Source organism: Callithrix jacchus, chromosome 3, assembly GCF_049354715.1.
Source record: "Callithrix jacchus isolate 240 chromosome 3, calJac240_pri, whole genome shotgun sequence".
NCBI lineage: Eukaryota > Metazoa > Chordata > Mammalia > Primates > Cebidae > Callithrix > Callithrix jacchus.
In genome coordinates this window covers 15,912,447-16,056,625 of record NC_133504.1, presented here as the reverse complement: position 1 = coordinate 16,056,625, position 144,179 = coordinate 15,912,447, and the positions used below count along the sequence as shown (strand labels likewise).

Here is a 144,179-nt window from a genome sequence, read left to right as displayed (position 1 = left end):
GTTATATTGAAATATGTAAAATGTGGAAGTGCTGTGTCTTTCAGTGACCTGATATTTTCCAAATTGGTAAAATATTTATCCAAAATTCAAGGTTTACCAATAGATTTTAATATAGCAGTGTATAAACTAGTTATTGATGGAATTTCTGTTAGTTTATTTGATTGCAAATAACATTTAAGAGACTATCACTCACTGAATTTGAGAATGGTACCTGAGAAGGTATCGATAATTATCTGAAAGATTATTAAAATTCTTCTATTTTTGTGACCATATGTCTCTGGGAGACTGCTTTTTGTCTTTATGTATTTCAACCAATAAATCATATGGCAAAAGATACTAGAATTCAAAGGCAGATATTAGAATTCAAAGGTAGATAATAGAATCCATTTATTTGTTCTACTTAGGCAGATACTAACAATCTTATCTTTTATTAAATGTTTTTAGAAAATATAATTTTTAATTAAAACATGTTAATATAAAATGGGTTTATTTTTATTTTAATATATTAATATATTTTAATTTTGCAGTTTTAATTTTAATAGGGTATTAATATGTATACATAGACAAAATTTCTAGAAAACATTAAATATATGAATTTTCAGGCACATATATATTTATATTTAGCAAACTGAAAAGTAATGGCTTAAACAAGTTAGACGTTCATTTCTCTTTCATGAAAAATTGGGAATGTACACTATGAGGGAATTGTATAACAGCCCTACAATTGTTAAAGACTAGATGTACCAGGCCAAGTTTATGGTATGGAACTCTTCATCATTATTACCCAATATGGAATTCCAGCTATTATATTCCTGTTCCAAGCATCAGCTTGAATAAATAAATAAATTTAAAAAAATAAACAGCAAAGCACATTGACCAGCTGTCTTATAAGAAAGTCAGCTAAATGCTACTACAGACCACTTGCACTTATATCTCATTACCAGGATCTAGTTTCATGACCAGCCAAATCAAACTGCCAGGGTGTTTGAAGAAGGTAGATTTCATTCTCGATAGTCAATACCGACTCAAATATCCTGGAAGTTAGCAACGATATGAAGAAGGATTCAGCATGCAGGTTTAAGCCCTGGTTCTTCTCCTAACTTTCTGTATAACCATTGTCACATGATTTAAACGTTCTAAGCCTTAGTTTCTTTATTTGTACAATGGGGCTATTTACAGTACCTACCTCAAAATGTCATTATTATGATGATAATTAAAAAATAATTAGAAAATTGTGTAGCACATTTTGTTCAGTGTATAACAAATACTAAATTAAGTACAATTACATGTAAAAACATGCATTAAGAATTTAAAATAGGATGATGTTCTACGAGTGCTACAAGATGATTTAGAAAAATAATAAAACCTATATCATTCTTCACACATCGTTTTTTCCTTATTGAAACGTTGGTTAAAAACATATTTTTCTCTTAGAGTGGACATCAGAAATCTTTATTACGATCACATGATGTTTTTATACCAGCCGTGTTTGGAACCTGCCTAATTAGATTAATGTGAAGTGTTTTTCAACCTCTTTAGTCTAATTTATGATAAAATACTATGTCACTTTAACAAATCATAAGTGGCAAAATACATTTTCATTTGTTTTTAAAAGTGCATTTACTATGTCTTGAAGCAGGGGTCCTCAAGCCCTTGGCCTGCAAACGAGGCCACACAACGGGAGGTGAGCAATGGGCAAATGAGCTAAGCTCTGCCTTCTGTCAGATAAGTTGAGGCATTATATTTTCATAAGAGCAGGAACCCTATCGTGAACTAAGCATGCGAGGCATGTAACTTGCCAGATCCTAATGAGAATCTAATGCCTGATGAACTGAAGCGAAAGAGTTTCATTCCCAAACCACCACCCACCCACTAACTCTCACCCCTCTCTGCTCACCATTCCTGGAAAAACTGTCTTCCATGAAACTGGTCCCTGGTATGAAAAAGGTTGGGAACCCCTGTCCAAAAGCATAAATCTTTGGGTGTAATAATACCAAGATGCGGACTCGGCTTATAGATGTATATCAATAAATAATTGTGAATTTAATTGAAATATCGTAACATAAAATTTACATACAGATACTCCTAGGGACATACCAGATAATCTCGCTGCCAGGGACTATTATTTCTACATAAAAATTCTATAACTGGAAGGTTTTCCCACACTATTTATATTTAAATAACATTTTGATTTGAGATTTAGCTTTTACGGAGAAAGCTAATACCATGTATTTCTTTGCCTCAAAGTCTTTTCTATTTCTTGATAAGAATACCTAACACGTGACACTTTAATCTTGTCACTGTCTGTAATTAAGTTATAATTAGTTTAAAGATGAACTTTAGTAAATCTGTAAACATTTTTATCTTATCAACCTCTTAATTTTGTCCTTTCTTAGGTCAAGTTGCCACCATTTATGATTAATATTTGTGTAGGCTTAGTCCCACTAACTAAATGTACTATTCACAGGCTTGAATAATTTAATACTCAACAATGTGCAGACAGGTTAAACTGTATATGAATATATGAAGCGCAAGATGCTTTTGAAACTAAACCTTGAAAAATTTTAAATAAGAATACAATCTTTAATGTGATATGAATAAACCTCCTTCATTCACTAACAACAGCTTTTAGACCCCAAAGATGCATGAGATGAGCAGCAACTTCCTGATACTATTTTAACATTGTGTTTGGACAACATTATGAACATTGACATTCTGTGAGATAATGTGTCTTCTGAAAGGACACCAAACAGCAAGAACATTTGGTCTGATGCTTGTAACAGCAGGATGAATATAGCAATATTTTTATTGTGACCATATCACCTACAATTCGCAAATGACTGTATAAAGAACTTCCCTATTTACTGCCTCCCATAATACACTAAAATACAGAAACATTTTAAAGTCCCATTGAAATGTTATTTTAATAAAGAACAAGAAAATTTTAGAGCCTAGATAAGACATGGAAATCAGCCTGGTAACATTTTTTGGGATATCCAACAGAGTGCAACAGGATGAGAAAACACTGGATAAATGGAAACGTCTGCCTTTGTTGCTGAGATTGCATGTATATGTGGATACAGAGAGGATACCACTGAGTTATCTTTGAACATAAAATCTAAAATTGGTGGTAACAAATGCTAAACACAAATTTCTTTATGCAGACTAAAATATTATAACTCATAGAAAATAAAATCTCAATTTTTATTAACTGTCAATCAAGTAAATTTAATTTTGTAATAGTCACCAATGTCAAAGATTACAGACATTACCTACTTTACATTCCATAATAATAAAAGTTTTTAATATTCCCTTGATTCACTCCACACACGAAGACAGTCATCTGTGTTCTAACCTTAGTATGAACAAAACACTTAATTAATCTATAGATGATGCCAAGCAAAGAAAAGTGGTCAAAACAAGTCCCTAAGTGTTTAATTATCACATTGGCTGACTAACTCAAGTAGACACCAAGTAACCTATTGACCTTAATTATACAGTGAACTCATTTAAAAACCATTTCTGTAAGCCGCTTGCTCAAGTTTATCCTAATTTTATGTTCTCACAAATTCTTTGTTGAAGAATTAGTCCTAAATAGCCTCAGATAGTAACCATCATACTATTATCAGGCATTTCAACTACTTTAGTGCTGAATAAGACATCGATCAAAATGCAGTATTGATTTCTAAGGCTTATTATGAGCTCATAATATTCATTGTCACATATATGTGTTATGTGTATAACACAGGGTTTTACATATATATAAACCCTGGGATCAAGTGATCTTCCTACCTTGGCCTCCCACATAGCTAGGACTAGAGGTGCCTGCCTGAGTGAATGTTTATGCAGCATTCACAATATTTTAACTGTAATATTTCTCAAGTACTGCGCCAAATATTCAGAAATACCTACTCTTGGAATTTACTCTAGAAAAAAAGCATCTTAAAATATTGTTTTAATTTCCTCTGATATGATAAAGCACTTCTTATAAAGTTAAAACTTTCCATACTTTTGATGTGTCATTTCTATTTAAGCATCCTGAAATATTTCATTATTAGATTAAAGAAAATGTTATACATTTATCAGTGGAAAACATATCATAATAGGCTATTCTTATCTTACTTTACAGTATTCTCATCCTGAATTTTTTATTATTTATGTTTTATTATGTGTGTTTCCTTTATTAGCCCTAAAGAAATTAACAAAGATTAATAATGATGATGATGCTAGGCAAATAAGGTTATCACAGTAGATCTCAGAAATAGAATGTTGTTCATATATAAAAAATAAAGAACAAATGGGTACTTTCAAAATAGATATATTTCAAAGTGAGGTGCATTGACCATGGTTGAGAGTTTTATATAATAACATGAACAATAAATTATTGTAACCTGTTTAAAAAATATAGTCACACCTGTATCTCCTCGTTCACACACACAGTATACTCATTCTCTTTTCAATATAAACTTTTTCATTCAGAAAATTCCGTTGGTTTACAGAACAGATATCCTTGACAAAACGAAAAAAGACAAATAAATATTTCATACCATACAAAGACATAAATATTAGAATGTGTTAACATTTTAGAAGTGCACATTAAAATGTCGGAATAATTCCCCAAAATAGAGCTTTTGTAAATTAAAGGGAAAATTATTATCCAAGTTACATAAAAGAAATGATTATCCAAGTTTTATTCCTTGAAGTCTCCAAAAATACTAGAAATAGAATTCAAAAATGACAGAAATAGAAAAGAAAAATGATTTTCCCCAAAGTCAAGAGACCATAAAATATTTTTGACAGAATAAGAATCAATTTAAAAACCTCTTACAAACAGCAGTTAACTCAAAGGAAGACAGAAATTTTATTAATTTTGTAGTGGGGACCAGTTGTTAAAATTCTTCTCTTAAATTCTCCAGAATTTGGGGAAAACAAACACAATTTCAATATAATCAATAAAAAAAGTCAAGTTATGAAATGTATTTAGAAATACAGTGTTTTTCCTACAGCCTCTCTCTCTTTTTCCATCTTTGTCCTCTCTAGAATTATCTATGATAACAGGCTAATCTATCTATACAATCCCATGCATATATAGACAGTGTTTTTTTAAAATCTATATATACACACAGCCACACACATATAAAGACATTGAGAACATATAAATACATTATACCTACATATATGTGTTTATTTTTTATAAACATAAGGCCCTTAATATTATATCTATATATTAATAAAACAACCACAACACTTTTAACTAATACAAATGAAAGCCATAATTTGCTCATATACATCAAGACCTTTGGATTACTATTACCTCATTACTTTCTTTGCCTTCTTTTATAAATATGGGCTTTTACTATAAAAATTTAGCATTTTTTGTTCTAGTCCATTATGGATTTTTTCTTAACATGCATTACATACTTATAACATTTTGGTCAAGGATGAACCACACAAACAACCAGTGATCCCATAAGACAGGGGTCCCCAAACCCTGCGCCATGGACTGGCACTGGTCTATGGCCTGTTAGGACTAGGCTGCACAGCAGGAGGCAAGCAGCAGGCAAAGTGAGCATTACCACCTGAGCTCTGCCTCCTCTCAAACTGATGGCAGCATTAGATTCTCAGAGGTGCACAAACCCTATTGTGAACTGTGCATGCGAGAGTTCTAGGTTGCCTGCTCCATGCAATGCTTGATGATAGGCGGTAGAAGAGTTCATTCTGAGACCATTCTCCCCACCACACCATACAAGCCCTGTCCGTGGAAAAATTGTCTCTAACTGTATGTTTCTAAGTTTTCAGAAACATTACTTACCTCTTACATTATACATTTCTACTCACAGTGTCCTCATTTATTTGCATTTTACTACATATTATGGAAAAAATTATTATGCACTATAATTCCTCTTCATATTTTATAAGTTATTATTTCTGCTATAACTCACTTTTAAGTTCATTAGTTAATTTTGTTAAGTATTTTCCTTAAAGAAAGTTCACGGATGTTACGCATTTTGGCATATGCATATATGTCTGCAATTTGTCATGACATGTGAGTGTTTCCATGGCAGGTTTAGTTCTCTTGTGTATCCATCATTTTATTTCAGTAGTTATAGTTAATTCTGTTGTGTTCTGGTTTCCTATGTTATCTTTACATTTTATTAAGATTTCTTATAATACTTTATACATTCATGTATAATTTAATTTATGTTTTAATTATCCAGCTATATAAAAATTTTCTAAGCACATAACTCAAGATTTGTAATTTCTTTTTATCACACTTATATAGCTAAATCAAAGTTAAAAATCTTACTAAATTAGAATAAGAATACTTAAATTTTGTCAATTTTTGTCATTTAAAAGATATTTTTATGTTTGTGCTTATTTATTATTCTTAGTCAGAATTTTGAGACCTGGAGTTCTATCACTATTTAAGAGATGAAGGAATTTAAGTCTTGTCAAATTTTAATGCCGTATTTCACTACCATAATTTCAAACTGTTTAACACAGAAAAATGTAACACTAATGAAACTTACCAGTGAATAGAAGTTACACATTTTTAACCAGTGACAAACCAAATAACTCCTTTACTTGATGATCCAGTGTATTATTAATTTCATCTATAATATATACATTGGAATAAATCATGTAAAACTTTAAACACTAGTATTCTTAAAAAAGATTTTGCCAGCCAGACGCCGTGGCTCTTGCCTTTAATCCCAGCATTTTGGGAGGCTGCGGTGGGTGGATCACGAGGTCAAGAGATCAAGACCATCCTGGCCAATATGGTGAAAGCCTGTCTCTACTAAAAATACAAAAAAATAGCTGGCGTGGTGGCGCAGGCCTGTAGTCCCAGCTACTTGGGAGGCTGAGGCAGGAGAATTGCTTGAACGTGGGAGGTGGAGGTTGCAGTGAGCTGAGGTTGTGCCACTGCACTCCAGCCTGCCTGGCGACGGAGTGAGACTGTCTCAAAAAAACAAAACAAAAACAGATTTTGCCATACTGAGTGTATATTCTCTCAAATAAAACACGTTTTCCTTTTGAAATGTGTTTTATTTGAGAGAATACAACTCAGTTTGTTCCTTTTGAACACAACCTGTACATAGTCATAACCTGAACTTCAAAACCTAATTATCCTTCTTTTGGATATTTCAGTTGGTGTCAAGACATCTGGATACTATTTTGAAAACACCTATACATTCATTTATTAATAAACATACAACATGCCAAACTTCAAGGATATAAAGATGGGATACTTCCTTTTCTAGCCCAAGAGTAAGCAAAAAATTATTTTTTGCATATTTCCATTGTGGGAAGTCTTCTACAATCTACTGTGGGATGCGCAATTTTGTGTAAGTCACAATTCTATCTTCTTATGCTTCACAATTCAACAGGCAAGAGAGACACAAATGTTAAGTAACCATATAACAAGTTGACAATGAGTGACACTGAGAAATGTGCCACTGGTAGATTTTAAAAATTGAGCTACTATGACTATTGGAATATGGTTTCCTCTTAAAAATAATTTCCCCAATATCAATTTTCTGAGAAATAGCTAACCCTGAAAGATAATTTAATGGTATATTAAATTGAGGGAAAAAATTATCTTCTCTCCAGTTCTAAGGGAAGGACTCAAAGAGACAAAAATACTTGATGCTGCATTGCTGTGTATGAGCAGCTCCTACCAAGCAGAGACAAAGCAAGACTGCACATATCGTAGAGATTCCATTTTTTACGAGTAACATGGGTACAACCACAGTGGTGACATTGTGGAGTGGCTTGTAGTTAGAGCAAAAATGTGCATGAGTCTCATGTCCGCTAACAGACATGGAGCCAGCATAACTTACTGAGAAGAGTAATGTTTCCACTCTAGGCTGCAGATAGGCAACAGCAGTTTCAGCAACAAAGACTTCTGTGCCCTGTCAAGTGATGACAACCCAAGATCAGCATTCAGAGAGGAAGCGGGGTATAGGATGATGAAAAGTTTGGGACAAAATAACCTAACTGACTAGTAAATATAAGAAAAAACATGAGACACTTGAGACATTAACTCCTATTAAGAAGGTAACAGGAACTCATGATTCCATAAATGTGATGTAAAATCCAGGAGTGTAATCACAATTTGAAATCAGAATCAGGTAAAAGTTGAGATATATGAATCATTATCTTAATAAAAGAGTGGTTGAAATAATGGGGATATCCTAATGCTGTAAGTTTTTTTTTTTTCTATGAGAGAAAGTTAACTGTCTCTGACATCTGAAAATACTTTGAGGAGGAGTTAATATTTAAGCTAATTACAGAAAAAATATTTATAATTTTGGGCTGCTGTGTGTGGAATAAGTTCTTCCCAGTGACAGGAAACCACTTAAGAAAGGACTGTGTAAATTAAAGGATATTTTGAGAAGAGTGACATGTCTGAGCCTATGTGATTTGATGTTTCATCTCACTGTGTTTGAGAAAAAATAAACGATTATTCCAGTGGCAGCAGCACATGCAATTATGTGTGTGAATCTATGTCATACTAGCTGAGTGTGTACTTGATCCTACAAATAGCCATTTATACTTCCCCATTTCATCTACTCATGAAATCACAAGACAGCCTACATTCCTACGGTATTTCCTCACCTGAATAGGTGGTGTATGTTCATCCTTTTACCCCAATTTTAAAATCACTTTCTTTCAACTTTCCTCAGATTTTAGGTAATTCATTTCTCCTTTTCTCTTTTTTCAAGATGTCTTGACTTTTCTCTTAAGAGAAAATTTCCTGGGTCAAATTCATTGAATGAATTTAAGTCTATACAGTATCTTTTGCTAATCTGATTTTGATTTTGATCTTAAAGACATTTTTACCAAGTTTTGGTTTATCATCTTGGAAAAATTCTCTAGCATATTTTATTAAAAATAATTTTATTCCAATTGTCATGTGCCATAAAAGACTGATTTAAAAGAACTGGTTATTTTAATACAATGCTCTATATTAGAAACATTTATTAAATTTACTGCCACTGAAATATCTGGAATACAAATATAAGGTGGATATTCACTTGCAAAAAATTGGGAAATAAAATTTAACATTCTCCCAGAGTCTTACTTCTAATTAAACATGAGTCTGTCCTTGGTAGGAAAGTCAGCCTTGATTTTATTCCAGATAATCTCAGATTCAAGAAGAAGGGAATTAGACTAACTCTTGAAGGAAAAGGGTGCAGAGTTGCATTAATAGGAGACATAAGGGATCTGAGAGATTTTTGTGCAGTCATTGCAAGCAAACTGCAAAACTCTATTCTGTGGCTAAAATAATTTATATCTAATTCATGTGTAAAATACATCCAGATCCTCACAAACTTTTATCAAATGACACCACGAAGTTCAGGTTCTACGTCCAGAATTTTATTATCTAAATCCTATTCTGATGATGATGTCTCCTAAGATGTTTTTCCTTAGGGGCAGCTTCTTAGGTAGAGCTTTTTATAAGTTAGATACCTGTGAAATAAAAAGATAGTTTAAAAACCTTTAATCCACTCGACAGACCATATTAAGACAGGAAGGAGATTATCACAAGAAAAATTCATTCCTATTCATTAAGGGAATGAAGAGGAAAGGGCAATTATCAGTCACAGTTGACAAAATAAATCAATAACAAACATACATAGCCATTAAACTGTTATTAAAATATTCAGTATTAAAAATAAGTGAGGAAAGTATGCAAACAAAAAGTATAAAAGAAATAATAATGGAGAGAAAACTCAGAAGTATATTAAAACAAATAATAGATAACAAAACTGTAAAGTAAAACATGATTCTTTGAAAGGATTTGAGAGAAGTATAGAAAATTGTAATTAAATACATAAAAGACATGCCTATAAAGTAAAAATAGTAAGATAATGTTATGGCCAACATGTCAAATTTAATTTGAAAATTTCTCAAAGTGGAAAATGGCCTAGGGAAGTGTACACACCCAAATTAATGACAGAATGTATAGAAAATCAACAACAATTAAATAATATACAAATATTTACTTTCAAAAATTGAGGCTATAATTAGTCCTCCACTCTTATCTACCTCAAGCTGCAAATGTTTTTTATGTACGATTTTTGCCAAACTTTTAAGAAATAGATAATCCCTAACTTGTACAGAGTTAAAAAAAAAATTAAGGCATTTTATCAACTTATCTTATGAGGTTAATACAAATGTAATATGCAAATAGGATGAGTACAATACAGCATTATAAGCCAATTTCAAATAGAAACAAATTGGGAGAAAAATTAAAGTTATAGCAAATTCTTCCAATATCTATAGTAATAATAGAGCATGATCATGTAAAGTTTATTCAAGAATGCAGGAATCATTACAAATCAGAAAAAGATATATCCATATGATTTACTAAATTAGCACATTAAGGGAAAAACAATATGAACCACTCTATAGATGAACATAATAAAATTGATTCCTCAATGCCTTAGAAATAGAAATTCCATTTGACCCAGCAATCCCATTACTGGGTATATATCCAAAGGACTATAAATCGTTCTACTATAAGGACACATACACACGAATGTTCATTGCAGCACTGTTTACAATAGCAAAGACCTGGAACCAACCCAAATGCCCATCGATGATAGACTGGATTGGGAAAATGTGGCACATATACACCATGGAATATTATGCAGCAATCAGAAATGATGAGTTCGTGTCGTTTGTAGGGACATGGATGAATCTGGAGAACATCATTCTCAGCAAACTGACACAAGAACAGAAAATGAAATACCGCATATTCTCACTCATAGGTGGGTGATGAAAAATGAGAACACATGGACACAGGGAGGGGAGTACTAAACACTGGGGTCTATTGGGGGGAAAAGGGGAGGGCCAGCGGCGGGGGGAGCTGGGGAGGGATAGCCTGGGTAGAGGTGCCAAATATGGGTGAAGGGGAGAAAGGAAGAAAAACACACTGCCATGTGTGTACCTATGCAACTGTCTTGCATGTTCTGCACATGTACCCCAAACCTAAAATGCAATAAAAAATTAAAAAAATAAATAAAATTGATGTCTACTTTTTATTCATGACTAAAACACTTGCAAAATGAAGAATAGATGGACATTTCTTTTTTAGGTTTCTACCCAAAAACCTAAGTTAAGATATGAAAGATTTATATTTTAGAAAATAAATGCCACTGTGCCATTGAAATAAGAATTTAGAAAAGAATGCAGGTTACTAATGCACTTATTTTACATAAAGACAGCACCCCTAGGCAGAGATATTAGATAAGAAATAAAAATCAGAACTATGAAAATAGAAAAGTAGGCCAGGCATGGTGGTTTACATCTGTAATCCCAGCACTTTTTGAAGCCAAGGCAGGTGGATCACAAGGTCAGGAGTTTGAGATCAGTCTGGCCAACATGGTTAAATCCCATCTCGACTAAAATTATAAAAATTAGCTGGGCATGGTGGTGGGCACTTTTAATCCCAACTACTTGGGAGGCCGAGGCAGGAGAATTGCTTAAACCAGTGAGCCAAGATTGTGCCCTTGCACTCCAGCCTGGGCTACAGAGCAAGACTCTGTCTTGAGATAGATAAATAAATAAATAAATAAGAAAGCTGCAGAAAAAAATGTACATTTTTTTGCCTAAATTTAAAAATCCAAGAGTAGTTTTAGAAAACTTTTAGACAAGTAAAATAATACATTAGTATTACTAGATTTAGTCAAAAACCAGTAGAGTTTCTTTTAAGCATTAATAATCAAATACAAAATCCAATGCAACTCAGTGAAAATAAAAATAAATCTAGAAGTTACTTAATATAAATAACGTATAAACAATACCTTCTTTACACAAAATTAGATTACGTTATTTGATGACACAAATAAAACCAGAATAAAGAGCCACAATATCTTCAGGGTTGGATAATCTCATTATTTTTAAGATGGCAATTAATTCCAAATTAATGTATAAATGCAGTGGACCAAAACAAGCTAATCTTAAAATTATGTTTTAGTTACATGACCTACTAAATAGACAAGATTTTGAAAGTAGAATAAGGAGAGAAATTTATTTACCCCTCTACCAGATATACTCCAAAGTTTAAAAAATATTTAGTTCCAAAAATTTTAATTCTGCTAACTATAGAACAAAGACAAGAGAGTTGATAATGTTAACTTGGACGATCTAACCAACTAGAGATTTAGACATGATTTGGCGGTGACATATCACGTAATTAAACTTATCTCCATGGATTTATTAAGGCACATGTTTCCTTTGGGTATCAAGGAAGGCTATGCCAATAAAAACAGCATCTTCAAGCATTGTGTTTATTACCTGAGGAACTGTGTACCACAGATAAAGATGCAGAAGCCCTCTGAATTAATCAGAGACTATCTGTAGTAGTTTGAGTGTATATGTCAATCTAAAACTAACATGTCAGAACCTAATACCCAATACAATGTAATGGTATTAAGGTGGGAACTTTGAATAAGTGAGTAGGTTCTGAACATTCCGCCCTTATGAACAGGATTAGTGCTCTTATAGAAGAGGTTGATGGGAGTGCCTAGACCCTTGTGCCCTTCTGTCTTCTCTTAGGTGAGGACATAGCAACAAGATGTCATCTTAGTAGCAGAGAGTAAAACTTCACCAGACACTAGATCTGCTGGCACCTTGATTTCTTACTTTGCAGCCGCCAGAACTGTGAGAAATAAATTGCTTTTGTTCATAAATTACCTAGTCCATGTATTTTGTTATAGCAGCAGGAATGGATTAAGACACTATCCAAACCTCTTCTTGGGATATAATAGCTTTCCTAATTACTGTGTAAAAGACCACTGAGCTGCCATGAACTAGTTCTTTGATTTAACAAGCAGGAGGCCGGGCGCGGTGGCTCATGCCTGTAATCCCAGCACTTTGGGAGGCCGAGGCAGGTGGATCGCGAGGTCAACAGATCGAGACCATCCTGGTTAACATGGTGAAACCCTGTCTCTACTAAAAACAAAAAACACACAAAATTAGCTGGGCATGGTGGCGCGTGCCTGTAATCCCAGCTACTCAGGAGGCTGAGGCAGGAGAATTGCCTGAACCCAGGAGGCGGAGGTTGTGGTGAGCCGAGAATGCGCCATTGCACTCCAGCCTGGGTAACAATAGCGAAACTCCGTCTCAAAAAAAAAAAAAAAAAAAGTAGAAAAAAACAAGCAGGAAAGAAAAACCTGTAGGGTATGGTTTTCGCTCCTTTTAGCTTGATGAGGTCTTAGTCTCCTTAACATTTGTTTGTCACCTATACGACCTAAAATTATCAGATACCTAAACATTTCTTTAAAGTTACCATAGGTTTACTGCACATTTACCCTTTAGTGAATGCCCTTAAGCCCAGAACAACAAATATAATGCTCTGTTTAATCCTTTGAGTACACATTAGCCATGTAAATAGTCCGTGTAATTTACCAAGAAGTGACCTCAATTAAATTGTGCCTGTAACTGAATAAGCTAATTCAACCATTTCTTAACATTTAAAATTTCACGCTATTATACAGAACACATATATTATTCTTTGAATACATTGCTTTTTATTCTGTTTGATGTTCATTTAAAGTGTAATATTTTGAATATTAGATATACATTTATGTTTTTAGCTGCTAGAACATTTTTAGCAGATATTTGTTGGGGATAGCAATCAGAGCTTAGCAGAAATAATTTTTTATAACTATTACTTAAAATATAATAATTGCCATGACCCATTTTGTTTTTCTTGAAGTAACTGTGCTTGAAACTTATCCTCTGTTCCTTATTAAAGCTTTTTTGTTTTTTTCTTTTATTTTCTCCCAGTTGTTAAAGATTGAATTTTCAAACTTCTCCATCACAGATTTATTATCTGGTAATTAATAAAAACTGTACTTCTCACATATTGGTTTTCAAATCTGCTTGGAGGCCAGGTGTGGTGGCTTACACCTGTAATTCCAGCACTTTGAGAAGTTGAGACAGGCGCATCACCTGAGGTCAAGAGTTTGAGACCATCCTGGCCAACATGGTAAACCCCGTCTCTATTAAAAATACAAAAGATAGCCAGTCATGGCAGCAGGTGCCTGTAATCCCAGCTATACAGTAGGCTGAAGCAGGGGAATTGTTTGAACCCAGGAAGTGGAGGTTGCAGTGAGCCCAGATCACACCAATGCACTCCAGCCTGGGCAACAGAGCAAAATTTCATCCCCTACACCCACAAAAAAAGAAAAAAGAAAAAAAATCTGCTTGGAGACCTATGTCGACCCTAAATTAAGATTTTCTTACACATGTGACAGTATTTTTGAAAATGCTTTCTTTTTTATTGTAAGTCAGAGACTGTATCTGATAGGTAGATGTGCTTGTGCCCTCTTATGTTCCTAGTAGAGACTGACACATGTACTTAGAGCCTAAATGGCTGCTAGTGTGGAAGGACCTCTTTTTTGTCATGAATTTTCTCCTGATCTATGAACAGTTCTTTCACAATTGAGGAGCACTCTGTGGTATGAACCATTTCATTGTTACAGCTTTACAGTAGGCCAATTAATTCAAATATAAAAAGTATTTCCTCTATCTTTCAAAATATTTTAGATATCTATGTCCATTTGATTTTGTCTTAGTATGTTGGATTTACACATTTATTCTTCTTTTCTCCTGCATTTAACTACATTATAAATATAGAATTTATACATAGGATCTAGAGAAAATACTTAAAAATCTATACTTTTGAATTTTCTTACTCCTGTTCAAGCATATATAACACACTAATATTTGAGAAAAATAATGAAATATTTTACTCTTTCTCCACATTAATTGGCATCAAAGGTCAAGTCATATCTTTCCTTAGACAGTTGCAATTAATTCAGAAATCAGCCTTTTCCTTCTAATTATTAGCAAAGATTTGTTAACGCACTGTGACAGCATTCCAGAAAGTTTTAGGTTATAGAAATTGTGAAAACATTTTTCAATCTATCTGAGGTTTGAACATACTCTCCCATGTAAGCATAGTCATTATTGACTATACTTGATTTGTGTATCCAAATTTTTATCAGAAGCCAAACTGAGCCCTGGCCCTTACCAACTCCATTTCAAGTTTTTATTTAAAGGGATGAGAAAGAAAAAAATGAAGGATGATTTTTCTGCACACAACTTATAAGTAATTCTAAAACATATTAGGTGGCTATTTCCTATATATGAAATAGCTTATTTTATATATGTAATTTATTAATATCAGGGGTGACAGGCTATCTCTAATTTCTGTTCATTTTAAAATATTTTATATGTTATGGACATTTTATTTTTCAATTATTTTTATATTTATTACATAATATGTTACTTTTCATGTCAGTGTTTAGTTGATTAGTATGAATAACACTTTTAAGAAATAAAAACAGTTTAAGGGCATTTACTTTAATTAAATAGCTATTTTAAATTATAAAATTAAATAATAATAGATTTGGGATTACAACAAGACCTATAGAATATTATTTTTTATTATGTAAATAATGCTTTTAACATTTTATTTTACCACAAGCCACATCCTTATGTCCCTGAGGTATATATGTGCATTTGCATGTGCATAAAATATTCAAGAAATTTATAACTAAAAACAGAGTAGGTAAAAATTAGTATTCACGTAAAATGTCATTTTTCTTTCAGAGTCATTTTAGAAAATGTTTATTTCATAAACTGTTTTTGTTTGCCTGCTTTCTGGGGAGGTTTTTCTTTGGTTTTACTCATCGAATTCTTAGTAAAAAGATTTTAACTTTGGCTTAGCTCAACCACATTGTATTTTGTCTTAGTTTTTAAAAGTTAACTTTAATGTTAATAAAAAATTATATATAATATATATCTAGTATAAAGAATAAGAATATATAAATCCATAAATATATTTGCTGAAGTCTTTCAGTATAGTTTTAAAAACTAGTAAAATTACATTACTATGCATATTTACCTAGTAATATGCTAACTTCTGAATCTAGGAAAGGGCATAAAAGTAGAGTAATAAACACTCCAAAAAGAAACAGTCCATCAAGGCAGGGAAGGAAAAAAAAAAAGAAAATTTAAAAAGCAGGACAAACAGCATAAAATAAGATGGTTAAAACCAGTCCAAATATGTACCTGATAAAAAACCAACATAAAATGAAACGACTGATTAAAAGATCTACTAATGTAATAGATCTTTACTGACCACTTACAACAGATCATATTTTCTAAGTGTTGTAGCATTGAACAAAACAGAAAAAAAAATCATTGTCCTAGAACTTATATTTCATTGGAAACAGACACTAAATGAATAATTAAATGACAGCAGTAAGTGTGATGGAAAAAGGGGCATGAGAACTACCAGTCCCAGCAGCTCATCTCACAAGCCCAGGATAGAACTTTCACAATGTGGAGTGGCAGGTGGGGTGGGAGCTTCCACTCTGATGGTCTACCCTGCCCAATTGGCTAGATGCCCCATATCACAGAATTGGGGAGATGGGAGCAGCCCTTAGCTAAAATGCCACATACTTCCATTGTTTTTATTTAGATTCAGCAATTTTTTGAAGAAATATTTATCAATGCATTGCATGCCATTTTAGTCAAATTTCCACCTCACCCCCCAAAATGGTTATTTTATGTTGTTTATTTTTTGAGATGGAATTTCGCTGTTGTTACCCAGACTGGAGTGCAATGGCACGATCTCGGCTCACCGCAACCTCCGCCTTCTGGGTTCAAGCAATTCTCCTGCCTCAGCCTCCCGAGTAGCTGGGACTACAGGCGCGCACCACCATGCCCGGCTAATTTTTGTTTTGTTAGTAGAGATGGGTTTTCACCGTGTTGACCAGGATGGTCTCGATCTCTTGGCCTTGTGATCTGCTCGCCTTGGCCTCCCAAAGTGCTGGGATTAGAGGCATGAGCCACCATGCCCGGCCCAAAATGATTATTTTTAACAATCATGCCTCATTGTCATGTCCTTTGAAGGCAGGATTTGCCAAGCTCCTCACACAGCCATTCAGAAGCCTCATTCCCTGATTTATTTAACTCTAAACACTTTTTCCCCCTCAGACTATTTAAATTTTACTTACCAATATGACTATTTTACATGACCTAGGCCTAAAAGGAAGTTATTGTAAATACTGAATTGCTTGCTTTTCAAACTAGTATATAGCTATTATAAAATGTCTCTCAGTTACTGTCTAATTTTACCCTAGTGTTCCATAGGTGATTCTCTGTACTGTCAATTGCTACAACGTTTCAGCCAAGTAAGTAATAGCTGTATGACTTCACAGTACTTGTTTACATAGTTATATGTATTGCATAACAAAGAAATGCCGAGGCTCTAAATCTCCCATTATGATCCGAGTAGATCGTGTGTAAAAGTATTATAACATTGGCTACTGTCTGAAATATGTTTTAATTTCGAAGCCCCCTTTCCCAAATCATGCGGAATACTTTACTGATAATGAAAAAGGTTTGATTGTTTTTAAAATATCTTTTTATAAATCCACATCCTATGAAACAAGCAGCAAAAGATACTGAAATAGAGAAGGAAATAAAAGGGCTAACATAAAATAACTTACAAATATCTCTAAAGCTTTAGCTTTAGAGCCACATTTAGATGGATCTTTGGAAAATATTATACATCTCTCAAAAATGTTACTGCCTTTCCCCATCCTCTTCTACTTTCATTTTGTATGTATGTTATGATGGTTAATTTTAATCTGGCAATGAGGTGCCCAAATATTTGGTTAAACATTTTTGCAGGTGTTTCTGTATGTGTGTCTTTGGATGTGATTAACATTTAAACCTGTAGATTGACTAAAGCAGATTGCCCTTCTAATATATGTGGACCTTCTGCAATCACTTGAGGGCCTGAATACAACAAAAATGCTCGACCTCCCTTGAATAAGAGAGAAAACTTTCTGCCTGACATTGAAATGGGACATCAGCTTTCTCCTTGAAATGATCATTTTTCTCTGTCCATAAATATATTCAGCATACACTGTTTTTATGCATGGAGGTGATACATAAGGAACATTTGCTCTCCATGTTTCAGTGTACCAAAGTTTCTACATGATGGTACATCTAAAATACTCTCAGGAGAATCATTGTCAAATTACCACAGACGTCTTTACAAAACTTTACGCTTGACTACCAAATGTGTAATTCTTTGAGGATTTCTTTGTGTTTTACAGGTAATACATTCAATAAAATGTTCATGTCCTTAGTCCTGCTGAGTTTGGCTATGACCTACAACCCGAGAAGTCACTGAAAAGGCATAGCTGATGAAAAATGGAATCGTTTATGTATAATCAGTTCCCTTCAGCTATGATCCTTGGCTAACCCAATCTGGGTTGCCTGGATTCACCGCACCTGACAGGCAGCGACTAAGAAGAAAGGCAACGTAAGAAGGTTTGATTTGGATTCGGGCAATATGAAATTAGAGTCTAGCTTAAAAATGAGATGCATAAGACATAGCTTTTATCTTGGTCTTAGTTCTATTATCTGAACTTTTGATATTTCAAAAGTTTCCAGCTATTTGCTTCATGGATTTACAATTTGTTGGTTAGGTTATCTAGGGCAATTTATTAATTACTAGTAATATGAATACTTTGCCTTAAGAAGGGAGTAAGACTTACAGCAACATCTAATTACATTTGGAATTCACAAATTTTAGGAAAGGCAAAAAATTAGTTTCCTATTGGGGGATGCTTTCCTCGAAAATTTTTTAGTGTTCTTGAACTTTGTTCTGTTAAGGATAATATATTGAACCAGTAAGAAGATGATTTTTACTTCTAATCTTTCAGCTTAGAAAAATTCAAGACAATAAGGTATCTTTCATTCATATATACCAGTTTTTGGAGGCAAAAACCCTTAGATATGTCTCCTCTTTTAATGTAAATGTGATGAGTGAAAGGAAACTATGATTACACAAATGTAGCATATGTTAGAGCTGTATTGCATACCCTTCAATTTACCCTAGTTCAATGAACTTAAACCTAATGTTACGGATCAATGAGAAGACAAATTGTCATTTGCGGAAAGCAGTTACATTCCATTGATACTACTAAAGTGTCATTGGTCTGAGAGAATTTCTTACCCTCAGACTGAGGACTGGAAAACAGAGGAACTAGCACACTATTTCTATTTTTTATCTCAAATAAGAGCTTGAACGATCACATAGGGGTGGGTCCTTATCAAGGATGCTTCCATAACTTACTTAGACTTGAGAGTAAGATAACTTTTCCTATTTCTGAAAGGTTAGGTTTTCCAACAAGCCATGTTCCAAGCTATGACTAAAAGCATGATGATTTTAAGAATCAGAATACAAAGCAACTGATGACAGTGAAAAACTATGCTTTCTGGGATATAAAAGTCAATAAAAATCAGCCTTTAGAGGGGAATATTGTATTGGAAAGGCAGAGTCCAGAAAGAGGGTTAAGTTGTCGTAAGAATGACTTGGAGAACATGTCACAATACATTCTAAAATCCATGATCTCAAAGTCTGACATCATGAATCAAGATCTCAAGATGATCTTGTGAATCGGATATTTTACCAACTTGACCAAATAAGTGTTATATGCGGGAGTTTTGAACATCAGTGTTCTCTATTTTTTCCTCTTGTACAGCTATCATAGCTATACACTGAAAATATTCAGTGGTAGGCATTTAAAATGGTTTATACACACTCACCTCCAGCCCACTGAATGAAAACCTCTAGTGTGTGGATCCTGGGGATTATTGCCTATAAGAATATTTTAATATAAAGGTGATTTTAATATGAAGTCATGCTTGGGAATCACTGGCAAAATTGTAGTTATATATCATTGTTTCTCATCACCTGGATACCTTGTCGATTTGAAGATTCTGATTTAGCTATAGAGGGACCTGAGCTTCTGCATATTTAACAAGCTTGTAAATGATGGAAATGCTGCTGGTTCAAAGACCATTAAGTAAGTAGAAATGGTCTAAATCATGTGATGATTACAGAATGAAACAGTGATAAATTCTGTCACCTGACCACAATGGCTAAACAAAACAACCAAATTACAAATTAAAAAGGGATTGAATATGTAGAATAGTCATTTTTCCAGCTACTAGCCAGAAAATACTATCTCTACCTGCTATCCTATGTGTTCTGTTCTTTTTATTCTGTCTAATTTTGAGCTGAATCACCGTTCTTAGCAATGGAAGAAAAGTCATAAATCAAGTGATTGCTATAAATGCTTTTTATTTATATATAGAGTGTCTCATATTTTTACTTTTTCTTCATAAACTCATTGCTGCAACTTTCTAAGTCACCAATAGATGGTTGGGATCCATTTTTCTTGGGTCTAAGATACTTTTTTTATTTGCTTGACTTGGTCTTTTACGTACTTTCTACAGAAGCTTACTAATTCTTGCCTCCTTTGTTCTTTGACCTTCATTGCAAAGCAGTAGTTCCTCCTGGTTTGTAGTAACCATGGTTTAGGACACTGAAATACTTTCCGTAAGGATGCTGTAAGTGAACGTTCTGTGATCAGCTAAGCATGGACTCTTTCTCTTTTTTCTTCCCCGTGATGATAATTTTTTGGCTGTTGTTGAGCTCAGTAGAGAAGGGCTTGGTCCATTTTCACAATGGTACAAAAAATGTTCCTATGAAATGTTTATTCATCTGCCATTTTTTTATCAAAAGTGGTTTCAATACCAGTACGAAAGCATATATACTGTGTAGTCAGTACAAATAAGAACATTAAATTGATGTTTATATTACAGATGAAGTATAATCTAAATTTAAGAATCCTTATTTTATAGAAATAATTCATGGCAAAGTCTTGTTTTATGAAGATTTTGTCATTATCTTCGAGTGACTGAGTTAAATGAAAGGAGGCTAAAATCTCATAATTTTTAGTTCCAAGGATTAAAATTGCGTAGAGTTTAAGGTGTTACATTGTTTTCTGAGAAAACACTTTGTAGTATATGTTTTTCATTTACTATAATTAACTTAATAAAACTTAACATAAGTACTTGATATATGTTCATTATAGCTTCTACAGGTTTTAACCAAAATGCAAAAAAAAAAAAAGATGTGCAAGTTTTAAAAAATAGTTCAGCAACCAAATTCAATGAAGCCCGTCTTAACACACTTAACACAGCCCCTCATGTACTATGTGAATTACAACTAAACAGATCTAAGTTCTAGAAAATAATATTATAGTGACAGAGAGGTGAACAAGAATGAAATGATCAAGTCTTTTCTCATTCTTATGTTTCTAATTCTTTTGGCTGGCAACAGTTTATACGAAAAGAGCGTTTGTAAATTCAGTTGAAATAAAAATGAAAAAGAATATAAGAACATCTTTTGTATTTAAGTATAATTTATATCTTTTTATCTATATAAATGTGTTTTGTCATCAAGTACAGAGTGTAAGTCTTTCATGAATATATTTTGGATTTCAGTGCAAAGAGTTTAAGTCTGGATATTAAAGATCATTTAATGAACTTAAACTTTGACCCCTTCATCTTACAAATCAATCCCAGATCTTAAAAGTTGTATTCAATAAATGTCTTATAATTTTCAGAGAGAGACAGGAAATTTTTTAATCACCTATTCGTTTAAATTATTATTTATATATTTTAGGTGTGTAAATGTCTCCATAGAAATAAAATTTGATCTTGTTTGAGGATTCATAAAGCACCTCCAAATCACATATTTCAGTTTACTACTACAAACATCAATTTTTATTCTACTGCAAATACGTGGCAGTGCTCAGAGTTCTGGATAATAAAATAGTGGAGGAAAAAGCTTTTTATTATACTCTGGAGTGGAGAATGATCCCACCAAGCATCTTAATCTCTGAAATTTCCGAGAGAAAGACACATTCATCTCTACTTCAATGTTAGGTTAGAACAATCTTAAGAGAAGGCCACGGGTAAGGTAAAGCACAAAGAATCAATACTCACAATGTTATAGATTCATTAATTTTATGTATAGCTTGAACATTTTCAGAGGTGTATGACAAAGGGCTATCTATAACAAAATATCACCTCTGTGGGATAAAAGTTTCATTTTCTAGAACTTCTCTTTGGCTTTATTTCAAAATAAGGTGAAATCACTCATACACATACACACCATCACCACCCCTACTATCACCAGTAGAGAAAGGTTTAAGCCACTAATGTAAAAGTGTGATTTTCTTTTAATCAGAAAATGATTGGCCATAATTTTGTTTTTAGATTCAGGGGATCCATGCACAGGTTTGTGACCAGGGTATATTGCATGATGGTGAGGTTTTGGCTTCCATTTATTCTGTGACCCAAACAGTGAACATAGTACCCAACAGGTGGTTTTTCAGCTCTTAGTTCTGGAGCAGGTGCCCATCTTGAAGTAGCTTCGGTGTCTGGGGTGATACCCAGGGCTGGTCACCTTGCACTGAGAGAATTCACGAAAGGGACTCACACATATGAGCAGATTAAGGAGTGAAAGCTTTAATAGACAAAAAAGAGAGAGAGAGAGAGAGAGAGAGAGAGAGAGAGAGAGAGTGAGCTTTCCCATACAGAGAAAATGGGTTGTCCAAGAGGGTTTCTGGGTTTGGGACAAGATGTGATTGATTTTGCAGAGAGGCTTGAGGAGAAGGTGATTTGTTTACATAGAGCCCAGCGGATTGGTTTCACCAGCTGTGCCGTTTACATAGCACATGAAGAAAGTGGCTCTCACACCCACATCTTTCTTTATGCAAATGTGGCTTCTACATGGTCAGCGTCATGTTATCCTCACCACTGTGGCTTTACCTGGCTGGTGCCATGATACCTGCCCACGTGACGACCAAGGGGAGAGAGGGGGGATCGCCATATTGGTTGAGCCTGGTTTTTAGTACAGCTGCCGGTATTTACATATTTAAGCTTCCAGCTTGCTTGCAGCTGGACTTTTCAGGCTGCTTTCTGTTAGAAAACAAATAGTTTTGGAGCTGCTTTTTATTAAAGAAAAATTCCACTGAGAACTCTTTTGCTCTAACTGCCTAAAATAATTTCTTCGTAACTCCTGTATTAACTCTCACCTCTAGACCCATGGCAGGGGGTGCTCAAGTTGTAGGAACAGCTTGCATACAGCTTGAGTGAGTAGAAAGGAAATAATTTTAAAAACCAGCATGTAATAAAATATAAAGCAAATACATGATACAGAATTTTTAAAAAGTCATTCCTAGGCCGGGCGCAGTGGCTCACGCCTGTAATCCCAGCACTTTGGGAGGCTGAGGCGGGTGGATCACGAGGTCAAGAGATCGAGACCATCCTGGTCAACATGGTGAGACCCCGTCTATACTAAAAATACAAAAAATTAGCTGGGCATGGTGGCGCGTGCCTGTAATCCCAGCTGCTCAGGAGGCTGAGGCAGGAGAATTGCCTGAACCCAGGAGGCGGAGGTTGCGGTGAGCCGAGATTGCGCCATTGCACTCCAGCCTGGGTAACAAGAGCAAAACTCCGCTTAAAAAAAAAAAAAAAAAAAAAAAAATGGAAAAGAAGATATTTCTAGAGATCATAATTTTTAAAAATATATTAGGACCCTATTACAAAAACCAAATGCAAATAAATGCGAAAATTTAGATTAAAAAAAACACACACACACACACACATACACACACACAACCACTGACCAAACAGAAAAAAGAACTATAAAATTCACATAGTTATAAGTTTATTACAGAATTGAATCTGTAATTAAAACATTAAAAAGCAAAAAGCAAACCTCTTCACACCTAGATAGCTTCACCAAACACAGAAACTTCCAAAATGTAGAAAAAGAGTATAAAAAAGAAAAATAACTTCCCAAGTTATTTTATAAGACCAGTATGATCATTATTTTCTAACAGCTTACAGGTGTTTTGCAAGGAAGTCAAGTTATAGGCCAATTTCCTTTATAAAATATATGTAAAACTCATAAGAAAGTATATGAATAAATCAAATCTAGCCATACATAAGGGTAATTTAATGTTTGCAAGTCAGTCAAATAATTAACCACTTTACCAAAATAAGGAGAGAAACAGGGCTATCTAAAGAACTACCAAGCATATGAAAACATCATTTGTCATCAAATGACAAATTAACATCATAATACAATTTAATATGAAGACACTATGTTGTTAAAAATAAAAATACCGATCATATCAACTGTTATCGAGAATGTAGAATGTAGTTTTACACTACTGATGGAGGTATAAATTAGTACTACCATTTTGAAAAAGAGCATGTTTGAGAGGATATACTAAATCTGGCCAGGCAGTTTCCCCCTATGTCTATGCCCAAGAAGAACATGTACCTATGTGTGAGTAGAAAAAGTACTTAAGTATTACTAGCAGTATTATCTGTAATAGACCCCATGCAGAAACAACAGAAACGACCATCACGAGTACAAGGAATACTTTGTCATGTATTCATGCAAAGAACCAGTAAATACCAATCAGATTGAACAAATTACTCTGGATTGAATCTCACAGATACTATCTGAGTCAGAGTGAAAAGGGCCTTTTATAAAAAAGTACATCGATGATCTCATTTTTTATAAATTTGTAAAATGGTCAGTTCAATCTATAATGTAAGAGTCAGTGTGGTGGTGACCTTTAGGGTAAAGTAGCTGGGATGCTATTGGGAGTGGTGGCCATGTTCCATTTCTTCATCTGAGTCAGGGTTACATGGGTGTGTTCACTTTGCAAAAATCTGTCAAGGTGTAGAGTTCTGATGGGCTTATTTCTATATGTATGTCATTCTTTAAAAAATTGCTAAGATGAAAAATCACATTTACAGAACATGACAATAGTGGGGCTATAAAGTATATATGTATATATATATATATATATATATATATATATATATATATATATATTTATTTATTTATTTTTTTTTTTGAGACGGAGTTTCGCTCTTGTTACCCAGGCTGGAGTGCAGTGGCCTGATCTCGGCTCACCGCAACCTCCGCCTCCTGGGTTCAGGCAATTCTCCTGCCTCAGCCTCCCGAGTAGTTGAGATTACAGGCAAGTGCCACCATGCCCAGCTAATTTTTTGTATTTTTAGTAGAGACGGGGTTTCACCATGTTGACCAGGATGGTCTTGATCTCTTGACCTCGTGATCACCCACCTCGGCCTCCCAAAGTGCCGGGATTACAGGCGTGAGCCAGCGCACCCGGCCTAAAGTGTATTTTAACTTAGTCATGAAAGTCAACAATTTTCCACAATGAGTGGATTTAGAGGATATTTTATTAATTCTCTGTTTAAATTTTTCTCTAAAATAGAACCCAAGTTTACTAATAGCTTGGGGCGATTAAATGAGAAACTGAAATATCAGTAATTTAAACTCTGCCCATTATGAAATGATTGTTCCATTGGCCAAGCAGGTGGAACTGAGGGGTTGGGGTAGTGAGGAGTAGGGATTATTTAGGCAGTTACAGCTGTTAAGTCTATCTACACGTCCACCAATGAATGGAAAAGGGACAATTTTCTTTCAAATTAGAAGCAGGATTTTCACAGTTATTCCTTTCGGATTACTCTTTTTTTTCCCCTGACACAAAACACAGTAGGTATGTAAGGGGTGTGGGAGTGTTAGGTACTTGCCCTTATTTAGGGATAGCTGGACTAGTACATAAGAATTATCTGCTGCTATTGCCCAAACCAGAAACGTGAGAGTGAGCCTCTTTCTTCTTCCTCAAACCTCATATTTACTCAATCAACAGCTCCTGTGTATTCTGCATCCTCATTTTTTCCACCCTCACTTATACAGTATGAATGATGGCTTTAGTCATCTCTCTTCCAGACTATGCACAGTCTCCTAATTATTCTCAGCCTCTCTTGCTCAGTCAATGCATTTTTCATGCCTACTTCAACTTTTTGAAAATATAAATATTATTATATTACTACCCTGCTTAAAGTCCTTCAGGAAGATTCTGGAAAGAAGGTGGAATATCACCAGAAATCAGTTTTCCTTCCGGAGAGCACAGACTGAATCTGTCTAACATGCCTATTTTGGAACTATGGAGTATATTGAAGGCTTGCAATCTCCAAGGGAAGGCTTGCACAGTAAATTGTGCTGGATGTTGGTTAATTTCAGCATTTAGCTCTAGATCAGCAGCCCGTCTCTCCGTGTAACTGCATGGCAGATAGTACACAAGTTACAGGACCAGCTTTCATGCAGCTTGTGCGAGCCAGTGTTCAACCAACAGTGAGCAAGCCACAAGGGGAGAGAGGAAGAAGAGTGAAGTAGGGTAGCCAAGCACAGGATAACCAAGCACAGGAAGATCTCTCCATATAGTTCTGTCTCCACAGTAACTGTTCCCAGCTCTTGCTCCTTCAGGACTAAGAGCCTCAGGGGGACACTCCGCTCCTTGTGGTTTTCTACACCTTTGCGAATAATCCCTCCACCAGTGCAAATGACCCACCACGAGAATGCCATCTATTTTCTGCCAGGACTCTACCTGATAAACTCATTATTCTTATTATTCAGAAGCTATATACATGCTATTAAAATTTATTCATATATAATTTAATTGGCAATACAATGTTTCTTGAAATTTATATCTATTCTCCTACATTCCTCCTTTGGGACATTTAAGTAGTTTGCAGTTTTTCCAATCATAAATAATTCAATCATCCACATATTTGTGCCTAAAGCTTGTAATTAGACTAGTTTCCTTGGATATAATTCTAACATTAAAATTACCAGGTAGAGTGTGAATAATTTAAGGACATTTAACTCATCATGCCAAATTGCTTTTCCAAAGTGTTGGGCTAACTTATACTTCCAACAAGCAGCATTACAACATTGCTTTTCCAAGAGTATTGACAGTTTAGAACCTTATTTTTAATAGTGACTAATTTTATAAAACTCTCACTCTTTGTATCTACTATGTAATAAAAATATGACATTCATATATCACCCATATATATGTCTCATATTGTTGTCATGAAGATGAATAAATAAGCTTCTTGAAGGCACCTGTAAACAAGTAACTTTCTAATAGAGGGGGCACAAGCAGACAAAGCACCCAACTTGTTTAAATCATGTAGGGGTAAAAAGTGTCTAACTTGTGTGATGTCATTAAGCTATCAAGAAATGAAATCATGCTCTGAAAAGTTCCAGGTCCAAATCGGGTAGATAGTTCCAACACTGATTTGGCCTGCATGTGAATGATTAGACAAGAACACACTGGGTAAATACTACAGATGTCAAATCTGTACAGCCAAAAGGTTAGGAATCACAGAGTCCATATGAACCAAACAGGTAGAAAGATTATGGGGAGACAGAAACATCAACTAATGAATGAATGAATGAGGCATAAGATTAAGTGATAGGAGGGGCAAAGCTGGAGTAGTTCCTTATCTATGGCGCAGATTCCTGGAGCAGTGTGCTAGTTACTCAGAGTTAATATTTGTATAAAATGCTTAGAACAGTGGCTGGTACATATTAAGTATTAAATAAGAGTTTGTTAAATTTCTCCATTTGTTCCACCAGCATATACAGAAACCAAAGCAATACAAATAGCAGTTAGTATAATATGCTAGTTTTTATATGCTTAAAATGCAATATGTTTTTGGAACTTATTAGTTGATTTATTCCTTTAACTACTCACTAATATTTATTCAGTGTTTAATATGTGTCAAGTTCTTTCTAGTCATCACGGATATAGTTGTCAATAAAACGGAAAAAAAGCCCTACTTAGAGGAATTAAATGAACTAAGAATATAATACACTATGAGACAGCAAAAGTTTCAAAATAAGTAGGATAAGGCATTATATATAGTATGACTGAGGGTGATATTTGAGACAGAATAATCCAGGCAATCCTCTATCATGAGATGCTATTTCATAAGAGACCTGATGGGAGTGAATAAATAAACCACACACATCTCATACACTTGTGTTCCTGGAAGACAGCCCAGCAAGTACAAAGACTCTGAAGCATGCCTGGTGTATTCAAGGAACATCGAGAGTCCTGGATAACTGGAGTTAGGTGTGTGAAGAATAAAGAGATTGGATGTGAATTAAGAGTGGTAGCTACAGTCTGGACTCCACAGGTCTTACACTTGTAAAAAATTTACATGTTATTTTAGGTATGTAGGGAAGTCACTGAAGAATTTTGAGCAGAAAGAAATCAGAGATACATTTTTAAAGGTCCATTTTGCAACAATGGGTATGCCGTCGCAAGTAAGGGTGGTGAACAACAACTTACATGAGATTGCAAGGGAAATTCGGACTAATGTTAGGTAGAAATGATTTTTAGAAAACAGTAAGCCTGGATGTAATTGACATACAGTGAATGTGATTTGCTCATGGATTTAATATAAAAGGTGAGCTCATGGATTTAATATAAAAGGTGGAGTTAAGGGTATATTTGATTTTTGAAATGTGCAGTTTAGTGAATGATGATGTATTTATAAGGAAAAGTTGTGAGATATATCATTCAAGAGTTCAACTGGATTTAAAGGCATAATTATGGAACTGGGACGCACATTAAGTATATTTAAGTGCAGTGGTTTAGATGAGATTGCTTATAGAGTAAGCGTAATTATAAAAGAAAAAAAGAGTTAAGGACTGTGCCCTGGTGGTGCTCTAACATTTAGAGCTAGAAAAATTAAAAAGACTTAGACAAAAGCTAGTGATATGGAGGTGGGGAAAAGCAGAAGAGAGTGGTATGCAGCAGCTAAAATATTCTGTTGATTCAAGGAGAGTATAATCGAATACCATTCATCAATAGAAAAGAATTTAATAATGCTATTCATGGCCACATGGATGGAAGAGGAGGGTATTATGCTAAGTGAAATCAGCCAGGAAAGAAAAGTCAAATGCTGCATGTTTTCACTCATATATAGAAGCTAAACAAAGTTGATTTCATAGAAGTAAAGAGTAAAATGGAGATTGGAAAGGTTAGGGGGTATGGGAGATGGGAAGAAATTTGCTAAAGGATACTGAATTACAGCTAGAGAGAAGAAATAAGTTCTGGTGCTCTCTAGCCCTGTAGGATGCCTAAAGTTAATAATAAGATATTATATAGGTTCAAATAACTAGAAGGAGAATAATGTCCCCAACACAAGGAAAGGATAAATATTTGAGATGACAGACATGCTCATTTTCCTGATCTGATCACTATATATTATACACTGAAACATCACTAGGTACTCCATGAATCTGTGCCATTATGATTTGTCAATTAAAACATAAACGAAGGAGCACATAATTAGCTGTGTTAAATGCTGCCAATAATTAAGACCAGAACCAAGAAATTACCACTGGGCCTAGTGATATGGAAATATTTTATTTTAAAATGAACAAATAATAATTCTATATATTCATGGGGTGCAATGTAATATTTTGGTGTGTGTCTACATTGTAGAATAATGAAATCAAACTAATGAATATATCCATAACCTTGCTTATTATTTTTGTGTCGTGAGATTAAAATCTATTTTTTTAGCAATTGGAAAATATACAACACATTATTATTAACTATGTCATTATGCTATCAATAGAGTTCTAAAGTTCATTGCTCTTCTCTAACTAAAACTTTGTAACCTTTTGACTAATTTTTTCCTTTTCCCCGTGCCAACCTCCAGGCTTCCAGCCTCTGGTAATCACCATTCTACTCTCTACTTCTGTGAGTTCAACTTTAGATTCCACATATAAGTGAGATTATGCAATATTTATCTTTCTGTGCCTGACTTATTTCACTTAGCATAATTACCTCAAGTTCATCTATAATGGTACAAATGACAGAATTTCCTTCTTTTAAGTCCCTATAGCATTTCACTGTATGTACATACATTTTCTTTTCTGTATCCTTTTCTTTTCTTTTCTTCCTTTTTTTGTGAGACAGAGTCTGGCTCTGTCACCCATGCTGCAGGGCAGTGGCATGATCTCGGCTCAGTGCAATCTCCACCTCCCAGGTCTAAGTGATTCTCATGCCTCAGCCACCTGAGTAGTAGCTAGGATTACAGGTATGTGCCACCATGCCCACCTACTTTTTGACAGGGTCTTGCTATGTTGGCCACGCTGGTCTTGAACTTCTAGCCTCAAGTGATCTGCCTATCTCCACATTTCCTTTATTTATCCATCCATTGATGAGCACTTAGATTGATCCATATCTTGCCTATTGTGAATAATGCCTTGGTGAACATGGAAGCAACTATTTCTTTTGCCTACTGTTTTCAATTCCTATGGATGTATATTCACAGTGGGGATATTAGATCATATGGTAGTTCTATGTTTAGTTTTTATATGAATCTCCGTAATGCTTTCCATCACGGCTGCATTAATTTACATTTTCACCATGAATGTACGAGGGTTCCCTTTTCTTCCCATCCTCAGAAATGTTTGTTCTCTTTCTCAAAAGAATTCATAGAAATGGCCAGATATATGAAAAACACTCAATATCACTACTCATCAGGGAAATACAAATTAAAAGCACAATAAGATATCCCCTCACACTTGTTAAAGTGGCTACTATCAAAAAGCAGAGGTCTTTTATGACCTATACTTGAGGGATATCAAATGAATGCTGTGTGTGATGAACTGACCAAGATTCAAAGATTTGTGAGAATGGTAACTTAGAAGAAGAACATACAGAACTCTCAAGTTATTTTTGAACTGAATTTATATCAAAGGAAACTTTGGGGTCAAGAAGAATGGTTTTAAGATGAGAGATATTCTGGCTTATTTGAACGCTGCTGTCAATGTAGTAAGAAGGGGGAAATTGGTCATCCAAGAGAGAAAGGGGCAATTCCAAGGGTGAAGTCTTGGAGAAAATATGTGCCATAGAACCAAGTGGCCTCTGCAGCATAGGTAGTTTATCCAAGGTGACAGAAAAGCAGGCAGCAAATGGCTATTGATTAAAGTAAGTGGTAGGCATATTGGTGAAAGAATGGAAATTATTTTCCCATTCACTTGTATTTTCACAGAGATTCAAAAAAAACAGTATGATCTGCTGAGGATGTGCAAAGCAGAGGTAGAATTACCTAGTGAAGCAGGAGAGAAATGAAAAGAGAATTGCCCAGTAACACTGAGCACACATTTGGGGCTTTTTGTCTTGAATTTTTTATGACAACAGTAAACCTGGTTCTGTGTTTTTCTCATTTAGCTTCAAGAATGCAGTCATATGTAAGTGAATAATTGAGTGAGTTCAATGAATAAAAAGAGGAAGAAGGGAGTTCAGGATGGATAAAAGAAAGCTAAGCTAGGTAAGGAAGGCAAATGAGGAATGACAATCCAAAGGTCCTACTATACTGTAGGACAGGGTCCAAATAATCAGTAGAGCTAGGTAACTAGGAGAACCTGAAATAGTAAATTAAGAGCTTATATCAGGAAATGGGATGCCTGAAATTGAGATTTTGGAAATGATGCAATTATTAGTAAGGATAAAGTCTAGGTTATATTCTTTTTGTTTGAGACGGAGTTTCACTCGTTACTCAGGCTGGAGAGCAATGGCGCGATCTCGGCTCACTACAGCCTCCTCCTCCTGGGTTCAAGCGATTCTCCTGCCTCAGCCTCCCGAGTAGCTGGGATTACAGACGCGCGTCACCATGCCCAGCTAATTTCTGCATTTTTAGTAGAGACAGGGTTTCTCATTCTTGACCAGGATGGTCTCGATCTCTTGACCTCGTGATCCGCCCGCCTCGGCCTCCCGAAGTGCGGGGATTACAGGCTTGAGCCACCGCGCCCCGCCCTAGGTTTTATTCTTGAAGTGGGTGGCTGAGGCGCAAAAGAAGGACACTTCTTAGCAGTTTGGAAATTTGGGAACTGACATATTATTGATGGGTCATCTATAAATACAGTGAAATCATGAGAATGATGACAATGATGTCAACAACTTAACATACAAATTATCTTCCTCCCCCTCCCTAGGCGTAGGCTCACAGACTGGTTTACCATCTCTCCTCACACCTGACCACTTTGCCTAATCCCCTCTATATCCACAGGTCCACAGCTTCTTCCTGGAGTTCTGATACATGTTGCTAGAATATGTCTCACAATTACAAAACTGGAGACTTAATCTTCACCAAGATGAAAGTTATCATCAAGCGTCAATTTTAGGTGAAGTTCCTGATGGAGCTGCAAGGCCATGCACAAACGAGTTATCCATTTTCTTTTGTGTAACTCATGAGACTGTTCTTTCAGGACCAAGGAATTTATTTCCTTACTCAGAAAAGGAAAAGTACAGCAAACCAATTAAATGGGCAGGTTTTATTGAAGGCTTCAGGCAGAAAGATAACAATTCAAAATTGAAAATTTCAAATCCACAAACATCAACTAAACAATCAAGTACATCATTTGATGTTGAAGTTGGAGAGGAAGTAACTAATGATTAAAAGATGTTGACCATGAAGAAAAAGGCAGCAAAAATGATATGACTAAAGTAATTGACAGAACTACTCTGAGAGCTTTCAGAAGAGAAAGGCAGAAGAGCAAGTAGAAAGTGACGATGCAGCAGTTGTGAAAATAGAAATCACATCTCTTAACCTAAAAGTAAATCCAAAAAAGAGAAAACTACAACTACATAAGTCAAGGCTCCAAAATCAAAGGCAAACCCCAAACAGTGAATGGTCCGTCCTTCAGAGAGGCATGCCAAGTAAGGAAGATAAAAATAAGAAAAAAAGGTCAAGAGAAAAGCAGCTTAAAAAGCTGCTTTACAGGAATAAAGAGGAGCAGAAGGAAAGAAAAAAAAAAAACAAGAAAAAGCTCAAAAAAAAAAAAAAAAAAGAAGAAGAAAGAAGTTGAATCATATGTGCCAAACTTTCCTAAGCAGGAGTTATCTCAACATCTGATTCTGAAGGAGAAAGATTAAGAAGGTGAAAAAATTAAAAAAAGAGAAAAGATGGAAAAAAGATTTGGGCTCTTCACAGAAGGAATATGCTGATAGGCCAATGTAAGAAAGAAGTAGCATCTGTGAAACTCATGCAGTATAAAGAAATGGAAAATGTGAAGCAAAATAAAGACAAAGGAAGAAGCCTGAAGAACAGGAACTATCAATGGATTCTCAGTTTCAAAAGATACATGCCTACAAAAAAACTTACTCAAGATTGATGGTCTTGATGGGCACAGATATATCGAAACAACAATGCAAGCAACAAGTTCAGAATCACAAAGAGATTATGAGAACACAAAAGAAATACAAGTCAAACTTAGTCAGGTACTCATGAAAAACATGTACAATATTTGAGACAGACATACCTGAGAGATGAACAGTTCCAGGGCTGGGAGTGGTGGCTCACATCTGTAATCCCAGCACTTTGGGAGGCTGAGGCAGGTGGATCACCTGAGATCAGGAGTTTGAGACCAGCCTGGACAACACGGTGAAACCCCATCTCTACTGAAAATACAAAAATTAGCCAGGCATAATGGCACACGTCTGTAGTCCCAGCTACTTGGGAGGCTGAGGCAGGAGAATCACCTGAACCCAGGAGGCAGAGGTTGCAGTGAGCCGAGATTGTGCCACTGCACTCCAGCCTGGGCAACAGGGCAAGGGGAAAAAAATTTCCAGTTCCAGACCACTGCAATAAATCCAATATTGAAATAAGCAAGTCACATTAATATTTTGATTACCCAGTGCATGTAAAATTTATGTCTAAAAATACATATACACTTTAATTAAAAAAAAACTTGTTGCTAAAAAAAAATGCTAACGATTATCTGAGCCTTCAAGTCATAATCCTTTTGTTGGTGGAGTGTCACCCCTCCCTGTTGATGGCTGCTGACTAATCAGGGTGGTGCTTTATGAAGCTTGGGTTGGCTGTGGCGATTTCTTAAAAAAAGACAATGAAGTTGACACATTGATTATTCCTTTCATGGAATAATTCTGTGTTGCATGGCACGCTGTTTGACAGCATTTTACCCAAAGTAGAACTTTCAACATTGGAGTTAATTTTCTCACATCCTGCCACTGCTTTATTAACTAAGTTTATGTAACATTCTAAAGTTTTTGTTATCATTTTAGCAATGTTCACAGTATCGTCACTAGGGGTAGATTCTGTCTTAAGAAATTATATTATTTACTTATCTGTAATAACTCCTCATTCATTCAAGTTTTATCATGAGATTGCAGCAATTCAGTCATATCTTCAGGCTCCATTTCTAATTCTTGTGCTGTTTCTATTTCCATCACTTCTGCAGTTACTTCCTCCAATGAAGTCTTTAACTCCTCGCAGTCATCTATGAGGGTCAGAATAAACATCTTTCAAATTCATTCTAATATTGATATTTTTACCTGCTCCTGTGAGTCACAGATGTTGCTAATGGCATCTAGAATGGTGAATACTTTCCAGAAAGTTGTCAATTGACTCTACCCACATCCATCAGAGGAATCAGAATCTATAGCAGCTACAGCCTTACAAAATATGATTCTTAAATAACAACACTTGAACAAAGTCAAAATTGTTCCTTGATATATGGGCTGGAGATGGATATTAGCAGGCATGAAAGCAATACTAATCTCCTTGTACCCCTCCCTCAGAGCTCTCTGGTGACCAGGTGCACTGTCAATGAGCAGTAACATTTTGAAAGAAATGTTTTTGTCTGGGCAATGTCTCAACAGTAGGCTTAAAACATTTAGGAAATCGTGCTGTAAACAGAGGTGATGTCACCTAGGCTTTGTTGTTCCATTTACAGAGCACAGGCAGAGTAGATTTTACTTCATTCTTAAAAGCCCTAGGATTTTCAGAATTAACTTAAAATTAATTCTTCAGCTTCAACTTAAAGTCACCAGTTACATTACCCCCTGACAAAAGTGTCAGCCTGTCCTTCGAAGCTGTGAAGTCAGGCATTGACTTTTCCTCTCTGGCTATGAAAGTCCTCAATGGCATTTTCTTCTACTATAAGGCTGTTTTGTCTACATTGAAAATCCGTTGTTTAGTGCAGCCACCATCAATGATCTTAACTAGATCTTCTGGATGAGTTGCTGCAGCTGCTATATCAGCACATGCTGCTTCTCCTTGTATTTTACCTTCTGGAGATGGCTTCTTTCTTAAACCTCATGACAACCTTTGTCAGTATCAAACATTTTTTCTACAGCTTCATCGCTCTCACACAAGTGAAGAGAGCTTTAAGGCCTTGCTCTGGATTAGTCTTAGGCTTAAGGGAATGTATGACTGATTTACACTTCTTCTTAATCTTTTTTTTTTTTTTGACAGAGTCTTACTCTATCACCAGACTGGAGTGCAGTGGCGCAATCTCAGCTCACTGCAACCTCTGCCTCCCTGGTTCAAGCGATTCTCCTGCCTCAGCGTTTGTATTTTTAGTAGAGATGGAGTTTCACCAAGTTGGCCAGGATGATCTCAATCTCCTGAACTTATGATCTGCCTGCCTTGACTTCCCAAAGTGCTGGGATTACGGGTGTGAGCCACTGTGCTTGGCAACTTCTATGCGGACCAGTGAAACTCTCTTGCCATCAGCAATGGGCTGTTTCACTTTCGTTTCATTTGTGTGTTCTCTGGAGTAGGACTTTTAATTTCCTTCAAAAACTTTTCCTTTGAATTCATAACTTGGCTATTTGGCGCAAGAAGCCTAGCTTTCAGCCAATCTGAGCTTTTGACATTCTTTCCCACTAAGCCTACTCATTTCTGGCTTTTGAATTAAAGTGAGAAAGATGCCGCTCTTCCTTTCCTTTGACACTGAGGGGACATTATAGGGTTATTAATTGGTCTAACTCTAAATTGTTGTGTCTCAGGGAATAGAGAGGCCAAAGGAGAGGAAGAGAGATGGGGAAATGGATGATCAGTGGGACTATCAGAACACACATGTATTTCAGTTAAGTTTGCTTTCTCATATGGGTGCAGTTCACCATGCTCCAAAGCAATTGTAATAGCAGCCTCAAACAATCGCTGATAGCAGATCATCATAACAAATACAATAATAGTGAAAAAGGTTGAACTGCTGCAAGAATTACCAAAATATAACACAGAGACATGAAGTGAGAGCAAGTTGTTGGAGAAATGTAGCCGGCTGACTTGCTCCATGCGGAGTTGTCACAGATCTTACATTAGTTTAAAAAAACGAAGTGGTATCTATGAGGTGCAATAAAGTGAAGCAGAAGAAAACAAGTTATGCCTATAACAATTTTAAGAATATATTGGTTGGTGATGGATTTCCTGAGATTGCACAAGCGTTGAATGAATCCTTCACTAAACAAAGCCTGAGGAAGTCAACAAAAACAACGTTTTGGGTGACAAAAGGACAAACAAAAAGCTTGAAAAGAAAGACATAAGTCAAAGGGCTTTAAATAGAGGATCTGATGCTCAAGACTGCAGTCAGCCACAGCATATAGTATAATGGAGACAGCTAGGAAACAAGCAAAGACATGCATGAGGCCAGCACCACAGAAAGGCCAACTGGTGAGAGAGACTGGAAAATCCTGATGGAGTCTGCACTGAATAATTAAGACGATGGACCTGGAATATAAAGAATAAGTGGGAAGTTTTGGATGGTTTTCATTCAAAATATTTAAACTGTCAGAAGTTTTACATTTTATAAGCATAGTTTTTGATATCTAAAATTCATTTTGAGGAAGAAAATCTCTTAATCTTTGTTTAAAGACAATCAAATGTTATTGCTAATTGCACTTGTAAAGTATTAACAGTATGTTAAACACTAAACATGGAAAAAAATCCATCTAGAAAATGCTTTTGTAGACAGTATGTTTGTAGCTTTTTTCAGTGGGTGTGTGTATGTTATTGTGTAATAGGTAATAGGAAAAAAGGTAATTAAAAAAACTGTTACTTATATAACTCTTGTTTCCAAATACAGTACATATTGTGCATAGTTTGTAGAAATCTTGAAATTACCAGAATATCTCTTCACTGTGAGTTTTGTGGAAGCTGAGCATTTTTATGACAAATAATATTACTTTAATAAAAATATTTAAAGTAATGTATAAGACAAAACTAAGAGTTGTAGTTATGTGGTTTCTTTTCCCATGTATCATAAAAATATATTTATTACTTGTCATTATGCAAGTCAATACACACACGACACTCTCAAAATGTTCAAACACTCTGATAACAGAACAGTTTCGGAAAACATCCATGAAGTGTAGGGTGACCCACTCACTAATTTAAGGCTACAAAATAAGTCACAGTTAAATGAAACAACCAAATATTTTTAATTTCTTTAATATAGCAATATATGACAAAATAACCTGAATATGTTATCCTTTTAATTTTTTTCCTTGGGTTTGACAAAGAATCTGATTCTGTAATTTTAAGACCTTAAATAATTAGTATTCTGGTCATTTGTTTTTGAAAAGCCTCATTAGCTGAGTGTATCCACTTAATTTTCTGTGTCAGATCACATAATTACTTTTTTTCCTATTTTCTTTTCTATGTAAAAAGAATCAAAGCCTGACTGCTTACAACACATTGCACGGTAGTTACAATGATTAATTAGAAAATGAAATGCTCAAGATAGGTAGTTGGTGTTGTGCACACAAGGGGTATAATAGATATTCTCCAGCCCCTATGGAACAGGCTCTGGCCAGGGAAAGTGATGTTGGCAGGGGCAAATCCATACAGGTCTGGATCTGCAGCAACCTCAATTCTCGCCTCCTCAGAAGAAAGAATTTGACTGAGGGGCATAAGGCAGAATGAGAGACCAAGGCAAGTTTTAGAGCAGGTGTGAAAGTTTATTAAAAAGCTTTAGAGCAGGAATGAAAGGAACCACAGTACAATTGGAAGAGGGTCAAGTGGGTGATTTCAGAGTTCAAGTGTGTGGTTTTAACCTTTGACTTGGGGTTTTATTTGTTGGCATGCTCCCAGAGTCTTGTGTCCCTTCTCCTGATTCTTCTCTTGGGGTGGGCTGTAGGTGTGTGCAGTGACCTCCTAACACCTGGGAGGGGCCTCAAGGGTCGTGTGTTTACTGGAGTTGTACACATGCTCACTTGATGCCTTCTTTTCTTACCAGTCAAATGCTCCGTTTTGCCTCTTGGTGCAAGTGCTTGAGCCCACTCACCCAACTCCTGAGATCTTACCAAGAAACCGCTATCACCAGTTTCAGGGTTTTTCTATCTATTGGGAGACTGCCTTTCTCGGGTGCCAGCTGTGACTAATTACTATTTTAGAGAGACCGCTAACAACTGCCTGACCATCACTTCACAGTCACCTGACATTGCCGGTGTGTGTTGTGATGGAGGGAGCCTTCTCTTGCCCCATTCATGTCTGACCAGCTACCTACTGTAACAATGTGTGCTGTATCTAGGTTGACTCCCAAACAAACAAGTCCTCCAGATTCTGTCTTCCCTTGCTGATTAACTAAATGCAGAAAATCTCTCTGTGACACACTGAACTGTAAAATAAGGGAGAAATAACATTTCACCATTTTAATTCATTTATATTTTGGGGCCATTGGTTACAGTAGCCAGCACTACTCATCTTGACCCAGCTAGATCTGAATCTAAATCGTGGTTACACCTTTGTGTCATTAGTCAAGAAATTTAACTTTTTGAGACTAAGATTACTCCTCTATGAAACCTGGATAATAATACTTGTTTGAGATGATGATGAATAAATGAGATGATTTCTCCAATGCCTGTCAAAGAATAGAACTGCCATTGCGCACTTATTATTTCTAACTCTGGTTTCTAGTTTAATCCTCCAAGCATTATTATTTCGCTTAAAACGGTGACTAACACATTTATAAAATTCATTATTTGCTTATTTGCCATAATAAGCCAAATCTACTACTCAAAACATTTAAAGCTTTTTAGGGAAGCTGGTTTCTCCTACTCAACATCAATTGGTGTTAATGCCTGCAGGGCTTCTCTGGAACTTACATTCTTGTGTGATGTCCATTCTGTAACCATTTCTTTCCAATCTTTGGTCTCTAATTCATTGATATGAAGTTGCATGACCTTCAAGGCAATGTGATGTTGCAAAATTATTTATTAAATTTATTACTAAAATTACCTTCATGAAAATTTTGCCCTCTTGAAAATATTTTATAGTGGCATTATCTATGACACATGACTCTTCAGCAAAATTAAAACTTTACGTACTAATACATTGTTAACTCAAAGGACTATGACAAACGTCTCATCAAATCCAATTTTTTTTCCTGTTCCTCAACTTTAGTTGTTCGAAGAGGGATTTCAGGTACCCAGTCCATCCTCCCACTTAAAAAGCAGTATTCTGGATGTCTCTGCCAATAGGTTACATAGCCTCTTGTTAAGTCCTGCTGGTGAGGGTAAGGCTCACAAGATCACCTCTTCTGCTTTTTAAAAGTTTTATCTGCCTACAGAAAAGGAAAATCTAAATATTTCAACATCTGCCTTCCTGAAACATCTATCATTGGCCTCTGTTGTGATCTCTGAAGCAAATAAAGCAGTTCTATTCCCTATTATTCTCATGAATTTTTAAAGTTATGCTGAAGGTGGAATTTGTTATTGGAATTCATATACATTAAATATAACCTGAGGCAGGAACCTAGCAGGAAGTAGCTGGAGCTAGTAATCGAAAAGTTGCAAGGACACCAAACAGCTTCTTTCTGTACATGATCTTCATTCTTTTCTATTTTCTGAATAGAATTCTTTCCCCAGGCTGCTTAGCAGCAAAGAAAGGCTGCCACGATTTCAGACAGAATACGATTGTCGCCTCCTAAGTGTGCATCTCCTGTCTACTCAGCTGTGCTCAATTGGACTACAAGGTGGTGGAGTTATTCTTTCATAGGTGAGAAAGAATTAAGGCAGGACTCTTCAATATTTGCAAACACCATGAAAGAGAAGTACAGTGCTTTAATGACGTTAAGTCATTAAATTCAGCGCTCCCACTTTCCTAACTTTCTCAGCCTTATCTTTTCTAGCTATCTCACATATTCTTGAAAATGCACAGGTTCAAAACACCTCACCAATTGGGTGCCTACTTCTAGAAACTCAGCAGTTGGCCAATGTTTTGGAAATTATGTTATCTCATGACAAGGGAAGAAATGCCTCCCATCGCAATTTAATACCAACACTAATATATTTAAATACAATTATATATCATCTCAAATTTATGTTATCATAATATCCCATGTTGAAAGTACCATTTTAAGGGACAATCTATTATTACTCTACTCATTTGTAGTCTTTATATATTGGTCTCATCTATCACTTATCTCTTAGTTTTGGACACTTAAGATGTTTCTAGGTTTTTTACATTTAAATCTATGCCACAATGGGTATCTTTACACATAAAAGTCTCTGGGTGGTATTTCTTTAGAAGAGACACAATGTGATGTAATATGATGTAATGTGCATAATAAAGTAATAAAAAACCTGAAAAACCACAAGAGGACTTATGGAATATAAGACACAAAAACATTTTTAAAGTGAAATTAATTTGAATATTTACCAAAAGATGAATAAAGAAGACAAAGTAAAAAGAACTCGTGCAGCAAAGAGCACCAAGTCCATTTAAGGACAGGATATAAATTTTGTTGGGAATCATCTTTAAATTTTGAAATGTAAATGATACAAATATTGAGCAGTTAATCACAATAATAATGTTAATAGCATTTTAAATAGCAAAATGTATGAGAAAACAACTAAAGAGATATAAGCGAGCTAAATCACACATCTCTCATAATGGACCCAATAAATTATCTAAAATTGAAATGTGATGTTATAACTTGCATATTTTGTATCTTAGAAGATATTTTACAGATTAACGGGTCTTGAGGATATAAGCATTTAAAACAATTTTGGTATTACCTCAAGCAGTTGCTTTTATTTGAAATTCAAGGACCAGGCGCGGTGGCTCACGCCTGTAATCCAAACACTTTGGGAGGCAGAGGTGGGTGAATTATGAGATTAGGAGTTCAAAACCAGCCTGGCCAACATGGTGAAACCCTGTCTCTACTAAAAATACAAAAATTAGCCAGGCGTGGTGGTAGGTACCTGTAATCCCAGCTACTCAGGAGGCTGAGGCAGGAGAATCAATTGAATCCAGGAGCCGGAGTTTGTAGTAAGCCAAGATTGCACCACTGCACTCCAGCCTGGGTGACATAGCAAGATTCCATCTCAAAAAGGAAAAAAAAAGAAATTCAAGGACATTTATGCTTAATATATTATAAATGAAAAACAGGATTAACAATTTTGTGTACAATTTTTATTGTCCATTTGTATGCATGTCTTTCCCATTCTTCTGTTCGAATATGCATAGATATATTCATAGAATGATGTCCATTTAACAGTAATAATAGTTATTGCCGGTACTGGATTTTCAGAGTGAGAGTTATGTGTTTGTAATTTTAAAAATTTTCTTCTTTCTATTTTTTTATTGCCTTGATTTTTTTTTATGAACATACAACATTTGGAAAGCTTTAGTCATTATTCTAAATGTTCTTATTTAAATTTGATATACAAATTACTGAACTTTGTATCATAAAAACAAAAGTAAAATATAAAACAGAAAACGGTGAATGATTTAGATGTATGTTATTTTGTGTTAAGAAGGTTATTCCAAGATACACATAATTAGATCACTTGAGCTGTTAAAATGAGAAAGGTAGAATCTACTATATGTATGGCTTTCATTATGTGTGATTTTATATGCATATTTTTATATTTATGTTTGTGTATCTGTGTGAGTATAAAATATTGAGCACTATTCTAAGAACCATAAGGTATTTACTATTATCTTCTGTAGCTCATTCTATCTTTTGTATCAGGTAATTTATATTGGAGTAAAACTCTTTGAATATAGCAAATTTGAAAAAGTATTGAGAGCGTTTATATTTTAAACCATTTTACATAATTCCAGTTTCAGGGAAGCTTTGTAATAAATATGAAAACAACGTCAGCAAATATATGTAACTTAATAAGATTTTAAAATCAACTCTATAGATATAAAGTAAAAGTAGAACAGCATTCCTGGCCTACCATCTCCTCATGCCATAGAGCTAATATGCTGCGGAAAAGTCCTACAGGTTTGGGAAAGCCTCCAAAATAAATACTTTCTTTAGTGTCAGAAAAATAAGACTGAGAGAGAGCCTTGAATACAATAAATGGCAAATATTTATTTCCATTCAACCTTAATCCATGATTGCTACTGACTCTCTCATCCAAAATAGGTTCTGCAGTTTCTTCTTTTGCTTTATCACATTATATACATATATTTATAAGGTTGTAATTGTTTCACAAATATTTACTGAGTTAGTTTTCTCTCATGTCAAAGTTTGCTTGTATTATAAATTAAGTTTCTTGAGAACTTGCCTTGATTGGCTTTTAAGGCCTTTAGAGGATATATCTTATGCTTATAAATATGCTTATGAATAAGGCTTTTGTAGAGACCCCTACAGATTCCTTTCAATCCAACACTAACATAGCTATGGAGTTAGTTCATCTCTGTCCACACCACATACCACTCAGACATCCAACCACCCACCCACCCAGTTCAAGAGATGTTCAGAGTGTCTGAGGCCATTGAAAAGGATTATCAACCTTGTTCCCATGTTGGCAGTGAGGGGCTGAACACACCTGGAGTTACAGAGAGATATCCTTCCTATGACTAAAGGGTTGGATACTAGCTATTTTTATGAGGGTTCCTCATGAGATGCCCACAAGAAAGACAATTGACATAGTTCTCTGGCTCTGGCAATGTTAAAGACAGTCTCAGGTGCTGGGAGAGTTTGAACACTGATATAGTTACCATGAGATTGTCTTGTGCTGGTGGTGGGTGGTACTGCTCACATTGAGTCTGGAATTCTCTCCATACTGATTCTGTTTATGTTAACTTGGTTCTGGCTAGCACTGTGATTATTTATGAGTCTCAATATAATCCCTTCCTTTTCAAGTTCCCAGAGGCAGAAGAGGGTCAGAGGAAGGAGGACACGGGGAGAGACTGATCAACGGGTATTAAGTTATAGGTAGCTAGGAGGAATAAGTTCTGGTGTTCCGTTGCACAGTAGAGTGATCAAGGTTAACTATATCCCATGGCGTATTTCAAAATAGCTAAGAGAAAGGGTTTTGAATATTCTCACCACAATGAAATGAGTCAATGGGTATGCTAACTACTCTGATTCAATCATTACATAATGTATACATGTATCCAAACTACTTCATATAGATCAAGTATCATATGTCAATTAAAAGAAAAATTTACAAAAAGACCATGAAAGCATTAGGTAGTAGTGGGTGGACTAGAACCATGAGCCTTTTGGAAACATCTCCACCAACCACATATTTGCTAAGTCAGAAGCCAATTGATGCTCCCAGGACCTTTCTCAGAATGAGACATGTACATACACATATATGTGACTTTTAATGTTACATATATATTTAAGTACATTTATACAAATATACCTGTGCATATATATATATATATATATATGGATATTTGTATATAATTAAAAGTAATTATTTAGAAAATATTGTGAACACCTTAAATAAGTGCAAGTACTTTATTAAAAGTCTATCTGCTAACTTTATATCATGTATTATTAATGAAAAAGCTTTTAATACAGACATATGATATTACTTCTCTCGAAAAAGTGAAAATTGACATTTTAAAAAGCAGCATTCCATTAAGGGTTAGGAAGAAGAAAAAAAAAAGAAACAGCATTTTAATAATGAAAACTATGACTCAGGGTCATTTTAACAATTGCACTTCTTCAATAAATCCAAGAAAGCTCAGGGAACAAATTCAAATGTAACTACCTTATTAAATAAAAACCCACCTGTTAGGAAAAATACTGAATCAGTATAAAACTTGCAGCAAACCTATAAATGTGAAAGTACTATCTCAGTAAAGAATGAATCACTTATTGAAATTTTTTAAATGCCATTGCATTTTACTTTTCTAGACTGTTTGTAGAGCATTTTAAACATAATTATCATAGACTTCTTGTTTAACCTTTTGACTTTCATTTCTTCTATGTCATTAAACTCAAATATATTTTGAAAATGATTTTTTTATTTAGTCTCAAAAGGTCTGGTATCTGTTTGCTGCCATATAGTCTCTTAAACAATTTTGGCCATATTAGTTAAACAGTTGTTATAAATAAACAACAGTCTAGATTCAAAACATAATATGGTTAATGCTTTTTTTTCTGTAATAGGAATATTTGTATATTTGAGCTGGTTTTGAAATATATATTTAGCCAAGATAGGAAAGTACATTCAAATGAAATAAAAAATAAGCTGTCAGAAAATATGCAAATTAATTTTTTTGAAAGTACATAAAGTGGAAGAAACAGGAAAGAGATTAGACATTTTCTTACAGATATATATAGTTAGATATTAAGTAAACAGGTTAATTTCAAGGATATTGCTAATTCAATCACTTTCATACTTGGTTTGGATGTTCAAATTCTGTTATTTTGTCTCAATAAATTTCATGTCATAAATTCTAATTAACCACTTCTAAATAATCCTAATCAAATACAAAGAAATCTAGTTCTTTTTGTTGATTTACTGGTATTATTTCTGAACTTAAAAGTTGTTTCCAATATTTAAACTTTACTGTCCATTATTAAAATGTGCTTCTCCTTTTTCCTAAGACAGAGATCCTCTTACATTTGAAAAATTTCAAAGCTTTTCTAGCTGAAGATTTCTAGGAGGCCATGAGTACTCTTTCTACCCTTTCCTTGTATCCCTCTCCTCAGCATCCCTGCTTCAGGAAAATTTTCTGCTCTTGATTTATTAGTTTGTAAACTATGGGTTAAAAGGTATTGACTGACCTGCCTTTCTGAGGCACAAAGTCTTAGTTTATGTGTAGTGTAAATACATGTAAATAAGTGACTAGAACAATGTTCATGAAAACAATTTAGTTAGAGGAAGAAGACAGAAGAGGAAGCTGAAGGCAGCCCTGAATGGGTAGTCTCATCATCCGTGGAGGGCGGAGTGTGTCTTCTCCACCAACATGAAACTTCAATAAGAAAGTAAATGCAGCACATTCAGAAAAGAACAGAAATTTGAAACTTTTCAGAAGAGAATAGAATTATTGGGACACATCTTAAGGAGTGAGGTAACAATGTGATTTATTTTAAACATATCTCACTTTGACTTCATCATGGAGTAAGGCTGGGTAAGGGAGGTTGTGAAAGAATTAATTTTAAAAAGTATTTTTATTATTGTTATTCTTTTGGAAACATTTTTAAAACGTGTTTCAATCCTGGAACAACTAATTTTTTCAAAATTCATTATTTCAATATTTATATGAATAAAGAGTGAGATCCTTAAATCTAGAACTTCAAACATTCATACAAGATGTGGTTTGGATTTGTGTCCCTGGCCAAATCTCCTGTCAACTTGTAATTCCCAATATTGTTAGAAGGGCCTGATGGGATGTGATTGGATCACGAGGACCGATATCCCCGCTTGCTGTTTTGAGATAGTGAGTTCTCACAAGAACTGGTTGTTTAACAGCGCATAGCATCTCCTGCTTCACCACTCTTCCTCCTGCTCCAGTCACGTAAGACAGGATTCCCTCTTCATCTTCAGCCACGACCGTAGGTTTCCTGAGGCCTCCCCGCCATGCTTCTTGTACAGCCTGTGGAACCATGAGCCAATTAAACCTATTTTCTTTATAAATTATCCAGTCACAGGTAGTTCTTTATAACAATGTGAGAATGGACTAATACCATATGCAATAAGTTATCTGACAGAATGCTAGACAGGAGTAAGAAAAATTAATATACTCAGCAAGCTGGCACAAGAACAGAAAACCAACCACTGCACATTCTCGCTTATAAGTGGGTGTTGAACACAGAGAACACATGGGCACAGGGAGGGGAACATCACCCACTGTGGGCTGTTGAGGAATAGGGGAGTTAGGGGAGGAATAGCAGGGAGTGGGGGATTGGGGAGAGATAACATTAGGAGAAATACCTAATGCAGATGACGGGGGATGGAGGCAGCAAACCACCATGGCATGTGTATACCTATGTAACAATCCTGCAGAGTCTGCACATGTGCCCCAGAACTTAAAGTATAATAAATATACTCATGTTCAAAAAAAAAAAAGAAAGAAAACCTCATGTATATTTTCAGTTCTACATACTGTCTCACTGTGTAACACAGAACAGGCATTTATCACTCTGAGCTTATGTGTTGTATACCATACAATAAAGAATTTATTATCCTTTTTTTTTTTTCAAGACACAGTCTCACTCTGTTGCCAGGCTGGAGTGCAGTGGTGCGATCTCCACTCACTGCAACCTCTGCCTCCCAGGTTCAAGTGATTCTCATGCCTCAGCCTCTCAAGTAGCTGGAACTACAGGCATGCACCACCATGCCCAGCTAATTTTTTTGTATTTTTAGTAGAGATGGGGTTTCACCATGTTGGCCAGGATGGTCTGGAACACCTGACCTCATGACCCACCAACCTTAGCTTTCCAAGGTGCTGGGATTACAGGTGCGAGCCACCATGCCTGTCCAATAATCTATTCTCTTTAAGACACAGTTATTTGTTGCTATTTAGAATGACAGAGTATATAATGAGACATGGTACATAGGTGTAGCTAATTGTGATAAAATGGCTAAAAAAATGAGAAGTTAGGTGAAAATAATCTTCAGCATTTATTACTTAGAACCCCCAAATTTTACTGAAAGAAAGCCCAAAATTCTGTGACAAACTCAAGAATTGTTTCTTGATAGTGGCCCCATGTGTGTTTCTGCTAGGCCAGCCATGGGTAATTGGATCAAAGTCCAAAGGAAACGCTAATAAAGTAGATCTCTTGAATATGAAACAAAAGGAGACTTTCATAGATAACAAAGAAGCACAGAAGTAGAAAGACCCCAAAAAAGTATACAATAAACAAGATCCATAAAACAAGATACTTAACACAGAGAAGGAGTGATACAGTGAGTTGTTAATTACAGGCATAGAAACACGAATCAGGAAACGGCAGAGGCAGAAATAGAGGAACAGAGTTGTAAATTGCTTCTGAACAGGAGTAGCAAGGAAGAATAATGGTTCGTGAAATGACAAAATATATAAAGGCTATTTTACACTAGGCAAGACATAAAGTGGCAAGATGGAGCATTAAGCAGAGGAAGATATGAGCTCCAGGTAATCAGGGAAACTGGTAGTCATGAGGAAAAAGAAGTCGGATTACTGAAGAGTAGCATTCTCAGAAAGAATTAGTAGAAAAATAAGCTGAAATCTGTGACATCTATGATATCAGAGGCTATTATGAACTGAATTGTGTCCTCCCAAAATTTATAATTTTGAGCTCCAAATCCCAATGTGACTGTATATAAAGATAGGGCCTTTGAAAGGTAACTAAGATTAAATGAAGACATAAAGGTGCGTCCCAAATCCCATAGAATTGATGGTCTCACAAGAAGAGGAAGAGACACCTTCAGCCCCTACCCTGTGCACAGAGAAAAGGCCATGTGAGAACACAAAGAGAAGGCAGCCATCTGCAAGCCTGGAGGAGAGCCCTTTCCAGAAACTGAGTCTGCCAGCATCTTAATGTAGGACTTCCAGTCTGCAGAACTGTGGGAAAACAAATCTTACTGTTTAGATCATCCAGCCTGTGGTATTTTGTGATGGCAAACCTAGTAAACTAATACAGAGGCTATGCTGGGTTTTCATTCAGAATTTAGTATTTGCTTTTTAGGAAACAACAAAATGTGCTTCTATTCAAGGACTGTTCTAATAAAAAGGAAAGGGTAAGAGACTTAGACATCGTTCAAAGCAACTTAGCAAATCAAGCAGATTCATTTCAAAAAAAAAATTGTTGATTTACAACTGCACTCACTTCAGAGATTAGAGTTTTCAATTTTAGCTATGATGGTTTCCTCATTGTGGAAGAAATTACTTCCTTTTCTGTTAGTTTACTAATATATTAGTGCTAGATTGAAAAATTGCAAGTATCAGCTTGGGCGCGGTGGCTCATGCCTGTAATTCCAGCACTTCGGGAGGCCGAGGCGGGTGGATCACGAGGTCACAGATCGAGACCATCCTGGTCAACATGGTGAGACCCCGTCTCTACTAAAAATACAAAAAATTAGCTGGGCATGGTGGCGCGTGCCTGTAATCCCAGCTATTCGGGAGGCTGAGGCAGGAGAATTGCCTGAACCCAGGAGGTGGAGGTTGCGGTGAGCCGAGATCACGCCATTGCACTCCAGCCTGGGTAACGAGTGAAACTCCGTCTCAAAATAGTTTCAAATTAATTATGTTTTTGAAATAATGTCAGCCTACAGTGAATTTTTACTTCTGCAAGACTGAGGGGACTAATTTAATAGGAAACATTATCACTAGACCTACCATATCAAGTAAAGCCAAATTTCTCAGAAATTCAGTTTTAATAAAATATAAATCAATAAAACAAATTTCAAGTTCACTTTGATAATAGAAAAAATATATAAATGTATGATCTTAAGGAATGATTTAATTGGCTTCTTTCTTTGTAATTTTAAATTGGTTTCTTTCCCAGAACTAACCCTTAAGAAGTCATTATACACTCTACCTTTCTGTTTCCTCTTTAAAATTTTTTTGGATAAAATTATTTGTCACAAAAAATTGACATCTACTGAAAATTTTGTGGTTTACAAAAATGTGTGGTGTTGTACCTCCACTATTTAAATATGAGACTGTCTTAACACATTCTTACAGTAATATCGCAGGCATTTCTCAGTCTTTAGATTTCCTCCCTCTCTAAAACCTTTCATAAGGAATTGTTTCAGTGCAAGTATTCCCACTCTCATTGAAATAATTGAGTTTCTGTTGTAGAATGGAAATGCTGCCTAGAAAAGAACACATGAAGGCAAAAAGGCATCAGAATTACAGAACAGAATTGCTAAACAGCACAATTAGGAAGAAATAATTGTTCATTAAAATAGAGCATTCATGCTGCTCATAAATTCAGACTCAGATGTGCTCCAGTTTGTGGCAACAAAGAGAAGCCCCCAGATCAAATATTTCTCCTAGTACATCCAAGTTTATCGAAGACTTCTTATCATCAGATATCAAAATGATTTCTTCTCCTTGGCAATTATCCAGAAAATGTGTATCTAGAAAACTTAGTATTTATAAAATATGGAAATGTGGAAAGTCTCTTGTCACAAATAATATTTTTGAATAAAATATGGCTTTGATATAATTAGTATAACTTAATCCCATCTGATAAATCCCTCTTCCTATATCTTTCCTTATGTTTGTCAAAAGTAAAAACGAAGAACATCTGTAAAAGTACTTCTTTCCCATTATTGAGATCCAGGTAGAATTTCGTTCTCAATAAGATTAGTGCATAATTCCTTTCATGTAACCAACACGGGTTTTTTCCCTTATATGTAAGGATTTACTTTTTATTTTTTTCCCTTAACTCTTTCTCTTTATAATTTCTGCCTGAATTAAGAAAATAATCAATATATTTTAAAGAAATTAATGCTCCCTTGAAGTAAAGTCAGATGAATCTGCATATAAGTAAATTTTAAGTAGTGACATTACACATTGCTTATACATCTCATCTCTCCTACAGCTGAAATAGTAACTTACTGATTTAAAATCTCCTTTTCTTATGGGAGTCCCACATTAACATTCAATACCATAAGTTTTTTAGGACTAATTGTTAAGTTTACAACATTTTTTAAAAAAGCCCTAATGAGACATATATCATTTTGTGTTTATCTATATATTTATGGTCTTCTAAAATAAATAATCTATGAAAATATGAATGAATAAAGTAGATGAATATAAATTTCCCACTGAAGTATGTTATGTGTCATTCTGAACACAGTACGGAAAGTATTCACCAAAGACTCTCTTAATTTGAATTAGTTATTTTCAGTTTTGGGAATAAGCACTTTTCCCAAAAAATATTTCATTGTTGAAACATGGTTTTGATTTCCTGAAAGCATACAAAATATTTCAGGAATAAATGACATTAACTTGTGGTTATTTCATGCCTCAAGAATAGCTGTAATTATTTCTTCTCTGGTAGTTCAATACCCTTTCAACAGCTGCCTGAAAAAATCAATTGCATCTTGATTTCAATTTTTCATTGTGGTATTTTTTAATGGTTAGATTTCAAAAGAATGTGCTTATAATGATGAAAAATCATGCCAGTGTCTATATTTGTTCTTTTGGCTGATATTAATTAAATAAAATGAATTTAGCAATCATATGCTTTTATTGATAAGAATGAAAAAATAATTAGAAGGCATCCCTGGACCAGGCATCCAGGCATGATCCTATGTGCCTTGGTATCAGCTCTGCAATACTTAGCTATTTAATGTTAAGCAAGTATACACCTCTGGATTTTTGTTTGTTCATTTGTAAGGAAAGTGGGGATGGAGTACATAATCTTGAAGAATGCTTCTGGTCTAATATTCTCTGCATTTTAAGTGAGAGAATTGAAGAGCATAAACTTAATTTGAACACTCAGAAAACAAGGCACATGAAATGAGCCTCATCTGAACACTCAGAGAACATGCCCAATGAAAGGAGCCTGAACGCTCTATCCACTGTGGATGACTCAATTTACATATCGTGAAAGGAAATCATCTCAGTAACTTTGTAGGCATGACTATGCATTGTTTATTTACATATAGATCAAGGGTTTCACGTATCACTTAGAAGAAGTGGAAGTGAAAGAAGTAGGATTGTTAGTCATGGAATTCTGTAAGTGCCTTCCATATGTCTTTTCTGACTCACTTAACATGCTGTGTTATACATAGTAAATGTAAAATAAATTCATGCCTTCAGTGGTGTGTGTGTGTGTGTGTGTGTGTGTGTGCGCGCGCATGTGTAATAAAACCTAGAAAGATAACTTAGATGTCTGACCCTATGAGTAGTCATACTGAATTTTAATTTTTTATTACTAGCTTCTTGATCTTGGAGAAAAGATTTGTGCTTTCAATGCATTTTTAAACTGAAGCCTATTGAGAAAAGATCCTCATTCTCATGCAGCTTGGATCTTCTACCAAGACACTGGGATGTAAAATCAAAATAAATATTCTTGGATTCTAGCCTCAATTAGTTTTCCACTAAAAATCCTACTCTCCTTCCATAGTGTCAAGCTGTTACTGAAAAGGGACTGCTCAGCCTGTCTATAAATCCCAACCCTGTTGGGCATAGTGGTTCTTGCCTATAATCCCATCACTTTGCCAGGCTGAGAAGATTGCTTGAGGCTAGGATTTTGAGACCATCCTGGACAACACAGTGAGACCTCCTATCTACAAAAAACAAAAATTAAAAAAAAAAAAAAACACAACTTCTCTTGCTGTGGAATTGTATAATGGCCATACAGTTCTGGCCAGTGGACTGTGAATGAGACGTCAAATGTCACATTTCTAGGCTGACACAATTGAGAAGTGAGTTTGCCTTGTCTGTTTTCTTTTTCTATTTGCCAACTGAGCAATGGACTCTAATATCCTAAGAGATGGCAATATCACGAGACGGAAGGACTCTGGCTCCCTGAATCAGCAGGTTGGAGGCAGGAGTTACACATCCCACTGGACTGTCACATGAATAGAAAATTAACTGAACTAAACCATGGGAATGCTTGATGTTGTTTTTACAACATTCAGATTTCCTTGGTTCAAACACGGTAGGCAAAAACACATTCATGTAAACAATTAAAAGGAAGCCTATTTGAATCAAGATATTTATTTTCACTAGGCAAATAGAGAGACCTTTTTTATTCCCAAAATTAATTAATCGGGTTTGAAAATACTGTCTCTTTGATCAGATCATGTTACCAAGAATATCCTTTTGATCAGATGTTACCGAGAATAAAGATTCAAAAAAAAAAAAAATACTGTCCCTTTACCCCACCTTGATACATATTTACTCAATAATAATACCTCTGTTTGCTTGCTTTATCTAATTTCCTATGTTCAGGGGCAAGTCATCACAGGACAAAAATCATTTAGAAAAAACTAATTTCTCATTCCCGTTAAGTCTACCCCTGAGTTTTCTCTCTGCTTTCAGTTTAATGATTTCCCTGATTCTTAGAATGCAGTGGGAGGTATTCTCAGTGGAGTATCAGTTGCTGAAGCAATCCTACAGTATTTCTAGGAGATGCTAGTGAGGAGTGTGAAAATCAGTGTCCATTAAAATGCATACTTACTGTTTTAAAAGTTATTCTCACATCACACAGCAAGATGCAAGTATTAGGTGGACAAGTATTTCAGAAAAGTTTTTGTCTTAAATTTTGGTATATACAATTCAGAAACTTCCTTAGGGACATTTTCCAAGTCATTATAATAAGAAAATCCAAAAATCTCAGTTTTAAAACAATTTCCTTCCGTTACAACTCCATTGTAATTTCAGCCAGCTTAATAATATGTACTTACGTTTTCCACTTTCACAATGCTAGCATTACACAGATGTTCTTTTCAGATGGAAAACACAGCTGTCCATTATCATTAACATTTCATCCAAATGCACAATGATATAAATTAAAGGAAAGCCTTTTACAAAATCAAAATCGAAGTTTTTTTTTTAATTGTAGAATATGAAGTTTCAGCCTTAGTGGCTTCAAAGCAATAGTGGCTTTAGAATTGTTAGGATTTTCATGTAAACCAAGGAAGAATCAGAGGCGATTTCAAGAATATGCATAAAACATTCCCTGTAGAGAACTGTTTTGTATATAAGCTTAGTAACTTCACTTTTCAAGATTAAAATGTCAACATAGAATACATAAATTCATGAAAATCAATTTTGTTACAGTTATTCTTGTTTTGGTATTGCCAAATAAAATAATCTTAAACTTAAATGCGTTTGTAAATACGATTAGGTTGAGGCAACTTATTTAACATTTTCTAAGTACTATTATGTGTAATTACTGTATTGAGTTAAGAAGCACAAATTCTTCTGAAAGTATGCTGCAATGTTTAGATATTGTATTAGAAGAAAGACATTCATGAATGATGCTTGATGGCCCACTGGATTTAGTCTGTTTATTGATGTCCTACAATTTCTGCTCCCACTGCACAAAATGTGTTTCCTTTATTTTCTACTTCCTTATCAATGATAAATTTTGTACCAACACCTCCCATATCCATCTATGAATTAATATTGAGACACACTAAGGTCCTTCTCCTTTAGTATTTCTATGCTCACTATTTAAATCTACTTGTACACTTGATTCCATATCACATTCGGGGGAAAATCTCAAGGGTAGTAAACGTTAAGGAAGCTATAGACTTAAAACTGGCTCTCTATATTCAGCCATGCTGAACTTGAGCACATAGCACTGGCTTCTTTATTGTTCTTGGTAAGCAAACCACACCTCCCTATACCCAGCTCACAAAAGATCTCAATTTTGTCCCTTCTGCATGAATCAGATCTTTTATGGCTAGGTGACTCAACTGGACTGAATTTGAGGCTGTACTATTTGAACACCAGTTTCTATATGTAGGAAGTTGCTGAATAATACGAACTTGTCTTAAACACTACCAACTTCTAGGGTCTCGTCCATGATCTCCTGGGTGTTAGGAGGCTGAGCTCAGCAACCTATTTGGGAATAGAAGAAAAAGTCAAGAGAATGGCAGAAAGCTTGACCCTGACATTCCTGTTCACCAGAAACAACACAACTGCCTCTCCCCACACAGATCGTTGTGTGAGAAAAAGTCCTGATGAGTGAGGCTGCTATTTTACTGTGTCTGCTACTAATAGCCAACTACTATTATTAACTGATACTGTCCTAGAACCTCTTGCTTTCCTCTGAGAGCTGACATACTTTCTCCCTTTTGATAATGAAAAAAAAAAGATTTTAACCTCTTGCTCTGACTGCCACAGATCTTAGAGGCACCATTAATCACCGTGTTTGTGATCATCTTTATCATTTGTTTATATGTTCTTATATGTACTCTCACCCATTTTACTCTTCCTACTCTCATTCTTTTTTTTTTTCCCCTAGGGACAGGGTCTTGCTCTGTCACCAAGGCTGCAGTGCAGTGGTGTGATTGTAGCTCACTGCAACCTCAAACTCCCAGGCTTAAATTACCCTCCCACCTTAGCCTCCTAAGTAGCTGGATCACAGTCAATCACCACAATGCCTGGCTAATTTTTTTTTTTTTTTTTTGAGAGCTAACATCTCACTGTGTACCCAGGTTGTTTTTGAACTCCTGGCCTCAAGCAATTTTCCTACCTCTACTTCTCAATGTGCTGTGATTACAGAAATGAGCTACTGCACCTAACTCCTACTTTTAGTCTTGTTTTTTCTGAAAACTCCCTATAAGTCTCTGAAATGAGAAAGGACATATGAAATTAATTTTGAAATGTAATTATTTGCTGCTCTGCATAAGAATTATATAAAATTCCCCAGAGACGTAACTTGGTCATTTTTATGATCAGTCCTCTTATTGATATCAGATATCATTAGTATTTAAAGCAGAGAAATACATGAACATGTGTGTTTCACCAGGACCAAGGCTGGATGTCAGGGAGAGAGAAGAAAACAAGACAGCCATGGGCCTAACAATCATAATTTATAGAATAAAGTACAACCTACAAATAGTTTATTTAGCGGCTTTACTTTTATCAGTTAGAACAACTAAGTGAATATTTAAATCAAAATCCAAGGCAAGGCTACTTCAAATTGGTACTGAGTATCAAATCCTTGAAAACTGAAAATGATAGCTTGTTTGTGCTGAAAACATCAGAGGATATAACATCCACTTTCATCATATTTCTTAATTTATTTTTGTCTCATGAATGCTAATAATTTTGGTATAGCTTCAGTGAGCTCATGTCTTTATTAATATTCAATGCCATATTATTCCAAAGACAGAATTTAGAAACTGTTCTTATTAATGAATTTTTATAGAAATATCTAAGTTGATGGTCTACACGGGTCACCATTCCCCATGTACCTTGTTATTTAAAATGTTCCCTGAGGTCAGGAAAATATGCCTAATGGGGATAATTTGTTCTCCAGAGCAATAAAATGCTACAGTTAAAAAATAGGCCAGAGACATTCTAGCTTCCCAGTAGAATGTCTATTGGGAATTAATGCACAAAAAAACATACCGTGCTATAGAACACTGCAGGTCACCCAGAACCCCAATACACAAATGCAAAGAGCCAGAAGTCGCATCATAAAACTACATGACAGTGATATTAATAAGGATGGTGTCAGTGCACTTCAGAGTCCTTAGGTTTTTTAGGATTTACCAAACAAATATTAAATTGGGCTTATTAAAAAGTCAGAACAAGTAATTCTTAAGAATTTTCAAAAGTCTAATTTTTAAGTTGGTAATTCATGTTGTAAATATTTTTAGTAAAACAGAATATTAATTCCATGGTATATCTCATTACCTATTTTTTCAAACATTTTTATAAACTTCAACAATATTTATGTAAACATGCCTAGGTCTTATCAACAATTTTTTTTATTATTAGGCTTTTAAAAAATCATAGTGAATGTAGTCATTTCTAAACAGAATAGAAAAATTACTTGCATGAATATTTGCCCTTCTGGGGAGATTAGGCAAATATTCCATGACAATTTCAAAGGAAGCTGCAAATTATCTGTCCTTGTTGCCACCTCTGCATTCTGCTCAGCAGAAATTGCAGCTGTTCAGTCATTTCTAGATTGCTGAGGAATGTGCCTACACTAAGTCTGTGGACTAGCAAAGCAGGTTCTGCACTCTCTCGATTAGGGGATGAATTCACTTTGGGACAGCCTCCACTTTGGATGCCTGAATAGAAAATTGCAGTGCATATTTAACTGGGGCTGGGAGAACTGTTTCAATCCTAGAGGACAGAGTATGGAGAACATCCCATGTGGCAGAAAGACTACAGACCCTCTGAGATACCCAACCTGATTTTTAGGACTTCTCTACCACAGAAAATGGTGTGACCATGCATCAAATAGGATGTCTCACCTACATTAGGAAACCTAGAAAAAAAATGAGAGTCATAAGAATATAAGAAGAGATTGTTAAGATGCAAATTGCCCTACACATACCAGCTCTGCACCACAGGGATATCCCACTCAAGGGTGGCTGAGGAAATGTACACTGTATAAATGAACATTCCTTCCTCCATCTCACAGTCCCTTGCTAAATCCTCAAATAAATTTGCCAAATAAATAAACCCTTTCTTCATCTAATCCCTTGCTCTCTGTATTTCACAGTCTCTCTTGTCTTTTCTCCTGCCACTAATATATTCCAGATAATAAATGACCCAAAACATGCTCATTTAGCTGGAACATGGTAGATGCTGACCTTAATCCAGTTCCGATATTTCACAATAATTATAATCATTCCCTTTGGTCCATGTAAGAATTCTTTAAAGTATAAGAACATTTAGCTCCCAAATACTGACTGCCCTTTTATGCCTAAATAAATGGTTGTCAACTATGCTTTCTTTTTTAGTGACAGTTAAAGTTTTATAAGACAGATGGTCTCATTAGCCTGAGACACTTGAAGACATTTACCCTTTTCCTAACTGGGAGTTCATAATTTTTAAAGCAACGTCATAATAGAGGCAGCAAAGATATTCTACATGGAAACTTCCTGCATGAGCTAGTATTAATCAGTTTTCATATATGATATTGAAAAATGGGGTGATCAGAGATTATATTTGGTCAAAAGTAGACAAATACACAATTGGTACTAGCATTATTCCATTTAGTGGTTATCACTCATCTCTTATTCTTTTATTTAAATAGGTAATATTGAACATCTTAGATTTTCACTAAAAGAGGTAGACAAAATATTGTACAAAGATATCCAAAATGCAACTGTGACATCTGTGGCCTTAGAATAAGCCTACATTGTAGATTTTCAGGGAACTGAGACCATTGGTTTCTCTACCAAGGGCTCCATTAAAAGGCAGACTGACTGGCTCTCTGAAAAGCTCCTCTGTTATTTTGATGTCTTTATGTCACTGCCTACTGCACTGAAACTCAGTCCCTCTTTCTGACTGTGAGAATTATATCTTTGAATGCTAAACGGTATCATCTGTAGAATCTGAATATCCTGGAAGAATTTCTCTAATAGGCACCCTGTGAGGCAGGAGGTTAAACAAATAAAGGCAAAGGAAACAAGATGGTATATAAAAAATGTCCCCTTCAGAGGGAATCAAGTTCAGATATAACCTGGAACATAAAGATTTGAGTTCATCCAAATTGACAGCGCTTTCCACTGCTGCATGTTTAGTATGCTAATATCTGTCCAAATCATCTTTATGAGAAACAAAGGAGCATTTCCACTTAGGTAAGTCAAATCGGCTGTGTTTGCAGACCTTCCAGATAGTTAATTATATCTAGATTTAGCTATGCTCTTTTAAATATTGTATGCACAATAATATGAAATTAGCAGAAAGTGACTAATCCATCCAGCCAGTTAAGTCTCCCCAGATGCTGCACTTTTGCATCTGAAATTACTTCGAAAAAAACTCAGATAGAAATATTAAACTAGGGAATAATATTTTGTGGGATATTCTGTCTGGTATAAAATCCATGTTAGATTACACAAAGCCAACCCATTTATATTAGTATAATATCCAGTCAGACAAAAAGTTGTTTTGTCTAAAGTATCTATTGTTTTGCACCTAAGTGTGTGGTCATATGTAAAATTTTTATTTGAGCTTTTGAAACAATAATAAGAAATAGACTGGGCACAGTGGTTCATGCCTATAATCCCAGCACTTTGGGAGGCCAAGGCAGGTGGATCATGAGGTCAAGAGATCGAGACCATCGAATGTCCATATTTTGCACATATGCAAAAAAAAGGAAATGATCTTTTCAAATAACTTACAGTCAAGAAAACATGCCCCTTTCACTACTGGCACGTGTACCTGTGGAGACTGCACCCAATGCCAGAGACTTAGAGCAGTGCTGTTGACTAGATCCATGCCTTTTGCATAGCTTATGAGCTTTAATGGGCAAGAAGCATATGGGACTCAAGAATAGCTTTCCGAAGGGAAAACATAATTCTAATGGTTACTGCGGAAAGAAAAAGATGAAAAATGGAGAAAGCAAGTTATGCAGAGGAAAGGAACAGAGTGTTCAGCTTTGAAATAATCAAGAATAAACTATCACCGCAGGCAAAGGAAATGAAACCTACATTGAAGTTGACTGTCAAATACTTATCAGCTAATTAGTCTGAAATCTAAGTTGTTAACAAGCTCACGTTTAATGTTTTATACTTTTATAGTTTCTGATTATTTATATTATAAACTTGGTGTACCTATTCTGGTACTATTAGTGCTAATATAAATTATGGATCCAAAAGAATTTTAGAAAGTTTATATTATAAACTTGGTGTACCTATTTCTGGTACTATTAGTGCTAATATAAATTATGGATCCAAAAGAATTTTAGAAATTTTAGAATTTAACTCCTTAAATAGAGTTAGATGAAACAGAGAAGACTGATGATACAAATATTATGTTTTCTAAAAAGGCTGCAAACCAGGAAATACTTTTCTATTACTTTGAAGATGAAGAATATACTGTGAAGATTATGTCTCCAAAATTCCAGTTTATATTAATATGATTGCAAAAGTGTTGAAAAAGATTTCTTTTTCTTTTCTTTTTTTTTGTCTGAGACAATCTTGCTCTATTGCCCAGGCTGAAGCGCAGTGCAGCGTGACCTCAGCACACTGCAGTTCATACCTCTCAGGTTCAAGATATTCTCCTGCCTCAGCCTCCAGAGTAGCTGGGACTACAAGTGCATGACCACCCCAGGCTAATTTTTTGTATGTTTCGTAGAGATGGGGTTTCACCATGTTGGCCAGGCTGGTCTTGAATTCCTGACCTCAAGTGATCTGCCAGCCTCAGCCTCTCAAAGTGCTGGGATTACGGGCATGAGCCACATTTACTGGATGAGATTTCTTTTTAAATGGTACATTTTTTTGAGAAAAGGGAAAGGAGGTTAGGGAGGGAAGAATAGGGAATACAGACAGACAGATAAGCAGGCATTTCTTGTTTTCTGAACAGTTTCCTGATTACTTTCAAATAATGTCTGTTGGTGACTACTCATTTTCATTATTTGATTTATATTTTAGTAAGCAATGCATTCATGTTTAAACAACTAATATACTCATTTGGTACTTTTTACAATTATCTAACTATATTTCTTCAAATTTAATTTGTGTAATGCAGATTGTTTACAACAAAAGAAAACATTGTCATTTTGGAAATTTTGAAAGAAATATATAGGTACTATTAAGACAAATGACCACCTTTAATGTTATCCCCAGTTAAGCAGAGAATATAACAAAGCTAAAGTTGGTTCTGTGGAAAGACTAATGAAATTGGAATAAAATCCTTAGAAATGCATTCAAAATACCAAAAAGAGAAAAGTTATCAACATCAGGCATGTGAGGGAACAAACATTACTATAAGTCCTAGGCCAGGCGTGGTGGTTTGCACGTTTAATCCAGACACTTTGGGAGGCCGAGGCAGGCAGGTCACCAGGTCCGGAATTTGAGACCAGCCTGACCAACATGGTGAAACCCTGTCTTTATTAAAAATACAAAAATTAGCTAGGCATGGTGGTGCATACCTGTAATCCCAGCAATTTAGGAGGCTGAGGCAGTTTAATCGCTTGAACTGGGGAGGTGGAGGTTGCAGTGAGCTGAGATTGCCCACTGCACTCCAGCCTGGAAATAGAGTGAGACTCTGTCTCAAATAAATAAATAAATAAATAAAAATAAATCTTACAAGCACTAAATGTACTAGAGAAAAATGTTTTCATAGCCTTTTTTTTTTCTTTTTTAACAATTCACACTTTTCATGACATGCAAAATTCTCTTTAAAAACATCATTCTAGAATTAGTTCAAAATGCAACAAAAAATTTGGGCAGATATTGAAAGATTAAATTCATTATCAAAAATATTCCCACCAAGAAAGCTCCATCTTAGGCAGTATCACTGGTGAGTTCTATTACATATTCAAGAAAGAAAAATGCTTATCCTGACCAAAACCTGATGTTTAAAGAAAGGAAGAACTTCTCGCTGCATTTTATAAAACCAACATCATCTTGATAACAAAACCAGAAAACAACTTTGGGTGAGAAATATAGAGATCACTACTTCTCGTGAACCTGAGAAAAAAAGTCCTTAACAATATTAGCAGATATTAATTTCAGAATTAAGTGGAGTTCGTTCCAGAAATCAGACGCTTCTTTAACAGCAATCAAAGTACTTGATCATACTAACAGACTAAAAAAAAGAAAAAAAAACAAGCATATGGTAAATGTAATAGATACCCAAAAAGTATTAACAAACTTGAAGTAAAAAAGAATTTTCTCATTGTGATAAAGAGGGTCTGCCTATAGCAAATGACATGCTTAATAATGAAGCCTAAACCCTTTTGTCCTATGAATGAGAACAAAGCAAGGATGTCTCTGGAACCCTAACCAGTGCAATAAGTCCAAAAAAAGAAATTAAAGGTTTACAGGTTAAAAAGAAAAAAATGAAGCTGAAATTATTTATAAGATACATAATCATAAAAATAGAAAATTACAAAGAATCTACAAAAACACTATCAGATACATGAATACATTCACTTTGCTGAGTGAATTTAGCAAAGTTGTAGATAAACACTAAATATAAAAAGTCATTTGTATTTTCTATATCAACTGGAATTTTAAATGGAGACAATACCATTTACAATGGCATTAAATCTTGAAATATTTGATTTCAAGATTTTAAAACAAATTTTACAAAATAGATGCCAAATGTGTACACTTAAAACTGCAAATATTGCTGAGAGGAATTAACTAAAACCTAGTTAAATATATAAGAGATAACTATAGTTACAGATTTGGAGTCAAAATTGTTTGTTTACAATCAATAGATTTATAAAAACCCAAATCAATCTCCCAAGAGGCTTTCTTTATAGATATTGAAAAGTTGAATGTTAAATAGAATGCAAAAGACCCAAAATAACCAAAATAATTTTTTAAAAGAACAAGAGTTAAATGATACATATTACCTAATTTAAGGTCTTCCTATAAAATTATAGTAATCAAGATAATATTGGTACAGGGAAAAATATACTCAAAGTCAATGGAATTGTGGAGATCACAGAAATAGATCCAGATGTTCATTCATGGTAAATAGCTTTTTAACAAAGGTCCCAACCTATTTCAATGGAGAAAGATAGACTTTTAAACAAATTTGTGTTAGACCAACTGAATATTCATTTGATGAAGGAAAAAAGAAATATCATTCCTTGCCTCAGATCATGCTAAAAATTAACTCTAAATGTATTGTATACTTAACTGTTAAAGGCAAAATGATGAAACTTTTGGAAATATAGAATAACCTTACAAACTTTGAGTAGGCAACACTTCATTAGGTCAAAAAATTACAAGCTGTAAAAAAAAAAGCCTGAAAATTATATTTCAAAAAATATTTTATATTTCTGATCTTTATAAGACACTAGAAAGGACAAGGCAAACCCAAAATGAAAAATATTTATAATGCATGTATCTGGCAAAGAACCAGGCTTTAGAATATATAAATAACTCTTGTATCTTAAGAAGAAGAAGACAAAAATATTTAAAAGTACAACAGATTTGAGCTGATGCATCACTAGATACATTACCAAAATAACCAACTAGTATATGAAAAGATTCTCAGCCTTTTCTCATCAATGAACTAGAAACTCCATCCATGAAATACCACACAACTAGGATGGCTAAAATTAAAAAGACTGAAAATGCCAAGTGTTTTTGAAGATTTAGAGCAACTGGAAACACTCAGTCAGACATTGCTGGTAGGAATGTAAAAATGTTTGGCAGTTTAATATCAACTATGCATATGCTTACCATAAAGAAATTAGTGAATATCATCTGTTCATACAAATAATTATGGACACATATTAGAAACAGGTATCCTTATTAAATCCAGAAATGAAAATAACACAAAATCCATCAACAAGTGAATGGATTAAAATATTTTTGATAAATACAGATGATAAAATAATACTATTAAAAGTAATTATAAACTAACTGCTAAGATGACACAACATGGGTGAATCTTAACAACTTTATGCAGAGTCAGATAAACCAGATATTCAAAAGTATAAATGGCATGATTTCACTTACATTCAATTCTAGAACAGGTAACAATGGATTTACAGGTACAGAAAGCGTAGCAGGGGTTGTCTGAAGCTAGTCAAGTTGGAGGTTGCTGCAAAGAGGCGAAAGGCAACCATTAGGTGATGAAAATGTTCTGTTTTAATTTTAGTTGTGGTTAGAGTAACATGAATTTTTCATAACTCACACTGTACATTTTTAAAATAAATGCACTTTATATGTGTTATACATAAATACAAATGATATTTTTAGAAGCAAACAATCTAACAGGAAGAAACTGAGCAGAGTTTTCAAAAATGAAGGAATTCAAGTGGCCAATAACTGAAAAGTACACAGTATCATCCATAACCATGAAAGAAACGTAAACTAAGCCCACAAGATATCAGCACATACCCACACAAATGAGTTAAAATCTGAAAACAATAAATGCTGTTGCATAGACAGGTAGGACTCTTGTATATTGCAGGAATTATAAACATTTCCAAATGCTTTGGAAAACCATTTGGTAGTGTCCAAATAAAAACATTAACATACAACCACCCCGTGATTTAGCACTGTCACTCCTCCGTATTTCCAAAGCAAATATAAGAATTAGGTCCACAAAAAACTGGCAAAAGAATACTTACATTTAAATTGTCAAAAATCCTCAGAAATCTGGAGAATAGGCAGAACATTTTCATGTATTTATAAAATGAAATATTATTCAGCAATAAAAATCCTGATGTACATAACAAGACAGGTGAAGCTCAAAATAATTTTTAAAAGAACAGGTAAAACAAATTGATAGCAACAGACATTCAGCAGTGGTTGGCTCTGGCTGGTGGGCCTTGACTGTAAGTGGATATTAGGAAGTTTGTGGGGTAATGAAGATATTTATGTTGATGGGGATGGTAGTTATACTTAGAAATGCGCTTGTCTATTCATGAATCCATGCTCTCAATATCTGTGCACTAAGATAACCTACCAGTATTTTTAACTCTATTGAAAAATATGTAAGTACTATGTAAAGAAAATATACATAATTTTAGGTCTTGGGTGAATGAAAGACCTAACAAAGAAACAGGTATACCAAACTTCATAAAGACAGCATTGTCTGTAATTTAATTATAAAGTTTACAAAACTACAATAATCTAGCCTGACTAGATAATTGATAGCACAGAATAAGCCATTAATAATCAAAACAATGTGATATCAGTGATGGCATAATAGAAAGTCTCAAAATAGGCACAAATACATGAAAGAACTTAGCATATAATAATCTTGCCATTTAAAATGAATAAGGGAAAATGGACTTTTCAATAAATAATGCTGCAGTAACTGGTTAACCATCTGAAAAATAAATTTATATTTACATTTCATAAATTATATCAGAAGCAATCTCAGTTTGTTTACAGATTTAATATAACCTATGAAAATATAAAAACACTAGAAGAAATCATGACACGTTGCTTAACTTAAAATTAGGAAAGGCTTTTCTAAAAATAACATCAAAGCTATAATGGAAAAGATTGATAAATTTAAGTACAACTATATGTTCCACTTAAACATACTTTTTTTAAAAATCAAAAGACAAATGGTAAAGGATAGTATAAGGGAAGAATTATTTGCAAAACACATGGTTCACAAATAAGCAAATACATATCGGCTTTTATACATTTAAAACTTATCTCATAATAAGCTAAGTTTAAATTAAAACTACACTGAGGCCAGGTATGGTGACTCATGCCTGTAATCCCATCACTTTGGGAGGCTGAGGTGGGCAAATCACTTGAGGTCAGGAGTTGGACACGAGCCTAGCCAATATAGTAAAACCCCTTCTCTACTACACACACACACACACACACACACACACATACATGCACACTCACACACAAATTAGCCAGGTTCCCGGCTGCTCAGGAGGCTAAGGCACTGAACTGCTTGAACCCAGGATGCAAAGGTTGCAGTGAGCAGAGACTGTGCCACTGCACTCCAGCCTAGGCAACTCAGTGAGATTCCATAGAACAAAGAAGAAGAAGAAGAAAACAACAACAACAACAACAACAAAAAACCTCTATATTGATGTATCAGTCTTCAATTAGTAGATTTGGAAAGATTCTCAAATTTAATAGCACACCCGTGGAGATGTTTGTAAAAGGCATATTTATATCTGACTAGAAAAAGCATAAATTAACCTAACCTGTATTAAAGGCAATATTGCAACATGGATCAAAATTGTGGAGGCAATTAACTTTTAACCTGGCAATATCAATTCTAAGACTTATCTTCAAGATGTAACACATATGTAATCTTGCATAAGTACATGTTATACTTGGTTCCCCGTGTGACATTCATCCAAAATATTTATTTTTGATTTGCCCCTCAACTTTGTTCTGCCTCTCAACAGGATCGTACAGAAGAGAAGCCAGCTCAGAAGAGAGGGCAACTAACTTGTCCACTTTCTTCAGTCTATGTTGAAACAAAATGAAAAATTATTTTCGGTATGCTCAATAAGAGAATCATGTTCACCTCATATTCACCCACTGGGAAATAAAAGTAAATGTAATCTACCTACCCATCGATCTGTCTTTCATTGATAATCATTGGTATCATATTCATTGACAATCATATTACCGTCTTACAGATACAGTGCTTTAGAGTTACTATATGTCTTTAATTATACAATTTGAGATATTTAAAAAATAAACCTCTGAATAATAGTATAATATCTATAGCACAAATGAATAAGCTGAGTCAGAAAGTTGAAATAAATTATCTATGGCTGTATTACTAATTAAGTTAATGACTTTGGAATTAAGGTATGTTTTATGGCTCCAACTCAGGAGATATTTCTACAGAAATTTCATGACAATTATCTTAAATCCATTTCAGTCTGAATTATCTCAGTTTACTATATCTTAATTATTTACTTAAAGATACTGACAATATATGTATACATATGCTCACTTCTTTCCTGAAAACTCTTTTCTCAAAGGGTTCAAGAGAACTCAGGGACACAGGGAGGGGAGCATCACATACTGGAATCTGTTGGGGGTGGGGAATAGGGGAGGGACAGACAGCAAGGGGTGGGAGTTGGGGAGAGATAGCATGGGGAGAAATGCCAGATATAGGTGATGGGGAGGAAGGCAGCAAATCACACTGCCACGTGTGTACCTATGCAACAATCTTGCATGTTCTTCACATGTACCCCAAAACCTCAAATGCAATTAAAAAAATAAATAAATAAATAAATAAAAAGCTATGAAAGCTGACATCTTTAGGTAACTAATCAAATAAAGATTGTAATTTGCCAAGTCTTACAGTATGGCCTAATTTTATTAAAATAAAAAGCAAGAACACTCACCAGAGTTTTCTAATTTTAGATTCAATCTAAATGGAATAACCTGACCAACAATAGTAGTATCAATCTTCTCTTTTCCTTGTCTCCTAAAGGGCGTATCATTTTGAAAAACAAATGATATAAACCATCTTTATCCTTGGCTATGGTACTGTTTTGTACCTTTCGAATGAGAAGACATACCTACATGTACCAAGAATAACAGATTGGTCTTACACAGGAAAAGCAACTGATGGTTGTTTTTAACCTTTTCTAATAATTGTCTATGACCAAAGATGTTAAAATAGGGACTACATAAACAGTATATTTCATCACATTTCTTGGTTGCTAGATATAAATAACTAACTTTATTTTATATAAATTAGCAGTCAATTTGAAATGTGCTTCTCTTCTAGAATCTACCATATATAGTCAAGTACTCCCAAAAAGAAAGTGGTGATCAAATTGTTTGATTACTCAATGTCTGTATTGCTCAATCAGCAGGTGATTAAACAATGTGCAAGGAAGAAAATGTGTGGAGGAGATGTCATTGAATAGACTGGCATCTGAATGCAAAGAAGCAATTATATGAGCTTACCACTCAAGTCCTGACTATAGAGATAATGTTTTTGTTTGTTTAAATTTCTCTGAAGGATGAATGTGACTGACAACTTTGTATTTGAAGTTGTAAGTGCTTTTCAATTTCTCATTAGAGTGTATTCCATAGTAACTTATGGGCATTCAACAATCCTATGTTTTACAGATATTCTTTGTGCCCTTTTTTTTTTTTTTTTTTTTTTTTTGAGATAGAGTCTTGCTCTGTCGCCAGGCTGGAGTGCAGTGTCTTGATCTTGGCTCACTGAAATTCTACCTCCTGGGTTCAAGTGATTCTCCTGCCTCAGCCTCCTCAGTAGGTGGAATTACAGGCACCCAGCACCACAGCCAGCTAATTTTTGTTTTTAGTAGAGACAGGGTTTCACCATGTTGGCCAGGATGATCTCAACCTACTGACCTCCTGATCAGCCCGCCTCAGCCTCTCAAAGTACTGGGTTTACAGGCATGAGCCCCTCCATCCAGCCTGTGCCTTTTTTCCTAAGGCTTTAATGGTGCAGAGGGTAATTGCAATTGAAGAGACAGGGAATGCAGTAAAATAATAAGAGGCCTAAATATTCAGGTATACTTTTTCAATCTCAGAATCTCACTTGAAAACACTGTTGCACCTTTTATTGTCAATATTAGTCATTTTATTTTCTGCAGTTTCTATAACTCCTTACAGTCAAATAAACCAAACTTTAAAAATATTCCTCAAAGATCTAAAGACAGAAATACAGTTCAACTCAGCAATCCCATTACTGGGACTATATACACCCAAAGGAATATAAATCATTTTATTATACATACATATGCACATGTATGTTCACTTCAACACTATTCACAATAGCGAAGACACGAAATTAACCTAAATACCCATCAGTGATAGATTGAATAAAGAAAATATGGTACACATACATCGTGGGAATATTATGCAGCCAATAAAGAAACAAGATCAAGTCTTTTGAGAGAACATGGATGGAGGTGGACGCCATTATCCTTAACAAACTAACACAGGAGCAGAAAACCAATGCTGTACATGTTCTCACTTATAAGTTGGAGGTAAATTATGAGAACACATTGACACATACAGGTGAACAACACGCAATGGGGCCTATTGGAAGGTGGAAGGTAGGAGGAGAAGAGGATCAGGAGAAACAACTAATGGGAATACCTGGGTGATTGAATAATCTGTACAACAAATCCCATGACATGAGTTTACCTACGTAACAAAGCTTCACATGTACCCGTGAACTTAAAATAAAAGTTAAAAATATTCTGAACTTCAATGACTATTGTAAACCAAAAATAAAATTCTAACTTCCTCAAGTGACTGAATGAAACTTCCTCCTGGCCAAGGGGGTCTCAAAGAAACCTGAAAAACTAGTTTAGGCCCTGATGGGAAATGTCAGGCCAGTCATGCCTCATTGTACCCTCCCTTTGGAGTTTATGCACAACTGAGCAGCATTAACATTAAAATAGAAATCCCAAAACTCACAAAACAGATTCTTTGTGGCAGTGATACCCAGATTCAAGCTGATTCTGCTACAGCATAACAGAGCCTGAAGGAAATCAAAGCACTTTACCTCAAAATATATTTTCTTTGATATATTTTGCACTGGACCCCCAAAGCTGTGTCTTGTTGGGGAAGCTTGCATTTTTTACAGAATTTCCTCCCCTTACTAGGTATTTTCCAGAGAGTCTGACACCTTGTAAGGTCCAATAAGAGAAAATTACCATCTATTCTCTCTGAAGTCTGTTACTTAAAGGCTTCATGTATATAACAAGAATGTTGGTTTCCACAATCCCCTTATCTTAACTCAATCATTTCTTTCTGCTGACTTCAACTCTTCAGAAAAAGCTTAACTCTTTCAATTGTCAATCAGGAATTATTTGAATCCTCCTTTCCAGGACAAACACATGTATTACTTACATGTATTGATTTATGTCTTTGCCTGTAACTTCTGTTCCCCTAAAATGTGTAAAACCAAGCCGTAGCTCAACCACCTCAGGCACATGTTCTCAGGACCTGTGAGGCTGTGTCACAGGCCATGGTCACTCAAATTTGAGGCTCAGAATAAATCTCTTCAAATATTTTACAGAGTTCGGTTTTATTCATCAGCATTTTTTTCCCAATTCCAAGGTATAAAATGATTGAGAATTTAATTGCTTTAGAGTATCCTTGAATGCCATACAGGGAAAAAAAAATAATATCATGCATTGCCCTCTGAAAGCTGAGCAGAGCCCACTTAATGCTCTGGTGAAATAAAACTGAGGGTTCAGTTCCCAAAAACCTAGTAAGTTATTTTGCTAAAAAAAGACACCACTTTTGTTTGAGAAGATTTATAAGAATATTTTGAAAACATTTTCTTGCTATTGGGGCAAACAATTGAATGTCTATTTGCTGAAGTTAAAGCAATCTGAAATTCAATTTGTCGGCTGTGGATCTACTTTAGAAGCATGTAAGCAAACACCTTTAGGCTAGGATAAAGATTTCTTTCCCTGTGCATCCAGCCAATTCATTTTCTTGCTCTTGGCACATTCCAATTTTAGATTAATTCTCTGAGAATAACTGAGATGTAAAAATTAGTGTTTATGCGCTTCTTGAATTGACTGTATTAATGTGAAAATAAATGGCCTACTTTTCCTTGTTAAAATCTTTACAAATCTATACAATAGAAGGCATTTATTGGTTGCTGGGTAGGTAACAAATCCCTTGTGAAATTTAGAAAACCTCAGAGAGACAAAAATTATATATATATGACTTTTCAAAATAACTACTGAAGTTTTAAAAGTTCAAAAGAGATAAATTTGAATGTTATTTTAAAGCCACGAGTGAAGAGGTCCTATCAAAGCTTTCAGCTTTGATTTGGTTTTCATTAGAAATGAACAACTTTTATTTTAAGTAAAAAATTAAACTGAGACATTCAAACTTTATTCCCTGATGGATTTTAGTATTTGATTCCGGTGTTTGTTTTCCTGCTTGTTTAATGTGGGCACTTGGAATCTGCCAACAAGAGAGGTCAGAAGAGAAGATCCATGTCACTGGGATATATATGGAAAAATGAACTAAAGCTAAGATAGGGCTGTTGCTGCATGAAAGTCTTAGAGTAGAAAGAAGGAGAAAAAGGAGAAAGCAAGGGAAAATCAGTGAGAACGATTCAAATTAGAACTTTAGTTTTCTGCTCTGTGAGAATCATTTTATTAGAAGCACAGAGGAAAGGAAGATATATGCACTTGTTAGAGTCGGTAGTTAGGCAGACCTGGACAGGGCAGGAAATCCCCTCTCCCCTCAAGGAATGCCAGGGGACCATCAGGTGATGGTCAGGTGGTTATTAAACTGTCTCTCTGAAATGATTTTTTGTTGCAGCTGGTGGCAGGGGAAGACAGTCTGTCAATACAGAGAAGACTCCTGAAGCTGATGACCAGCAGCTTCCCAATAAGAACTCAGGAGTTAGACAAGCCAGCTCAAGCATGTGCACTCAGAGACCAAATGGCAAAGTTTAACCTGTGTGTGACCTTCCTCTGGAAATGCTTGACTGGTAAGGGAAAAGTGGTCAAGATAGCATGTGCACAACTTCAGTAAACACACTGCACATGTGGCCCCTCCCAAGTGCTGGTAGGCCACTGTGCCTATGGAGAGAGCTCACCCCAAGGGAAGAATCAAGGGAGAAGAAAAGCAAATCTTACAACCTTGCCAATCTACAAAACCACAAGTCCAGCACTGAATGGTGTACTTGGGCCTCTCCAATTGTCTGCCTGGCCCTCTTCCAAGTATACTTTGCTGCCTTTCGTTCTTGCTTTAAAACATTTTAATAAAGTCTCACTCCTGCTCTAAAACTTGCGTTGGTCTCTCCCTCTGCCTTAAATCTACTTCTGCCCCTGGGCTTAATTCTTTCCTCCAAGGAGACAAGGATCAAGTTTGCGGCAGACCCGTGTGGATTTGCCACTGGTAACACACTGAGTGCTGATCTGAAACATGCCAGGCAAAGTTGAAGGCGTCCAATATGACCAACCAGCTATGGCAATCTTGGACCAGTTGCTAAAATTCTGGGCCTCAATGGCCCATTTTGTAAAACAGGTTTTAAAATGGCCATCCAGAGAATGCCACTAATAAAGTCATGAAGATTGAATCAGAAGGTAGAAAAGCTGCCAGCAAATGTTTAATGTCATCAGTAATTACATCCCTCCATTGTTTTTCCCTCTGTTGGTGGGAGGCTTCTTTCATTTCCTTTGCTTTCTGTGTTTCAGTTGGTGCCTCTCACACAGGTGATGATATCAACGTTGGAAGATTTTTGTCTTTACTCCACATTTGCTACCCTTACTTAAGACAGTTTTTCTCAAGCTATTGGCAACAGAATCGCCTGTATGCTTTCCTTAAATGGAGATTTATATGCCCATTCCAAAATGACTGAATCTAAATCTCTGGGTGAAACTTAGAAAGATACTTCTATAACAAATCCTCAGGTGATTTTTTTAACGGCAGCATGAAAAAATCACAGAGAGCTGTTTGGAAATGACTGTTTGTCTGTAATCACCTATGTCTTCTTCACTCTAAAATAACACTTGCAATGTATTCCCTTTTTACCAGCACAGAGAGTATTCTGCAGATTTTATAACTCTCCTGAGGAATCTAGCTCCTGGCCAAAATAATGATGTGAGATTTTTCAGGCTTGATTACAGGCAATTACAAAAGCTTTACCTGGCAGGCTACACTGGGAAAAGCTGCCCTTTACACACCAGACTTGGTGTAAGACCAAGTGCATTGCAATCTCTGAAGAGAGTTGCAGTCAGGGACTCAGGTCCTCCTGGCCATCCAAGCTCTTCTGCATCTCTGTGTTTCTAGCACAGGTGCCCCGGTATTGGCGCCTCCCATTTTGTCAAAATCTTTTTACAGGAAAGATGCAAGAAACTTGAAGACCCTTTCTTCACTGTGGCTCATCAGCACTATTCCATGACTCACTCTTTCCTCTCTCTCTCCCCTCTCCACATATCCTCTGTAAAACAGCAGGAGAGCAGGAAACTTTTGTTTGGGGCTCCCTAAGCAAGGAAATGACCCATATTTTTGTGTCAATGTAACTGACCTCCAGCCATGGGAAAATGGAGCAACCTGAAGTGGGAGTCAGAAGTCAGAGCTTGCTCTGATTTAGTTACACTACCTCAGTAAGTGATTGAAAGCTTCTCTGGCACTTTGTCTGCTTGTTGCTTGTAATGTGCAACTCTGACACCTGGCTACTCAGCTCTCTCTCCAGCTCAGCTGAGCTCCCACTTCCTATGCTCCCACACTGTTGCAACTCTTCCCAAATCTGTAATTTAGTATTACGGAGCATCTGGAGAGAAACAAAAGAAAAAAAACCACATTTAAAAAAAAAAAATTAGTCCTGGTGGAACCCAGCTGTCTTCATTCCCTTAGTCTACTCAGGGCTGCAACAGCTGCAGGAAAATCATGCCACCATCCAGATCTTTGCAGCTGTAATTTGACAAAGACCAACCTCACGTACCCATCCACATTGCCAGCAGTCCTGCTCCTTCTTTCTTTGCTCTGCTGGTTCACCCTCTGCTCATCCCGATTAATATTTTCTGCCATATCTAACTTCTGACTCCTCTTTTCCCCTGTGGGTGCCAGGAAATTCTTCTATTCATATCAGAAAAAGAAAATAGGGACCATAGTACAAAAACTTCCTCAACTTCCTGTCCCTAAACTCATCCTTCCTCCTTCTCCCCTTTGCAATGAAATCCCCCTTCTCTTCAAAGTCTAATGTCTTTTATCTGTGCTCCACAAGTTACTTTTCACTTCCTCAAGAACCTTGTTACATTGATCTTTCTCTCTCTTTCTGTGTTGACAACCCTCTTGCACTCTGCTCACTGCTTCACATTAATGTTTAAACATCCTCAAATTTCTTCCACTTTATAAGAGAAATAAATAAATAAATCACTTCTCTCAAATATCAGGAAATTCTAGCCCAAAGATAGCTCTACTCTCTTATAGCTGATGCAACTGATGAAGTGATCTTTTAATATGATTAATTTAAATTTAAATAAAGACAAATGGCTATCAGCTATTGTATTCGACAAGCAGACCAGGATAAACAAACACTGGGACTTAACATTTCAAAGCTTATCATGTCTCATACTCAGCAACAATAATGTCACAATATAAATAAATTTAAACATTTTAAGACATTAGCTGTGATCTGATAGAAGAAACCTCATGTCTACATTTTATAATTTTTCCGTTTCCAACAGATGAATCTTCTCTCTGAATAATAACGACTGTTCCAGCTAGGCTATTCCACAGAGATTCTTAAATGTGTTTATTTAAATAAAATTTTATTGTTAGATATAGTGTTATGATAAAATGACTATACATTACAAAACATTTCCATTACTGCAGAAAGTTCTAATGGATGTTACTTTGGACAATTACTTTTCTTTTGTCAAAAATAACGCCACTTGGACATTTTTAGAATGGTGAATATGTGCATGACAAAAAAGTCATTTTGTTATATTTCAAATGTGTATTATATTTGTGAGCATATTAGATTTTGTATTTGTACTGACTTTCAGCGGTTCTACCATTGATCTAATACTGGCAATAAGTGAAACATAGAAATGCTATTCTTAAATGCACATTAAAGAAAATTGTTAAAACAGCATAGTAATTCCAGTGAAGCATTCCTAAACACAGTTTCTAATTGGAGTACTGTTTACCTGTGTATTTATAGAATCTATATTTCTTCTAGAAATGGTAACTGAGTTCTACAAATCTGGTTTTATTCACCATTACTGCATTCTATACCTGTTCTAAATGTTATATCTATAGTAATTTTTTAATATTAACTATATCAGTCAAGTACTTGGCATAGGCCAGGGTGTGGTGACTCACGCCTATAATACTAACACTTCAGGAGGCCGAGGTGGACAGATCAACTCAAGTCAGGAGTTTGAGACCAGCCTGGCAAACATGGCATTGTGAAATACAGTGAAAGGCTAAGTAAGAGTGATCGAAGACCTATTTTAAATAAGGTCTGAGAGTCAGAAGGCCTCTGTGAAGGCATATACAAGATTCTCATCCAGTGTAGCCAGAGGTTGGGAAAAGCTGAGAAGTAAGCCCAGGGCATAATTAGAAAAGTAGAACACTTCAGAGAAGGTTGAATTTTCATATCCAGCAAGTCTGCTATTCCAAGAACCTACTTGGGAAAGACTGGAAGCCTGAGATTTGAGAAAGGGATATCTGAATTAATGTTGTTGAACACACCTGGGCCTGCACAAATGCTCCACTCCTGCCTGATAAAGTTCTACTGTCCTTTCTTGCTTGAAAATGATGCAGAGGGCTCTGCTTTGAACAAGAAATATCATCCATCCACCTACCCATCCCCACCTCCCCTCCTGGCCGAGGCTAATAGCAAGTGCCAAGATACAACATAAATTGACTAAGAAAATGCTAGGCCTGCTCAGAGTAAAAGGAACTGTACTCTAAAGGACTCAATAGTACCGAGCCAACATTCCTGCAGGAGCTGTGAGAGTTCGCATGGTATTGTGTCCTGAGAGAGACAGATGAGGTGTGGAGGGCAAGGAAGTTGGATAAGGGAGAGTATACTGATACGGTACCACCTCTTTATGATGCAAGTCTTAATGTACTGGTGAGCACACAGGAAGAAGACATAAACCCACTACTAGGATGGTATTCTTACAAAACTGAAAATATCCATGGACCTGGACTGCCTATTCATTCTACAGACCATCACAATAGTCCACTGAATGTAACACTGTAATAAAAGAATATGATAAGCAAGAAGCACACTGAGCTTTGTTAAACATAGTAATAGAAGAGGAATTTTAAAAATTATCTTAGTAAATGGTAAAATAGTAGATATAAAAGCTCAAAGACGTAATCACACTGTAGTAGACCTACTACATAATTGCACACATCTATGTCCAGGGCACGAGAAGGGAGTAAGTGAATGTTCTGGTTACTAAAATGATAAGAATTACAACAGTGAGAGGAGCTCCATCATTTTTGAGAAGCCAGTAGGTTATCTTCAGTTCGAAAGAGTTAAATATAAGAGTTAATGCTACAGAAGTGGACTTCTTAATAGTCATGGCATCATAGAATCCTGAAATAAGACGGGGCAATTATCACAACAAAAGCAAGTTTTGAGTGGCAGCCAAGTAGCAGAAACCTTAGGGACCCTAAGAGGAAGATGGAAGGACAGATATTCAGAGTAATGCTCAATCAGTATGTCTAAAATAAAACAAGGATTGATGATCAGGAGGTTGACGGCTGCTGCCCCATAAAGTAATGATGCCTTTCCCAATGTCCAGATAGGAGCCAGTTTTTCAAACTGGGAACACAGTGATGCAAAGAGAGACTAGGTCCACAGACGAACACATACACTTCAACAAATGTGAGGTCATGATTTTTCCCATACTTCCCTAAAGGAACCTGCGGTCACTTCCTCAGGTAACCAAACACTACAAAGGAAAGAAGAATACACAGCGAATTCAAGGAAAGTTGAACACAGGGTTTGAGTTGACAAGGACATGACTCATTCTGAAGAGTCATCAAGCTTCCTCTCAACTGGAAAACCGGGGCATGTCAGGGCCACATGACTAGTGAATCCTGGTCCATTTCTGGCTTTCAGTGTGTCCACAGGCCCAAACAGGGGTCATTTCTTCAGCCCACAAATGGATAATTTTAATGAGTATACTTGGAAATGGAGAGTCCACGATATTTTTTTCCTTGGCCTATGGAGTAAGGGCTATCACAGTGGGGAAGACCAAGTTGAAGTCTCTAAGTTTGTCCTACCAACCTACCCACCCCCAGAAAAATGTACATGCATGTATGAAATACACACACACACAGAGAACGGCAGAAATTAATGTCATCCTTAAAGACTTAAAGAAAGAAGGGTATAGCCTGGTTGGGCGCAGCAGCTCATGCCTGTAATTCCAGCACTTTGGGAGGCTGAGGCAGGCAGATCACAGGGCCAGAAGTTCGAGACCAGCCTGGCCAACATGGCGAAAATTTTTCTCTACTAAAAATATGAAAATTAGCCGGGTGTGGTGGAAGGCACCTGTAACCCCAGCCACTCTAGAGAGTGAGGCAGAAGAATCACTTGAACCTGGAGGCAGATGTTACAGTGAGCTGAGATTGTGACATTGCACTCCAGCCTGGGTGACAAGAGCAATACTCTGTCTCAAAAAGAAAAAAAAGGGCATAGCCTATCACCAACAAAAGTAGGGGTAAGGAAGAATCTGGAAAGTAACACTGGATGGTCTATACTCAGATAGGTTCCAACTATAATTTCAGTTTCAGTGCCAGATATTATGCCTTTGCTAGAGCTAAACAGCATGACCTCCATGTGGCCATTGATCTGATAAATTCATTCTTGTTCATCCCTCTCAGGACATGTACCCAGAAGCAGTTCTCATTTATATGGAGCAGATAAAGTACCTACTAATGTAAGCTGTGTTGACTCTCTGATCATCTACTAAGATTCTAAAGGGATCTGGACTGCCTGGTCTTTCCATAGAACATCACAATAGTCCACTGAATGTTTAACACTGTATTAAAATGATCTGATAATCAAGAGGCACACTGGAGGCCTTGTTAAACAAATGTGTTCCACTGGACAGGAGATAAATCCTACAAAAATCCTGGTGGCATTTGCAGGGATCCAGTGGTCTGTTGTACACCACGATATCCTCTCTACAGTAAAGGTCAAATTATTTCATCTTGCATCTTTCATCATTCAGAAGAAATCTCAATAGTTAGAGGCCCTCAAGGTTTTGTAAGGAACTTTTCTATTTTTGGAAATAATGCTTGCCCCATCTGTTAAGTGACACGGAAGCCTTCAAGTGGGGATTGGAAAAGGAAAGGGCTCTGGAGTGGGTTCGGGCTGCAACATTAACATTCCTGCCACTTGATCCATAAGACCCAGCAGACATGGCACTACAGGTGTCACAGGTGGAAAAAGAATGCATATGCAGGTCATAGCTCACCTGCGTAAGAGAGTCACAATACAGACCATCTGCATCAGAGAAATCTACTGACTTAGAAAAACAGCTGGTGGTTCTGTCTGAAGAGAGAACACCTGGCTGTGCAGCCAGATAGCCAACATGTCTAAGGATCTATCAGATCCAATAAGTCATAAGGTTTTTATGGTCCTGTAACAACAATCCATTGAAGGCTGGAAGTAGTTCATCCAATATCAAGCCCAACCAGGGAGAAAATGCAGAAATAGTCTTCAGAAGAGGTGGCTTAGACATTTCCCACCACATCATTTGTGATTGTTACATTGGTAACCATCTTTACCGTGGACTAATGGGATAGGATCACCTTATGACTAGACAAAGTGATGGACCAGCTTTTGAAAGGTGTAACTGAAGTGCCAGCTTAAAAATAATACCACCTGAGAAGCGAACAATACCTTTCCAGCTTCAAGCTCTATCCTGTGACCGTGACTAATACATGGTCCCATGCTCTAATACATGGAACATATTGGTCTGAGGAGGAAAGGTGAAGGTAGGCATGGCTCCACTCACCATCACTCCCAATGACTGCTTGAGAAATTTGTGACACTCAGCCCCACCTTAGACTCGGAGAGTTTAGAATGCCTGGGTACCAGAGGGAAACTGCTTCCACCAGAAGATATAGAAAGAGCCCCAAATACATAAAATTTTAAAACCTATAAGTAAGACTATATATTGGTTTTATTAATATTATATAAATACACAAGAATTATGAAAACAAAATCATGTCAGGCTAAAAGGAATATGATTGGGAAATACACAATGTCTTTGGTATAACTGTAATATTTTAACAGTAATTTTTATTCCTTAAAAATATACTTCAAGAAGACATGCATGTATCCCCTAAATATGTATATCTATGATGTAGCAATTAAACAATTAAGAAAAATAAAGAACATTTAAGAATTTTAAAATACAAGAACACATGTCACATCTTAAATATTTTGAAGCAAGTGGTATTATTCCTGTTCTAGGAAAGCAGTGATGCCATAGACAGCTGCACAGCTGTGTACTTCACTGGGCTCTGCGGTGGAGATTGGGGAAGATACTCATATGAACCATGATGTCACTGATGCCACCTGGCGTTTCCAGTGTGCTGATCCTATTTGTCCATTTTTGCATATCTATAATGTTTTATTATTAAATACATAAACAAACAATCCAAGGTCCAGAGAAGTTAAGTAAGTCACCTATTATCACCCAGTCATAGGAATAGCTGTTCCTCCAACTCAGGCCTGAAAGCACCCAAGGCTTGCAACCAGAGGATGGATTAAAACATTGGAAGTATTTTAAATGACGTTAACCTATATATGAAACAATCATGTTGCTGTATCTGTCATCACAACTTCATTCAGTGAGGATAATCTTACCATCTTCCTCAATTAAAAATCTAAAAGGCCCCTGATGTTTCTGGTCACCTTTCAATAATTTTAAAAGTGTTCTTGTCATTTTAATCATTAAAAGTAATTTATTTCAGTAATTAGAATGCCTGCAATAATTAGAATGCTAATAAAAACTCTGAACTTGACTTAATGTCAGATTCTTCTCCCTTCCTTCCAGCTACCAGGCAAAGTTGTGCAGAGGGAGGTGATATGTAATAGGATAGTGCAGTTCTTGTGTAGCCGTATGCCTTTGGGTTTTTGTTTTCTGAAATGGTGAAAGCAGATCCTTTCTCTTGTAGACTCTTTAGAGCAGTTTGGAGATGGAGGTTCCTTTTGGATTCCTCTCTTCTGTAGTTCCTTTGACCCAGGGTGATGACGGAGACCAGGTATGGCACTATATATCCCCATCTTCTTTCCGCTGAGCTATCCTCTAAAGCAGGCTTTTTGGACAGGACCCAAGTGAACCACATGCAGACTTTCTCTCCTGCATGTTCCAGATACGGTCCATCGAAAGACTCAAGCAACTCTGGCTCGAGTACATTTAAGAAGACGATACAAATCCCAAAAGTACTCTTCTGGCTTTAATATCAGAGAAGTTAATCTCGCCTTCTTGGTTCCCTCAGCATGACTGAAACTTCGGTCTTCATCCAGCTGTGTCTTCATCAGATATGGAGGAGTCAGCAGTCCTCATGTGCAGGAAACATATTTCGAAGTTTTGTGACTGTTCCACTGAATGATCTTTGTCTGTTTGGGCAAGAAGAAAGTCCCAACCCCTCCATTTCTAGGGAATGGAGAGGAGGGATTGTATCACTGTGATGGTTCTCTCCAAATGAACTCTCTGGGCCAATCCATTCAATTACATTATCTGACTCCATGTTATATCCTTTACCTGACTGATGGTTGCCAAAGTAGGAAAACAGCTTTTTTTGAACCATGTTCTTTCTAAATCTACATACGGGACAAGGAGCTGGCAGATTCTGTCCTTTCTCAGTGAAGAGAGATGAAAAGGCCTAACTCTTTGTTTTTTGTTGGTATCTAAATCTAACAGAGAGTTAAGATTACAGAAAGAACAAGGTTGTAAAGTTTCTGTAACACGCATGGAAGTATATTTGCACAGCATTCAGCAGAAAAACTACAGAGAAGTCAGCTGGAACCAAATGTTGCCCTCCTCAGTTCTGGAGTGTTTCCAGAAGGAAATATCACTAGAGTTGTTTAACAATACTGAAGCACAATGGAGAATAAAATAATTAAAATCTTTCAGAAAGGGATGTTTGCTTTTTAAAAAAATGATCTATATTAAGAACACTGATTTATTTAAAGCTTATCAACTTATTTTTAAAATAAACACAACACATACATATGGCTCAAATCTAAAGTATTGAGATTGGGAAAAACTAAGTTTTGCTCCTGTTCCAGTCTCTTTTTAAGAAGTTAAATTCTATAAAGAATTCTCCATCTTTCTATTAAAAATACATGTGTCTAGTATACAGAAATAATATATACATATATAAAATACTCACTGATTTTCGCAATTACAGTTATACTAAATGAACTCTCTTTTTTTGTAGTGTTTTATTCACTTAATAATATATTTTGTATATCTTCCATCACCAGTACAGGTAAATCTCATTGCATCTGATAGCTTCATTCTAGGCACATAAAGTATTTTATTTAACCAATATTATATTGGTGATTATTTAGGTCACTTCCATTCTTTCACTGTTACTGAGTTGTAAAAAGCATTCTTGTATACATACCTTGGAAGACTGGAAAGAATACTCATGGGGTAAAGTTCTTGCCTTGTCGCTGGGCCAATGAGGACATGCACCTTAACTTTTGACTACTAGAAAGTCTATTGCTTTCCAAGTGTTTGTACCAGTTACATATCCACAGTGCTAGGTGAGAACGTTTACCCAAATTCTCAAAAACAAGAAAGTTATCAAATTTCTTAATTTGGGTCCTTCTGTGAAGAAAAACAACGTATTTAATTATCCTTCTCTATTTTTATTGTCTGTGTGAATTTGTTTTACTGTAAATTGAAAATCTATCTTCTTTGCTTTTTTTCAAATTGTTGTTAGCCTTAAAAAATTAGTCTATGAATGCCTTCTATAAACTGCTGAAATTAGCTTGTCTTGTCCACCATATGGGTTACAATTTTGTCTCAGTACATTGTAATTTTAAGGATATTTTATATGCAAAAGCTTTTTAAATGTTTTATGTAATTAAATTTATCAACTCTTAGCAAAAACTATTTTAAGCTGAAATCTGAGGAGTTAGAATCAAATCATTTATAATCATTTTTGTCCTTTGTCTTCACTTTTTACATTTGCCTATGTTTGATAACACTTTGTAAATTTTAAACTTTTATTTGTATAATTAGCAGTGCCTTCTTCAACTGAGAAAGTCCTTCTCCAAGATACCAATATTAACTGTATATAATATAAAACTTAACATATATAGTCTTATATAATCCTCTTCATAACATGTAGTATAATTTTTATCCCTTTTAATAGATGGAGAAATTTAAGCTCAAAGATGTGAAGCCATTGTCACAGATCTCATACTGAACATATAGGTCTACCTGACATCAATGTTCATCAATTTTTCCTGAGCCCAAATGCTTCTCTGCTTAACTCAGGTTTGTTTGTATAGAAAATATTATGACCCAGAGCTCTGAGTTTTGTTTTGTATATTTACCTGATTTTTTTTTTACCAGAAAATATTACTATTAGGTAAAGATGTCTTATTCTATACACATTAAGAAATGAAGAAAATAAAGTGCTTGAACTCTAAATCAAATTTATTAATTCCAATTCCTAAAACAAGTCTGAATAATCCAAAATGATTCTGCAAAATAGATATTATCATATTACCTCATGGGAGAAATAAGTAACCAATAATAAAGGGGTTACTTTGGTAGACTCGTGGTTTGAGAAGTTGCCATTTATTTTCGTCATTATTTTACGTGTGTTATTCACTGTCTATTCATTACTCTTTTCAATGTAAATTATATGGAGTGAAAAAGCCTGCCATTTATTCTGCTCCCTACTGTTCAGAGAATGGGAATGTAGGGCCCAGAATATTCTCATATATTTTCACAAGCATCTGTTAGTCGATCTGTGAAACCGTCTATTTTTTCCTAATATGTCACAAATAATAGTTAAAATTGTGGATCAATGATTTTGACCAAACTTGTTATCCCACCTCATAGAGTGAAGGAAGGGTTTGCCCTTGGGGAATAGAGTATCTGCAATGATGTAACTTTAAACCTTCCATTTATGAAGGTCAATTGTGCGATGAGAGAACTGTGTTTCTTCAAAGGTAAATGTAACTTACCCATGTGCTCTATTTTTGTTGTTAGCAGAATACCAGCTTGCCTTTAGTAGTAATCACGCCCCTTCTAGATTAAAATATGGTCAGGTCAATTCTTGTCATTCCCTACCTCTAACATGACCTAAATTTTTAGGAACTTAACTAATGCCTTGGCAGCAGTTAAGGTGTGTTTGTCCCATGTTTCCTCATCCATTCTTAGTGGCCACAAGCATGGAGCAGCTGACCTTACCAAGGATACTGCTTCTGCCTGATTGTGGACACTGTCATTCACTAACATCTGCTATAGTTGGATGAGAGGGGTATGAGGATGTGTGCTGTGATCCCTAAGGCCTCCTGTTACAAGGGCCACGTATTCAGCATCTTTTTCACTATGAGCACAGACCTCTGCCTATCTCTTGGGCTCACATAACATTGCTGCAGGGACTAAGTGATACTTGACTATGATTGTTATCACACATTCTGTAAGGAAACTGTGAGTCAGCCTCCTCTGACTAAAGACTTAACCTCACTCATTGCTAACCTACCAATCAGGCATCATCCTGATTACAGGGCTTGCCACAGAGCCTTTTGCTATGGGGCTCACAAAATTCTGTGGGCTCCATTACCTTTTATATGGCTTCCATTAAGAAGGGTCTGGGCTCACTTCTCGGCCTTTTGGCTGAGATCAAGTGAAGAAGGGTCTGGGACAGTGGTGAGGGGAGGGTGCTTGCTAAAAAGACCCTACTCAAGAAACCGACATATAAATCTCATCATGTCCCTCCAGTTCTCTTCTTCCCATAAACTTGCTGAATTTATGTCTCTTAGAGCAGAATAGACTTCCCTCAGCACCATACAGTCTTCATTTCTGTCATTTAGAGTCCAAACTTGAGACTCTTATTCCCCAGGCTTTTGTTCTTTATATTTAAAGAGATTTCAAAGACTCTTTTCTCTTATGCTGTCATCATAAACTTTCAATGTCTTATTTTGGAATAGAAAGAAAGACTTCACTTCTTTTTTCCATATATCCTCATTTCTCCAAAAACATAATTATGGAAATTTCTCTGATGACAATGAGAGATATGGAGAAAGGCCCTGGATAAGGGCGTTAGAGTGGTAGTCTTAGGTCTGATAGAATGACTATTTATGATCTCAAACTGCTCTACCTTTACACTAGTAAAAAGTGACAGAGAGTAGTGAAGTTAGAACAAAGCATCAGGAGGGAAAGGGGGCTTTATCTGAAGATGAACTAAACTTATCCTCTTTTCTTTCCTTATAACAATGGTTGTCCTGTGATGGATAATCTCCAGGTTGCCACAGGGAAACTCACCATGTCATGGCACAGCTGACCTGTGATGGCTAATCTCCAGGTTGCCACAGGGAAACTCACCATGTCATGGCACAGCTGACTATTCCCTCTTTCTGGAAACATGCACTTCACTTAGCTCCTGGGACACCACACCCTTGTTCTCCTACTACTCTCTGCTACTGCATCTCAGGCTTCTTTGCTCCTTCATCCTTTGAACTTGAGATACCCTCAGCTCCATCCATGCAACCTTTCTCTTTGGTATTAACCAAAGTGATCTCATGCGGACTTTAAATAATATCAGCATGCTAATAACTATCAATTGTGGATGTGAAGATATGCTCATTTTCTCTGTGTACAGACACATAAATATTGTAGACATCTTAAATTTAAAATGTCTAAAACAACCTTACCTTCCCCTAAATGTATTCCTGAAACTGTCTCCCCATCTCAGCAATGGAAACTGTATTCTTATTATTATACTTTAGACCATTTTTCTTACATGCCGTATCCAACCCAGTAGTAAAGTTTGTCAGTTCTACCCTCAAAATTTATTCAGAATTTGATCAATTATCACTACCTTCACCAATATCATTTTTTATCAGTCACTATTATTATATTTATGTTATTATACTTGCTTCTTAATTGGAAGTTCTAAATTCCATCTCACCTTGTCTTCCCTCCAGTCTATTCTGCATGTAATTTCCAGGAAAAGCCTCTTAATGCATAAGAAGAAAATTTTCCTTGTATTTAAGACCATCTCTCTGTTTTCCTCAAGAAAAAAAAAAAAGGATAAAGTCCTTACAAAGACCAAATTAGGTCCATATAACCGAGTTTCTGGTTACCTTCTCAACTCATTTCTCCACATTTTTCTACTCATTAATCCCTCCAGGCACACTGGACTCCTTGCTGCTCTTTGAAAAGAGGGCTTTTGAACTTGCTGTACCACGCCTTCAGCAATCTTCTGGGGATTAGCTAGAAAACAGAGTCACGGAAATATTTCACAACAAAATATTTCTTGGTTGTTGCTAACTCAAGAAAGTAAGAGTATGGGAAAAAGAGAAGCAGATCAAGAAAGGATGAACTACAAATACAATGTGATGTGTGACTGAACTGGTGACAGATTTACTGAAAAACACAGCTGACTGCTCTTCTGTGCAATATGACTTGGAAGAGGTCAGATGGACACATTGCATCTTAAGGCAGTCTGTCAGAGTAAAGACAGAAAATAACTTAGTTGCCAGCTCCTTTATGTCTCTCATTATTGAAATTTCAACCCATAGAAATGCAACAACCTTATACTTCCTAAGTTGATTCATTCCACTGAACAGAAAATCATGGCTAAACAATTTGGGTCAATACCTGCACTGAATCTTGTATTGCCACCAACAATACACATACATTCGCTTATATTTTACTCTAATATTCTCTCAATTCTTCTACCTAAAAAATAAATAAAAGTCAATTTTTAAAAAGCCACTACAATTCCTAAGACTACAGCTACTCCTGGGGCCACAATTGATCTCTGTCTACCTCCCCCAACTTCATTCCAGATTCCCCTGATTTTCATCCAGAAATGTGTGTGTGGTCAAGTTTGCATGCCTGACAAGTTTTCAAAACATCTGCAGGGTTAGCTCTCTTATGGAAGATGAATGCCTCAAAAGATACCTTGAGAAATCCTTTGAGGTTTGAATGCATTCCTCCGTGCCTCATTGTGTAACAGAAATCCCAGCTCCTAGAGGTGCATTTGCTGCAAGCTAATTCATCTTAGAATCCAATGCCTTTAACTTAAAAGGACCCTCTCTAAAGTTGTCTGCTTAATTTCTTATGAATAATTTTTTTAATGAAGAGTCTCTTTCCTCATTTTGTAGGCTGGCTCAACAAAATGTGGATATATTAGGGTCAATTACTCCAATTACAGTAATTCCCTTTTTACCTGTTAATGCACTGGTGTAAGACATCTAAACGCATAGTAGCAGCTGCTTTCAGCTTAGTATAATACATATTATATCTCCTGATAGATGTGTTACCCCAGAAAAAATGGCTTCTAACCTGACAAAGCTTAAAGTTGCAGAACTGTTCATGACTGGCCACTAAGAATGATGGGAAAGGAGCCAATACTACTTCCAGGCTTTGGTTCTTGAACTGATGTACAATTCTTAAGACACAGCACCATATAGCCTCATTGGGTTAATGAAGATATTACGCCCTGAAGGATAGAATCATAAACCTAATGTAGCACCACAGGTGAGCTTTGGACAGTCTGGTTCTATTCTATTAGGTGAGCTGCCTCTAGGTTACATGGCACAAAATATAAGACTGTGAATATGTCAATTATAAACATGTTATTATATCTCCCATGCCATTACATTGGTCATGTGTCTGAAGTAATATTGAATGGAATGTTAGGTCAGGAGAAAAGTCCTCTGTGTATCCTCAGATAATGCTACATCCAGAATCATTATGATCCAGTCTCAGCCTTGAAGACAGTGGTGGTGCTCAATGATTCTCTCCAACAAAAATGAAAACCTCATCTCCATTTTGTATAAAAATGTGGTTGATACTACTGTCAACCAAAATAAAAAAGTGGAGGAAAATTAATATACGTTAAAATTTATTTGAACCAAATATGAGGACCGTAGTACTGGAGACATAGATTCAAATTACCCTGAATATACGCTCTATTAGTGGCAGTTACAAATGGGTTTCTAAAGAAAAAAAGAAGTGGCAGTTTCTAATGTATTTATCAAGAATTAACATCTAAATAACATAAGCTATTGATTGGCTATACATTGTTGTTTGTCACACAAATTCCAGGAACATGCACATGAGGCAGCTAGTCAGAAAACTACAGGGAAGAAAAAGAACATAATATGTTTATACAATTGGCCCAGGCATAGGCAGGAATTGGGGGGCATGATCGAATCCTCAAGTCTCTCTATGTCTGATCAATTTTGCATACTTCACATAGTATGGACTGCTCTGAAATATTTTTCTTTCCTCAACAGGCAATCTTTCTAAAGGGTTATCAGATGCATTAAAAAGAAAACAATGGCAGAGTAAATTTAGGGAGGTGCATAAATATGTCTTGCCTCCTCATTTCTTTCAGGTCTTGAAACCACCTTAATAACTCGAATGAAAAGCCACAAGGTTAGAATTGTGGTAGGGGCCTGAGTCCTGCTAAGATTCGTCCTGTCACTTAGATGAGTAAACCATACCAAGAAATTGACTCAACTGGTTCTGTGACCTCCAACCAGGAAATTACTCAGTGCAAAAAAAAAAAAAAAAAAGTTTCAACACCTCTGTGATTTTATTCCTCATCCAACAAATAAACAGTACCCATTTCCTAGCCTCCTACTGGCCAAGCCATCATTAAAAATCCTAACCTCCAAAATTTGGGGAAGGCAGCTTTGAGAAATATCTCCCATCTCCTTGCCAAGCTGCCCTGTGATGATTAAAACTTTTTCTCTGCGTAAACACCTGCTGTCTTCCTGTATTGGCTTTTCTGGTGCAGCAGGCAGGAACTGGGTGGGGCTGTAACAGAATCTTCTCAAATATGAATGTTACAAAGACTTCACTTACTCATTCATGTAAAGTATCACCATCTCTGTGACAGTTCTTCATATCCAACTTATTCATTAGTTTTCTTTGAAACACACATCATCTAACACATTACATATTTATACACTAATTTTATTTACTGATTTGTTTATTTTTATGAGACAGGGTCTCCCTCTGTCACCCATGCTGAGTGCAAGGGCATGATCATGGCTCACTGCAGCCTCAAGGTCTCTGGGACCCGGTGATCCTCCCACCTCAGTCTCCCAAGTAGCTAGGACTACAGGCACATGCCACCACACCCAGCTAATTTGTCTATTTTTTTTGTAGAGACAAGGTTTTGCCACATTGCCCAGGCTGGTCTCAAACTCCTAAGCTAAAGAAATCCACTAACCTGGCCCTCCTAAAGTGCTGGAATTACAGGCATGAGCCACTGCACCCAGCCTACATACTCAATTTAAATGTCATATTACCATTCTAAAATGTAAGCTTTGTGAAGTCATGTATTTGTTTTTGTTTAACTCAGTACCTAAAACAGGTTAGGCACATACTTGGTTGTCAATATATATTTCAAATATATATAAATACATGCATTTGAGGGGTAGACTTAAGAGTCATTGAGGTCTTCATAATTAATAATGTATTATCCAGAGATGGCAGAGCTGATTAGGAAGTCACTGTTGGGAAAACAAGTAATCATCAGGAGGACTTGCAACAGAGAAGTAGGCCTGAAACGCACTTCCTGTTCTCCAGTCATAGCCAGTGAATTATATTTGGGAAGTAGGTTAAAGGAATGAAGTTTTCTTTTAAGTTAAAATTTAAATGAAAATAAAAATTTTAAAAATGCATAATCTCAACCTAATTTTTGGAGAAGAGATATGCAGAATTACCTTTAAAGAGATATATTGATTCCTGAACCAGCAAGGTTGAATTATACAACACTAACATTTTAAAGAACAAGTATTTCAATCAAAAGAAAAGGTAAGTTTAGCTAGCCAAAGAAATGATACATAGATTTGAGAATTACAGTATGATAATTTGTCAGTGCTTATATAAACATTATCCATAGGACAGGGCTTGCTGATCCAATGACAGCAAAACCTTAGTACCAGCGACATCTGTCAAATGTTAATACTGACAGAAATGGTCATTTCCACCTATCTTAGCTCAATATATTTAATATTCAAATCACATAACTGTTATAAATCCATGTTACTCATGAGGGTTTCTTTTTTACTAAAATAAAGCTTATTTCATGGCTTCCTTTTATGAAGAGAAGATGTAAGGGATCTTTTTGGAATATTTATGCATAATCGAATTGATTTATTTTCATTTGAAAGAGATTTTTCTTTTCCAAAAAAAAAAACTCAACATGAATGCTACCCAAATTCTATAAAATAAGAAATGTTTTAATTTTAAAACACTAGGAAGGACATAAACTCAGAATAACTCATTTAAATTTAGTACACTTAGCTTTATGAAAATTCACTATATAATTGCACTCATTTTTTTCCTATTTTGGAACAGACACATACATTTATTCTCAAAAATTGGCACCTGATACCTGCCATTGTTTAAGAACAAGGTTGAATGACACTTCTGTATAATCTCACGGGGTCCTGACTCACAGCACTCCTCACACTGTACTATAATAACCTGTTCACTTGTGTACTGCATTTGAATTAATTTAGAATCATAGTCAGAGGACATTGTGTTTTCATTTTTCTAAATGAAAAAATTTCATGCTGACCTTTAACAGGGTGAGTTGTCAAAGAAAAGTTCTTCTAAATGTTTTTGGTAGGAACATTCTTGTTCTTACATATCTAAGATGATTCCAAATGGCATCATTTATTTCAGAAAATTTGGGCATATGACCTTTGATCTTCAAAGTGCTCATTTCTGAGCTGCTCATTACTCATCATCCTGTGCCTCCTACCCCACCACTATTTAAATGAGTGTTTGCATTTAGGCTACTAGAACAGTGCCACTGGCCTTTCTCAAGCTCCCAAGACAGAATACCTACTTGTTTCACAGGCATGTGCTATGAAATGCCTCAAACACCCTCTTGGATTTGTGCAGGAGTGAGGCACAGTTGCTGCAACTAGCGGAAGTCTGTCACTGATTCCAGTGTCTATTCTGGATATGTCATTTCTGCTCCCTCCAACTCCCTCATTCCATCATTAGCAACCCAGCCTCATTTCCTGAATGAGTTATTCTATGTGATTAAATGTTCTGGTAGTTCTCCTCAGTAGGCAAATGAAGGTAATAATTCCCTGGACTCAAATTTGAGTTCCATTATGCTTGTAATGATAGGAAGGTTGGAGTTGAAAAGGAGGTGAACAAACAATTCTCGTAATTTCATTTTTTTTCCCCTAAGTGTCCTACAGGAGGGACAAAAAGCCAGAAATGATCCTCTGATTAAATCATTTATCTATATTTGGCTGGGCCCGGTGGCTCACGGCTGTAATCCCAGCACTTTGGGAGGCTGAGGCGGGTGGATCACAAGGTCAAGAGATCGAGACTATCCTGGCTAACATGGTGAAACCTCGTCTCTACTAACCATACAAAAAATAGCTGGGCATGGTGGCGCGTGCCTGTAGTCCCAGCTACTCAGAAGGCTGAGGCAAGAGAATTGCCTGAACCAGGAGGCAGAGGTTGCAGTGAGGCGAGATTGCACCACTGTACTCCAGCCTGGCGCGGCAACGGAGCAAGACTCTGTCTCAAAAAAAAAAATCATTTATCTATATTTGTCTGCCTCCCTATTACGCCACAAGCTCTTTGGTCCAGGGACATTTTGCCCTTTACTGCTGTTTAAAGGCCTACTTAGAAACTGGAAAATTCCAGTGGTGTAGAATTTTCACTAAGTAATCGTTATCCTGTAAAAAACTATGCTTCCTGGCGTGGGTTACCATTAGATCTTGGTCATGTATTTGACTGTACATTTGACCGAGATTCAATAACTAGAGTGTTTGTAAAAGTGATAATCACCACTCCCAGGCCTGGCCACAAAACTGCAATGCAAACCTCTTTTCTTCTCCCTTTCCAGCTGGCTAGAGTGAGAATGGCCCCCAACACCATTTGGAAAGAGAGAGTCTCTGTCACTCTAGAACATGGTCTATTGCATAGAGGAAGGCCGCCCAGCCCCCTGCACAGCCACCATGTCACAGAGTAAGGAAGACAACCTTCCAGGCCTAACACGTTTCCAGATGTTACATCCGCATATACTGTTCACTGCGGTGGACAGCTCCAGACTTCTGATTTCCAGGTGGAAGTCATCTTTACTAGAAATCAACAATTAGGTCTAGAGTGGAAAAAACATCAAATCTTTCTCAAATCGAAATCAACGATGAGGTCCAGAGTGGAAAAAAATCAAATCTTAATCACATCTTACTTTTAGTGGCTGTTTAGTCAACCGCCAAACAAGGCTTGTCTCAAAATTTTGTGAAGTAAAAAGAAACAATTTTTTAAAAATCAGCATTTGTAAAATAATCTTAAAACTAGCAACGGTTATGTGATACTGTATTGACAATCGCTTTAAATTGTCAAAAATGGTTTCAGGAGCATACGTCTCACTATAAAAATGGAGCCTGAAGTGAACAAGTAAAACTGATGCTGTGCTGCTCATGAAGGCAGGAAGAATGACAGTCTTGAGAACAGTGTCTCCCAGGTGCCCTCAGCAGAGCAGTCTTCAACAAACTGCACACTGCGATTTTACCACCATCAGAAGTGGAGGACCATTATGTGAGCTGTGCTGTGAGACTTGAAAATACAACTGCAGGGTTGATTTTTGGAAGTGAGTTCAGGCCATATCACAGCACATATTTGAAAAGGACCCTTGGGGAAAATTTTCTTCAGGCATAAAAACAGAAATAGTTGTACTTCTGAAAAACTGGCTTGCCTTTCTTCTATGGACATTAGGTATAGCATAACTGATATTGTTTGTTTCCTCCTTTGTAGAAAAGCCTAGAGCCAGTTTACCACTTCACTTCTAGCAGGCATAGCTGCCCCGCATGTTGCATTTTGGTGGGAAAAAGTTCACTAAGGCTTTATCTTATTTTCTTATGACAAAACCATATGTTAATATTTTCCCCCCAATTCCTTGATGAATTTTAGATGCCATGGTATCCTAGCTTTTCATAGTCTCTCAAAACACAGTCCAATTTAAACATATAAATTTGTCTTCTCAGAGAGACCCAGAATTCATAAGCTATTATTATTATTAATTAAATATTCCAAATAAATACAGCAAATTGAAAATTTAGTTCTTTCGGCATTCTATTGCACCAGGAAATATACAAATGAGAAAATAAATTCAACCTTTGTGAGAATCTCGACATGGTCTGCTCATGCAAAATAAAAATAAAATGCTTACTACCAGCATTTCGTTCATAAATCTCATCTATCCATTAGGCAATTTCTTTCTTCAATTGTTTTGAGTAAACAAGGTAACTGAACTCAGAAAACCAAATAGTTTGAGATTCAATTCAGGTATATGTCTTAGGCATCAAATAACATATGAAACAAGGCAAGCTTAGGATAAGCAACCCAGGAGCCGGAGGCAAGCTCTTAAGAGAAATTTTACCCTAAGCCAGAGAGAAATAAGACGATTTTCTTTGAGGCACCAGGAAGGGGCAGAGAGGAGACCTCCAAGACAAATTTACACATCCCCAAAGGTTTTAGGCTTCAGTCATAATCATGCCACACATAGACAGTAATATAAACCCAGTTTACACTATTTCTAAGCTATTAATGCTTTTATGCATTGTAACATTGGAGAAAGAACATACTAAGAAGATGAGAAGTTCAAAATATTTGCTCAGTTGTATAACTGTTGAATTACACATATTGATTGTAACAGTGTTTATGTTGAATGCTGCATTTTTCTACTGAGAATAGAAAAGTATGGAGTAATAAATACCTATAAATATTTCCTTCTATAGAGTACCACAGAGGAAAGAGTAAGTAGGCATAGCTTTCTGTGATGATATTTTCCTTGGGCTTGCTATTTTGCTTCTTACTATTGCTCTGCAGGCTATCTTTTTCACTAGGTGCATATCAATTCCATTTCCCCTTGGTTTAGCTAAAGAAGATTTAAAATTCTCCAAAGGAGTCTTATTATTAAATTGAAGGAACGCAATACAAAGTGAAATAAAGCATAAATACAAAAGAGCTTCAAAAGCCCATAACGTAATTGATAGCAAAGGAATCAATTTCTTTTCTCTTCAAAATAAAGTTTAAACAAAAAGCAAAAATATATCTGGCAAGTGAAAGTTTACCTTTCTTCTTAAAATCCCCTGAAGATTTCCACTTATTACAATAAAACTCCTTTTTAAGGGTTTTGTAACCTGGCTTCAGCACACCTCTTTTACCTTCCCCAAATGTTCTTTACTTGTTCTTTACTTGGCCTTGTCAGCTGTTCCTTCTCTGAGCAGAAATCCCTACAACTTCTGTCACCAGAAAACTGTCAAGTCCAGAGCAAATGGCACTTCATCGGAGATGACGTTCCACAGCAAACGTAACTGCCTTTTTCTATCACCACTTTTGGAATACAATATCCCTATTTATTTAACACCTCATTACAGTGGGTTTTTTTTTTTTCAGAAGTTGCTCTAAGACTGCCCTACAGAACAATGAGCTTATTTCGGCTGAATATGGATTTTTTGTATTTTCAGGAATTAAGAAACTAGCTGATCCATAGTAGCATGCAATGATCTATTTAATTAATAAAACTGGCATTTGGAAAACTTAGTCTTTGAATCCCAATGCAGTTATTTAATCTTACAGATATTTTCCTACTAGTTACATTTGTACTAGTGAGTTAGTCATATTACAATGGGAACTTTTATTACTTCTATCCCTCAAACACAAAAACGTAAGTTCCAAGAAAGCAGAATATTTAGTCATTTGTTTTACACTCAGGAAAAACAATTTTCTCAGTGGCATACTCAATTTGAGCAAATAATCATGTTGAAGATTGTTCTGCCCAGAATCAGGAATTTATTAAAGTCCACTCAGAAAAAATTGCAGTCGTAATATGTATTGAGTTAGTTTTATTAGCAAAGCAAATATTAAGTTATTTGATTTTGTAATGAACCTTAAAATTTCAAAGCCCATTGTAATCACATGTATAGCTCTGAGGTACTGATAATTTAGCCATAAATCAGAAAAACAGACAAAAGCAGTACCTACCAAGACTAATACTTTATATTTATCTGGATTTCATCTCCAAAGTGGTATCATGGTTTTGGTTTGTTGCAAGTTCTAGTTATCTGTTACGTAGGACTGAAGAGCATAGTGAAATTAATTAATAAAGTCCCGTTGTTGAATTCTGATTTTGTTATGAGCTAGATGGTCTTGGGTGTTATAATTAAAATCTCCAAATCTTAGTTTGATCACCTATAAACTTGGTATCATAATTCTTGCTCTTAAGCATGTTGGAAGGTTAAATGAGATAATTCGTATATAAATGTATATAAAGTTTTAATATCTGTAAGAACAAATTTATCTTTTCTACCTAAAAGCATTTTATTTGTGTAATTCTAGCTTCAGGGCATGAGCTGAGCATGAAGATGTGTATGTAAGTGAGGGATGTTTTATTTTCACTTAGCGGAAAACCAAACCAAGGATAGCTTAAACAACTAGGTTTATATTTTTCATGGCCTAGAGCAAGAAATAAGGTGTTGTCCATTTTTGACAGATGTAGATCTAGGCAACAGTCTTGTGGAAAGCAGTGGTACCAGCTGTGTTGTCTTTAGCAGGAAAATAAGACTTTCACCTGAATCCAATGGGCTGGAACAGGGGGATATGGTTAATCTCAGTTGCAAAATAATTCAGGAAATTGGGTATCTCAACTTCCAATTTTTGAAGTTGGATATAGCAAAGGAGAAAGGTGTTATAAATAGCCTATCAGTATTTCTCTTACTTTTTCAAAGTGATATTAAAATGTTCATAAAATGCTAGACAGTAGAGACAACTAAATGTCGTAATATGATTGATTTGCTTTTATTTCAAAGCAAACATTAACCCCCAGTTAAGTTTAAGTGTAGGCAGGCAGCAGAAAATACAGTTGATATCACTTCTCTTAACTCCCTGTTAAATAAAAATATATAAAATATACTTTGTTTTTTCCCTTCACTGTGTTTGTGTTGTGCGTTTGAAACATGGTTAGGCTAATTTATTTCTAGCTGTATTTACTTTTGTATTTAACTTTCCCCATAATTTTTTATTAAATTCATTTTGCCTGTATGTGAAATATTAATATGATCCCCAAATGCAGAATGTTAAAAATGGTATACTCAGAGAAGTGTCCTGCTGACAAGCCTTCCCTCTATTCTAACCTTCTTATCTTCTCTACCCATTTCCCACCTATTTTCTCTAAATAAGTCATCTCATTATTTTCTAACTTGTGCTTGTATGTGTTTTATACAAACAAGCAAAGACATATGATTTTAGTTTGGGTTTGTTTGTTTGTTTCCCAATTTCTATCTGACTTTTGGTCTTGTCCTCAACTCAATATTATTTATATGGGACATTAGCTCTTTATCTGTGATAAGTGTTACAAATATTGTCTCCCACATTTCCCAGTATTATCTCTTAATGATCTCCTGAAATTGCTTAGAGCTTTTCTTTTCATATGCAACTTTTATTTTTTTTAAATATGTAGTCAATTTTTTTATCAGACTTTTAAAATTACATTTGGATTTGAAGTCATAGCTACAAAACTTTTATTTACACATAGGTTATGAAGAAATGCGTACCAGCTTTCTGCTAATACTTGAATTATTTAATTTTCACATTTAAATCCATAATCTTGAAGAAATTTACATTTTAAGTCGAAGATCAAGTGTCAGAAATTTGAGATATATGTAAAACACATCTAATTCTTTTATTTAGGTCTCTATTTATTAATATACATTTAAGAAAGATTTGTGGAGAGTCATAGATACAAACATATGTTCTAATAGTGCCACGTCAATCCAATTTGTAATAGGATAAATATGGAAATATAAAATATATCAGAGCTACTCATTTTTACCTTTTCATGCATCTAAAACTTTCATCTAAAAAGAATTAAAATAAAACTCAATAAAATGATATTATTTTAAAACATTTTTAGTTCATCATCTTTCAATTCATATGACTATTTTTTTGTATGATTATTTAAACTTATCTCAAGGTTTTTAAAAACAATAGCATATAAGTTAGTGGATATTAGTCCAGGAATGAGGCTACAATTCCTCCTTTGATTTCTTAGTAATGATTTCATAAGATCAATATATATTTCAACAATCTTTAAAAGGTAATCATTGAATATAGGATATCATGCTATTTCAAACTACTTTAGGTTAGGTATTTTTAAACTTGAAATTACTTAGGTTTTAAAATATTTAGTGATATTTTAGAAATGCACAGTCAACATCATATTGAATGAAAAAAAGTTGAAATCATTTTCCCTAAGAACTGTAACAAGACAAGAATGCCCACTCTCATCACTTCTATTCAATATAGCACTAGAAGTCCTAGCCAGAGCAATTAGGTAAGAGAAAGAAAGAAATGGCATCCAAGTTGGAAAAGAGGAAGTCAAACTATCCCTGTTCGCAGGGTCTTATGCATACAAAATGCTAAAGAGTCCTTCAAAAGACTCAGATTTAATTAATATATTCAGTAAAGTCTCAAGTTACAAAATTAATGTACACAAATCAGTAGCACTGCTATACATCCATAATGACCAAGCTGATAATCAAGAACTCAATCCCATTTAAAATTGTAAGGGAAAAAAATACCTAGGAATATATTTAACAAGGAGCTGAAAGATCTGTACCAGAAACACTCGGGCTGGGCGTGGTGGCTCACGCTTGTAATCCCAGCACTTTGGGAGGCCGAGGCGGATGGATCACGAGGTCAAGAGATCGAGACCATCCTGGTCAACATGGTGAAACCCTGTCTCTACTAAAAATACAAAAAATTAGCTGGGCCTGGTGGAACGTGCCTGTAATCCCAGCTACTCGGGAGGCTGAGGCAGGAGAATTGCCTGAACCCAGGAGGCGGAGGTTGCGATGAGTCGAGATCGCGCCATTGCACTCCAGCCTGGGTAACAAGAGCGAAACTCTGTCTCAACAAACAAACAAACAAACAAAAAAAGAAGACGAAGAAGAAGAAGAAAGAAACACTCATCAAAAACATCATAGATGACACAAAAATGGAAATATATCCCATGCTCACGGATTAGAAGAATCAATATTGTGAAAATGACCACATTGCCCAAAGCAATCTATATATTCAATGTAATTCATATCGAAATACCAACATCATTCTTCACAAAATTAGATAATCCTAATATTTATATAAAATCGAAAAAGAGCTCAATAGCCAAATCAAAAAGAACAAATCTTGAGGCATTACAGTACCCAACTTCAGATTATACTGTAAGGCTGTAGTAACCAAAACAGGCTGATGTAGATATAAAAGTAGACACATAGACTTATGGTACAAAATAGAGAATCTAGAAATAAAGCCAAATACCCACAACCAGCTAATCGTTCACAAAGCGGACGAAAATATAAACACACACTGAGGAAAGAACACTCTATGCAATAAATGGTGCTGGGGAAATTGGATAGCCATATGTAGAAGAATGAAACTGGACACCTATCTCTCACTACATACAAAATTTAACTAAAGATGGATTGAAGATCTAAATCTAAGATGGGATACTATGAAAAATTTTAGAAGAAAAACTAGGAAAGACTCTTCTGGACATTGTCCTAGGCAAGAATTTATGACTAAGACTTTAAAAGCAAATGCAACAAAATAAAAAACAAATGAGACTAAATTAAACTAAAAATATTCTTCACAGCAAAAGAGATAATTAACAGAGTAAAGAGGTAACGTGTTTGCAAGCTATACATTTGACCAAGGACTAATATCTAGAATTTACAAGGAACTCAAACAAATCAGCAAGAAAAAATAAAGAATCCCACTAAAAAGTGAGCAAATAACTAGAACAGATGTTTCTCAAAGGAAAATCTACAAATGGCCAAAAAACATTTAACAAATGTTCAAAAACATTTAAAAAATGTTCACTAAAAATTAGGAAAATGCAAATTAAAACCACAATGAGAAACCACCTTTCTCCAGTCAGAATAGCCATTACTAAAAAAGTCAAAAAGCAACAGATATTTATGTGGAGATGATGAAAAGAGAACATGTGTATTCTCCTGGTGGGAATGAAAGTTAGTAAAATCTCTATGGAAAACAGTATGGAGATTTATCAAAGAACTGACAGATCTACCATTCAAACCAGCAATCCTACTACTAGGATTATGCAGTAACAATCCAGAGGTAAATAAGTAATTATATCAAAAAGACACCCACGCTTGTATATTCATAACAGTACAAGTCACAACTGAAAAGGTATGGAATCAATCTAAGTGCCCATGAACAAATGAGTGGATAAACAAAACGTTGTGTGTGTGTATATATATATTATGGAATACTACTCAGCCATGAAAAAAAAATAGTCTTTTGCAGCAGCTTGGAACTGGAGGGCATTATCCTAAGTGAAGTAATTCAAAAATGGAAAACCAAATATCTCATGGTCAAATTCCCCAATAAGCAGGAGTTAAGCTATGTGTACTCAAGGGCGTGCAGAGTGATATAATGGACATTGGAAACTCAGAAGAAGGGAGAGGGCAAGGTGGGGAGAAGGATGAAAAATAACCTACTGGCTACATGGTACACAATTGGGGAAACAGGTGCACTAAAAGCCCAGAATTCACCACTATACAATTCATTCCTCTAACCAAAAACTGTTTGTACCCCTTAAGCTATTGAAATTTAAATTAAGTAAATATATGAAGGACCCAGTGAAAGATCCATAATACACGAAAGTCTCTAAACTATATGCATTAAATTAAAGCAAAAGAGCAATGTTATCTTGTTTTTATTGGACACTACTGGAAAGAGAACTGGAAATAATACACAAATGCTAATATACTTCATTTTATACACATGGACTTACATCAAAATCATATAATTCTATAGAAATGCAGAATTTACAGTAGCTATGATGAAGGGTGATGTCACAGAAAGACTTTCAAGGCTGAGCATGGTGGCTCACGCCTGTAATCCCAGCACTTTGGGAGGCCAGGGAAGGTGGCTTGTGATGTCAGGAGTTCAAGACCAGCCTGGCCAAGATGGTGAAACCCCATCTCTACTAAAAATACAAAAGTTAGCACAGAGCTGTGGCTCAAGCTTGTAATTCTGGCACTTTGGGAGGCTGAGGCAGGTGGATCACCAGGTCAGGAGTTCAAGACCAGCCTGACCAAGATGGTGAAACCCCGTCTCTACAAAAAATACAGAAAGTAGTTCAGTGTGGTGGCTAGTGCTTGTAATCCCACCTACTCAGGAGGCTGAGGCAGAGAATTGCGTGAATTGGGAGGTGGAGGTTGCAGCGAGCCAAGATCATGCCATGGCACTCCAGCCTGGGCAACAAAGTGAGACTCTGTCTCAAAAAAAAAAAAAAAACAAAAAAAAAACTTTTATAATGTGATCCTTGTTTTCAGGGCCTGGGAAGAGGATTATAAAAATTATAAAAAGTATTATATCAAACTGAAAATCATTTTAGATAATGACTACTCTTTTTCAGATGAAATAATGAACTAAAACATCTAGATTTTTGTTCATCTATAAATCATGATTTATCCATATACTATTTATTCCACTACTTTCCAAATAGCTACGTCTCAATTTAAGTAGTATAAGTCATACTTTAGAAAATGAAAATGCCGTCAGAGAAGGCATTTCATAAATCGCATTCACAAAAATTAGTAAGAAAATATTTGTACAGTATATTGTGCTTTAACAGATATGAAATATTTAAATACTGTCTCTACACTATTTCTCTTTTCAATATAGTCCAAAACATCACTTTTAAGATGAGCCATGATGCACAATTTTGCTGCTGGCAAAATAGCAAAGGTTATATTTCAGTTTTTACATTTTAAGTTGATTTCCCAAGCCAGTTCACCTATGCTGAAGTTTAATAAAATAAATGCTCAGATTGTCTACCACTGTAAGATGCAATCATGATGGCCTGAGATAAATTTTAGTCTACGATTAAATCTTTTATTCATTCTTAGAGGGGGAAGGAACTAAAACATAAAGTTATTTATAATAATTTGATCATCTCAGCAGAGTCAACTCTAGAATCACTGAGTGTCATTGATACTGCTTATTGTGAAAAAAACCACATGCAGTCTTCTATGTACTTGGAAAAAATCTGGTATCGGTGACATTACCATGGATGGACTTATTTTCCACACAGATGCTTGGAAATTTTAAGTATTCCAAAAACATTCCATAGCCTCACCTGGCCCAGTATGTAAATTATTGATTTAGTAAAACTTTTTACATGAGAGAAGTTACTGTGCTCTTGAAGTTATATATTCATGGTAGGTAGCAGTTCAATTAAGGTGCATATCAACTATAAGAGAACCATTTTTAGCCATGTATTAATGTTCTCAGAATGAGTCTATTGTTCTAAATACCTAATCAGTTGTTTGCTCCTCCTTTTAATTATAATTTTGACATTTGACATTATTGGCTACTTCTTTTTCTTTTTTCTTTTTTGACTTTTTATATTGGCTGTTTGCTTTCCTGATGTATTTCCATGAGCATAATGTTTTGTCTAGAATAACTGCATTTTCGCCAAGAAACCTCATAAATATCTTGATCCACAACTTCCTAAATGTCTAATAAATTGAATTCGCATTGAAATTTTGACATAAAAGTTGCTCCTTCCTTACCCTAAAACATTGCTTAATAACAAGAGAAACAATTAAGATTAGAAATGATTTTTTAAAACATTTCTGTTATTTTGTATTGAGATATTCTATTTACATGTTTGTTCATTCATTCTGTAAATATTTATTGAGTGCCTATTATATGCCAAACACTGGACTGTGTACTGGGGATATGATACTGTCCTGCTGAAGTTGCCATCTGATTAAAAACGATATTAAATTGGCACAAACGTAATGGTGTTTTTTTGCATTGCTGAAATTTGTCATTTGATATTGGAATATATTCCTTTACAAATGTGGTTATACATCATTTTAATGCACATTTCTTTCTTGCTTTACCATTTCTTTTGCTGTGGTTTATTTTATATTTTTTTAGACTATAGAAATGATGTTAGACAAAAAGCAAGTTTGGGTGATTTTCTTATGTGAGTTCAAAATGCGTCATAAAATAACAGAGACAAATTGCAACACCAACAACACCTTTGGCCCAGGAACTACTAATGAACCTACAGTGCAGTGTTGGTTCAGGAAGTTTTGCAAAGGACATGAGAGCCTTGAAGATGAGGAGTGTAGTGACCAGCCATCAGAAGTTGATAACGACCAATTAAGAGTATTCATCCAAACTGATCCTCTCACAAGTACACAAGAAGTTTCTGAAGAACTCAGTAATGATCATTCTGTGGTCATTCGGCATTTGAAGCAAACTGGAAAGGTAAAAAAGCTTGATAAGTGGGTGCCTCAGGAGCTGAGTAAAATTTTTTTTAAAAAAATCATCGTTTTGAAGTGTCATCTTCTCTCATTCTACACAACAATAATGAACCAATTCCTGATCGGATTGTGATGTGCAATGAAAAGTGGATTTTATAGGACACCTGGTGACGACCAGCTGAGTGGCTGGACTGTGAAGAAACTCCAAAGCACTTCCCAAAGCCAAACTTGCAATGAAAAAAGGTCATGGTCACTGTTTGGTGATCTGCTGCCGGTCTGGTCCACCACAGCTTTTTAAATACTGGCAAAACCATTACATCTGAGAAGTATACTCAGCAAATCAATGAGACACACCAAAAACGAACATCTGCAGCCAGAATTGGTCAACAGAAAGGGCCCAATTCTTCTCCATGGTAACACCCAACCACAGGCCACACAACCAAAGCTTTAAAAGTTGAACAATTTGTGCTACGGAGTTTTGCCTCATCCGCAATATTCACCTGATACCACTTTTTCAAACGTCTCAACAACTTTTGTTGGGAAAACACTTCCAAAACGAACAGGATGCAGAAAATGCTTGCCAATAGTTAATCGAATCCTGAATCATGGATTTTTATGCTACAGAAATAAACAAACTCATTTCTCATTGCCAAAAATTTGTTGATTAAAATGGCTCCTATTTTGATTAGTAAAGATATGCTTGAGCCTAGTTATAATGATTTAAAATTCACAGTTCAAAACTGTTATTACTTTTGCAACAATCTAATATTACATCAATAATTCTTCAAACCAACTTATAATTAAAAATGATAGATATATTCTAAGAAGAAAAGCAAATTAAGATAAAGCAGTATGATTTAGATTTACAGTTCAGGGAAAGCTTCACATATATGCATAATTCCCACTCATGTTAATGTTAACTCATGTTAACATGTTTATATATATACGTGTACACATAAAAATGTGTGTTGCATATCTGTGTATGTATATATATTACATATAGATATGTATGTATTATATATGTATTATACATAAACATACACATAGGAACATCAATATAAGTAGAATTTAGACAAGCACACTTGAGGAGAGGTGGGATGAAATAAAGATACAGAAAATGCAAATAGTCTGAGCAAGAAAGACTGACAGAAGGCTAGCATGGCTGCAGGACAGCAAGAGAGCAACCAGGGTGCAGTAAAAGACAAGATTATGCGAAGCTTTATCAGCTACCTCAGAGAGTTTAGATTGTATCCAAATACAGTGGAAAGGCTTTGAAGAATCTTAAATAGTGAAGCAGCAGTTTCCTTTGGGCTGCAATGTGTAAAATTGTTAAGGTAGGTACGGGAGGTAATTATGTAAGTGGGGATTTCAGGTAGAAGGCCTTTACAAGAGCATAGACAAAACAATAGAAACAATAGAAAGAGTAAACAATAGAAAGTAGTTCTATTTCTACTTACAGAGCCTGATTTAGTCTTTATGGACTAGAACCCAGAAATATGCATTTAAATATTTGTTATGATGCTGATGGAGTTGTTTCCTGGTTCAGCATGAAGGGGAAAAAATGAGGCTGAAAATGGTATTGCATAGTTAGGTTGGCCAAGAGAGTTGCCTTTTGATACAGAAAAAGTGAATAGAAGCAAGAATTTTTGTGGGGAGGACAGGCGATGGTTGTGAATTGGTGGGAAGTGAAAGAAACATTTCAGGCAAAAGCAACTGGCTGGATGGATATTTTATGACACACACTGGAGGTGGGAAAGATTTGCATGGACACCAAGAGTTTAGTGAATTTCTGTCGAATTTGAGAGGGATGTGAGCCATCTGGTGGAGATGTCATGGAGGAAATTAAACGTCCAAGTCTGAAGTCAAGAGAGAAACTTGAGATTTACATGTGTGGCTTTTTCTGGTATCTAGTTATTGGAAATCAGATAATGGATGAGATTACCTAAATTAAGAGTATTGATTGAGAAAAGACGCCTCTTTATATCAAATACAAAGAAACCTAACATCTGAAATAAATGTTTTCAATGATTTGTATGTATAAAATTTCCCTAGAGTAAACAATAGAAAGTACTTCTATTTCTACTTACAGAGCCTGATTTAGTCTTTATGGACTAGAACCCAGAAATATGCATTTAAATATTTGTTATGATTCTGATGCTGTTGTTTCCTGGTTCAGCATGAAGGGGAAAAATATGAGGCTGAAAATGGTATTGCATAGTTATCTGTGTTATCTTATATTAAAGAAAAAGTTATCTTATATTAAAGAAAAACAACAAAGAATCAACAGAAAAAAGTGACAAAAAATGAGCCTGGAGAAGCAAAAGGATCAAATTCTGCTGGGCCTTGTAGTCTATAATAAGAATTTGGGACTTTGTCTTAACAATTATAGGAAGGCATTAAAAGCTTTAGGCATAATTGATATGACTAGTTATACATTGTAGAACAATAATGAAGAAAACTGGTTGGAGAGCAGAGATTTGTTTTAAGGAAGAAGACTGAACATGAAGAGTCCAGTTAATAGTAGCAGTCGTAGTATTAAGAAATGATGGTAAATAGAAATAGGAGGGTGATGGGAGAGATAGGAAGAATATGGAATTGAAGGAAATGCAGGAAGAAAATTAGTGAGTACCTGGTAATGTATATGATATGGAGGGTGTAAAACTAAGAGAAATGTTAGAAATTTTAGCCTGTTTCTGGAAGACGGAGTCCCTCACAGCCATGAGAAATAGTGGAGCAGAACCTGGTTTTGAGGATGATGGGTGGGAGTGGGAAAATCCTGAGTGTTGTTCTAATGCGGTAAACTCGAATGAGACACTACAATGAAGACATTAAACAGGGCTCACAGGGCAGAGCTGTAAATGTATAAATGTGGAGACAGCCACTGAAATCATCAGTGCGTATGTGTATGATCATCCATGAAAAAAAGAGAAGGTCCATTTGTGCTACAGTCAAGAACAAAACTGTATCACTGATGATTAATGCATATCATATTAGGCTTAGTCATTTGGAAAACTGGGAATGATAAAGAATAGCCATAGAAATGCTCATTTTCAATAATGTACATGACAGAAATATGAATTAACACTGGGAATTTTATCAGAATCACTCAAAGCCAGTTATTTGTCTTCAGTAGTGTGAATTGCCATGGAAAAAGGTACAGTAGGCCAAACTCTATTTAAATTATTATTTTTTTCAATGTCTATGTATCTGATGTACTCAGCCTATACAGTATGGCTCTGTATCCACACCCAAATCTCATTTCCCCCCAGCTCTCTTTCTCTCCTGCCACCTTGTGAATAAGGTGCCTTCTTCCCCTTTACCTTCTGCCATGATTGCAAGTTTCCTGAGGCCTCCCCAGTCATGCAGAAACTGTGAGCCAATTAAACCTCTTTTGTTTATAAATTACCCAGTCTCAGGTAGTTCTTTATAGCAGGGTGAAAATGGACTAATATGTGAGCATTATAAGTCGTCTTGACCTCACATGTAATTGAGAAGCTTTCTTAAGAAGCAGTACATTTTTATTATAATTTATGACATTTTATTCCAATTTGTTAACTTCCTAATGATGGCATGTATGCACGTGTATGTCACCAACTTGAATATGAATCTATTTGTCCCAAGAATCAGATTGTTTGGTTCTTTGAATCTTTGGAAATACTTGGCTTAATTCTGGTCATGTAATTGATATGCCTTAATGGATTTTTTAGATAAAAAAGACTGGAATTAAATGTGATAAATGACAAGTGATGTGGACTTCTCTCTGACTTAATGTTGTAAATTCAAAGAGCCAACAGCCAGATTGCCTCCTGCTGCTACAGAATCTGATGTGAAGTTGAACGGTGGCAAAGCTCTGAATAATAAAATGAAGACTTTAACTTAGAGAATCAGATCTTGGTATAATTATCTCTGCTACATAAGGGAAAATACATTTTATTGATGTAATTCTACCTCATTTATATTATATCTAATAAAGAACAAGCATGAATAATTACTCAATAATTGGGCCAGGTACAGTGGTTCGCATGGGTAATTCCAGCACTTAGGGAGGCTAAGTCAGGCAGATCACCTGAGGTCAGAAGCTCGAGACCATGCTGACCAACATGAAGAAATCCCCTCTCTACTAAAAATGCAAAAATGAGCCAGGCATAGTGGTACATGCATGGAATCTGTTACTCGGGAGGCTGAGGCAGCAGAATCTGGACCCAGGAGGTAGGAGTTGTAGTGAGCTGAGATCGTCCCATTGCACTCCAGCCTGGGCAACAAGAGCAAAACTCCATCCAAAACAAACAAACAAAAAACAAAAAAAAAAAAAAAAGGAAAGAAAACTAGAAGTGAACTTCTTTGCAAAAGAAGGCTAATCTTTATAAAACACTCTCTATCTATTTTAGGCTATGTTTTCCCTGTTTGTGTTAAAAGCAATACTGAGAAAATATGTATGTATATGACTAAAGACGCCGAGACAATAACAAAGAATATGCTGTTTTTCAAGGTCTTAGATCCTCATTCTAAATTCAATTCATTATTTGGAGCCTATGAAAAATAAGGCAAAATTCACAAAGCAGAATAATTTTCTACCTCATAGGAATAAATAGAATAAAGGCCATGAATACAGGAAAATAATAATAGAAATGAAGAGAAGTGAGGGAAAGGGAAAGGTAAACAGGGAAAAAGTAAGAAGTAGAGAAAAGAAAAGGTATAATGTTTTCTAGACTCAGCATCTTAGTTTGTCTGGTACTGCATATTTTCATCTGCATTATATGAATCACATTCATTTTTAGATATAAATACAGTTTGCAGGGAAAGAAAAATTCTAGGCAGCCAACAGAATTCTTCAATCTTTGAAGTGACTCGCAAGTACCCGTTTAAGTCCATTAGAAGCTTCAGAAGTCCCTAGCTGTTCACTATTATATTACCATCCTTACCATATCTCCACTATCTGGAGAGCTAAAATAGCTTAAGCAGTTATAGAGAAGGTTGGAACAAACTAAGATAATGCCTTGCTGTTTCAGACAACTTTAGACTAAACTATGTCCCCTAATACTTGCTTTCTACAGTGAAACTTTATGGAATAGGGTGTTAAGACAATCTATTGAATTTAAGTGCTTTATCTCCTAAATAATCTATTTATTGAAACAATATTTACTTTCATTCATCCTTTTAAATATTCATAATCCTTCCATCTTTCTCATTGCCTGTTCAGTCTGCCAGTAAATAATGCATATATTGATATGATATTGTAGATATTGTGAATACAAATATGTCTCCTGTGCATCCAATCCTTTTTGCTAAGCAATATAGACCCTAAGCCACAAGTAACTCTCAAAGTAGAATCTGTACATCATCATAGTTTGTAGAACATTTCTGTAAATAATATTTCATTTAAGAAAGACATTGCAATGACTAAGACTCATTACTATAAAATTTTAACAAGTATAAATTAGTCATGAACTACAAAAAGAAAAATAAAACTAGACCAAAATAAAATTTTACTTGATACTTGAATATTTTTCTTGATTTTTAACCTTGATTTCTTTAGATGTCAGTAAACATACTCTAAAAATTTAGTCCAAGACACTGACATCCTGGAAAATTCAAGTCTTGTATCCTAGTCACAGTATGATTTAGCAAATCTGCCTAAGGGGACTCATCACTACACTCCACCATTTCTTCATCCCAAGAATACACTTATGTGCTGAGAGTTACCTAAGTTATAGAGATTAGTCGGAGCTAACTCATACATGTTAGCAAGCCTTGGTAGTTCCCTAGAACAACGCTATGATGTCTGAAAGCATATATTGAGTTTGTGGTATGGCTTCTCCACATAGTCTGCAAGGATGCAGTGTGTGGTTACTTCAGACCTATCTGACATTTTCTCTTCATTTAGATGTAAGCTCATCCTTGCTTATTTCCCTTATTTTGCTTCATATTCCCACATGTCACTCCAGAAACATCTCGTTTTTCTAAGGGTTCATTCATGGGTTCTGATTAATAAACCCAAGACCTTCTATTGGGCACAAGGGGAATGTTTGAGCCCTTGGGAGCCAGGGATTATTTGCTGTCACCTCCCATCTGGTTCTGCCACTCCACCACTGGTACCCTTCCCACAACCTTCTCGTCTACAACAGGGATGGTTACATCTACTGCAGGTACTGGTGCTCTGTAAACTTCAGCTAAGATAGGAAATTCCCATATTTTTCTTCACTTTTTCCTGCCTCCGTAACCCCTCTCTTCCGTTACAGGGCTCAAGACTGAAATGTGCCTGTTCAGAAGAGCCACAGAAAACAGAATATACAGAAAGTTATCGTTATGTCTGAGTTCCTTACCTCTGACTTGAACACAGTAACCAGGGGAGAGCTAACCTCTCTGATAAAACACAGGAGAGAAAAATCCAGCTCCACAGTTTCGGTGAAGAGATCCATTGAGTGTTTCCTCTACATTAGTTTTCTCCTAATCCTTCTTTCTCATTGCCCATTCAATCTGCCAGTAAGAGCTGTGAAGTAGTATCTGGTGGCTCAGACTAGTCGAGAATGGCTGAACACAACAGCTGCTCCTTAACATTCTTCTAAGAAACCCTAAAAGAACATTATTTAGAGCCCAATTCCCTTGTCAACAATAGCCAGCAGTGCAAAGTTGCATTGTCACAGCATGTCTGACCCTGTGTGAAAATCCATAAGGTCTGGAAAAAGCAATATGCCTGCATATTGACAGCAACCAAATTTACAGTTTCCAGAGATGAAGGAAAGAGTAACATTTTTTAGAAAGTTAGTGCCAGAAAATAAACTGGAGAATATCCATCTCTACATTCTCTTTTTAAAGATTAGGCAAAGCTCCAGGGAGGTTACATGACATAACCAGAGACACAGACTGAGTTGAATTCAAGCTTAGACTAGCACAGTGAAGATCCTCAGGATTCGCAAGTTAACAGTTTTCTACTAAGTCACACTATTCCAAACCTAATAATGTTCTCAATGCACTATCATTAAGGAATTGCTGAGCAGACTGTTATCTTCTGTCATCAATGTTATTACTCTTTAAATATGGATTGAGGAAAAAATACTAAAGAAAATGTTTGCTAATTGCATACCCATTTCTGGGTGCAGGTTTAGGCTTGCAGGTGGGATGGGTCAGGAGAGCTGAAGAAAGCACTAAATAGCAGCTTTTACCTTCATTTAGGAGATGAGTATTAATGGCCAGAGGATAAATAATAATTCAAGGGAGTAGAGAAGACATCCTAAGGGAATACTTTCTGTAGTTCACACCACTGAAATTCAGAGAGAGCTGCAATCACTAGGGTTGGAATTGTCTTGAAAATCTACTGCACAGGTCAAGATCTCTGCGGTCTGGATAAGCAATGATACTTAGATAAACATGGTTTTATGATTAAGGACTGGTACATACATGGCCATTTTAATTAAACCTTCTGAAACACTAGTGGGTGGATTTGCACATGAATCTAAATTATTAATATATAAGAGAAACTCTTTCCATGTTATTAGTTCTTATCCATACAAAAATAATGAGTAAAACAATCAAAGAATGAAAAGGAAACTTAGGAATAGATAATGTAAGAACTTGGCAGAATATTGTCTCAGAGAAAAAGAGGAACTTTCTGCAAAGGCACCAAGAAGCTTCCGAGAGTGTCATTGGGTTTTTATATATAAACTCTAGAAAAGATGGTCACAAGAGAGCTTTTTTCCATTCCCTAAGTCCATTTAAGCAAACAACAAAGGAATACATTTTTTTATACTAGGAGAAAGGGCATTTTAGTGGCTTCAGACATATGTGGATAGTAAATCTTACTCAAAGTGACTGAAGAAATTAGCCCAAAGCAAAGGAAAAAAAGAAGTCAACTACTGCCCTGGTTTCACCTTTTGAAAGAACAAAAAAATGTACAGTCTATTCTCTTTTGCTCTCTTTTGCTCTCTCCTTTCCTTCTCATATTCCCTTTCATTCCTTTAGGAATATTATTTAATAATGCAAATAACACATTTAGAATATATTTTGCCATCCTAACAAATACATCTAAATGACAAAAAAAGTAAATAAAAAAGAGAGACAGCATAATACAGCAATACCAGAGGCATTAGTTTCAGATGAATCTGAATGTAAATGCTGATTCACCTGCTTTCTATTTTTGTGATTTTAGGCCAGCTAATTAATCTGAGTTTTATGTTACAGATGATACATTAAACATCTTTAAAATAGAAATCAAAATAACAGACTTTTCATACGGGAAAGTTTAGGCCTTGTAAGGAGCTTAATGCTCCTTTGAGCTAGTATGATAACACATAAATGTAATTATAGTTCATATTTCCTCCACTGAAGTCAGTCAATATTTTATATTTTCTTTTCTGTATTATGAGAAGAGTAGCTACTCATGAAATTTTGCAATGTAGCTGACGCATAGAATGCAAGAGTCCATTTTTCTCGTTACAAAAGTTAAAGCAAATTAAATACTTTAAATGTGTATAAGTCATCTTATAATCAGTGATATGAATTTCTTAGACCCTTCATTTTTTATCATGAAAAAAATAGAAACATACAACTATTCTGAAATGTGCACAAAAGCACTTAAAATCCAAAACATCTCAGAATTTAGGAAAGTAATCTGAATATTTTAGAAAGACAAGTTCAATTTTCCAAAAAAGCTTTGCCCAAGATGCTCCTAAATTTACAAACACTATCTAAGTTATTTCATGTAATTTGATTCTGAGTAAAAATAAAAACAAGGGTAACATTTATCAACATCAAACAAAACTTACCAACTCATCTTGTGAACAGTGCACATATTGGAGTGGCCAGTCCCCAGTACTGCTTTTCACATGATAAATACTCCATTTTTGCTAAACTCTAGAGACGATTTATGTTTTATGGAATTTCATTATCAATTAGGAATATGAAGTTCCCATATCTGTGGAGCTCTGCAGTAACTAGCATACTTTATATTCAGGACTCTAGTCAGACCGGAAAGAGCTGGGAATTAGGCAGAAAGAAAAAATCTGAAAAAGAGGTCATGCAAATGTTTGTTTATATCCATTCGCTCTATCTAGGCAAACAAAAACTGGTGAATAAACAAATAAATATAGTCCATTTTCAAGATGAACTACGTTTTAGAGCAAACAAAGAAAGCAACATTAAATGGCAAACAGTGCTGCTGTGGGTTTGCCATTCTTTATCCAGATTCAGATATCCACGAGTAAGATAAATTACATTTTCTCATGGAATTAAATCAACCATACTTCTTGTTCCTCCTTAAACAGATTCAGTCACAAAATGTAGAAATCCTACTCATCTAAATCTAGCAATACTTTGCTTTAAGTTCTAAGATGTATTACATATCTTTCTAAAGTACCAAAAACTGAAATCTACAACTTAAAGTAAGCATGATAATAAAAACCAAGTAAGGCTAAATAAAACCAAACACGTCTCAAAATAATACTGTTTTTCAAAGTCCTTATATTCTTCTGGTAATGTACAAGGAAGTGCTTTGTAATGTGAAAAGACGTAACATAATTATATTAACCACTACTTAGTCTGTGACTTCCTTCTCTTTTTCATACCCCTTGTTTTTCTTCTTTCTCTCTCTCCCTTTTCTTGCTCATTTAACACTTATTGGATGCTCACTAACGTTCAGGCAGAGCACAGAAGAGAAAGGTATGCATCGCACCTTAAGAGATGTATTTGGTCATTATACACATTTTCTATTGCTGAAGGACTTCTTTCAGTCAGACTTGCTTCCATAGACAATTTATTAACCATACAGGGAAATGTAAAATGGTCAAAACTCTATTCTTTAACTTAACTCTGTGTATTTTGGATATGTCATAAAGATAAGATGCACCGTTAACGGACAGGGATTTGCAAATTCAGAAGACACTGACAGTAAACTACATTATACTCTCACCCATGATTTGTGTAAATGATTCATGAAAACAGAAGTGTGAATGTGTAGTTCAAATGACTGATATTGTCTAATGAATCATTACAGCCCAATGAAGGTATCCTACGCATCATAATCTGTGTCTTCCTCAAAAAGGCAGCATATACTAGCAGTTATTATTTATGGGTTAATTATCATGTTTCCTTTTTATTTAAATACCTTCAAATTCATCAGAAGCTGGTTGATCTAAGCAGGTGGCATGGAAACTCCCCATTTTCTCTCTGCCCTTTCAGACCTCTGCCTCTTTTTTCCTCTGGTAGCTGCTGCCATATGCCAGTCCTTTTTCCCAAGGACCAGTCCAGGCTGGGTGGCATAGCAGGGGCGGGAAGGAGGAGAAAGTAAACTGCAGAGCTGCTGCTTTACCAGTTTTCCCCACCGGGTCCATTTTGCCAGACATCTCAAAATATCCATCCCTTCGATTATTTTTGGTTATCCACCTCAAAATCAAATTTGAGCATTGGCCGTGAAGACTCTCAGTCGTGGTTTCCTCTGCATATGCTTGGCCTTTAATGGAATCATCCATCCTCGCATTGCACTATTCATGGATGTATTTTTCAACACCTTAGACCATGGCCCTAAAAGGTTTAGAAATTATGTTTTTGCTGTTGCTGTTGTTATTGTATCTTTAAATAAATAATTTTTCAGTTAAAAATTGCTGATTTAAAAACTGCTTTTAATATTCTCTTTTTAAAAATTCCTTTGATGATAAGGCTATTTATAAAAGCTAAATCCAGTTGGCTGCAGTGGCTCACACTTGCAATCCCGGCACTTTGGAAGGCTGAGGCACGTGGATCACTTGAAGTCAGGAGTTCCAAAATAGCCCAATCAATACGGTGAAACCCCATCTCTACTAATAATACTAAGTTGGCTGACCGTGGTGGCGTGCACCTGTAGTCCAAGCTACTGAGGAGGCTGAGACAGGAGAACAGCTTGAACCCAGGGGTCAGAGGTTGCAGTGAGAGGTCCCACTGCACTCCAGCCTGGGAAACAGAGTAAGACTCTGTCTCAAAAAATAAACATAAAAATTAAATTAAATCTAAAACAACACTGGAAGACGTGGACAACCACAATGAGTTATAGCAATAGCATGAGATTAGAAGCAGCGAGAGCTGAGAAAGCAGTGGGTCAAGGCTAGGCAATTACAAGTAGAGGCAACTGGAATCGGCCACACCAGTCTGACCGACACCACACCCCCAAGATATGATCAGCTTTCTAAGATTCAGAGACTCTCTTCAGTAGGTTTCTGCGGTAAGAAACTCCTAAGTTGGACTCTACAGAGAGAAAAGTATCCCAAGAGGCCAATAAACCTATGATGACAATAAGAAACGAAAAGATACATGCACACTTTACAAAAAGCTTTACTTCTTCTCCACAGCTCAATAAGAAAACACTTATGCTCAATAACAGCACAGGAGTGAAGGATATGCACAAGAACTTTACCAAAAAGTAGCCGCTGAAACAAGTCAAGGAGGTTAGTCCAACAATGGAACAGGGACATAAAGCTGCTGTTACTACCACTACCATTACTGTTTGGTTTCAATTTATATTTCAAGTGTATGAGTGTCTCACGCCATACTAAGCATATTTTCTGCATAAATGCATTTAATTATTGCAATATCATTCATGTTATCACCATGTTACAGCTAAGATATATGAGATCTTTAAAATTATAGTGCCTTTATAAACCTCTCACGGCAAATGCATGAAAGAGCCCCACAGTTTGATCTGACTTTAACATGTTTGTTTTCAATGGCTAAGGTACAATTTTAAATTTCCAATTTTAAAAAGTAATATTAAAACTTGTGCTTACTGGATTAGTAAATACTTAAATAATTGATAACGTCAATGTTAGGCTATTGTGGTATAATTTTATGAAATATTTTCAGCCAATAGTGTTATAATTTGATGTAATTCAATTGTGTATCAAAAGAGGAAAGGTTAACTATATTTTTGGTTATTACATATAATAAAATACTATGCAGTCTTTACAAATTTGGGGCACATCTATATCTACTCAGATGAGAAAATATATCCAGGATGTAATATGAAATCAAAAAGCATGTTGCTTCTTTAATGCAATAAGATCATATTTTAAAAATCTACTTGTATAAATGTATCATATAAGTGTGCATACATTTGTGGTATACACACACACACACACACACATATATATGATATTATATAGTATGTCAAACTTCTAACAGTATTCTTTTAAAAATGGTCATTTTTAGGTTGGGTGTGGTGGCTCATGCCTGTAGTCCCAGCATTTTGCAAGGCCGAGGCAGGTGCATCACAAGGTCAGGAGTTTGAGACCAGCCTGACCAAGACAGTGAAATCCGTCTCTACTAAAATCAGCCCAACAAGTTGGTGGGTACCTGTAATCCTAGCTACTTGGGAAGCTAAGGCAGGAGAATCGCTTGAACCCAGGAGGCGGAGGTTGCAGTAAGCAGAGATTGTGCCGCTGCACTCTGGTCTGGGAGACAGAGCAAGACTGTGTCTCAAAAAAAAAATAAAGTCATTTTTTTAACCAACAAATTTATTTTTAACAACAATTTTAAAACCATTTGTTTACCTATACTTTTGTAACATAATAGAAATAGAAAAAATTAGAAATGGTCTTTACCTAGACAGAGCAAGTCATAATTTCTATATTCAAAAGAATAATCAATTTGTTGTAAAACTTTCTGGAACCCTCAAACTTTGTAAATAAAACCACAGATGCTTAAAATGCAAATAGCAATTTGTTTTTACTTTTAGTATTTGCATTTGTGTTAATATTTTGAGGGATTCTCAATAATAATATACAAAAGCAGTCTAAAATGTGATCATATTGACATTGTTCTTACTTAGAAAAATATTATTTTCTGCTTGATTTAGAAGTGATGTAAAGTGAGTGATTTTGATAGCAGTTAGCCTAGATTACTACCATAGCATTTTATAGCCATTCATTTATTTGACCTTCTAGAATATCTTATTGTTTCAATTGTTCATGTGAGATTACCAATTTGAGATGTGACTAGTACTTGCTCTAAATGCAATGAAAGAATTTTTTCCCTACAAAAATGTGTCATCTGTAGCAAAATCTTCATTGGTGTTACTACGATAAATAATGCTGTAAGAAAATACCATTATGTCCTCTTTTTGATCTTTGTTGCTTTAAAATCCATTCCATCAGAGGCAAGAATTGCAACCTCTACTTTTTATTTATTTATTGAGAGAGGTCCAAGATGGCTGATTGTTAGCAGCTCGGGATTGTGGCTCTCAGTGAAAGCACAGAAAACGGGAGGACGCCACACATTTAGATGAATTTTTGCTGCTCACGGACCGGGAGATTCCCAGCGGAGGAGCCCCACGGGTCGCCACTGCAACTCTTGTGGCTGGCACAGTGGTTTTGCCGGCACCTTGGCACGGCAGTTTTTGGTGCAGTCAGAAAAGCACCATTAATCTTAATGCTGCTGTTTTAGCCAGCACAGTGGGTTGCTCAGATTCCGGTGCTGGTGAATCAATAAATTGGACATCCACTCAGAAACCTAATTAGAAAGGCAGTAATTACAAACACGACAGATGGATACATTTATAACGAAGGGAAGAAACCAGCCTAAAAAGGTCGAGCATACCCAAAATCAGAACCCCTCTCCCTCTACAGGAGATTATAGTTCCTCATCAGCAACGGAACAAGGCCTGATGGAGAAAGACTGTATTCCATTAACAGAGGCAGGCTTCAGAATGTGGATGATAAGAAACATCTGGGAGTTGAAGGAACTTGTTCTAACCCAATGCAAAGAAACTAAGAACTTTGAAAAAAGGTTTAATGAAATGCTAACAAGAATAGATAATATAGAGAGGAATATAAGTGAATTAACGGAGTTGAAAAATACAACACGAGAACTTCATGAAGTATGCACAAGTTTTAACAGCCGAATTGATCAAGCAGAAAAAAGGATATCAGAGGTTGAAGACCAACTTAATGAAATAAAATGAGAAGAGAAGAATAGAGTAAAAAGGATAAAAAGAAATGAGCAAAGCCTCCAAGAAATATGGGACTACGTGAAAAGACCTAATCTATGTTTGATAGGTGTACCTGAATGTGACAAAGAGAATGAATCCAAGCTGGAAAATATTCTTCAGGATATTATTCAGGAAAACTTTCCCAACCTAGCAAGGCAGGACAATATTCAACCCCAGGTACTACAGAGAACACCATAAAGATATTCCTCAAGAAGAGCAACCTCAAAGCACATGAATCATTAGATTCACCAGGGTTGAAATGAAGGAGAAAATACTAAGGGCAGCCAGAGAGAAAGGTCAGGCTACCCACAATGAGATGCCTATCAGACTCACAGCAGATCTCTCAGCAGAAACCCTATAAGCCAGAGAGAGTGGGGGCCAATATTTAACATCCTTAAAGAAAAGAACTTTCAACCCAGAATTTCACATCCAGCCAAACTAAGCTTTACAATCGAAGGAAAAATAAAATCTTTTGTGAATAAGCAAGTACTCAGAGATTTCATTACCACCAGGCCTGCTTTACAAGAGCTTCTGAAAGAAGCATTTTACATAGAAAGGAACAACCAGTATTAGTCTTTCTAAAAATATACCAAAAAGTAAAGAGTATCAACATAATGAAGAATTTATATCAACTAATGGGCAAAATAGCCAGCTAACATCAAATGGCAATAATCTTAAATTTAAATCGACTAAATCCCCCAATCAAAAGATACAGCTAAAACCCATCGGTATGCTACATCCAGACCCATCTTACATGCAAGGATACAAAAACAGGCAAAACAAGGGGATGGAGAAAGATTTGTCAACCAAATGGAGAGCAGAAACAAATAAATAAAAAGTAGAGGTTGCAATTCTCGCCTCTGATGGAATGGATTTTAAAGCAACAAAGTTCAAAAGAGGACATAATGGTAAAAGGATCAACGCAACAAGAAGAGCTGATGATCCTGGATGTGTACGCACCCAATACAGGATACATAAGACTTGTAAAGAGACTTGGACTCCCACACAGTAGTAGTGGGAGATTTCAACATCAATATTAGATAGATCAATGAGACAGAAAATTTATAAGGACATGCAGGACTTGAACTCAGATCCGGAACAAGTAAACTTAATAAACATTTATAGAACTCTCCACTTTAAACACACAAGATATGCACTCTTATCAGTACCACATCACAGCTACTCACAGGTTTAAATGAAATATTGGTTGGCCATTATTAAGCACAATTCATGGTATAAAGGAGGTTTTCAATACCCATTTTTAGACTGCATTCTAGCCTGGGCAATTAAGCAACACTCCGGTTCTCTCTCCCTCCTCCTCTTCCTCTTTTTTCCTCTTCTTCATTCCTTTTTCTTTCTTTCTAAAAAAGAAAAGAAAAGAAAATACCACAGACTGGGTAGCTTAAACAACAGACATTTATTTCCTCATAGTTCCGGAAGCTGAAAGTTTGAGATCAAACTATCCTCATGATGGGTTTATCCTGAGACATCTCTTCCTGGCTTAGAGACAGCCACTGTCTCTGTGACTATAGATATTTCTTATGTCTCTTCCTCTTCCTGTAAGGACACCAGTCCTATCAGATTAGGGCCTCACACTTCTGACTTCACTTAATCATATTACCTCCTCATAAGCTGTGTCTTTAAATATAGTCACATTAGGTTTTAGGGATTCAACATCCAAATTCTAAAGAGACAAAAACATTTAGTCCATAACACAAGCCCCATACACATTGGAAGATAGAATCAGAAAATCTCCGGGATGCGAATTAAAAGCATCTCAGCCTTAGCTGGCTAACACTCTTGACTTTGAAGAAGTGTAACCATAAATGTCAGTATCATTGCCATAACTCTGCCTCAAATTTGACTCTGCCTTCTTGTTTTCAAATTCAAAATGAGAGAAAAGGTCAAAAATATTTCAAGATATAGTCTCTGAAAAGATTTATTTTTAAAAAATTCAATGGAATTCCTTGATTTTTTTTCTTTCTCCACTTTCCTAAGTATATTTAAATTCTTGGCTCTCAGGAAATCGTTGCTTTTAGATATTTCTTAGAGTTTTCTGACAGTCTTCATGTTCAATTCATGATCTAATGCACATAATTCTTTTTCATACAAATGATTAAAAATTTGTTCAAAAGACTAAATTGAAAAGGCAAATATATCATTTTTTATCCATTTGTTAGCTTATTTTCAAAATAAGGGGCCATTTAAATTCAATGCTTTATTTTCTTTCATTTTGTTTTTAATTTGCTTGCTTGATTGGTTAACCACTGCATATATGCAGACAAGAAAGACAGAAGAGATTGGAGAGGGTAGAATACAAACCATTTAACATACCCTAGAATATTTCCTAGACTCTAAGAGATTTAAGTAGAAGAGAGGCAATGTGCATTTGTATTGCTTGGAAGCAGCTGCAGTAGCAAATTGAAGCAAAGCAAGTCATTCTCTGTCTCTTCTCATTATGTGAAGGCAAATAAAATTAAAAAAAAAAAAGATACAGCTTGTGAAAAAGAGTCTATTCTGTTTTCCTCATTACTTTAGCAAGAGGTATTATTTCCTCCATAGTGACTATGGGAGTATGACTGTGAAGTTATCCACCACTTCTCATTACATTCTAGCCTAATAGGAACGTGAATAATTTCAGCCTTGCTACCGGGTGGTTGTAAATGTGCTGATTATCTGTGTCTCCTCTAAATTTGCAAGAGTACAGTACACTCCACCACCTGTTTTGTTTCTCAGGAGGAAGAAATATTTTTTTGTGAACCCTGTTTATGCTAAGTTCTAATAGAATTAGAATGTCAGATCTTGTTAACAAAAAAAATGGTTGTGTCAGAGATTAATGTAACCTCCATACTAGTAAGTTTATAAAACTTTAATAACAGCCAATGCAAAGTACATTAGAATTTTTCTCAACACCCAATTATGAAAAGTATACATGTGATTGATAGTAAATATGTTTTTATTTTGTGCCTACTAATTTATCTACAAAACAAACATTTATAGTATTACTTCTTAGGCTTTCTGAATGCTAATGACATTTTAGAATTCACATCTTCTCTTACAATTCAAAACAGAAGGCACGTTTAGTACTAGAATGTATTTAAAGTACTCTTATCAGAATCTTCCTATGTGTTAAGGATGATGATGTTTCCCTACTGATCATCATGTGTTTTAAACTCAGAACATAAATCCAAATTTTAAGTAGATCTATGCCTTTCTAGACTTTCAAGTGAATTTCAGACTCAAAGAGAAAAGTCCCATAATCTACCATGACCACTGCCATTGCTCCAGTCCATACAGTCCATAGCATAGTGTCTGGTATACAATATAAATATGTATTGAACACATAAATAAACAAATGAATCACCCTCATAACCTTTCTCCTCTGCATATGGTCCATGTTGGCCAACACTAACATAAAACACCAGAGAAATTTTAAGTGAAGTAACACAATACAATATAAATATGTATTGAACACATAAATAAACAAATGAATCACCCTCATAACCTTTCTCCTCTGCATATGGTCCATGTTGGCCAACACTAACATAAAACACCAGAGAAATTTTAAGTGAAGTAACACAAACTAGTGGTTCTCAAATGCTAGCAATAAAATAGAGTAAGGTAAGTCAAAATAAACCCTAAAGAAGACAAATCCTCAGGAAATTCAGTGACATAGACAAAAACATGTATGCAAACTTTAAAAAGAAAATATATGCACAAATAATTGAACTTTTAAATAAAAATGCACCTCCACAAGCAAGTAGTCACACAATTGTGGCTTCACAATGAAGTGGTATTTCTAAAGTTTTATGCAAAGGGTTTTTCTTGCTCTCCACCTGTTCTTTTACTCAAAGGCATTTTTTTCTTATTGAAAACTCACTTATAGCACAGAGTTCATTCAGGAAAATGATCACAGCTCTTTTAGTGTCATAGATATCGTGATCTATATTGTGTCACATTTGTTTTAATCTATGTGGATATATATAGTTGTCTAGGAAGAGTGAGGGGGGCCATTAAGAATAAAAATCCTGCCACATGGATGCATGCTTCAGCCTTCTCTACAAACAACCAGCCATTCCGACACCTGGCTCTGGATTCATTTTATTGTCAACATTCATTTTTTGGTTTATTGCTTTGTTCATCAGTCATTCATCACACAGTCGCCTGTTTTTTGTCTCCAAGTCTCAGTCAATTTACACAGATGACTTGAATGCCCCCAAATCAAACGAGTTTTGAACCTGATTACCTCCTCCACTCTTGGCTGCAGAGGCTGAAATATTATAGTCCTTCAAGGCATAAACCATATGCTTCAAATAGGAAGCAGTTATGTGCCTTAGTAGCTGAGCAAGTGAGAAGTGTCTGTCAGCCCGAATTTATCCCAATATTCGTTTTCATGTTGTCTTTTGCAAAATTTCTAAAACGCAGAATTTCAAGATTTCTAATAGCAATATAATTTAGGTTGGTTTCCTTTACATCCATCTGTTCTTAAATTTTTTTCATTGTTTCTGTTAAGGAGACTAGAGAGAAAATGTAGCATTTCAAAATGCCTATTATTCTCCAGTGATGGGGTGGGGGACTACGAGGAGAGGGAGGACTCAGCAGGCTTCAAGCACACAGACATGGCGCAGGACTGTCAAAGCAGGACAGCAGTGGCTTCTCAGTACCTCTCCCCATTCACAGTGGGACACAGCTTTTTGATTTAGACACCATAAGGCTGCTTCCCAGCTTACTCAGATCCTTCTCTGAGGGTGTGGAAATAAAATATATGTTTCTGGGGTTCTGGTTCTGGTAAGAAGCAGACAGTCCAGGCTTAATGAAGGGTTCACCTAGAGCCAGACACTCGCAGACAGCCAGGTCTCTGGCCAGCAAAGGAAAACTATGGGGTCCCAATGCCAGTGGCTGCAGCAGTCCTCTCACTAGCTGCAGAAAGATGGTGCCTTCACTGGCATTGATACTGAGAGTACAGAGGAGCGTGACAGGCAGGCAGAGGCTACTGCTGTAATAAATACAAAACAATGAGAGAGAGTCAAAGAAACCACTAGAATAAATGATGCTTTGATAGCATGAGGAAAAAGATATGAACAATTCTGACAGAATGTCATTAATTGCAAGTGTGACACATTTATCTGAGTGTCAGTGAAAGAAAGTCAACTGTTAATTTTCTACTAATGAAGAGATGGATCTAGAAACGCTTCTAGGATTCTCCAGAAATCTGTTTTTCTTGCTCCTGCTTCTAGAACTAAGGAAGCTGAAGCTAATTTTCATTACTGAGGCTGCGTGCCAGCATGATAACACAGTGTGAATGCCACCTCATGCCTCCATTAATGATCTCATTCGAATTCGAATAGAACAAAAAATGCAAAATGTTCTATATCAATGAGACTCAGATCAAAAGTCTTATGTTATGGCAGAATTAAAATCAAAATATACAAGAGTTCTTTCAACTACTTTCTTCACAATATCTAGTTCTTCAAATGGTCAAGAAAGAAAGCCCTCAGAGGCCAAAAGACAGTCCATAATATTATAATGCTCAGTTGCATGATTTCAGTTTACTCACAGCAGATAAATGACAAATGTGGCCAGGTGAGATGGCTCACACCTGTAACCTCAGCTCTTTGGGAGGCCAAGGCAGATGGATCACGAGGTCAGGAGTTCAAGACCAGCCAGGTCAACATACTGAAATCCCCTCTATCTGCTAAAAATACAAAAAATTAGCCAGGCCTATAATCCCAGCTACTCAGGGAGCTGAGGCAGGAGAATCCTTGAACCTGGGAGGTAGAGACTGCAGTGAGCAGAGATGGCACCATTGCACTCCAGCCTGGGCAACAGAGTGAGACTGTCTCAAGAAAAAAAAAAAAAAAAAGACAAATGCTTCTTTATAATTGAGGCAGCATTAAACTAAAGAAGCAGACCCAAGAGATAGTACATTTTAAAGGAAGGATCTATTACAAGTGATTTGCTTACTTGATTGATTTTTATGTCCAAAATCAGTGAGGTGGCTGCTTAAGAAGGAAAGATCAAGAGCAGGCCGGAACCTTGTAAGATTCAGCTGAGGCTTTAAGGCCAAAGGGGTCAGAAAGGGAAGAGCACACTTTTGATTGGGTTTTTTTTTTCTTGTAAATCTGTCTCAGTTCTTTGTAGATTCTTTCTTTCCTCCTAAGATCAAGAAAAAGGCAAGAGTCCAGTGCATTAATCCTAGCAGTTTGGGAGGCCGAGGAAGGTGGATTGCCTGAGGAGTTCAAGACCAACCTGGCTGACAAGGTAAAACCTCGTCTTTACTAAAAACACGAAACTTGGCCAGGTCGTGGTGGCATATGCTTGTACTCCCAGCTACTCAGGAGTCTGAGGCAGGAGAATCCCTTGAACCTGGAAGGCGGAGGTTGCAATGAACCGAGATCGTGTCACTGCACACTCCAGCCTGGGTAACAGAGGAAGACTGTCAGAAAGAAGGAAGGCAGGAAGGCAAGAAGACAGGAAGACAGGAAGGCAGGAGGCAGGAGGCAGGGAGGCAGGGATGGAGGAAGGAGTCAGAATGTCTGCTCTGGAAATGTGAGCTAGTGTGGTAAGACTAGAAAAGGAAATAGGAAGGATACATATCTGAAATAATAATAAAAAAAAAACTCTCTCTATTTGTATATGATATAATGATTTACGTAGGAAACCCCAAGAAATCAACAACAAGAAAACTTTGGTAACTAAAAAGTTGCAGGATACAAGATCAACATACAAAAATAAAAATCATGTTATACTAGCAATGAACCCATGCATAATGAAATTAGCACAGTATCATTTCCCATGATTCTAAAAATAATGTAATATTCAGGCATAAATCTAATAAAACATGCACAGGACTTGTTTATAGAATTCTCCAGCTACTCGGGAGGCTGAGACAGGAGAATTCCTTGAACTGGGACCGGGAGGCGGAGGTTGCAGTGAACCAAGATTGTGCCACTGCATTCCTGCGACCTGGGCTACAGAGGGAGAATCCACAAAAACAAAAAAATACAAAAAATGCTGAATAAAAAATCAAAAATGATTTAAGTAAATTGATAGATATACCATGTTTGTGGACTGGAAAGTTTAACATAGAAAATACATTTATTCTCCTCAAATTGATATAGAAGTTTAATACATTACCATAAAAATCCTAGTAAGACTTTTTTGCAGATATAGGAAACATTATTCTAAGATTTATAAGGAAAGATAAAGGACCTAGAATATTAAAACCATTTGGTGAGAAAAAGAGAATAAAATGAAAAGAACCCATGTTCTCAATAGCAGATAGGGATACACACACAGAGTAACAGACAGACTAGTGATGTCAGAAATAGATGCGCACAAATATGTCAAAGTGATTTTTGAAAAATGTGCAAAAGGAACTCAATAAAGAAAAATCAGCTTTTAAAAATATGGTACTAGAGCAAATACACATCCACAAACAATAAACAAACAAAAAGAAAGAAACTTAAACAAAGGTTTACAACTTATAAAAAATTAACTCAAAATGTATCATGCACTGAAGTATAAAACCACAAGCTTTCTGGGGGAAAAGAATAAGGAAATTTTTAGAATGTAGGGCTAGAGAATGCCAGATTTAATATCAAAAGTCAAATCAATCAAAGAAAAATATGATAAATTAGATTTAAGTCTAAAATATTTTATTCTGCAAAAAATTCTGGAAAGAGGATGAAAAGATAAGATACAGATACAGACACCGATATAGATGATATAGATTTACATAGAGAAAAATAAATATAGAAAAAAAAATATATATATATATATTATATGTGTGTATATACCTCAATGAAAAACAGGAAAAGGCCCATTATTCTCAAGTGCCCACAGAGCACACACACAAACACACACACACACACCACACACATTTGAGACAATGTCTCTTTCTGTTTCTGTCACCCAGGCTGGAGTGCAGTGATATAATCATGGCTCACTATAACCTCAGCCTCCGAGGCTCAAGCAACCTTCCCACCCAGCATTCCAAGTGTCAGACTACAGGCACCCACCACGATGCCTGGCTAATTAAAAAAATTTTTTTTTTGTAGAGACAAGGTCTCACCATGTTGCCCAGGCTAGTCTCAAATGACTGGCTTTGAGCGATATTCCCACCTTGGCCTTCAAAAGTGCTTGGATTATAGGGATGAGCCACTAGACGTAATTTTTTAAAAATTTACAAACCACATATCTGAAACTAGTGTCTAGAAAATGAAAAGACTTCTCAAAACTTAACAGTAAAAAATATAAGCAATCCAATAGAAAAGTGGGCAAACGACATGAAAGATATTTCACTGAAGAGGAAAAGCAGATGGCAATGAAGCCCTTGTTAAAAAGTTCAACATCATTAGCTGTTAAAAAACCTGCTAACTGGGGCAGTGCCAAGATAGTTGACTGGAAGCAACCATGATCGTAGGCTTCCTTCAAAAAGAATCATAATTATTGTGTGAATCCTGCACCAGCAACCAAGTTATCAGGGTTCTCTCATCAGAACTGACAAGATGGCAGGTATGATCCACAGAAGGAAGAAGAGTGTGATTCAGCAGCCCACCTGAGAGCCACAGGGGGTAGGGTTGGCCCCACCCACAAGCCAAAGGAGGTGGTGAGTGAGTGTGCTACCCAGCTGGGGAAACTGCTTTTCTCCATGGGACCGTGCAACCTTTGGATCGGAAGATCCCACTCGCAAACCCATGCTACCAGGGCCTAGGGTTCCAAGCCCAGAGCCACGCAGATTCTCAACAGCTTCTCAGCTAAAATCTGCTTCAGCCTGCTGAGTTCCTGAAGGGAGGAGTGACCACCACCACAGCTGCAGCCACCTGCTATCTAAGCTGTTTGAGCTCCCTGGGGGAGGGGTAGCAGCTAGCACTGGAACTCACAACTAACAGGCTAAACTCCCTGGGTGGGGGAAGGGTGGCATCCATCTCTATAGCTCTAGGTCATACTTTTCCCCTGCTGGACCCAGGAAGGCTATACAGCTTGCTCCCAGAGGTATCCCCCACAACCCAACACACCAGCAGTGGTAGATTGTGGCCAGAGTGCCACTTCAGGCCTGACCCTGACCCATCCTTCCTCACAGGGTGGGGCCTTCCTACAGGAACTTTAAGAACTCCAGCCAGAGGCTCAGCAACAGAACCCAGATCTCCCTGGGCCTGAGTCCCTAGGGGGAGGGACAGCCACAGTCTCTGTGGACCAGCAGACTTAGCTTTTCCTCCTGGTATTTCTGAGGAATCTGGGCAGCCCAGATGAGTGGGTTTACCCCCAGCAAAGCACACCCCCCCCCCGACCAACAAACAGTCATAGTGCTTCATTAAATAAGTCCTGCCCCTGTGCCACCCAACTGGGTGACCCCCTCCAACGGGGGTTGTCAGACGCGCTATACATGAGTGATCCTACTTGCATCAGGTTGGTGACCCTCAAGGTCAGACCCCAGAAGTTAGAGATTAGAGATCCTAGGAGTATCAGCGATCCATCTTTGCTCTTCTCTGTTCTCCAGCCTCCTTGAGTGACATCTGCAGGTGTGGAAGCAAACCAGGTGATTAGGGCCTGAAGTGAACACCCAGCAAACCACAGCAGCCCTATATAAGAAGGACCTGACCATCGAAAGAAAAACCAACAGAAAGCAGCAACAACAGCATCAACAACAAAAATCCCCACAAAAACCCCATCCAAGTATCAGCAACCTCAAAGATTGAAACTAGACAAAGTCAAGAAAATAAGAATCAATGAAAACATGCTGAAAACCCAAAAAAGCAGAGGGCCTCTTCTCCTCCAAATGAGTGCAATGCCTCTCAGCAAGGTAGCAGAACTGGACAGAGACTGAGATGGATGAAATGACAGAAGTGGCTTTAGAAGGTGGGTAATAAAAAACGCTGCTGAGCTAAAGGAGCATGTTGTAACCCAATGCAAAGATGCTAAGAACCTTGATAAAAGGTTAGAGGAGCTGCTAACTATAATAACCAGTTTGGAGAGGAATATAAATGACCTGATGAAGCTGAAAAACACAGCACAAGAAATTTGTGATGTATACACAAGTAGCAATAGCTGAATTGACCAAGCAGAAAAAAGGATATCAGAGAAACACAAACTACCATCACAGAATACTATAAACACCTCTATACAAATAAATGAGAAAATCTAGAGGAAATGGATGAATTCATGGGCACATACACCTTCCCACAGCTAAACCAGAAAGAAGTTGAATCTCTGAATAAGCTAATAATAAGTTATGAAATTGAGGCAGTAATTAAAATACATAGGAATACAGCTAACAAGGGATGTGAAGGACGTTTTTAAGAACTACCAACTACTACTCAAAGAAATAAGAGACGATACAAACGAATGGAAAAACATTCCATCATCATGAATAGACAGAATCAATATCATGAAAATGGCCATACTGCCCCAAGTACTTTATAAATCCAATGGTATTCCCATCGAACCATAGTTGACATTCATCAGAGAGTTAGAAAAAAAACTACCTTAAATTTCATGTGGGATCAAAGAAGACCTCATATAGTCAAGCCAATCCTAAGCAAAAAGAATAAAGCTGGGGTTCAAACTATAATACAAGGCTACAGAAACTTCAAACTATAATACAAGACTACAGAAATCAAAACATCATGGTACTGGTACCAAAACAGACATGTAGACCAAAGGAACAGAACAGAGACCTCAGAAATGACACCACATACCTATAACTGTCTGATCTTTGACAAACCTGACAAAACAAGCAATGGTGAAAGGACCTCTTAATGTGTTGCTGGGAAAACTGGCAAGCCATGTGCAGAAACCGAAACTGGAACCCTTCCTTACACCTTACACAAAAATTAACTCAAGATGGGTTAACAACTTAAATGTAAAACCCAAAACCATAAAAACCCAAGAAGAAAACCTAGGTAATACCATTCAGGACATAGTCATGGGCAAAGACTTCATAACTAACACACCAAAAGCAATTGCAACAAAAGTCATAATTGACAAATTGAATCTAATTAAACTAAAGAGCTTCTGCACAGCAAAAGAAACTATCATCAGAGTGAACAGGCAACCTATAGAATGGGAGAATATTTTTGCACTACCGATCTGACAAAGATGGGTAATATCCAGAATTTTTAAGGAACTTAAACAAATTTACAAGAGAAAAACATCCCCTTCAAAAAGCAAGCAAAGGGCATGAACAGAACTTCTCTAAAGAAGACATTTACATGGTCAAGAAAAATGAAAAAAAAAGCTCAACATCACTGATCATTAGAGAAATGCAGATCAAAACCATAACGAGATGCTGTCTCACCAGTCAGAATGATGATTATTAAAAAGTCAAGAAACAATAGATGCTGACAAGGCTGTGGAGAAATATAAATGCTTTTCCACTGTTGGTGGGAACGTAAATTAGTCCAACCATTGTGGAAGACAGTGTGGTGATTTATCAAGAATCTAGAACCAGAAATGCCAGCTGTCCCAGCAATCCCATTACTGAGTATATACCCTAAGGAATGTAAATCATTCTACTATAAAGACACATGCACACAATGTTTATTGCAAAATGAATTACAATAGCAAAGTCATGAAACCAACCCAAATATGTATCAATAATAGACTGTAGAAAGAAAATATGGTACATATACACCATGGAATACTATGCAGCCATAAAAATTAATGAGAACATGTACTTTACATGGACATGGATAAAGCTGGACACTTCATCCTCAGCAAACTAATACAGGAACAGACAGCCAAACACCACATGATTCTCATTCTTAAGTGGGAGTTGAACAACGAGAACACATGTACACAGGGAAGAGAACATACACCAGGACCTGTTGCAGGAGGAGAGGGAAATTAGGAAATGGGCAAATAGGTGAAGCAAACCAACATGGCACATGTATAACTATGTAACAAACCTGCATGTTCTGCACATATATCACTGAACTTAAGGTAAAATAAGAAATAAACTAATTAATTTTAAAAAAGAAACTGCTAACTAAAACAAAAATGGGATTTCGTGCACATATAGATAATTGTTTAAAATAAAAAATCGTGATATCACAAGATTCTGGTGAGGATGCAGAGATGCTGGATCACTCATGCATTGCTGATGGTGATATAAAATGGTACCATTATGCTGGAAAAGTTTGCCAGTTTGTTTAAAAGCTATACACGCAACTACTATACCATCAAGCAACTGCACTTGCAGGCATCTAACCCAGAAAATCAAAACTCATTTCCCCCAAAAATTTATGCATGAATGTTTATAGCAGAGTTATTCATGATAGCCAAAACAGGACACAACTTAGATATCCTTCGGTAGCTGAATGATTGCGCTATGATAAAACCATACCAGGAAGATCCAAGATGGCCCTTTAGGAGCAGCTCAGGATTGTAACTCCCAGTGAAAGTGCAGAGGGTGAGTGGACACCACATTTCCAGATGGATCTTTATTGCCCACAGACCAGGAGATTCCCAGGCAGAGAAGCCCCATGGGTCGCCAGTGCAGCTGTTTTGGCCAGCGTGGCTGTTTGAGCTGGTGCAGCTGTTTTGCCAGTGCCCCGGCGCTGCAGCTCTCCATACAAAATACACTCATCTGGTTGCCCTTTTAAGCTGGCAGTTGGAGCTCCAAGAAGGCAGATTCGCCTATTCATCTGATAAAAAGGGAGCCAGGTCAGGAGATTCCCGGGCAGCGCCACTGTTTCAGCCGTCGCAGTGGGTCACCGCACAGGAAATCACAGATCCCGGCATGCTTTCAGCAGGCAACTGGAACACTTGGGAGAGAGTCAAACATTCAACTTTAAAAAGTCTCTGAGGCAGGGAGCCAGGTTATCAGGCTTGGTGGGTCCCACCCCCACACACAAAAAAACAAAAAAACCACCATTGGAAATGCTTGGGGTTGAGAGATTCATGGCAAGCACAGCTGAACCAGGGATGGCCTAGCTCGGTGGAAGAGGGGTGTCTGCCATTACCGAGGCAATCCACTCCTACAGAGGTAGTCCCCTATTGCTGAGGCAGCCTGCCGTTGCCAAGGCAACCTGCCATAACAGAGAGAGTCCACCATTACAGAAATGGGCCACCATTGCAGAGGCAGTTCTAACCACATCCATATAAACAGGACTGCAGGGAAGTTCACATGGCAGCAGGGCGGAGCCCACAGCAGCTCAGCAAAGCCTCTGCAGGCAGACAGTGACTAGGCTGCCTCCTTGCTGGGCAGGGCAGCCCTGAAAAAAAAAGGCAGCAGCACAATGGATACTCATAAATAAAGCCCTAACACCCCGGGACAGAGCACCTGGGGAAAACAAAAAGGGATTTATGAGTTCTGCTCAGCAGACTTAAAAGTACCTGCCTAGCAGCTCTGAATGAGCAACATAGCTCACAGATCAGCACTTGAGCTCCTGTAAAGAACAGACAGTCTCCTCAAGCAGCTCCCTGACCCGCGTATATCCAAAGAGTCACCTCACAAAGGACTGATCAGACAGACATTTGGTGGGCATTATTCTGGGGAAAAGATAGCAGAAGAAGAAACTGGTAGCAAACCTTACTGTTCAGCAGCTGCTGCAGGTGTTCCCCAGGCAAGCAGGGCCTAGAGTGGACCTCAGCAGTCCTACAGCAGAGGGGCCAGACTGTTAGAAGGAAAACTAAGAAACAGAAATAACTTCATCATTAACAATCTGGACATCCACTCAGAGACCCAATCGGAAAATCAGCAACTACACAGACAACAGGTGGATAAATCCACAAAGATGAGAAGAAACCAGCAGAAAAAGGAAGAAAACACCTGAAACCAGAACACCTCTCCTCCTACAAGGGATCACAACTCCTCACCAGCAAGGTAACAAAGCTGGATGGAGAATGAGTGTGATGAAATAACAGAATCAGACATCAGAAGGTGGGTAATGAGAAACTTTTGTGAGCTAAAAGAACATGTTCTAACTCAATGCAAAGAAGCTAAGAACCTTGAAAAAAGATTTGGTGAAATGATAACAAGAATGGACAACTTAGAGAGGAATATGAGTGAATTGATGGAGCTGAAAAACACAACACAAGAATTTTGTGAAGCATGCACAACTTTCAATAGCGAAATTGACCAAGCAGCAGAAAGGATATCAGAGGTCGAAGATCAACTCAGTAAAATAAAATGAGAAGGCAAGATTAGATAAAAAAGTGCAAAAAGGAATGAACAAAGTCTCCGAGAAATATTGGACTATGTGAAGAGACCTAATCTATGTTTCATAGGTGTACCTGAATGTGATGAAGAGAATGAATTCAAGCTGGAAAATACTCTTCAAGATATTATCCAGGAAAACTTCCCCAACCTAGCAAGGCAGGCCAATATTCAAGTCCAGGAAATACAGAGAACACCACAAAAATATTCCGCAGGAAGAGCAACTCCAAGGCACATAATCGTCAGATTCACCAGGGTTGAAATGACGGAGAAAATGCTAAGGGCAGCCAGAGAGAAAGGTCAGGTCACCCACAAAGGGAAGCCCATCAGACTCACAGCAGATCTCTCGGCAGAAAGCCTACAAGCCAGAAGAGAGTGGGGGCCAATATTCAACATCCTTAAAGAAAAGAACTTTCAACCCAGAATTTCATATCCAGCCAAACTAAGCTTCATAAGTGAAGGAAAAATAAAATCCTTTGTGAACAAGCAAGTATTCAGAGATTTTGTCACCACCAGGTCTGCTTTACAAGAGCTCTTGAAAGAGGCACTACACATGGAAAGTAACAACCAGTACCAGCCATTCCAAAAACATACCAAATTGTGAAGAGCATAAACAATATGAAAAATCTGCATCAACTAATGGGCAAAACAGCCAGCTAGCATCAAAATGGCAGTATGAATTCACACATAACAATATTAACCCTAAATGTAAATGGGCTAAATGCACCAATCAAAAGACACAGACTGGCAAATTGGATAAAAAGCCAAAACCCATTGGTGTACTGTATCCAGGAAACCCATCTCACATGCAAGGATACACAAAGGCTCAAAATAAAGGGATGGAGGAAGATTAACCAAGCAAATGGAGAGAAAAAAAAAAAAAAAAAAAAAAAAAAGCAGGAGTTGCAATTCTCGTCTCTGATAAAATAGACTTTAAAGCAACAAAGATCAAAAGAGACATATAAGGACACTACATAATGGTAAAAGGATCAATACAACAAGAAGAGCTAACAATCCTAAATATATATGGATCCAATACAGGAGCACCCAGATACATAAGGCAAGTTCTTAATGACTTACAAAGAGACTTAGACTCCCACACAATAATAGTGGGAGACTTTAACACTCCACTGTCAATATTAGACAGATCAACCAGACAGAAAATTAACAAGGATATCCAAAACTTGAACTCAGACGTGAAACAAGCAAACATGATAGACATTTACAGAACTCTTCACCCCAAATCCACAGAAGATACATTCTTCTCAGCACCACATCACACCTACTCTAAAATTGACTACATACTTGGAAGTAAATCACTCCTCAGCAAATGCAAAAGAACGGAAATCATAACAAACAGTCTCTCAGACCATAGTGCAATCACGTTAGAACCCAGAATTCAGAAACTAACTCAGAACCGCACAGCTTCATGGAAACTGAACAACTGGCTCTTGAATGTTGACTGGATAAACAATGAAATGTAGGCAGAAATCAAGAAGTTCTTCAAAACCAATGAGAACAAAGACACAACAAAACAGAATCTCTGTGACACATTTAAAGCAGTCTCTAGAGAAAAATATATAGCAATAAGTGCCCACATGAGAAGAGTGAAGAGATCCAAAATTGACACCCTATCGTCAAAATTGAAAGAGCTGGAGGAGCAAGATCAAAAAAACTCATAACCTAGCAAAGACAAGAAATAACTAAGATCAGAGCAGTACTGAAAAAGATAGAGACACAAAAAAACCTTCAAAAAATCAATAAATACAAGAGCTGGTTTTTTGAAAAGATCAACAAAATAGACAGACCACTAGCCAGATTAATAAAAAAGAAGAGAGAGAATAACTAAATAGATGCAATAAAAAACGATAAAGGGGAAATCACCACAGATCCCACAGAAATTCAAACCATGATCAGAGAATATTACAAACAACTCTATGCACATAAACTAGTAAACCTGGAAGAAATGGGTAAATTCCTGGACACTTGCGTCCTCCCAAGCCTAAACCAGGAAGAAGTTGAAATCATGAATAGACCCAAAACAAGATCTGAAGTTAAGGCAGCAATTAAGAGCCTACCACACACAAAAAAGCCCAGGTCCAGATGGGTTCACAGCCGAATTCTACCAGACACACAAAGAGGAACTGTTACCATTCCTTCTAAAACTATTCCAAATATTCCAAAATAAGGGAATCCTTCCCAAATCACTTTATGAGACCAACATCATCCTGATACCAAAACCTGGCAGAGACTCAACAAGAAAAGAAAACCCAGGCCAATATCCATGATGAACATAGACACAAAAATCTTCAATAAAATACTGACAAGCTGATTGCAACAGCACATCAAAAAGCTTATCCACCATAACCAAGTAGGATTCATCCTGGGGATGCAAGGCTGGTTCAACATATGCAAACCTATAAATGTAATTCACCATGTAAACAGAACCAAAAACAAAAACCACATGATTATCTCAATTGATGCAGAGAAGGCCTTTGACAAAATTCAACAGCCCTCAATAAACTTGGTATTGATGGAACGGATCTCAAAATAATAAAAGATATTTATAACAAACCAACAGCCAATATCATACTGAATGAGCAAAAACTGGAAGCATTCCCTTTGAAATCTGGCACTAAACAAGGATGCCCTCTCTCACCACTCCTACTCAATATAGTAGTGGAAGTTCTAGCCAGAGTAATCAGGCAAGAAAAAGAAATAAAGGGTATTCAAATAGGAAAGGAGGAAGCCAAATTGTCTCTATTTGCAGACGACATGATAGTGTATCTAGAAGACCCCATCGTCTCAGCCCAAAATCTCCTGAAACTGATAAGCAACTTCACCACTCTCAGGATACAAAATCACTGTGCAAAAATCACAAACATTCCTATAACCAATAACAGACTTAAAGACAGCCAAATCAAGAATGAACTGCCATTCACAATTGCTACAAAGAGAATAAAATACCTAGGGATACAACTAACAAGGAATGTAAAGAACCTCTTCAAGGAGAACTAAAAACCACTGCTCAACGAAATAAGAGAGGACACAAACAGATGGAGAAACATTCCATGTTCATGGTTAGGAAGAATCAATATCTTGAAAATGGCCATTGCGCTCAAAGTAATTTACAGATTCAACACTATCCCCATCAAGCTACCAATGAACTTCTTCACAGAACTGGAAAAACACACCTTAAACTTCATATGGAACCAAATGAGAGCCCGCATAGCCAAGTCAATTCTAAGTAAAAAGAACACAGCAGGAGGCATCACACTACCGGACTTCAAACTATACTAAAAAGGCTACAGTAATCAAAACAGCATTGTACTGTACCAACACAGAGATAGACCAATGGAACAGAACAGAGGCATCTGAGGCAACACAACATATCTACAACCATACAATCTTGGATAAACCTGACAAAAACAAGCAATGGGGAAAGGATTCCCTGTTTAATAAATGGTGTTGGGAAAACTGGCTAGCTATGAGCAGAAAGCAGAAACTGGGCCTCTTCCTGACACCTTACATTAAAATTAACTCCAGATGGATTAAAGACTTAAACATAAGACCTAACACCATAAAAACCCTAGAAGAAAATCTAGGCAAAACCATTCAGGACACAGAAGTAGGCAAGGACTTCATGACCAAAACACCAAAAGCATTGACAACAAAAGCTGAAATAGAAAAATGGGACCTAATCTAACTCCACAGCTTCTTCATGGCAAAAAAAACATTCATTAGAGTGAATCGGCAATGAACAGAATGAGAAAAAACTTTTGCAGTTTACCCATCTGACAAAGGGCTGATATGCAGAATTTACAAAGAACTCAAACAGATTTACAAGAAAAAAAAAAACAAACAAGCCCATTCAAAATTGGGCAAACGATATAAGCAGACACTTTACAAAAGAAGACATACATGAGGCCAACAAACATATGAAAAAATGCTCATCATCACTGGTCATCAGAGAAATGCAAATCAAAACTACATTGAAATACCATCTCATGCCAGTTAGAATGGCGATCATTAAAAATCTGGAGACAACAGATGCTGGAGAGGATGTGGAGAAATAGGAACACTTTTACACTGCTGGTGGGAGTGCAAATTAGTTCAACCATTGTGGAAGACAGTGTGGTGATTCCTCAAGGACCTAGAAATAGAAATTCCATTTGATGCAACAATCCCATTACTGGGTATATATCCAAAGGACTATAAATCGTTCTACTATATGGACACATGCACACGAATGTTCATTGCAGCACTGTTTACAGTAACAAAGACCTGGAATCAACCCCCCAAATGCCCATCGATGATAGACTGGACAAGGAAAATGTGGCACATATACACCATGGAATATTATGCAGCCATCAGAAACGTTGAGTTCATGTCCTTTGTAGGGACATGCATGAACCTGGAGAACATTCTCAGCAAACTGACACAAGAACAGAAAATGAAATACCACATATTCTCACTCTTAGGTGAGTGTTGAACAATGAGAACACATGGACACAGGGAGGGGAGCACTATACACTGAGGTCTGTTGGGGGGAATAGGGGATGGATAATGGGGGGTGGGGAGTTGGGGAGAGATAGCATGAGAGAAATGCCACATATAGGTGAAGTGGGGGAAGGCAGCAAATCACACTGCCACGTGTGTACCTATGCAACTATCTTGCATGTTCTTCACATGTACCCCAAAAACTAAAATGCAATAATAAAAAAAAATTTGTTACACCACAATTTGCTTAATAATAAAAAAAAACCATACCATGAAGTACCACCCTGTAACAGAAAATGAATAAACTATTGACGCACACAGAAACCTGGATGAATCTCCTGAGAATTATGCTAAGTGAAAAAAAGTAATCCCTCAAAGTTACATTGTTTTATCCTATTTACGTAATGTTCTTGAAATGAAAATATTATAGAACTATAGACCATATTAGTGATTGCTAAGGTTTAAAGAGGGTGTGTGGTAGGAGAGAAGTGGATGTGGCTATAAAGCAGCAACTTGATAAATCCTGGTGATGATGGAAATGTTTGGTAGATACATTTTGTCTATGTATATATATCCTTATGCAGATGACTCTGGGTTACGATGGTTCCATTTACGATTTTTAAAATTTTCCAATGCAAAAGTGATACTCATTCTGTAGAAGCCATACTTTACATTTTGAATTTTGATTCAAAATTCTTTATAATAACTTTATAAATAAGGCTCTGTGTTAGACAATTTTGCCCAACTATAGACTAATGCTAAATTTTAAGCACATTGGAAATAGGTTCGGCTAAGCTATGTTTGGTAGGTTAAATGCATTAAGTGCATTTTGGACTTCTTATATTTTCAGCTGATAATAGGCTTATAAGGACATAACCCCACCACAGGTCAAGAAGCAGTATATTGTAAATTGACCATATCTCCTTCAATATCCTAATTATGATAGTATACCCTAGATTTGTACGATGTTCTCATTAGGAAACTGGGTAAGGAATGTATTGCATTTCTCTATATCGTTTCTTATAACTATATGTGAATCCACAATTATCTCAAAATGAAAAGTTTAATTTTAAAAAAAGTTCATTGGAAATGTATATATTGCCTGAAACTTTCATCTTACCATGTGCTTTCAAGAGCTCTTTAGGGGAGAACGTAACACAAAAGTAAAAACAATATATTACCTACGTTAGTATATTTAAAAGGAATAGTCCTGAATATTCCTTTGCAAGCATCTTATTTGTTCCCATCATGGCCAAATAAAACAGTAGAAGTGGGACACCATGTCCATTTTAAATTTGGCGAAACAGCCAAAGATTTATAGGAATTTCCCAAAGTGAAAAAGGCTACTAACTTATTAAGTTTGTGAGACAACAAAGATCTTAAAATCTCTAGTCAAGAGCAAATTTGAAAGTACCAGTGTCTCCATGGAAATGTCTCAGGATTATCATTGGAGATAATCAATGTGCTCTGTGTGAAATCTGACTAAAAAGTTTGCTGCTAAAAATAGACTACACCATAATGTAGTAAAGAGGAGGATAAGAGGCAGCTGTTTCCTGAGATTTGTATATTGGGAAGCCTTAATTCTAGCAAAAGTAATAATCATGTCAAGGACCCTGCTGTTCTGTTGACAATGCTTGTCTTACAAACATATGTCATAATAAAGATCTATCCCCACCTGGTCAGCCTTTGTGAATACTGAGGAAGCACTTCTCCTTAAAGCCATTCATTGTTCAGAAACTTAAATTTCTAAAGAGAAAATAAACAACATCATAAATCATTGCTCCTTAGATTATAGAGCTATGGATTCTGAACACAGGCTTCATGACAGCCATGTAGGACAAATGGACATCATAGAGGCCTATTCTTAATGCTGATCTAGTCCTTTGCCTTTTTACTAAACTTTAACGTTAATAACAAGAAGCACTTTCAAATACATACAAAGAATATCTAGAGCAGAAAAAATAAAGAGCTCCATTCTAAAATTATAAAGAGCATACTGCATTCATGCTCTGCAATATATAAAAATAAATTCAACAAGACCAATTTCTTTCCAAAGAAATGTTAAATCCGAAGTAATTTTAAAATGCTTAGTAATAATAGCAGCTAATAATTACTAAGCACTTTGTGCTAGATATTGTTCTGAGCACTTTAGATGCATTAAGATATTTAGTTCTTACCACAATCTCATGTGGTAGGTACTATTATCATCTATATTTTATAGCTGAGGAAACTTAGAGAATCAAGGACAATAAGCCTTCCCAACCATTTGGGAGCCAATACTCAAATCTATGCAGTGTGACACCAAAGTCTGTGATAATAACCACTAGATTAAGAGGAAAGAGAATGCCTTTCAGAACCCATGATATTTCATTAGAATCAAGTTCAAAACTGGCACAACAATTAAAAATCACCTGTTGTTATGTAACCTTATTTACATAGAAGTTAATGAAGCACAGCAAGTGTACAGTTGTCAAATGACACAGGACACATATTGAAATTCTTATAATCACGCACACCAAGAGCAATGGATGCGAGGTGCAAAAAGATTTTGGTTACAGTAAATAAGTAAATAGACAATTGGTTTGAAATGAAAAACACCAACAATAATAGTACCCTAGAAATAAACCTATGAAGCTCCAAGTAACTTCCATGCCACTCTCATCACCAAACACACAAAAAACCCTTGTTCCCGTGAGTCTTCCATACCCGAATGAACAGACCAGGGATTAAAGCCAAGGTTATAGGCAGAAATTTGTAGGTCAGATAGAGTTTTCTGAGATTGTCTGGACAATAATTCCACCCCCAAGAAAAAATAAGCAATACAAACTACACAGATGTCTTATTTTCTTGGGAATGGGAATGTGAGCCATTTAAAAAGTAGAGGTAGCTATTTGAGTGAAAGAAAAAAAATGGGTTCAAAAAATTGTGTTAGTTTCTTATTGCTGCTATAACAAATTACTACAAACATAATGGGTTAAAAGCAACACAAATTTATTCTTACTGTTTTGGAGGTAAGAAGGCCAAATGAAGTTCACTAAGCAAAAATCAAAGTTTTGGGAGGATTCCTTCCTTCTGCGGATGCTAAGGGGAGAATGCATTCTTTGTCTTTCCCAGGGTTTAGAGATCACCTCAATCCCTGGGCCCATGGCCCACTGCCAGCAGTGGCATCTCTGGATCCCTTCTTCCTTTGTCAAATCTCCTTGTCATTCACTGGGCCCACGCATGTAATCTCGAATTACCTCCTTACCCAAAAATTCTTAATGTAAGCACATCAACAAAGTTTCTTTTGCCATTTGAAGTAAACGTATTCATAGTTTTGGAGGAATAAGAGTGTGGACATATTTGGCTGGGGGGTGGGGTTGTCCTGCCTAACACAAGCAGAGGGTATCAGATTAAGAGCTCAGCTCTACAACCCTCTGAGCATGTGAAATCCCACCTCCAACAAGTAGAGCTGTGTTACCTATCAGGTAATTACCTAAACCTTCTCTACCTCTCTTTTCCCCTCTGGCAAAAGGGAATCATAATAGTATCTGACTTCTGAATTTGAGATTAAATAAAAGAATACATATAAAAAGCTTACAACAGTATTTGGAATATAGCAATCACCAGAGAAATGTAATCTCTTAAGACAAGAAACAGCAATAATATTTAGTGTTATCTTTAAGATAACGAAGGCATAGGGAGATCTGGGAAATAATTGACTCCTTGGGTTTTTCTTCTGTCCTTAAGATTGCCCCAATTCCTTTTGATAACTGGCCACTGTCTTGCAGAATTGGTTTCTTACACTAATATACTAAGATATATTCAATTACTAAAAATTACAGGAAATAATTTTCCATGTTTGTGGCCAACATTGGCTATTTCCAATCAACACTAACGTCTTCCAGAATATTTGCTCTAAAGTACTTTTTCTTGAACAAACAAACAAAAATATAACATTTTTTGAGGTATGTTTGATATGGAAAAAGTTGTACATATTTGATGTATACAACTAGATGTATCTGAAATCAGTCTACACCTGTGAAACCTTCACCAACAAGGTTATATAGACATATCCATCACCTTTCAGAGTATCCTCTGGCCCTATTATTATTGTTATTGTTGTTATTGTGTGTGTGCTAAGAACATTGAGCATAAGATCTACTCTTTTAGAAAGTCTTAATTATACAATACAGCTAGCTATAGGCACCATGTCATACAGAACATGAGAACTTACTTATCTTTCATAACTGAAACTTTACCTGCTGACTGCTACCTCTGTATTCGATCTGCCACCAACCAGTGCCTAGTAATCGTTCATCATTCTACTCTCTGCCTCTACTAGCTGGATTCCTTTTAATTGCACATATAAGTGAGGTCACACAGTACTCGTCCTTTTTCTGTCTGGCTTATTTCACTTAGCATAATGTCTTCCAGGTTCATCCACATTGTTGCAAATGGAAGAATTTCCTTCTATTTTAAGACTAAGTAATATTTCATTTTATGTACATACCATATTATCTTAACCATTGTGAATAACGAATGCTGCAATAAAAACAAGAGTGTAGGTATCTCCTCAAAACCCTGACTTCAGTTCTCTGGAATAAATGCCCATAAGTGGTATTAATGGGTCATAAATCTTATCTTCAATTTTTTTTGGAAGAATTTGAGAGGGATTGGAGCTAGCTTTTCTAATGTTTGATAGAATTAACCAATGCAACCACATGGTCCTTGATGTTTATTTGCTGAGAGACTTTTGAGTATTGATGACATCTTACTTGTTATTAGTCTATTCAGATTTTCTTTTCTTCATAATTCATTCATGGTAGGTTGTAATTCTATTTTTAATTGTATGAGGAAGCTCCATACTATTTTTCCAAGATGGCTGCAGCCATGTACATTCCTACAAGTAGTATACCAGGATTCCCTTTTCTTCACATCCAAACTTGCTACCTTTTTAAAAGTGTATATATGCCAACCTAGTAGTTATGAGATGATAGCTTATTGTGTTTTTGGTTTGCACTTCCCTAATGATTTGTCATGTTGAACATCTTTTCTTATAACTGTTAACCATTCGTATGCTTTGTTTTTTTTTTTTTTTTTGGAGAAATATATATTCAGATCCTTTGCCCAGTTTTAAAATTGAGTTATTTAAGGTTTTGGCCACCGAGTTGTAGAAGATCTTTACATATTTTGAATATTAACCCCTCATCAGATACATGCCTTCCAAATTTTTCTTACTTTCTTTAGATTGCCTTTTCATTTTGTTGATTACTTTTTAGTTTGACGTAATCTTTACTTTTGCTTTTCTTGCCACGGACTTTGGTGTCATATTCAATAAATTGTTTCCAAGATAAATATCAAGGTTTTTCATTAGTTTTCTTTTAGAAGTTTTATGGTTTCAAGTTTTATATTTAAGACTTTAATTCACTTCTAGTCGATTTTTTTATATGGTGTAAGATATGGGTCATTTAGAAGAGGCTACTGTGAAAAATTATACGCCAACAAGTTGGATAACATAGAAGAAACTGATAAATTCCTAGAAATAAACAACCTATCATGACTGAATTATGAAGAACAGTAAATCTGAACACACTAGTAACAAGTAAGAGGTAATCGAAAACCTCCCAGCAAATAAATGTCAACGATCAAACAGTTTCACTGACAAATTATATAAAACATCAGAAGAATTCACTGCAGTCCTTCTGCAACTAGTCTAAAAGAACTGAAGATAAGACTCCAAACTCCCTTCACAAGGCCAGTAACTTCCTGATAACAAAGTCAGGCAAGGGCGGTACAAGGAAAAAAAATTACAGCCAATATCCCGATGAACATAGATACGAAATTCTCGAACCCAATAACAAAATTTCAGAGCATGTTTAAAGGATCACACACCATAACTAAGCATGATTAATCTCTAGGATAAAAGGATCTTTCAACAAATGCAAATCAATAACTGTGATACACCAAATTAATAGAATGGAAGATGAAAAGCATATGATCATCTTGATAGATATAGAAGAATCATTTCACAAAATTAAACATTCTTTCATCATAAAAATGCTCAACAAATTATTAATAGAAGGAGTGTAGCTCAGCACAATAAAGGCTGTATATGACAAGCCAAAGCTACTGTCATATTCAGTGTTTGGAAACTGAAAGCGTTTTCTCTAAGATCAGAAACAAGGTAAAGATGCCCACTTTTGTCACTTCTGTTGAACATATACTGGAATTGCTAGCCAGATAAACTATACAAGAAAAAAAAAGACATCCAAATTAAAAGGAAAGTTGTCCCTGTTTGCAAATGACATGCTCATATATATAGAACACTCTAAAGACTCCACTAAAAAAGTACTATATTTAAAAAATATATTGGTATATTTGCAGGATAGAAAATTATATGCAAAAATCAGTTGTTGATTTTTTTTACAAACTCACAATAAATTATCAGAAATAAATATTAAGAAAACAATTCCATTTACAATAGTGTAAAAAAATAGTAACTTAAGAATAAATTTAACCAAGGTGGTAAAAGATCTGTACACTGAAACTATAAAACACTGATGAAATAAATTATGGAAGAAATAAATCATTGGAAAGATATCTGGTGTTCATGGATTGAAATAATTAATATCATTAAAATATTCATACCATTCACAGCAGTTTGCAAATTTAATCAATCAAAATCCCAATGTTATTTTTCACAGAAATAGAAAAACAATTCTAAAATTTCATATGGATTCACAAAAAACCTCCAATAGCCAAAGCAATTTTAAGAAGGGGAAATGAAGCTGAAGACATCACACTTCCTGGGGTTAAAGTATATTACAAAGCTACAGTACTCAAAAGAGTATGGTGGTAACATAATTGCAGACACATATATCAATGGAACAGAATAAAGACCCGTGAAATAAACCCAAACACATGCAGTTAACTAGTTTTTGACACGGATGCCTAGAATACAAAATTGGGAAAGAATAGTCTCCTTAATAACAGTGTTGGGGAAGTTGGAAATCTAGGTATTCTAAAGGTCTTTGTAAGATTTTTGAAGCCTTCATGACTTTTGAAAATTAAATAAACAGTATTTGTACTTTAAGTATGTGATGAGTTCTAAACCAAAAAAACTATAAATCCACTTATTAAAATACAATTTGAAAGTTTTTGTTATGTTTAGTTACCTCTTTCTATATACCTACATATTTTTGATTGTTCAGGCTTTTATTTAAATAGAGATTCTAAGACAATTTAAACTTTGAAAAATATGTTTTCCATTCAAATAAGTATATTTTGTAGTCAGTAATAAAATAACATTTTAAAATAAGGAGTCATTTTCTTATGTGGAAAAAAATTATCGTGAAAGCATGGGGCCTCACAAAAGAAAAAGAAAAAGAAAAAAGTGAGAATGCCAGGAAAAAAATCTAAATGAATGATACAATTAGCATAATAAATGTGATAGGTTAACACAAGTGCAATTTCTGAAGAAAGCAAATAGTTGACCCTTCTAAAATACTGCTCGAGTAAGGTATGTACTGTGGAACAAGATCAACTATATCACATATTAAATCTTAGATACAATTAACTAGAAGTTAACAATAAATTGCTTTAAACTATATTACAAAGCTATAGTAATCAAAACGGTATGGTACAGTTGGTATGATTCTTAAGAATTGATGAAAATAATTTTGAAAGTATAAAATAGTTGACAAAACAGCAACTATATATTATTTGAAAGGAATCAAGATTAATAGATATTATATGAAATGCTGAAATGTTGTTAATTGTAGAGCATGCTACTTTGAGTATTCAGTATATTTATGAGAATAATCTACTCTCTACCCTTTATTTAAAACCAATAAAATGTTTATTAATATACTATTATAAAGACAAAATAAAACTCTTCAATAAACTTCATAGAAGTCTACAAATATTGTAAAATCATGCCACATAATGTGTTGTAAACTTATAAAAATAATTTAACAGTTGTTTTTGCTAATTTACCAAATTGTTTATCTGGCAAATTATTTTCTGTGAATTACCTTTGGCTTATTGATCAGCAGTAACTTGGCCTTTATCTACATTATGTATACTCACAGTTTTCCTTCTTTGAGGTGTTTCTATTTATTAATGTAAGGGGGTATGTGATTATTAACTTTGTGTCAACTTTAGTAGTCCACATTACCCAGATATTTGGTCAAATATCAGTCTGGAAGTTACATGAAGTTATTGTTTAGATGAGATTAATATTTAAATCAGTAGATGTTGAGTAAAGCTGATTATCTTAAAGACCTTAAGAAAAAACAGACTGAGATCTCTCATGAAGAGGAAATTCTGCCTTCAGACTGTCTTTGTGATCAAGATTTCATGCCAACTCTCTAGCATGTGGGCTTATGCTACAGATTTTGGACTTGCCATCCTTCATAATCAAATGAGCTCATTCCTTTAAACAAATCTCTCTCTCTTCCTCCACATATATATACACACGTGTGTGTGTGATGGGTGGATGGAGCTGTAGATTAATAAAATAAGCTACCAAAACATAAATCTTTCAAAATATTGGAGGCTGTCTACTACAAGACACTCTAAAAAAGAAGAAAGAAAGAAAGAAAGAAAGAAAGAAAGAAAGAAAGAAAGAAAGAAAGAAAGAGAACTTCATGAGACATTTGAGTCCTTAAAGTTAGTGCTGTTTTCTCTGTATTCTAATCCCAGTATTACAAAAATTCACGTGAATGACAGAAATGCTTCTAACAATGAACTCTATCGATAATGATTTAGAATGAAAACATTGTTGGTCACAAAATGTATACAATTTACATCACTGAACTTAACTCTCTTCAACATATTGCTAGACCAAAATCATAACTTAGGGGGACAGTGATACCTCCTCTTACATTTCTAGCAAGAAAAAGCAATACACATTCTAGACTTTTATTGCATGGGTTCAAATATAGAAGCAGTTCTATGACATAAATAGTTATGGTTTCAAGAGGTGTCTTGTCAGCCAGGCACAGTGACTCATGCCTGTAATTCCAGCACTTTGGTAGGTCAAGGCAGGTGGATCATCTAAGGTTAGGAGTTGGAGAACAGCCTGGCCAACATGGTGAAAACCCATCTCTACTAAAAATACAAAAATTAGCTGTGTGTGGTGGTGCATGCCTATAGTCAGAGCTACTTGGGAGGCTGAGGAAGGAGAATTGCTTGAACCTGGGAGGTGGAGGTAGCAGTGAGCCGAGATGGTGCCACTGTACTCCAGCCTGGACGACAGAGCAAGATTCTGTCTTTAAAAAAAAAAAAGCCTTGTCTATTTTTAACCAGACAGATTTATGATGGAAAACTATGATAGTTGTTGTTTTGATATTGCTTTTTTGTGAACTCATGTTTCAATGAGCTTGAGCATAAAAACAGGTTACATTTGAGAGCAATGGAGTTAGATAAATATAATTTTCTGTTGATATAACTGAAGGCAAGGAATCTCAAAATTTCAGTACAGGTGAACTGCTGTGGCATTGTTATGTAGGTCCAGGATTCAAGCAAGGGAAGAGTCATTAGAAGTCTCTCCACATAAACTATTCAGCATATTCATAACTAGCTTACCTAGTGAAAACTTACAATATGACAAATTAGAGAGAGCAGTAACTCCTTCTCAGCCACTAGAAATTTTGAAATAGCATCATCCTGTATCTCAAGAGCTATTGGTATCAAACACACACAAAAAAATAGTTCTTGATACTCAGCTAAGAGAAAGCAGTTGATCTATGCAAAATGTTTCCATGTTAAGATTTTTGTATTTTACAACAACCTAACATTGTATTATTTTTAGCTACGAGGGGTCTATGCATTATGCTTATATTTGGGCCACCTCAGAATAGGTTTTACCTCAGTAAAGAATATTTGCCATTGATTTTAGTTTTCTACTAGTTAAATGCTTTCCCAGCATATCACTTCATGTACACTTTTACAGAGAACAAAGAAAATAATAACATAATTCAAGTAGATCAAAATGAATAATCTCTATTGAATGATTTTTGGTGACAGAATTAAATTAAATGTAGTCGGCCAGGCTCGGTGGCTCATGTCTGCAACCCCAGCACTTTGGGAGGCCAAAGTGGGTGGCTCACCTGAGGTCAGGAGTTTGAGACCAGCCTGGCCAACATGGAGAAACCCATCTGTACTAAAAATATAAAAATTTGCCAGGTATGGTGGCACATGCCTTTAGTCCCAGCTACTCAGGGGGCTGAGGCATGAGAATCACTTGAACCCAGGAGGTGGAGGTTGTGGTGAGCCAAAATTGTGCCACTACACTCCAGCCTGAACCACAGAGCAAGACTCTGTCTCAAAAAGAAAAAAATAATAATAAATTAAATTAAATTTAGTCAATCCTTCCTCTCTATGGGTTCTGTATCCCTGGGTTCTACAACTGTCAACTAAGCCAATCTCAGATCCAAAATACAGTAACCCCAGGGTTCACAAGGCCACCTTCTGGGCTTGAGCATCTGTAGAGTTTGGCATCTGCAGGGTGTCTTGGAATCAATCCCCTACGATGACTGAATTACCTCATTTAATCCTAAGAAAAATTTCAAAAGGCGTCTACCATTATTTTCTACTCCACTTTGGGATGAAATTATCCAAGATATTAATAGAGTAAAAAACATTCTTAGGTCAGGAATCTAATAACAGAACAAAAAGCCTGGCATCTAAGACCAACGTGTATCTAATTTCAAAATGCTAGTTCTCACTATCACTCTCTATCTTCCCCTAATCTTTCCAGCAAGCATTGTATTATAACCAATTCACTGTATTTTTTTTTCTTTTTCGCAAAACCAGTTTTGTGTAAGCATTGACTTGGGCACTGTGTCTCATTTTAAAAAAAAAAGTTCTCATCAGCACAAGACTGTTCTTTAAATACACATTTAATCCACTAAGGGACTTAAATAACCTTCAAAGACCTTTAGTCTTCACCAGTCTTCCTTTTGAAGTTTCAAAAGTTTATAACGTGCAACTACTTTTTGACTCTACATACTAGCTTGTGTGTATGAACAACTCATCTGGTGAGTGAATCCTAACCGTCTATGTAGCATACCCGTCTCAATAAGGACCTTCTAGTGATTTGATGGACGTGAAGAAAAATTAGAGATCTTTAAAAAGATTCTCCCACATCCAACCTTCACTAGGAAATAGAAGCTTGAAGTAAACTGCTAAATGGTAGTTGATCAAGACTATGGATGATTCTTCCTTTATCTTATGTGAAAGCACAAATAAAGGAAGTTTATAAAGCAATTTGCTCATTTGGGAAAGGAAAAATTTTAAACTAAATTGTGTTTAGACATTTGGTGATTTTAAAGCATTAATGTGTGCTTTTCCTAGATGTCAAATGTCATTACATAAAAAGTTTTTTTTTTTTTGAGTATTGCAATTTGCTCAAGAATTATACAAAATAGAAAAGACATTCAGACCCAAGAAATTGGGAAAATCCTCAGAAAGAAAGCACAATTGAGCTGACCTTTAAGGACAGAAAAATTTTGACAGAAATATGAGTTTCCATTGTTTGTTTATTTGTTTGGGGAAGTATAGTTGCAGAGGAAACATTTGTTTAGTCTTATATTTTCCATTATTTCAACCTCTGAAGAATAATATTTTTATTAACACAGTTTCTTTTTTATGAAAACCAAATTAGTCGATATCATAAAGATCAGGAAATCTGGAAAAAATAAATAAGCTCTGCATGAAATTGTTACACAGCTCGCTATGAAAGAGTTTCCCAAAGTAAGTCTCCTAATAAATAAGTTTCAGTGAAATTCAGAGAATATCACCTGAGATTAAAAACATCTTCCTTCTTATTACATAAAATCTCTTAAAAAAACAGACACACACACACACACACACACACACACACACACGAGAGAGAGAGAGAGAGAGATCATGAAAGAAAAGGCTATTGAATTACTTAAGAAAGTAATAAAATTAAAAATAAAATATGTACTATATACACTTTTTCTTGACCTAAATTGAAACAAAACTAAATGTGGGAACTTTGATTTTTATCTGATCACCTTACATGCTTTACATCAGTAGCATAAATGATGTAACTATACTGAAAGGAAAATTATTTTTCATACTGGGTAACTATTCAATTGACTATTTCGGCAGGCTACATGTGCTGGGGCTAGGGGTAGGAGGAAGATTTTAATGAGCAGGTAGCTTTGAAATCAACAGCAAATTAAATCAGCATCAATCCTTTATGAAAACTCTCCTCACATAGTTCCTCTCCTCACCACCAGTTCACAAAAGGCTGCTATTTTTATGAGAGACACTGAGAACAAAGTCTGGAGCTGTGAAGGAATTGGTTAAGTCAGGACAGGAGAAGAAGCTATGACTACAAAGTGACTCCGCAGAGCTGACCCCAGAGGATAATTGCCAGAGAGGGTTCCTCCTCTCAGGTAGTCTTTGTGATCCAACATAGTCCCTAAATAATTCTGAGAAACAAGGGTCATTTTTTGACAAGTTCTTACTGTAGATACAACACACAGAAGCCCCTGTCTCTTTGAGAGTTAAATGTGCATATTTAGTTAAAAAGAAAAAACAGAACACCTGTTTCCATGACTACAGTGTCAATTTACTTCTTACAGTTGATCGTGTGTGGGGCTTCTGTTTTTCTTGATATAGTATTCTATGCATTGTTGACATGCAGATTTGCACTAA

General features: G+C 36.0%; 1 long non-coding RNA gene across 1 annotated transcript; it reads right to left on the bottom strand.

The window, feature by feature from the left end:
• Window positions 1–43,321: 43,321 nt before the first annotated feature.
• On the bottom strand, window positions 43,322–107,851 carry LOC118152047 (uncharacterized). The gene is made up of 3 exons (XR_004740397.3): window positions 107,658–107,851; window positions 61,896–61,980; window positions 43,322–45,423 (listed from the first exon to the last, which is right to left on the bottom strand). It is a non-coding gene; the product is annotated as an uncharacterized LOC118152047 (long non-coding RNA).
• Window positions 107,852–144,179: the final 36,328 nt, after the last annotated feature.